At 34.8% G+C, this 128208-nt stretch overlaps 2 protein-coding genes across 3 annotated transcripts in view; one reads left to right on the top strand and one right to left on the bottom strand.

Moving 5' to 3' along the window:
• Positions 1-14203: 14203 nt before the first annotated feature.
• LOC148953420 (sodium-independent sulfate anion transporter-like) lies at positions 14204-79152 on the bottom strand. Of its 2 annotated transcripts, none has more exons than XM_089087662.1 (10): positions 79105-79152; positions 70014-70238; positions 64149-64344; positions 46368-46588; positions 41461-41800; positions 39142-39306; positions 33521-33661; positions 28655-28800; positions 23283-23450; positions 14204-14468 (listed from the first exon to the last, which is right to left on the bottom strand). In XM_089087662.1, exons 1-10 carry the CDS (start codon positions 79147-79149, stop codon positions 14340-14342), a joined length of 1776 nt encoding a protein of 591 aa, XP_088943788.1. In that variant the 5' UTR covers positions 79150-79152; the 3' UTR covers positions 14204-14339. The 2 variants fall into 2 exon arrangements, with proteins under 2 accessions (XP_088943788.1, XP_088943787.1); XM_089087661.1 differs by lacking the exon at positions 79105-79152 and adding an exon at positions 74773-74882.
• A 10125-nt stretch (positions 79153-89277) lies between these two features.
• The window catches only part of LOC148953419 (carbonic anhydrase 2-like), an 89415-nt gene continuing 50484 nt past the window's right edge, over positions 89278-128208 (top strand). Inside the window, exons 1-3 of the mRNA XM_089087660.1 lie at positions 89278-89404; positions 118877-118927; positions 124388-124552. Coding sequence (XP_088943786.1) covers positions 89353-89404; positions 118877-118927; positions 124388-124552 — 268 coding nt within the window. The 5' untranslated portion in view covers positions 89278-89352. The remainder of the gene's footprint in view (positions 89405-118876; positions 118928-124387; positions 124553-128208) is intronic.

Genomic DNA, 128208 nt, shown 5'->3' with positions numbered 1-128208 from the left:
ACTTCCCCTCGATTACGCAATCAAGTTCTCGGAAATCCATTTCCCCTTCGATTACGCAATCAATTTCTCGGAAATTCACTTCCCCCTCGATTACGCAATCAATAACATTGTTCCCGTTAGAATTCAATGCGCATGTGCAACCTTCGTTCCGGAGCTATTACACATAGAAACATCAAATAAATCGACCTTGGAAAAAGAGGTCATTGACCCCATTACACAATCTTTCTCCCTAGGGAGGCTATGCCCTTATATGGAGTCCCGTCCGTATTCTATGCCCATATAAGGAGTCCCGTCACGAGTAACACCCCCTCCTCTACTCCTATAATTCTTATATAGAAAAATATGTGACCGCTACAAATTTTTCTGGTCTAGAAGAATCCCTGTGTTCTGCTTTTCTTGATAAAATTTCATCGACCGTAAAACATTAATATATTATTCAAGCTAGAAATGAAAATAATGAGCCAGTTGTAAGATTTTTTATGTGCATTAATGCAGAATTTGAGAGCTATTCTTTTTAGTTAAGAATGTTCCGGGGATTGAATTCCTCCTTCCACGCATTAATTTAATAAAGCAACAATTATTTCAACAAGGAATATATGAGAATATCAGGAGATTTATTCGCGAAAAAAATTTGCGCAGACATTACAGAAGTATTTGAAGGGGCTAAATTGTATGAAGAAATTAATGTAATTTGTTTAGGAATGGTATCTTTATCAGCCGCGCTTTCAGGACATTAATTACCTGTAAAGGGTATTGCAAAGTTATCATTGGTTTCTACCTCTTACCAATAAGACAGTTGATCTTTTTTGGAATTTTTGGTAGTTGATAATTTCCTTTTCTGGGTAATCCTAGGTTTCAACATTATGAAAGAACTCTTCTGTGAAAGCAAGAATGTAGTAACCGCACTTTTTAAAATTCCGAGAAAAACGCAATTTAAAAAATCAGTTTTTGTGGAGCTGAACGTATGGTAGATAGAAAAACGAATGAAATGCCAATTTAAAGTTGCTAGTTAGAGAAACTTGTTGGCAGAATATTCTCCTGTTGGATAAGAGTTACTAGGTCAAAAGATCGAAAAAAAATACGCATACGACATTTTATCCCGCTCTTTTTGCTGCTAAAGTAGTTACGACAAAAGTGCAGACAGCGCTTGGGTTCCTTTTCCATTTTGTGTTACGACAATTTTTCATCAAGGAATTCTCAGGAATGGGCAAGCCTTATTTTAGAGCCCATACGTGGCATTTCTACCTGTGTGTACTAATATGGTCGGTTAAACTGAATTTAATAGAAAATTTCGACCACTTGGTAAAAAAAGAAGCAAGGTAACTTATTGGGTCTTTACTGACTGCCTTTCCCCTTTCTCAGATTTTTGATGGGGGATGAGGTTGCAGCTTCTTCTTCTAGGCATGCTCTCTGTACTGCGGTGAGAGGGTGGTTGTTGTTTTCATTCGTGATTGCAAAAACACACTTGTAGTACTCCACATTTTGAGGAGACAAAAACCTGTAGGCTGATTGCACATCTTTGATTTTTTCAATAGGAATAACAGGTTTGAATTTCAACAGCTTTGGGACGACAAGAAACCAAACCACTTTTGTGGAAGAAGTGTCTTTTCTTGCCTTCAGTTTACCCTCCATAGCAATGATTATTTAAGAGACTGATTTGTTAGAAAACGACAGTTTGTAACCGATTCTTTTCGAGTATGGTAGACTTGTTTATATTGAAGTTGTTTAATTGTAGAAAATGGAACATTAGAGTATTTATAGATTATGGAGGCCTGCTGAAAATCCAGAACTTTACTCATTCTATGTACAAACTTTGTTTATTTTATGAACAAACCATGTTCATTTGATGTCGTAACTGACCGGAGGTTAATCATCAGGTCAATTACAACAATTTCAAAAGTGAAAAACATGCACTTACGATAAAGTTGAATTTATTATTTACTCAGCCGTGAGGCACCGTACAACAAAACGAACTACACCATTAGAAAGCTCATAAAAATAACTATGGTCGGGTTCGTAACTCAGTTTTGACTAGGGGTGTCAGTTATGACATTCTTGCTTTCACAAGGCGAACTGGATAGTGCCTTTCACTGTCGTGAAAAGAAGTTAGAATTTGGGACTGAGGTTAAAGATTAAGCAGGTTTTAATGGTGCATATGCATATGGGTGTGCATTAGTGAGGTCAGATATACGCCTTGACCTTAAAAATAATGTATAAAAAAATTAAAAAAAATATTTTTTAAGCGGAGATCGTAATTTAATTGCAATAGAATATGTCTGAATTATCGGAGAAAACAACCTAATTATAGGTCATAAGACTGAATATGAAGAGTTTTTGCATGATTGTTTAGGTATTGTTCAGGGATAGAAGACACATGGTTTCATTTTCTATGACTGAGGATACCTTGAGCTAAAATTTTTCCAAAAGAAAAATTAGTAGCATTTTTAGAAACTTCTTCTGTCGCGTTAAAATAAACCGAGGGCAGTCAGGAAACTACCTAGGAGGGTGAAGAATTTCTTTCTAAATTGACCTTTTACCAAAAATTGTTTTCCATGAGTAAGTTCAATTGCTCTTAGACAGTAAAAAGTACTTTTCTAAACAAGCGTATGACCTATGTAAGAATGATTTAACATTTTTTGTAAGCCTGATATACCACTTGAAACAGAATTTAAACCACCCAAGCAGTTTAGAATCCCTCATCAAATGGCTTTAGTACTAGAAGAACATATAGAAGCTACGCTGAAATCGAGTATAATTGAGGAAAGGGCATCTTCTTTCCCTTCTCCTCTTTTCCTTATAAGGGAATATTCTGCCAGTATAAATGAGGCCATTAACAGAGAGAACATTCAATTTTTAATAGATTTACGAATAACCAGTAACAGTATGAAAGCCACAGCCTTCCTTATCCCTCGAATTTCTGATATTTTGCAAAATTTATCAAAGGAAACGTTCGACAGTGAATTTAACTTACGCAATGGCTTTTTCCAAATTTTTATAGAGGAAAAGTATCAAAATTCCTTTCATTTCTATCACCTTAACTGGTCGTAACCATTGCTACACAAAAATGCCACAGAGTAGTAGATTTAGGCTAACGCTTTCGTTAGTTTCATGGATAAATTATTTCCAGAAAGTTACCGTTCCTTCATTTTCAATTTTTCAATGATATATATATGTATATTAAAACAGAACCTTCAAAACTAATGAGCATTTATTTCATGTCAAGATATTTTTCGCGCCTTTAAAAACTCAAAACGCTAAATTGTTAGCTTCTAAATCACAAGTTTTAAAGAACCTATTCCGGTACTAAGATTCATCGTTTCGCTTGACAAAATTAGACCTCAAATAGTCAAATTGGTAGCTACAGAAAAATAGAAAGGCCTGAAAATATTTCTGAATTAAGATTTTATAGGACTCTTCAACTATTGTAAATGCAGTTCTTTGTCAGAAATAGGATGACGGAGCGATGGAGTTGTTTTTTCTTTCATCCGAGTTTATCTAAACCCTTTTACAATTTTTCTTTTATCGTTAGGGAGCCAAAAGACTGATATGAAACTCCAAAAAGCTCTCAAAATTAGTACTATATTTTGGTAAGACTGTGTAACATTCATGCGGATACTAAAAATTTAAAGTATTTATGTAAACGCCGGGATCTTTCTAGCAAGATGTACCGGTATCATTACTGATGGGTAATTCTTTATATACGTATAGACATATTCCTGAGACTAAGATGATAGTTAATATTTTATCGAGGCCAAGTCGGGAGATGATAGACGGCCGTCAGACCTTATATCTGGTTCATAGCAAACTAGAATTTTTAGCAGCGGGCGTTTTTATTAGTAATCCGAATGTAAATTACTTAGGTTTGCGAGCTGAGAAATTAAGCCCGAACCATTACAGAATCCCGGGACAAGACTTATTATTGATTTATTGAAAGAGTCGGATGCTTCGAAGGACAACCGTGCTCAAAAGAGGAGCTCCATATATGATAAACCCAATAAGTCACAAGTGGATACTGTGCCACACTCCTGGTGTGAACCAGGGAACCAGTAGGATTGGCCAATCCGCGGTGTGCATAGTCTCTTCCGCATTTTAAATTTTGACGATATGGATATGGAGAAAATAATATGATATATGATAAAGTCTCTTCGTGTTTTATTCTTGTTATTAAACGTTAGTTTAAATTAAAAAGTGCGCTCTGAACCATCTGTTCAGATAGTTTTTTCTAGAGTGATGATTCCAGGCATCTTAAATTTATTTCATGATTCTTTGTTGTTCAGAAGCCATACCGGCTACGAGAGAACGTTGTGGAAACTCCGGCAGTTTGTATTCTTGAAAATATGGCCTTTGTTATCAAGAAATTTGTCGCTAATTGAATTGTGTAACGACGTAAATAATACAAACAGAAAAAGAAAAAAAAATATTTAAACCTCTCATTTCATTAATTATGCTATTGTAGCAAAAGGGTTCCAGTATTATTAAGGGATCATAAAAATGAAATAAAAACGAAAGTGAAGAAGAAGGAAAAATGAGGCTAGAAGACTTGCAACAACGAGCATTAAAACGAAATAAAAGAAAAGTGACGAAGAGGGAAATATTATTTTAGAAGAACAGTGGTGTCATAATTATTAACACCAACAAGGTGTGGCACAAAACCAAGTAAATACATACAAAGAAGCCATATAAATTTTATAAGACGAGAAATTTGATTCCAAACTAAGAGTGAACTGGTCAACTGAGTACAATGGTCACTGGATGAAATGACAAAATTCCAATTCATTAGAATTGATCTGTTTCTTGCTTTCTTCTTTTACCCCTAGTCCCAACGGAATAGATGTAGTTAGTGCTTGACTTTGAAAGAGAGCGATGGATTTAGTTATGATAGCTAGTTTCGTTATATTTTAGCTTGATGTTTGGGTTATTTGTTGCAAGTCTTATAGCCGCATTTTTATATCTTCTTTATTTTGGATTTTTATTAATTCAGACAATTTGTCAATTTGACAGTTCGTTATGTAAACACCTTGTTTTTGGATATTAACCTTATAATAAAGTAAGGTTTTAACCTGTGTGATTCCCTACAGACATTTATAATCGGCTTTTTTTATTTACTTGCTATTGACATTTTTGCTGCTTGAATTTAAATTCCCTTGGGATTTAGTGACTTAATAAGTACAGAGACTCAGACAGAATTATTTAATTATCTTAAAGGATTGTATTCTTTGTGCACGATAAAGGTGACAGGAGAGAAGTAAGCAGAAGATAGTGAGAGAGTTGTCTTCAAGAGCCGTGGTACCCTCTAGGCTTGTCCCTTAAATTGCGGGGACAAGGTAGACAGCCTTAAACGCTTACTTCTCCCCGTATTTTCTGGATAAACCTGCTCTGCTACTAACATTTTTGGCTCCGCCCAAGGACTGATCTTGGACTCTGTGTGATTATGTTCTGTACGAAATATGCCGCCAGATGATACTGGTGCGAAAGAGAGACTGATATGGAATCCCGTTTTCAATTTTGCAGTAAGGGAGCATAAAGCGGGAAATCAGATGGCGGATATAATGAGCCAAGCTGCAGAGTTTTTCGAGTTGGATGATATACGGAATGCAAAGAAATTACTGTCGTATGAGGCAGGCCAGTTAACTAGACCAACTAACCTTGACAAACATACAAACCATATGTTCGATATCACAAAAGCACTTGAACACTGCGATGACAACAAAGTCAATTTGCCGTGTTTTGTTATCTATGAGCCTGACGAGGTTCCTGTGATTGCCGGAGAAATCTCGGCGACACTGACCAGGAAAGTGAATGAGCTTAGTGCTAAGTTTGACAGTTTTGGGAGATCTGCGAGTCAGTTTCATCCGGCAGCCTCCTCTGTTCCACTGGAAACTGCAACAGTGCCGACTTATGCAGTCGTGCCAAAGAATCCCCCCAAAGGATCTGACGATCCCGTTTCACGAAAGGATTATCTCGATAAAGTATGTGGAAGCAACTGTGGAAAAATTGTGGAACTGAAAACTCGCAAAACCGACTGGAAAATTGTTCTAAACGATCAAGGGCTGCAAAATCAGTTGCACAGGCTATTGCTAAATCCGACTGAAGTGTTGAAGCAAAAGTGTCCAGTCCTGCGTTCTTTGGCATAATCAAACACGTACCCATCAGCGTTAGTGAGGAGGATCTATGTGGTCTTGTGAAAAATTGTGCTGATGCCTCTTAGATCGGTAAAACGAGAACGTTCAGACTGAAATTTGTGACCAAGCAGCATCTAGACTCCGCGAATGAAATCTCCGCTTATTATAGGCTACGAACGAATTCCAGTCGAGGGCTTTTATTTTCTCCCGAGGTGTTGCTATAAGTGTCAGGCCTATGGGCATATTGAAAAGGACTGCTCTAATAAAGCAAGATGCTCAAACTGCGGAGGAGGCCGCGCTAATTCTAAGGACACCCCGTGCCAGAACTAGATGAAGTGCGTCCTCTGTGGCTCCGATAAGCCCCCCTGTTACAGTTCCAGTTTTCCAGAAGCCAAAAGGGCCCTATCTAAGCGATGACTAGCTCCAGCACTCTGATAATAGTGACGTGGAACATAAATGGTGGAGTGCCATCTAAATTACCACTTTTAGAAAACCTTGCTAACAAATTTGACTTTGTGTGCGTGCAGGAACATATCCTGTCAGCTGAGGGACTCCATCTCTTACAATTAAACGAAAACGTAAATATGTTTGGCATTCCTTCTAGGAGGTCGGGAAGAGGTTGTCCCTCTGGTGGTGTTGCTATCATTGTCCGTGCCTCGCTTCGTGCCTCGACATTTAAAGAAGCGAAGTTTAACGTACCAGTGAAAATTGAGAATATTGTTGTGCTCTCAGTCTATATGCCAACGAACTACAGGACTGTCCAATCTGACAATAAGTTTAATATTGCTTGCGGAAAAGTAGCCACTGTTGCTACATTATGCGCTGCGGAAAAACTTTCCTGTATTATTGCCGGAGATATGAACTCCAATCTCTCTGATGCTAATGATCCGAGAAGTCAAATCCTGCTCGCAGCCTGCCCGAGTCTGCGGGTACTGAGAAACAGAGTAGACTTCACGTATGTGCATAATTCCGGTTCCACGTCCTCGCTCAACTTTCTGCTCTGCTCTCCCGACTTGAGGACTCACGGTGACTGTGAGGTTGATATCGGCTTCTGTGTTTCAGATCACCTGCCAGTGGCTAATACCTTTATTATTAATGACCTCCTGAATAATGCTCCAAATGATTCTCCAAAGGAGAAAAAGTGGTTCCAGAAGACTGAATGGCAAAAAGATAATTCAGCCCTCTTCAGGTCTGTGTGTGACGGAACCCTGGAAAAGATTGAAGTCCCTTTCCAGCTACTACTCCAAAGCTCGCCCATTGCATTTGATGAGAAACAAATACTTCTAAATATCTACTGTAGGGAAATAACCCACGCCTTGCGCTGTGCAGAAAAAACCGCGGTTCCTATTCGTAAAGTGAGAATTGGGTCAGAAGTCCCAGGATGGTCGGAAAACCCAGCTTTGGTTAATGCTTGTCAACAAGCGAAAATATGGTACAGGTTGCGGATTGATTCGAACCGTCCTAAACAAGGCGTCGTAAACAGTGTTCGATTGTATTCAAATTGAAAGTTCTCCAAATGTCTCGCCTCGCATCGCTCTCGTGTGATTGATGAAAACACTGAGTTGATCCAAATAAAATTTGGAAATTCACCAAAAAAAATCGATCTGCAAAAGCGCTCAGTAACGATTCCGCCCCTAGTGAAAGTGAATGGAAAAGTTATTTCACGAGCGAGTTTGCTTCATCTGATTCTGAGCCGGAGTGCAAGTTTGAGAGAGATCTTGATCTCTGTTTAGAATCTTTGGAACTGGGTCTTGGCCACGTAGTGAGTGTATCGGATGTTTGTTTGGCTATCCTTAATCTAAAAAAGAAGTAGTGTAAAGGAGTAGATTATATTTGTGGTATGCATCTGATTCTCGGTAGTGAACAGTTAACAGTATATCTAGCACTTATGTTCTAAATGATTTTTAGTTGCGATCTAGTGCCAGATATTTTTTGTACCGGTGTAATCAAAGAAGGTAACGACCCATCTGAATGTTGTTCTTACCGCCGATAACCGTTGCTCCCGTTTTTGTAAATTGATGGAGCTATTAGTTATTGAGGAGATAAAGTATGTTTGTAGGACGCCAGATTCGCAGTTCGGTTTCAAGAGAAATATTAGCCGCTAGCACGTGCATAGCCTATGGTCTAATGTTTTGTTGGACGCAGATGCTAAAGTAGATACCGTGGTACTTGCAGGCCACGAGGTCCGCAGGATTTTTGATTTGGGTATCCATGCACAATTGCTTGTCTCTGTGTTTAAGAGAGGTCTTGACACATCTATAATTGCTACATATAGGAACATGTATTTTAAGTTGAAGGTTAGAGTAAGGGTAGTAATAAACCAGAGAAAACTAGCCCCTCGAGGAAATTAGAGCCTAGGAAACGACACAGAATTCGCACGGGATTCTGACTAATGGTCAGTTTTACTTTTTGAACTTTGATCTTTTTTTAGACAATTTATTTAGGTTCGTCTGTTTAGAGGAAACAATCCTCAATGCTTAAAATTCAAATTTGTTTACAATTATGGCATTCACCATATGCCAGTAGCTGTGGCTACTTGAGCAAAAGGTCAGTGGGGTCTCAGCATGAAGTTAAGCAAAATTTGTTGATATAAGTTATAAATCTGAATGGCTATTAAAAAATGACAAAAGATTTAGTTTTCGGACCTGAAAGATTTTCTGAAGACTAAATAGAATAAAATGTAACACACTAAAAGTCAAATCAGTTTTTTTCCTGGTACCCGGAACATTTTTATATACATCTTAAATTTGTGGGGTCGAATACACTTAAATACCTGTTACCTCTAATATTTTACATCACTTGTAATCTTTTACATCACTTATATTATATTTGTGGTATGCATCTGATTCTCGGTAGTGAACTGTTAACAGTGCATCTATCATTTATGTTCTAAATGATTTTTAGTTGCGATCTAGTGGCATATAGTTTTTGCACCGGTGTAATTACCCCTGTCATCAAGGACGGTAATGACCCATCTGAATGTTGTTCTTACCGCCCGATAACCATTTTCCCGTTTTTGTAAATTGATGGAGTTATTAGTTATTGAGGAGATAAAGTGTGTTTGTAGTACGCCAGATTCGCAGTTCGGTTTCAAGAGAAATATTAGCCGTGAACACGTACATAGCCTATTGTCTAATGTTTTGTTGGACGCAGATGCTAAAGGAGAAACCGTGGTACTTACAGGCCACGAAGTCCGCAGGACTTTTGATTCGGGTATCCATGCACAACTGCTTGTCTCTGCGTCTTGACAGATCTATAATTGCTACTTGTAGGAACATGTATTTTAAGTTGAAGGTTAGAGTAAGGGTAATAAAAAAATCAGAGTCTGACTGTATCCAATTCCTCATACCAGTACGGAAAGGCATTCACCAAGGGGCTTTATCATCACCGCCTCTTTATAATAACAATATCATCGAGGTCCAGAAGCCGGGGAAAACGTGCTTTATTTTACGTGGAATTGATTTGTCTCTTGTTAATTATGCCGATGACATTTTAAATCTGAGTAGATCCATCAGTGATATAGAGGGTAATTTCAGAGTTATGCTAACATAGTCCTAGAATTCAACTCCAGCAAAAGCGAGGTGGTCGTCTTTAATTGTCGTAAGAAAGAGTCGGCGTCTGTCATATTTGCACAAGGTAGTAATACAGTTACTATAGCAGCGTCAATAACTTACCTTGGTTTGCCAATTGGGTTTAATCTTAAAGCTACCCGGCCCTGTCTAATAAATGATCTCAAATAAAAAGTCCGATAAGCGTATGGGGTGATTTTGTCATGTAAACACCTATATAACTTCCGCATTCTAGCACGGATCTTCAACTCCTTTGCCACCCCTTATATCTTAGCTTTGTCACCTTTCTGGTCTTTGTTTACTTTTGATGATAAAAAATCAATCCGTACAGTGTTCTATAAGTTTGCAAAATATCTGCTTAGCCTTCCCCCCTGGCGAAGAAACCGTCAGATTTCAGCAAGTTACGGACTCGATGACCCCTTCGTTGTCATCGCAACCAGGAGGGAAAAGTTCCTGAAGTCCTTAGACCTAACGCATAGTATGTATGAAGCTATAGGCAGCAATGTGTAATGGTTGTCTTTTTATATAAATAGTTTCGCCATTGGTTTTTGTTATTTTTTTTTAGTTATTGAAGTATTAATTTAAGTTGTTCGTTTGGTCGATGTGATTTGTCGTTTTCTTTTCATTTTCTCTATACTCCATTTTTACTTTTTTGTATTGTTAAAGATGGCTAATAAAGATCATTCATTCATTCATATATATATATATATATATATATATATATATATATATATATATATATATATATATATATATATATATATATATATATATATATATATATATATATATATATATATATATATATATATATATATATATATATATATATATATATAAATATACCTTCTCCCAGTAATGGGTTTAATTACATGGTGATGCAGAACACCATCGCGGGAGGATCCTCTATAAGACTGCGGCAGGGCGTAAGATCCAGATCTATGGACAACGGCCTCTGCAAAGGGCTGCCTCGATCCTTTCGGGGTACCTGCAAGACTGGGGACCTTGCAGTCAACTCTATTCCCAATTGAGGAGTGGTGCCCCTCGAGGAAATTAGAGCCTAGTAAACGACACAGCATCCGCACGGAATTCTGACTAATGGATAATTTTCTAGGCTTGTTATGTTTTAACGGGCGTCTTCGGGCTGAAACTCCTCTTCCTATGCTAATTTATATATTATGGGCTGCCTCCCCGCAGTAGCATAATATTTGTAGGCATGAATATATAATGAGTCGGAGGTAATAGGCTTGAGATTGTCTGTGCAGGATTTCAACTCTTGCTTATAGAAGAGCATCGCCAAGTGCTGAAAACCATGTTGTGACCAAGATGGGCCCAAGATTGCACAAAGTCTCTATTCATGGAGGTCCCAGGGACTTCTTGCTGTTCGGTTCTAAGCCGGCTTAAGCACTTCGGTGTAGACTTGAGAAGATATGTAATCCTCGTCCTGCACTGGTAAAGGGATTATTGCTTTTCCTGAGGCGAAAATAATTTCAATGATTTAAAGAACATGAAAATTGGAACTTGGAATGTTACGACGTTGAAAAATGACTATCGTATCGACATTTTGACTGATTTATTAGGAGTTTCAGAAACTCATATCCCAGGGGAAGTATGAAATTAGGTGATATAGAACTTTTTTTACTCAGGCAGGAAGGATGGGGTACATAGACAGGGAGTAGGACTCATGATGAATAAGGAAGCTCCTAAGTCTTGTTTAGGCTGGGAAGGTATAAATAATAGAATACTAATTGTTCATTTTATGACTAGAAAGTGGAGGGTATCAGTTATAGTAGTATACACCCCTGTAGAACCAACTGACGGAGATACTAGTGACTCAGATGAATTTTGCTTACAGTTATAGGAGCAAAAAGACAGGGTCCCAGGTAGAAATATGATGTTTTTACTGGGAGATTTTAACGCCCAGGTCGGTAGAAATAGGGATAGATAGTATCCTAGCCTATGTAAATTTGGTGTAGGAAAAGAAAACAGTAATCGATACAGACTTTTGCAATTTTGTAGGTATAACATTCTAGTTATAACCAATAAAGTGTTTGGTCATAAAATGGCTCATAAGTTAACATGGTATTCACGTGATGGTAAGACAGCAAACCTTATTGATTATGTTCCGGGAATTTATGATGTTGGTAGACTCCAGGATGAGAATTTGAGAGAAACTTTCCAGGAACAAATGAATACTAAACTTGAGAGTTTAAAATTTGACAATGTGGAAGATTGTTGGAATAATTTTAGAAAAATAATTTGTGAAGTTACTGAAGGTGTCTTAGGGAAGAAAGGTAGAACTACAGCAAAAAATACTAGTGAAAAAGCTTTATGTTTAATAGAAAGGGGAAAGAACTTGTACAAGAATTATCTTAGTGATGGGTCATATGATAACAAAAGGAATGTTAAGAAAGTGGAGAAAGTATTAGAGTATGAACTAAGGAGGTGTGAAGTGGAAGCCATGGATAAAATTACCGAGAATCTGGAAGATGAAGCTAGACGGTATAATAGTAAAATATTGTACTGGCATGTTAACAAATTGAGAGGGAGTAGTCAATCCGGACTTAGCCCAGTTAAAGATAGGAATGGGGCCACAATTAGCGATAAGGAAAAAATTAAAGAGAGATGGGCTGAACATTTTGAGAATTTGCTTAACCGAGATAGAGTTACAGGAAAAGATATAGAGGAAAAGGAAAAAGTTTTTGATACCTTGGATGTGAAGGAAGATTTGTTTTGTGAGGAGTAATTAGCGACAGTACTAAGAGGACTAAAAAATATTAAGGCCCCGGGTGCTGATAGGGTGGTAAATGAGTTTCTTAAACATGGTGGCTCTGAGGTTAGAAATTAGTTACTGAAGTTTATTAATAAGATTTTTGAAAAAGAGGAAGAACCTAACGATTTAGGAAAACTTTAATTAAGCCACTTTATAAGCAAGGTGATAAAACTGAGTGTGGCAATTATCGAAGCATTAGTCTGGTCTCTGTAGGTAGTATATTACTTAGTAATATGATACTTTTTAGACTGAGAGTTACTGTAGACAAAGTTTCAAGAGAAGAGCAGTGTGGTTTTAGAAAAAGTAGAGGATGTGTCGACGAAATTTTCACTTTTAGGTTAATAATTGAGAACTGCCTGAGTTTTCAAATATCTTTGGTCCTTAGTTTTATAGATTATGAGCAAGCGTTTGATTCTATTGATAGAAGAGCTTTAGTAAAGGTTTTAGCCTTGTATGGTATACCAGACAAATACATTAAGGTAGGAAATGAGGTTAGCAGCTGGTTTTGTATTAAATGTGGAGTTAAGCAGGGTTGTGTTCTATCCCCCTTTATATGGATCATTTTGATGGACTTTGTCTTGAGGAGCACAAGAATGGCAATGGGAGACCACGGAATCGAATGGGGAGGAAAAAATCTCTTGGACTTCAATTATACTGATGATTTAATCATCCTTTATTGAAATGTGAGCAGAGTGAGTTAAGTTTTAAAGTCATTGTGAGTTTAAGGTGCTAGAATAGGCTTTGAAATTAATGTTAAGAAGATTAAGTCGCTAAGGCTTGGAATAAGAGAAGATGAAAAGGTGACGTTGGGTAATAAAAAGATTGATAAGGTGGAAAGCTTCACTTACCTTGGTAGTATTATTAGTAAAGACGGTGGGGGCAGTGAAGATGTTAAACGTAGAATAGCCAAGGCTCAGGGTGTTTTTTCACAGTTAAAAAAAGTTTGGAAGAATAGGAAGATAAGTCTGCAAACCAAGATTAGAATATTAGAATCTACAGTTATGACAGTAGTCAAATATGCCTCTGAGGCATGGGCGCTCCGAAAAGCGGATGAAGATTTGCTAGATGTTTTCCAGAGAAATTGCTTAAGGATTGTTCTCGGTACCCGGCTGACTGACCGTATTTCAAACAATAGGGTAAACGAAAAATGTGGTTCAATACCGCTCTCTTGGGCTATAATGAAAGAAAGGTTGAGATGGCTAGGGCGCGTTGTGCGAATGACAGATTGCCGAGATTGTTCTTTTTGGCCAAAGGTCTAGGGCTAAACGGAAAGCAGGTCGTCCTCGTCTTGGGTGGGAGGACGTCATAAAAAAAGATTTAAAGGAAATGAGAAATTCGTGGGTGGCTGTAAAAAGGAAGGCTTTGGATAGATTGGGATGGAGGAGGAGGGTGCGTAGCTGTGTTTACCTCAGGTGGCTTGGTGCTGCGGTGAGTTGTTAGAAGTATTAGTAGCAGTAGTAGTATAGTCAAAGTTCCTGAAGATTATTAGGCATTAAAATATACTCTTTTAAGTATCACCTCTCCGCCAAGTGCCCCGACCCAGTTCCCCTCCTATTTTGTTATCTTATGATTAGTTCTTGACTCATGAAAAGATGATATAGTCAAGAGTTGGATTGAATGATCTTTCTCCCAATTTTCAATTTCGATTCGTCCAATAGGACACGAAGGAGAAAAGGAAGTCATATATTCTATATTTTATCACTACTGCCTTGATTATGACAAGGGGCTACAGTAAAAAACAAAGTTAAAATTATTTTACTAAACAAACAATTTGGTAAAGCTAAACCACAAACATCGAAACACTTTAAAATATACGTTATTTGCAGTTCTTCACTTTAAAAGTGAAATAAAACAATTTATTAACAATATTTTGTGTTAACTGATTGTTATATTCATATTCTTTGGTTGAATTCCTTCTAAGACTTCTAATGCTTTGGGCATCACATTCATAGCTAATACCTCGATGTTTGAACTCGCAAAGTTGTCAGAAAGGCCTTTCAGGGTCTGGAAGAGAAAATCATAGGTTGAAGATGAAAATAATTGAAAGGTACCATAGTGCTTGATAAAAATGAATAAAAATATGAAACATCATACACAAAATAATATTAAGTTCATACTAAAATATAAACAAAGTACCCATGTGGTCACAAATATAAATTATAAATTATGGACTCAACCTTATTTGTAACGTGAAAGTTTTATAGTATTTGACTAGAAAATCATTTCCTGGTTGTTTAGGTGTCATCAATTTTTTAGTTATCAGTCACATTGTCATTTTAAAAACTTTCTATAATTAGTTTCGTCATCTAGTGTCATCTAGTCATTGAGAAAATGTTATCTTTTTTTTGTAAATCAAGGTACTGAAAGAGGACGTCTGTGACCTTGAAACATGGACACTTCAAAAGATTGAGGAAGATATGCTATATTTTTTCCATGCGAACTACCTACAAATATAACAGAAGAAAAAAAGAAAAGAAAATGAAATACTATAAAAAAAGAAAGGATAAAGTGGCTAGGCTATGTTTTATGAATGAAAGACCATGTTAAAGATGATGTTTTTTATTCATTCATTTTGGATCAAAAAGTTGATCCTCCTCAATTTGGATGTGAAGAGTCACTAGGAGAGGTTTAATGGAAATTGGTACATCACAGAAGGGGAAAAGAGTGAAGCTTTGTACAGCTTCAAATGAAGAAGGAGTGTTCGCAGCCGTGTTGACACCAGGGGGTAGTAGTAGTAGTAGTTTTAGCAATAATATTAGCAGCAGCAGTAGTAGTAGTAGTAGTAGTAGTAGTAGTAGTAGTAGTAGTAGTAGTAGTAGTAGTAGAAGTAGTAGAAGTAGTAGAAGTAGAAGTAGTAGTAGTAGTAGTAGTTTTAGTAGTTTTAGTAGTAATAGTAGCAGCAGCAGCAGTAGTAGTAGTAGTAGTAGCAGCAGTAGTAATAGTAGCAGTAGTAGTAGTAGTAGTAGTAGTAGTAGTAATAATAGTAGTAGTAGTAGTAATAATAGTAGTAGAAGTAGCAACAGTAGTGGTAGTAGTAGTAGTAGTAGTAGTAATAGTAGTAATAGTAGTAGTAGTAGTAGTAGTAGTAATAGTAATATTAGTGGTAGTAGTCGTAGTAGAAGTAGTAGTAGCAGAAATATACATTGCTCATACGCCCTTTGTTTTGACATCCCTCTCAACACTCTGTGAAAGTTTCACCTTAAAACCCTTAGCCTTTTTAAAGACCCAGGATCAATGATTCTGCCCTTTTCAAAAATGGCCAACTGGCATAACTTACAGCCTTTGCCCCAAAGGCTGTGGGAGCTATGTCATACCCGTATACATAATTGTAGAACCTTTCAGCCATTTGGAACAAAAAGGCTATCAAAAATTCTGATCGGATGTCTTTGGAGCAAGGCAGCCAAAAGGAGCGTGGGAGGGAACCTGGCTGTCTTCCTATCGCCATTGACCCTTAAAAGTGCAGTAGGACCTTCAATTTCTAACCAAACAGGCCCACTTCAAAGTTTCTACAATTATTTATTTTATACAATCACCCCTGTAGAAAAAAATTGATAATACCCAGAGCCTACTTTGTTCTTCACTTGGGCTGTGCTAATGCGCTGCCCTACGATAAGAGTATCTGTTATCTTTATATTTAATGGGATTATTAATTGTAGTTTCTGTTCATTTTGAATTTTATGCATTCATAATTACCTCAGTTTGTTTTAAGCTTGAATTGTTATTAAATAAAAAAAACAAGTTTTTTAAACTGAAAGTAAGGAGCGACATTAAATCTTAAAACGAACAGAAATTATTCCGTATATGAAAGGGGCTGTGCCCTCCTCAACGCCTCGCTCTTTACGCTAAAGTTTTTTATTGTTTTAAAAAATAAAGTTGTGAGACAGAGTCAAACTTTAGCGTAAAGAGCGAGGCGTTGTGGAGGGGACAGCCCCTTTCATATACGGAATAATTTCTGTTGGTTTTAAGTTTTAATGTCGCTCCTTACTTTCATTTTAAAAAACTTGTTTTTTTTATTTAATTTCTGATCGTTTTTTAGTTAATGCAGCTTTTATTTTGGCTCGCCGTCATTGAATAAGTAAACAAAATTTGCCTACAAATTTTACTCTTCTTTTGCTAAATGGCTGTCTCTAAATTTGGTTCTGCCGTAATTTACAAAGTAACTTACTTAACAAACTTCTATATTCGTATATTTTTCTTCTGGCAAAAAATACAAAGTTGGAGATTTTTGCAGATATGAGCTTGAAACCTATGGTATGGGGTTCTCTGATATGCTGAATTTGACGGTGTGATTTTCATTAAAAATTTTTCACTTTTAGGCGATGTTTCCCCCCTCCTTAAAAAATCAGGTGAGTTTTCTGAGGCTCGTAGCCTTTGATGAGTAATACTAAACTTAATAAAATTCATATATTTAGAATCAGCATTATAAGCCCATTCTTTTGATACATTTATTGACATCAAAGTTTCGTTTTTAAAAGTTTCGATAACTATTGAGCCGTATCGCTTTTTTTTTATTTTTTTTTTTTATTACGGAGATGTTATTACGTATGTTAGGGGGTTCTCCCCTTTTTCAATACCACGCTCTTTACGTTAAAAATTAAAAAAAAAATTAATTCACAAACCCCTGAATCACAAAGGCCTTTTAATCAGAATACATAACTCTTTTGAAAGCACTAAAAAAAAACTGTAGCGTAAAGAGCGAAGTATTGACTTGGGGGAGAACCCCCTCATATACGTAATAATTTCTGTTCATTTTAAGTTCTAATGTTGCTTCTTACTTTCAGTTGAAAGTACTTGTTTTTTTTAATTTAGTTTCTGATCGTTTTTTAAATAATGCTTGGAAATCAGGCGCCCCCTTCATAGAAATGTCCCTTACCCCAAAGAAACATCCTCCACGGAAAGATTCTCCTGAGTAACCACCTCCTCCAGCCCTCCCCCCCCACCAGAAAAAAAATCCTTCCTGGAAATGTCTGTATACTTCCCAATAACCAAAACAATATGTAAGCAATGGGTAAAGTTCATAACTTGCAGCCCTTCCCCTGGGAACTGTAGGGGATTAAGTCATCGTAAAAGACATATTTATTAAGTTTTCGACTATGCTAAACAAAATGGCTATCTCAAAATTTTAATTGGGTGACATTGAGAAAAAAATGAGCGTGGGAGGGGGCCTAGGTGCCCTCCATTTTTTTTGGTCACTTAAAAAGAGAACTAGAACTTTTAATTTCCGTTCCAATGAGCCCTCTTAAGATATTCTAGGACTACTGGGTCAATACGATTACCCCTGGGGAAAAAAAAAACAAATAAACGCGCACCCGTGATCTTTCTTCTGGCCAAAAATGCAGAATTCCACATTTTTGTAGATAGGAGCTTGAAACCTCTATAGTAGGGTTCTCTGATACGCTGAGTATAATGGTGGAAACTTTATAAATGTCCTATAGCTTTTAGGGGGTTTTTCCTCCTTTTTTCGAAAATCAGCCGAATTTTCTCAGGCACGTAATTTTTGATGGGTAAAATTAAACTTAATGAAATTTATATTTTTGAAATCAGAATTAAAATCTGATTCTTTTGATGTATCTATTGGTACCAAAATCCCGTTTTTTAGAGTTTCGGTTACCATTGAGCCGGGTCGCTCCTTACTTACAGTTCGTTACCACGAACTGTTTGATTTATTACTCGTGTTGGATCTTCATGTGGCTATTTACTTTTTCCTTGAAAAAACACCTTTTTGAAATTTTTTCTAAGCAATCGAAAAGCTGGGGTTTTATACGAAATGAATTTTTAATCTTTATAATTCTATATCGACAATTGGGCTTACTAAGATTAAAAATAAGTCAAGACAGGTTAGGACAGGCTTAGTCTGTATCCCTTCTCTTTTTTTATCCAGATTTTTCTCTAGAATTAGAGGATTTTGTTTTTTAACCTCAAAACTATCCCACCACCCTTCCCAATTCCTCCCCCAATTTACCTTCCCATTTCTCAAAATTTTTGTTCTTCAAAAAGTTGGTTGGTATTGAAAACTAACAGTAATGATTATTACAATTCACAGATTCTTACAGTAATTAACAAATCAAATAAAAAGAATTAACATTATTGAGTTATTTTGTCCTCATTCTATAAATTTTGCATTGTAACTTGATGACGATTGACTTACAAGTAAAAATTTAGAACGTCAATATCATATTTTGACTAAAAGAGCTGAATTACTTAAAATTTCCTTATCGAGATTCTTAAACTTTTTAATTTATTGTTAATAATCAACAAAACCTTAATAAAAAAAAGTAACAAGCAGCATACATAAAAAAATTTGGTCCTAAGACTCAAACTAACGTTTGTTCATACAGATTGGAAGGAAATCTTAAAGTATGTTATGACCCATAAAGGTCTGTCACAAATAAAAACACCTGACCGTGGTTTAAAAAAGAAAAAAGAACTGGCAGAGACAAATGGGAAACATAAACATCCGACAGTTTTAACTGAAGGAGCTTTCATGTGTATTGCAGCACCGTAAAAATCACGATTGCCAATTTACTAATATTTTACTTACTATAGTAGTTGAGCCTCAACTAAATATTAGGTGAGCCTTCACTTAAAAAAATCTAAAGATTTTTTTGAACTGAAAGCATTCTCAGAAAGATGGTTTTGGATGGATGTGAAGCACACATCAAAGTCGTTTTTCAAGTATTTGCCCTTCGGTGTTTCTTACTTTTAAAACGGCTTCAGAAACAAGTTTCTTCCTATTTGTCGCTTCGACAGAGGATGAAGAAGAGAGATTGCTCTCCAAAAAGATACACATAGATTTATTTACGTGATAGCCAAATAGCCTGCCTGCCCAAACTAGCCCGGTTTCGGATTCTCTGAAGTGATGGCAAGGGAGATTCAGGGGCTCCTACCTTACTCCGGAGAGAGAAGTATTGAACACGATTTCCATCTAATGGGCTAGGCACAGGTAGTTGATTTTGGGAACCGATTTCAGCAAGGGTGTATTCCATGTCGATTGATTATAATTAATGATGCTAAGAGGCAGGTTTGATACATTGCTGCTCCTCCTACACATTTCCCAGAATCCTTCTAGCGAATGTATGGTCACTGGTAAATAAAATGGATGAATTTCAAATTAGTCTTGACAAAAACCGGATTGATATTGCTTGCCTTACCAAAACATGGTCTGCAACTGAAGACTTTTACTCCATTCCAAATTTTGTTTCCCATTTTAAGCCGAGAATAGACAAAGATGATATCCTTCTATCTCATGGTGGAGGAGTAACTTTTTTTGTCGGTCTACCCTCCCTAATCGGATTTTTTCATTTTCTAAAATAGTGGACAACTCCGAAACTGAAGTTCTATGGCTCTGGACCACACCCAAAAACCTTCCAAAAGAAGTATCTTTCGTGATTTTTTGTATTATTTATTACCCTCCCCGTAGTGGATTTAAGAAGGAGCTGACGGCATATCTGCAACTTTATACTGACAGAATTCACTGCAAGTATCCTTATGCTGCAATTACATTATGTGGTGATTTTAATGAGCTAGACCAAAAGTGGCTTAGCTCTGCTCTTAGCCTTGATCAAGTGGTCAAGTTGCCTACTCGCGGTGATAAAACCCTTGACTTAATTTTTACCAACATTGAAGATTACTACTGTGTCCCCAAAATAGCCCCTCCATTAGGGGTAAGTGACCATCTATGCATCTTTTGGACCCCCTTATCTTCCTTTCCCCCTAAGCAATTTATCAGTTACTCTTATAGACCCATTACTGACGAGAAGGTTGCCCATTTCAAATTAAAACTTAGTTTCAAATCTTGGGCCAATATCCTATGTCATACCAGTGGTAATGAAATGGCTTCTAAGTTTTCAGCGGAACTTTTCCAGTTATATTGTGACACCTTTCCAGTGAAAAATGTTACTCGCAAATCTAACTGCAACCCGTGGATAAATAAAAAAATTTTGTACCTAATAAATGAACGAGATAAATTCTTTAAGGAAGGATTTTTCCAAGAATCTCGAAAGCTTAGAAACATGGTTGTTAGCAAAATCCGTAAAGCAATAACGGAACATGGTGCTCACGTACTCAATAAGTTATTGAATTTAGATCCTAAGCAATTCCAAAAAAGTGACCAAGATCTCATGGGAAAGGTCTCTTCAAACTTTTTCTTTTTCTTACTTGACAGTAATGGTGACCCAGTGGGTGCAGATGTCATAAATGATCATTTCGCTTTAATTTGCAAAATTCACCCACCAATCCAGCATATGCTGGTCAACAGTGCAGTGAGTGACATTCCTGTGATTGAAATTCATCAGACTCAACTTAAACTCGAAACTCTTGATAAAAAATAAGTCAGTATACCCAGGTGATATCCCTACTAAATTGATTGTGGACTGTGCCCAGTATTTAAGTGTACCTCCACCTGCTATTTTTAATCAATGTTTTGTAGATGGTATTTTCCCAGTTTGTTTTAAACGAGCTCTTATATCTCTTATACCAAAAACTAAGGCCCCAAAAGTTCCCTCTGACTTAAGACCAATCTCAAAAACCCCCATTTTCTCTAAATCTTTGAAAGTTTCATTTACAAGGTCCTTTCGCAAGATAATAGCGATAAAATGCACTCACCGTGGCTTGGTCTTAGCCTAAACAGTGGCATCGGGCATTTCTTAATTTATACATTTTACGCCATTCTCAACATATGGGGTTTCGAGGCTCAAGTGTTAAGTCAATGTCTGTAGATCCTAATAAATACATTAACAATTTGGATCATTAGACTTTTATAGATAATGCAAGGGCTTTAGGTGCAAGAGATTTTGTGTTATGCAAGGTGACTACTTTTTTGTCAGGCCATGAGCAATGTCTAGTCCTCTCTAATGGGGATTCATCAGGTTTTTTCTCAATTTCCTATGGAGCACCTCAAGAGACAAAATTAGGTCCTTTAACTTTTTTAGTGGCTTTTAATAATGTTTTTATCAAGTTTTGACTATTCTTTTAAATTTGCGGATGATTTGACATTACTGAACCTTTGACAAACATCTAATACTTTGAATGTTACACTCAATTCATTAATTAACAATTTGGGGAATACTCTTGTCAATGATAAACTCAACTTAAGCTTACCCAGAATCAGTTTCAGGCTATTCTATTTTTTTATAAATATGCCCCCTATCAATAATTACCGTCGCATATCAAATCTAAATCCTATTAAACTGTCGGGTGTGGAGTTTGACAATAACCTTAACTGGAACTCCCACATTTCCCACTTATTTAAGTCAGGTTGTTTTCTCCTTAAATCTTTCTCTTTTCTCAAAAGTTTCTCTATATCAATCTAAAGCCGTAAAATAATTTACTGTTCTTAAGACCCTGTGTTGAATATGCTTTCCCTGCCTCAAACACCAATATTGTGAAATTGAAAGTATTCAAAAAAGAGCAATAAAAATTATAATGGGGACGGCCTATACTACATACAATGAAGGTTTGGCTAGACTTGAACTTATTACATTGGAATCACGACGTCACATCCTTACCATGAACTTTGGTCTCAAGTGCCTTAATTCTGACTATCATCGACGTTTTCTCCCTCCCTTTTAAGAAAATCCCCCAACCTTTCCTATTACAAGACTCAATGCTCTTAGAGCTCCAAATACCCAACTGGACCTGTATCCCCAAATGTTGACCATGAGGTACAAAAACTCTTTTGTCCCCTATTTTGTTTCCTATTTTAATAATTGATATAACTTGTTTTATGTTTATCCCCTGACATCTGTTTTACTATTTATTCAATTTTTTGTTTTATGTTTATCACATAAGATTTGTTTTGTTATGGTAATTCTGACGTGCTTATGCTAGCTTTTGTGCTATTTTAGCCAATAAATCATATTCTATTCTATTCTCTATTCTAATTACGAGTAATTTATGATTAATTTACGATAATCACTAAATACGATTAATGACATGCCTAAAGCTCTAAAGCCCTAGTACATTCCTTTTCTAGAACGTATTTAATGATGATTAATCACCAAAAAACGTCACTAAGCCCCGCCTCTTAGCATCATTAATTACAATCACTCGACGTGGAATACACCCGTGCTGAAATCGGTTTCCGAAATCAGCTACGTGTGCCTAGCCCTTAAGAGGATTTCTTCTCCCCTACTTTATAAAAAAATTAAATTTTTATCTATATTTTTTCATATCAATCGGCAATAGTTGACAGGCTTTGATATATGTGTCAATAATCACAGACAATTCTGGACAAAATAAAAAAGAATTAAAAAAAAGAAAAATTCCAGATTGCATACCCAAAATTGATTTACAAAAATGTTTTAAATAAGACCACAATTGCTTTCTGTCTTTCTTATTTCTTCAAAACTGTGTAACATCATATTTGGATGTATATTGGTTAACACTATCTTATAAGCTCTCCAATGGGAGCGGGCCGTTGGACCTGTCTTTTAAGCTTTTTCTACTGTAGAATATATGAATGGCTTACAAAATATTTAAACAAAACACGCATATGAATTGCTTAATGCATTGGATAGTCGTATTCTTCAGCGCTTGCAAGTGCGGAGAGCCTTCCCCTGAAATCGAAGTGTATTTCTGTTTTAATTAAAACATCCTATTTTTTAAATATTGTTTCCCTGTTGCTTTTATTTGGTTTTTGGTTAATGTTGTCTTTTTTTCTCCTTACGCAGAAGACGGCTTTTTGATTATGCGATTAAAAATCAAAATTATATTTCGCACTATTTTTTCTCATTTTTATCATAGTTCATAAGATTAGCTTTTTATCTTCAAATTTTGCCATTCATTTCATTTTATTTTCCAAAAAAAAAATAATCTTACCTTTGCTGTAGCAAAATCTAATCTATTCACATAAGCAAGATCAAAAATAACTGTAGTAACATGTTCTTCTTTTGAGATGGCTTTTTTGACAATGTTGCTGAAATAATCAGCCGCAGGAAAAACAAGGCTTTCCCGGGGCTGAACCACAACTGTTGCTCCCGCTTCTTTCTGTAAAATAAAGAATTAATATTATACCTATAGAAGTAAAAATCATTTTATTCTTTTTTATATCGAAATTCTCTTAGATTTTTAAGTTTAATTGTGCGCATTCTATTTATATTCGACTTTCAAAAATATATAAGAAATAAATTGGAAGAAAAAATGATGGTGAAAAAAGGTAGTAAGCTTTAAATAAATCTAGTGAAATTACAATACAATTACATACTGAATAGTTGAAGTAAAGCATATTTAATCCTGAAGTTGAATATTTAAAGTTTAAATGCAAACAAAGTGAACAAGAATAGGAAAAAAACAAGGGAAAAAAATAAAATAAATCATATCTGAACAAGCTGAATTTTTAATTAAAGAGAATTGGAACCAGCAGGATAAATGGTATGTAAAATAACGAACAGTCAGCATTAGAAGGTGATTACCAGGTTCTGACAGAAAAAAGTAACAAAGACAGCACAAAAAAGTGATGATCAATATTAAAGAGTCATACAATTTTTGTAGCAAATAAAAATTTGGAAAAAAACGAACTGCATTGATACGGTATCTCCTTCTCTCTCTAAAACTCTCTTTCCCTGTCCTTCTCTTGTGCGTTTTCCCTCTCTCTCTCTCTCTCTCTCTCTAAGACTCTCCTTCTCTGTCCTTATGTTGTCCTTCTTCCCTCTCTCTCTCTCTCTCCTCTCTCTCTCTCTCTCTCTCTCTCTCTCTCTCTCTCTCTCTCTCTCTCTCTCTCTCTCTCTCTCTCTCTCTCTCTCTCTCTTTCTCTCTCTCTCTCTCTCCCCCTCCGCAGGCGACCCCCGCCAACCACCCCGCCCCCTCTCTCCGCCGATGATTCCATTTTCAAGTTCCCAACTAAACACTTAAACTGCAAATATCTTCAAAACACTTAAACTGTTTATATCAAGTGCAAGTAAAAAAAATCTTCAGTTTCTAAGTATTGTAAAACAGAAAAAATATCTTTTCTCTTTCCGGGATAAAGTTGAACCTTTCCTAAAGTGAGCCCTGCAAATAATTTTAAAAGAAGGTTAAATCCTATATCCTCTCCTTCCAACAAAAAGCTAGGCAAGAAACGCCTGAGTGCAGGAGAAGTAGGCAGTGCCTCAGTTTTTTTTTAAATATATCGACAAACCCTCGCACTGAACATGTTTTTTTCCAAAGAATACTTCCCACCAAGATTTTACCCTCCTTGGGCCGTTTCACAGCCTGTTACTATCTTCTCTTTCATTTGTCGCTGTACCTCCTGATGAAAAAAACTTTTTTTTCACAAAAAAAAAAAAAAAAAAAAAAAACATCCCGCTAGCTTCCTTCTTTTTATTGCTTGGTATAGGCACTGCCCATGGTTTGTATTTGTTCGCTTGTTTTGTTTTTTTTTACTTTCTATCTTTTTTATCTTAGTAATATGTTATGACCTATCTCAGTTTCAATAATGACTATTATACAGGTTTTCATTTTTACAATTTTAATGTCGGTATTCTTTAATGTCAGATGTTTGTCCATCGATAGTTGCCCATCGGATAGCCCGTTTTTTAGTTTTTTGTCTTGCTCTGAGGTTCTTTCTTTTTTGTTTGTTGACCCATAAATTTGAATTCGGACCTTTGGAGCTTGTGATAGTAGTTTTCGTATTAATATCATACTTTACGTTAAAAACTAAAAATAATTATAAATGAATTTGTCAACATGGATGAATTTAGAAAGCGACTAGCTTACAGAACCCTGCAATTATCAGACTCAACTCGCTGCATACTTATTCAAAGAAATGTGTCTAGCCACCAAATAGATCCGTGAAAACGTATCTTTTGCATCAGAGTAAAAATAATTTCCTATTAAAAAGGGGAATTAACCCTATACCATTCATATTACTTTCTTAGAAAAAATATATTGTTCCAAATGAAGAGATTCTATAAGATAAATCCCCTATTTACACTAATCGGGAAGATTTCTCAGGACAGATTCGAAAATTTGGCCCCAAAAATTCACCAATCAGCTTAGAATTATTGGAATTGTCAATAATTCTAGAGCAACTGGCTCCCTAAGAGTTTACCATTTGATAGCACTTTGGTCTTTTTCATGGCAAAAAAATTAGTTTTAGGCAGAAAATAGCATGGACTTTGTTTACCAATTAAATAAAAAAAAACAAGTTTTTTTAACTGAAAGTAAGGAACGACGTTAAAACTTAAAACGATCAGAAATTATTCCGTATATGAAAAGGGCTGTCCCCTCCTCAACGCCTCGCTCTTTACGCTATAGTTTTTAATTGTTTAAAAAAATATAGTTGTGAGAAAGTCAAACTTTAGCGTAAAAAGCGAGGCGTTGAGCAGGGGACAGCCCCTTTCATATAAGGAATAAAACGTCGTTCCTTACTTTCAGTTAAAAAAAACTTGTTTTTTTATTTAATTTTTGAACGTTTTTGAATTAATGCAGGTTTTGATTTTGGCTCACCGTATATGAATAATTAAAAAAAAATTGAATATTAATTTTACTTTTATTTGGTTAAATAACTTTCTCGAAACCTGTTTAATTTTATTTACGAACGTTTTTATTAGTAATAAATATATGTAACTTACGAATTAACTTACGTAACGAACTTCTATATTCATATATCTTTAATACGTACATTAGAGGGTTCGGCCCCTAGTCAATACCTTGCTCTTTAAGCTGAAGTTCGAATTTTGTTCCAATTCTTTAAAAATGACCCCTTAATCACAAATGCCGTTAATTAGAATAAATAGCTCTTATGAAAGTACTAAATAATCTTTGGCTTATAGAGCAAGGTATTGACTAGGGGATGAACCCAATCATATACGTAATGTTTTCTGTCGTTTTAAGTTTTGATGCTGCTCCTTACTTTCAGTTAAAAAACTTGTTTTTTTTTATATATAATTTCTGATCTTTATTTAAATAATGCTGGGAAATCCGGCGCCCCCTTCATAGCAATGTCCCTTCTCCCATGAAAACTTCCTTCATGGTAAGATCCTCCCACATAATCCCCGACCCACTCCCCCCACTACCAGAAAAATCCCCTCTGAAAACGTCTGTATATTTCCCAATAACCAATACTATATGTTAACATTGGGTAAAGTTCATAACTTTCAGCCCCCCCCCCTCCCTCGGGACCTTTGGGGGATTAAGTCATCCTAAAAGACATACTTATCATATTTTCGACCATGTTGAACCAAATGGCTATCTCAAAATTTTAATCCTTTGACTTTGGGAAAAAAATGAGCGTGGGAGGGGGCCTAGTTGCCCTCTATTTTTTTTTGGTAACTTAAAAAGGGCACTAGAACTTTTAATTTCCGTTTGAATGAGCCCTCCCACGATATTCTAGGACCACTGGGTCGAAACGATCACCCCTGGGAAAAAAAAAAACAATCAAACAAATAAACACGAATCCGTGATCTTTTTTCTGGCAAAAAATGCAAAATTCCACATTTTTGTAGATAGGAGCTTGAAACCTCCGCAGTAGGGTTCTCTGATACGCTGAATATGATGGTGTGATTTTCATTAGGGTTCTATAACTTTTACGGGGTCTTTTCCCCTTTTTTCGAAAATCAGCCAAATTTTCTCAGGCGACTAACTTTTGATAGGTAGGACTAAACTTGATGAAATAGCAAATAGGTAGGACTAAACTTAAATATTTGAAATCAGCATTAAAATCTGATTCTTTTGATGTATCTATTGGTATCAAAATTCCGTTTTCTACAGGTTTGGTTACCATTGAGCCGGGTCGCTCCTTACTTACAGTTCGTTACCACGAACTGTTTGAAAATATCTTGGGAAACAAATGTTTAATCTTGTGTTTCTGCAAAAAGGAACAAAAAACTTTTGTTAAAGGGTTCTTTGAAACGCTTCTCATGATGTCAAAGTTTTTCTCGAGGTCTTCTTTCTTTTAGAGGTGTTTTCTATGTTTTTCTTAAATTATATGAATTTTGTTAGGCTTGAAGTTTTTATGGGCAACTTAAGTTAGAATCACTGTGAAAAGAAAACTATTTTGAAACACATGTTGCTACCCACAATTTAACTGTTTAGAGTTAAAAAGAGTTTATATCTGTTAGATAATCAACTATAATCAAGTTTAATTATAGTTTTTATTGGCTAGTGCCTCAAAATTTGGAGTAGGTGGGGGGCAAAGTTTTTCGCCTTTCAATTAAATGCAATTATTTAATCTCTTATTTTAAATGTGCTTTTGTCATTATTTGTAGCCTGGATACACTGATCATTTGACCTTCAGAAGCGTATTTTTGGAATTCTTGACTGTTTTGATTCAAGTTGCTACCTTGAAATTCTAATGCAATAGTCCTATGAGGCTAAAAAGAAAATAAACCACGTTTTGCGCTCCCGGCTGAGGGCAATAAATCAGGAGATCTGTATAACAGTGGTAAGCAGACCATTAGTTACAGAAAAGTTCAGCTTACAGAAAAGGTTTTAGTTAGTTTAGGATATATTCAGATTCCGCAGCAATTACGAAAGCATCTTTGCTGCATCGCAGCTTTTGCGATGACAAAACATTCATCTTTGCTTTGCATTCCACTTTTTTTTATGAATCCAACATTTTAGTTTTATAAATGATTCTTTTAGAAAATCTTTCGCGATTTGATATGAAGAAAAATTTATACTTTGCTTAAAGAGAACGGAGAAACTCTGAAGTTTGTATGTTTGTTGTTGCTTTTTCTTTTTTGATTGTCAAATATATCAGTGTTTTGTAGTTAAAAGCAACTATAGAACATCCTTTATTGTTTCAAGAATTTTTTAAACATTTTTGCTATCTCTAAGTTTTCAGCTGGTGCCGTCGTTTTCGGTTATTTGTTAGGATCCCGCTGTTTTTCCCACTGATGCCCTCTTTATTTTAGGTGAATACGAATTACACAGTTGCATTCTGTTCTTAAACAGAATGTGTTTTCTGCGTTTTCTGCGTAAACACTGGATTCTGCGTTAACCCTAACCAATTGTATACGTTTCACTAATTTCAGGATGTCTTCAAGTCACTCTTTTGAGGTCGAAACCATGTTTCTACGCAGATTATATGGAACTTCAAATTCCTTAATATTTAATATTTCTATATATTATATTAAATTTTTAAATTAAAGAAATATTAATTAAAGAAATATTAATATTTAATATTTCTCGAAATATCCTTAATATTTCTATAGCTTTAGTACTTCTACTTAAAGCAAACATAAGAACAAAAAAAAATCAATTTATCTTACACGAGTAACTCCAATTTCAATTGGTGGTCTGGCATTTGCAAATGACATCATAAATAGATGAACAACTGTACCAACAATGATTCCCAACTCCAAGCCAAAAAGAAGACCAGAAAAGAATGTCGTGGCAAATGGAATCAAGTCACTCTCTGGAATTCAAAATGAAATCAATGCACAAACTTGATCAATGCCTATGTTTCAATTTTCAGCATTGACTTTTGAATTCATTTTTATAAATTAATAATACCTACTAATAATAAAAAAAATTACTATAATTTTTATATAGCCAAGAATTGGTGAATCCCAGCCACATTTAACATTAAAAAGATCCATTAGTATATTTGATTTCTCCAAATTTTGTTGAACCCCCAAATAATCTAAAATCTCAACCTCAAAACATTTGTATTTATTTGTTATAAAGTTTGGTCAGTTTTACTTTTTGAACTTTGATCTTTTTTAGACACTTTATTTAGGTTCGTCGCTTTAGAGGAAACGCTCCTCAAGGCTTATTTTTCAAATTTGTTTACAATTATGGCATTCACCATATGCCAGTAGCTGTGGCTACTTGAGCAACTGTCAGGGGGTCTCAGCCTGAAGTTAAGCAAAATTTGTTGATATAAGTTATAAATCTGAATGGCTATTAAAAAATGTTAAAAGATTTACTTTTCTGACCTGAAAGATTTACTGAAGACAATATGGACTAAAATGTCATAAACACAAAAGTAAAATTAGTTTTTTTCCTGGTACCCGGAACATTTTTGTATACATTTTAAACTCATGGGGTCGGGTACACTTAAATACTTGTGTTAGCTCTAATCTTTTACATCACTCAATCTGGAGGTTTTAGATGACTTTTGAACCTTCTTTTGAAGGTCCAACATCGAAACTCTTAAGGATAATGTCCCCAGGAAGATCGTTCTAAATCGAACATTTCTAGAAAAAAGGGCGAATTTAATTACTTATAGAAAACAGCCATCGACACTTCACGAAATTTCTCACTAACAGATTGAAGAGTACCACGGGGAACAATTGAACCTGCCTCTTCTATTGTTCCTATTCTGGATGTTTTAAAACGGTACTAACAGCGTTTTTTGGAGCAAACGATCGATATGGGTTTTTCCAAGAGAGAACACTGAAGAAGCGTGGATTCTGAGGAGACGAGGGTGGTCGACTCTATTATAGGCTCATTCATGAAGATGAAGCTGGGGTTCATGCTTGGCACTTCAGATCGGGAGATCCGCAGCTCCTTTGTTTTCAACACATTGAAATTTACCATCAAGGCATCGGACCACTTCAATTTCAAAAAGATCAGCCTATAAGGGCAGAGAGGCTTTGGTTTGGTCTTTTTGTTTTGGGATGGTTCCGGGTGTCCTGGTATCTTTGGCAAAGTGATTAAAAGGCCTTGCAAGATTGTTTCCAATGACAACTATGTATAGAATGCAAAGTGTAGGTGCCAAAAGACTATCCTGAAGTGCGACTGGCTTTATTGAATATTTGCAGGAAATCCATCCGTCAACAACAATCCGCAGTGAACGATCTGAAAGAAAGCTGTTGATCGCTTTGAACAATATCCGTGGACACCAACGCGCAAAGTTTCTTTAGTAGGCGCCGATATTATAATCTGTAGAATGCTTTGGATATGTTCAAGCAAACATCTCAGAGCAAAAAATACAACCGCAAATGCGATTGACAAAGGATGCGCTACTTCGGCACTGCAGGACATCAAGACAACATTAGGTATGCTGTTACAACCTGTGGATTTTGTCACATCAAGTGGCCACTCAGTCACCTTGCAGACTGAGAAGGACTTTATTAGTGGAAGAGTTCACACAATCGAAGAACTTTATCAGTTTTATCAGGGAAATTGAAAAACTTCTTTACGATTGTCGTCCAGATTTGAAATTTTGGCAAACACTTTAGCAAAAGCTTCGACCTGTACCTGTGGATGCATAATAGTCCGATCTTTGATTTCAGAGAAGAAATTGACGTTTCTCTAAACGACGATAAAGCCTCTTTAGCAATTCTGCACCAACTCTTAGCAAAAGCATTTAAAGCTTGGTAGTGAATTTTTCTTCCTTCTGAACCCAGGACGACCAAACTGTGTGAATTGCTTCTTTACGTTCTTTTATAAAACCATGTCGTTCTTTTTCGGTCTTTGAGGGTAGCTATCGGTTATTTTTCTGGACACCTGGGTCTTTTTCCATGGAATATAGCTTGCGGTAGAGTTATGAAGGGCCTACTGGTACTTTTCTGCAGTTTTCTTGGGGCCTTCAAGAAGGAAGGCTCTCAATTTCTGACTAGCAAGTGCGTCCCTTATGTCACCACATTCTCCTCTTTCGTATTTTCAGATTTCTCGTTCATGCTTAAATTGATGAGAAAAACCAAGATTTACATGCACAATGACAGCAACTAGTCACTTTGGAAGGCGTGAAAGTAAACCTTAACACATTCTGGGTGATCCGTAAAGAAGAGATCAAGAGGAGATGATCCGATAGGATCATTTCAATCTCTCCTTAACCCCTCCTTATTAGTATTTTCTTTACGGAGCTGAAGTCTCCATGGAGGATGATGGCAGACATAGCATACTTTCCCCGATAGAAATCGAAGGAAGGTTTTAAGGTAGCTAGTAATATGGTAGGTAGGAGAGTTATATGCGGATCCAGTGATCAAAGACTTGTTTTGAACGGTCGTCCTAACCCCCATAGCTTCTTCCCATGCTGAGTTTGGGAGATTTAGACCTGACTGTGGTATATGGCTCTGTATATAAATGGCAACACCTCATCATCCATTTTCCCCACTGTCGGTCTGTGCTCATTTTCACCCGATGAACGTGAACCCCGATGAAACCTCGCTGCTCTGTATCTTATGGTTTAGATTGGTCTCAGTGATGGACATAATAGATGGTTTGTAAGAGTTCACCAGATATAGGCACTAGCCAAATTTAGCTGTGATACCTCTTACATTATAGTTAGTTACCATAAACATACCGATTTAGATTGTCTGTATTCGTATTAATGATCACTAACAGAAGATCAGATTGACCCAAGGCTTTTACCATTAACTAGGTAAAACACACCTTGTTGGTTGGTCATCCCAACAAAGGCCGAGGTATCCAACGGGTAGTGCATTCTTCGGATAAGGATCGGAGCCGGAACCCCTTTTACCCCTTTTACTCAGTATTGGAGGTGGTGTCCCGGTAAAGGTTGAACCTATACTTGGCTGGGAGCGAAGAATTTTCATGACATATCTTATAGCTAATCAAGAACGAATTTGTACGTCATAGCCAAGTTTTTGTGGTAGCTACAAAATAATGAGTTTTCAACTTTTAGCTTATTTGGACGTCTTAGCTTAAAATCTTTAAAAACAGATTGTATATTTATATTTTTTTTTACTTCTCTCTTTTTGAGGGAAGTTAACTAGGATTTCTTAGACAATATACTGCCTTTTTGAAACTCTACAGGTCAGAATATTTAGAATAAAAAGATAAAGTGGCGAATATTTGGGGATTTCGTTGAAAAGTAAATCAACTACTTTAGTAGCGTGTATATCAATAGGAAAATATATTCTTGGGCTGTTTTTTTTTTTCTGCTCTAAAATCATACAAAAATGGAGCATTTAAAATTGAACCAGTTCTGGGGAGAGAGGGAACAGTGCATATTAAGCCCATTAATCGGCTTCGTTCTAGGGGATAAACAGTTAAACCCTATGTAAACTCTTGAAAATCATTTTGAAGAATTTATTTGTCATGATTTTAGTAAACTTAAAAAAATGGTAACCAAGAGGCTACAGACTCTCTCTCCTCAGACTTAAAATTAAAGTCAAAATTAAAGTTTTCATTTTTATAGGCGTCGGTTATCATTTGATAACATGCCCCCTTCAGAATCAAATTGTTTTAGTAGGTCTGATTCAAAATTATTAATTAATAAAAAAGGGAATATAAAAAATATTTCAGGGATATTTTTTTGGCATGGAGTTAGGGCTAGAAAGTTTTAGATCTTTTCCTCTAGGGATCATCAAATACTTTTTTTGTTGTATCTACACGCAAAATTGACACTCTGATTAAAATTGGAGAAGTTAAAAGACATCTATAAACCGTGTAAATTTAAATTCGTAAACTAAGCGAAGAGCAAAGGGAACTTTATTTTTTTCTCTGTTCTACAAGCAGAAACATAATTGGCAGAAGACCAGTTTACAGCCTGAGGCTACGCCAGAGTTTTCTGTTTTGCTGAAATTGAAAATGAATCCTTAAAGAATTTTAGAACTTTGGTGTAAAACACCATTGACATAATTCAATTTTAAAGATAGATCCGAAATTTCCGGGAAGGGACTCTAAATTTGGAGGAAATTTTTCTTGCTGCAGATTTCTGAGGCTCGAATTTTAACAATTCTTATAAATTCCAATGGGAAATAACTTACTTTTCGAACCAATAATAGTAAACAAAATAATAAAAATACCCGGAAAGTCCCTGCTAATTTTTTTCTTTTAAATCCGAGTTTCTGGGATGATCAGAACTCTAAATAAAAGCTCTAGCAAATTTTGCTATTATGTCAGCAGTCCCACATCAAAGTGTTCAAAACGAAGATTTCCATATTTTTGTTTTTTGTATTCCTGTTTTTTTTTCTATTGTACTCTTCCACATTTTTGCTGTTTTATCTTTTAGCTATTTATACGTTGAAATAAATTTCTATTGCTCCAACAACGCTTTTCACTGGGACAAATTGGTACCTCTTTGTTCATTGACGCTTAGAGTGCGTGAATGCAAAATAGTAACTATAGGCAATTATTATAAAAAGCCGAATATAAAACCAAAATTAGTTTGTTTTTTTTTCCTGTTTTTCTGTTTTCATTTCAAATGGGGAATAACTTACTTTTTGTTCTCCACATTGGCATGATTACATGATACTCTACCATCAGTATCACAGCACCAACGATAACAGCGGCAAGACTGGCTTTTGGAATGTAATAAAAATAAGGTGTCAAAAACTGTGCTGCCAGGATAACGATAATACCTATAACAATATTTAGGTTATATTAGTCAATAATTATTCAATAAAAATAAATACTAGTCAATAGATCAGCAACTAGAAGTTAACTTCTATAACCGCTTCAATGATGCCATAAGCGCTATCTATAATTTTTTTTATTATTATTAGGCAGGGTAGACCCACATATCAGTGGGTCGAGGCTCAGGCCTTCAAGGCCCATTGCTTCTACGCCCCTAAGGCTAAGCTCTATTTATGATTGGGGGGGGACTAATAATGGGTTCGGGCCCCCACTCTTAACATATATCTAGAAAGCTATTGGACGTCCCCTTCCCTTACTATGTCCTCCAGCTTAACAATAAAATATTTTTGACGTGACACCTTAAACTAGATATTATTTCTTTAGACCACACTGCCGTTCTATGACGAACAAAAAAATGACCCGAAAAGTTTATTTTGTATAAAGATGTCAGTTTCAATTATGTTATTTTAGAAAATTACTGATGTATATGTGATCGAGATATCTGGAATTTTGCACCTGTTTTTTCTTCTTCTTTTTCACTGTCTAAATAAATGGATTTATCCCCATTTGAAAATTTATTTGTTTGTTAACAATAACATTATGAAATATCTCAAGCCGGTGTCTAATCCTAGCTGGACATTCTTCTATCAGATGCCTTCTTGTTTCCACATTGGCCGTCTCGCATTTTTGGCATAATGGGAATTCAATCCTCTATATTCGGGAAAGATATTCCGAAATTTCCAACTCCTGTTATGGCTTCTGTAACCATTTTCGTCTTGGAATTGTAACCTTTTCAGTCGTAGAAAATGTTTAGTCAGGGTGAAAGCGCTGTCTGTGAATTTTATATTCAAATAGTACCCAGCAAATAAAATAGGGTTTTCAGTCTCAAGTTATTTTTAAATTCAAATGGTAATATATACAAAAACGAAAATTTAAGCATCTAACAGCTGCTCGGACATTGTATAAATTTATAACGTTTAACAGTAATGTGTAATGTATAACGGTTATATATAACAGCATAACGGTACAATATCTATACAATATCAAACATTTCGTGGTAACGAATTGTTTTAAGGAGCAGTTAGTTAGGGTTAATAGTAGCTGAAATTCGTAAATACAGAGACTTTAATGACAATTAATGTAAAAAAATAGTTTTTATGATTTTTCTAAATGTATAAAATTCTTTAAGTTTAATGTTACCCATCAATAGCTACAAGTCTGAAAATATTTTCCTGGTCCTCAAAAAAGAGGAGAACTTCCCAAGAAACAAAAGTGATCGTAATGAAATTCACACTGTCACATTTGTCATATTAGTAAACCCTATTTTGGAGGTTTGAAGCTCCTATTTAGAAAAATATGGTATCTGGCTTTTTTTTTAAAGAAAATCATGTAGGTATTTTCCGAAAACCACGCTGTTTTTTCAAAAACGAACAAGAAAACTGTTTATCTGCTTATGATGCTCCTTGTGTGAGTGATCGAAATATCCAGAACTTTCATCATTTTTTTCGCTGTCTAATAAAAGGATTTATTCCTATTTGAACTATTATTTGCAAGAAAGATCACGGATTCGTGTTTATTTGTTTGTTAGTTTTTTCCCTAGGGGTGATCATTACGAATCGATGATTCTAAAAGGATGAAAGAAGGTTCATTCGAACAAAAATTGAAAGGTTTAATGTCCCTTTTAAGTGACCAAAAAGATTCTGCCACGGGAAATTGGCGCTTTCTGCCATTTTATAACACCATACTACGACTACATTTTATAAACATTTGCTAGATGTTTTCCAGAGAAATTGCCTACGGATTGTTCTGGGTACCTTGCTGACTGACCGTATTTCAAACAGTAGGCAGTATGAAATATGTGGTTCAATCCCGCTTTCTTGGGCTATAATAAAAGAAAGGTTATGATGGCTGGGGCACGTTCTGTGGATGAAGGATGACAATTTGCAGAAGATTATCCTTTTCGGCCAACCGCTTAGGGCTAAACGGGAAGCAGGTCGTCCTCGTCTGGGGTGGGATGAAGTCATAAAGAAAGATTTCAAGGAAATGGGAAGTTCCTGGGAGGGCGTAAAACGGGAGGCTTTAAATAGGTTGGGATGGAGGAGGAGCGTACGTAGCTGTGTTGACCTCAGGTGGCTTGGTGCTGTTGTGAGTTTGTATTAGTAGTAGTAGTAGTAGTAGTAATAGGAGTAGCAGTAGTAGTAGACTACGACTTCGTCCCAAAGAGGACCAAATTACTATCGATTGAAAATTTTTGGCCAATTAATTGAAAAGTATCAAAAAATTGTATATTGAATTCCCCAGCTACAGAGGAAGTACGGCTAGGCAATGGTGCATTCGTTCCTGAAAAGTCATTTGGTACATACAAGATACATGGTTAATATGTAAATTTACCGTAATGCTTGATTTAACTAAGTTGATTCAGTTCATTTTCTATGAAATTTTGTTTAGTGATGTACAATTGGGCATCAGCTATTATGGACAAGGAGTGGTGGGTCATAGTTTAGGCGGGGGGGGGGGGTTGACAGATCCCAAAAAAGGGCATCTCAATGTCCATTTTGTTAAGCACTCCATGAGGCTTTAGAAACAATATAGAAAAGAGTAAGGGGGGAGGTGTTAGGAATAAATCTCTCATCTCTATTTATTTTAACGAAACCTTAATAAGGATGCTGCGACTTCGGATATTTTTGTTATAGCTTCGTTTAATGAAACTAATTTGCTTCATATTTCATGAAACTATATAAAGTGATGTGTACGTAGGCATCAGATTTTACGAGGGAGGGATCAATTGTGGAAGGAGGATGAATGATGCTTATTATTAGAAACGTTTTCATTGGAAAATATATATTTTTTTTCAAGCCACAGAAAAAGTAATTGACGGCTATAATGTGCATCTTTGATGTAAAAAAGTATTTTCCGAAGGAGGGAAGGTGGGTCATTTTCACGTGAGGGGAGAAGACTTATGCCTCTAAGGTCAATTCTAATGCTCAAATATCCTAAATCTGCTTGAGGAAAATGTTATCTTTCTTGATTCCCGAGAATAATTTTTTCAATCCCTATGTTGATGGTGCTAGTGGGGGACTAATAGAACCCTCCAATTATGGCAATCTCTTTCTATCTACCATAAAAAATTATATTCATATGCCTACCGGCACAGAGTTGGAAAAGCCAAGACGGGTATCATGAGCCACGCCATGATCTTCCTTAAGTGGAAGGAAGGGGGGGGGGGCTATTAATTGCTGCTAGGAGCTTTGTTTCATTGATTAAAATGGTGGTGTTTCTGTTTTCCTATTTATAAACAAGGTTTCAATGTATTTAAGTATCAGAGAACCCTATTGTAGGGATCGCGATGGCTTCAACCGCGTATAAGATAAAAAGTCACGCTTAATTTCCATCATAAATACAATAATACCTCTCTTCGTCCACCCAAAATTCTTTAATTGATATATTACTAAGAACATGTTCAACAAAAGAAATTCTCATAAGGATTTATGACAAAATATTCAAATTTTGTCTAAAATTGTAATCACAATTTGGTTCGGCCTTATCAAAATTTGGAAAACGATCAAAAACTAAATTTTAAAAATAAAGATTTTTAACATGAAATAAGGAGCAATACTAAAACCTAAAGCAAACATAAATTACTCTGTACACAAGTGGGGCTGTGCACTCCTTAACCCCAAGCTTTTTAAGCTAAAGATTGATTTTTGTCCCAATTCTTTAAGAACAACTGCTGAACATAAGGGCCGTTTATTTGAAATAAGAAACTTTAATGAAACACAGCAAAATTTTAGCATAACTAGGGAAGGTAAAGGGGGGGGGGGTGTATATCCCCTTTATACCCTAATTAATTTGTGTTTTTCTTAAGTTTCAGTGTTGCTCCTTACTTCCTGTTCAAGTTTAAGTGATTTTTTTTTTTTTTTTTTTTTTTTTTTTTTTTTTTTTTTTTTAGACATTTAATACAATATCACGATGATACCTATGAAATATATACATTATTAACCCTTTCAGTTACTTGGTCATCCACTTGACGTTAACTTTTATATCTTATTTAACGGGGCCACAGATGCTATGTATGAATTTTGTACTTGAACGGTTGCTGGGGAAATCAATGGGATTTTAATTCACTAAAATTTTTCAGATTACAATAGTACCCACGGTATAAGTTTACCCCCTCTATTAATCTAAAAACCATTAAATCTTTCAATCACCACATCAGGGATTGGACATTAACATTTATTACAACTTTAATAGTCGCACTCATACTTTCTATGTATTTATTTATCTGAATTGTATTAGAAAGAAAAAAAAACATAGCAAACATTTTAACACCAACATATAGGATAGTTGTCTCTCTATTTTGTAAAGCTCTTGTCTACATTTTTATAATTTAATTTGTAGGTTTCAAAAGCAATGAGCCAATCTGATTTTCCATGAAAATTTGCTGTTTTTTTAGTGCTTACAAGCTATACCTATTTGTAGTAACGCTACACGAGCCTCTGGTTATGGTATCTAGGTATTTAGTTCTGAAATGGTAGCAGAGTTATGCCTGAAGCATCTTTCTTTCGACAAGTCAACACATGCTGTTCATGAATTAACCAGTATAGACCGATGGATTAAAGAACACTTTTTAACAAGCACGTACAGAACAGCAATATCTATTTAAAGCTCTAAATTATTAAGTTTTTAAACTTAATAATTTATAAATTTTGAATAAAAACTTAAAAAGTTTTTGGTATAATCCTCAAAAGCAATGGACCTATCTGAATTTTTTTTACAAAATTTGTTTTTGTGTTTTTAAGTGGTTTTGATAAGTTTTACCCGCTGTGCATATTTGTAAAAACTCCACAAGAGTTTCTGGGGTACGCACCTTCACACAAGTGGAGAGGTCAGTGCAGTTGCAAAAATAGTCTGAGTGGTTGCAGCTTACAGACTATCAAATTTAATTAGATATGTTATAACTATCATATCAGGTTATAGCCCACAAAGTGAGTGATGCAATTTTGTTATGGTTACAGTTTTTCACTATTCATGTTTTTTCTATTAAGTCAGTGGCTATGACAACAAGCTTTGATGGCACCACTAGCTGTTTCTGTTCATATTGGGACATTATTAACTTTGAAGTTGAACTTGAATATTAAACTTGAAAAACATGGTTATAAATTAACACAGAAAGCGACATTAAAACTTAGACTAACAAATTTCCCTCTCACCCCCCCCCCCCAACACATAGTCCCTACATTTTTGATAGTACTTTACTGAAAGTATTATTGAAGGCAACGAATATAGTTAGTGGGTAATTTCCAGAATTTTATTCACCGATTGCTTTTCAAAATACTTGAACTGAAATTAAGTTGTTGTAACAACGCCCATCAAACATTATCTTCTTATCCCACTCTTCTTGTATCATAAAATATGTTAATAGATTTTTTTTTTGGGGGGGGGGGTAATCCTTAGAGATAAAGTATGATAGTTTGTAGTTTCTTACTTGTTATAACCCCACTTATCGGCGTCTGGACACCACTTGCTTCATTAACGGCCGTTCTTGAAAAGGAGCCAGTGACAGGAAAAGAAGAGAGGAAAGAGCCAACTACATTACTTGCTCCAATTGCGATAATTTCTTGCGATGCATCCACTTTCTTTTTTCCACCAGCTAGAATAAATCTGTTTTACAAAGTTATTGTCAACTTTAAATTCCTAATTAGGGATTGAATCCCCAAATCTCCTAAATTCTGAATTAGGAAATTTACTTAGTTGGCAATAGTTATAATTTTCTGGTGGCTTTCGAGTTGCAATGTTGCCATATTTTGCAAATCAGACGTTTGTGTTTCTTAAAACAAATGCCTTATCTGTGTTGATTCGAAACTTCTATTCCTTTTATTATTTCTATTCCTAATTATTCCTAATTTTCCCTGATTTAAATTCCTAATTCAATTCCTAATTAGGCCAAAAATTTTTTGTAAATTGAGGCAAAGTGTAACTTAAAGCTTAGAATGAAAAGAACTTGCCCCATATAAGTTCCCTGTAATTTTAAAAGTTCCCTAATCTTTACACTAACATTATTGTTTTCTTTTATTGTCAATTTCTTTTATATGATGAACCTTTTTTGCAAAGTGCTAGATTTTAGGGGACACCAGCCACCCTAATACATGAAATAATTTATGTTTTTATTAATTCTAGAGCTAATATTTACTCTCATTTGAAGAAACTTGCTCTCTAATTAGGGCTGGTCTAATTATAAGTTGGGCTGCCACTCTCTTAAGCCCCCCTTTTAATGTTAAAGTTTCAATTTTGGATAGACTTTTTTGGCGGGGGAAAGAACTTAAAGGCTCAAAGTAATACATTGGGTCCTAAGTTTTTAAAAGTGAAGTAGATTCATCAAACGCAATAACTGTTAGCTTAAAGCTCCGAACATATTCTCCCAAAAGAACAGAAGTTAGGAGGTAAATACTTTCCCTGTTTCATATTTAAAATAACAGCCAATCACAAAAATTTGGAGAATATGATCCTAAAAATGCCAAGTCTGAGGCTTCAGACATCCCTTCATTCCCAAAAGAACAAATTCATTAATCTTCCTCCTAATAATTGGCATGAAACAATTTTATACTGTGTTTTTGTATAAACGGTTTTTAATCAGTATACTTATAACGATTCTAAGCATTTTTAAATGGGCATTCTCGGCTAAAACTTAAAGGATATGCAAATAGCCTTTTGATGCTCTAATTCTGGTTGATAATTCAAAGGTCCCTTCCCCTTTTTGGGGACAATTTTCTCTTTTTTAAAATTGTTCAATGTTTTTAGGGTAATAACTTTCTTGGAAACAGGCTTGTAGAATTTTACATATGTGGATTAGCTTGAAGAGCAAATACCTTTGATACATATTTTGCTATCAAACATCCGTTTTTTAGAGCTCCAGTTTCTAATGACGAAAATCAGGCTTTACTTACCGCTGCTGTGTTTTGTGTTCTTTTTATCTGTTTTTTTTTTGGATTTTTAGTTTCTTTCTTCTGTCATTTTTTCTAGTTTTTCCGTCATTCTGTCTTTTTTTCAAATTAACTTCTTTTCTTTATTATTATCTATTTTGCTACTAAAACTTCCTATCTTTATGAAAAAAATATGGTAGTAGTTAAACGTTTTTTGAGACTATTTTGGTCTCGTGTTTATTTTTTTATCATTTAGTTTTACTTATTCTTAAACTAGCCAGAAGCAGCAAGCACATTAAGTGTATCAAAAGACAATAGCAAAGAGACCTCCAAAGAGCTATTACTTACTTTCATCGCCGGTTCCTAAAGATTTTACGATTCATATTGTTTGTCTTATTTGTCATGTTTTCATCTTTAACAAGCCAGAGGCAGCAAGTATATTATGCAGATCCTTATACTTTGGATTGAAGAAACATGGAAATAAATAAGCGATTAGTACGGAAATATTCACATTGAACGCCCGACCATTTATTTGATTTAAACAAAAACCCAGGTTATTTCTTAGGTAATATTTTTTAATCAAAATTGCAAAATAATATTGGCTTCCACCGCTTGACTGAGCTTGCAAAAAATCTCTTAAAATGTAAAATTCGAGACATGCGAGAACCTTAGAAATAGTTTTTCCTAAACTATAAGGTAAATATTTACCTAGAAATAATTGAAGAACTTTGATTTTCTACAAAAATTGGTAAGGTGCTTATAAATTTACACACTTAAAAAAGACACGTTAAATTTTAAATAATGTTGTCCTTTATTTTATTAATACTCAATACTCTTTGTCATCCCAATATTAACGGTAAAATACATGGAATTGAATATCTTACCAAAAGCCTTGGCTATAGCTACAGCTTCTAGAATTGCCACCAATGGTAGAATAATCATTGAAAATCCTGTTTCTGATAGCAGTTCTGGGAACCCCAAAATTATGTCTCCAGTTGTCACGTTGGTAATTTGAAAGGGGGGAAAGGCAAAGGGAGGCAAGCCCGCATTAATATCACCAATAAGCTTTAAGTTCCCATCTGACTCGGGATCATAAGTTGCGACAGCGATTCCAGCGCACACAAAAACACAGATGGCGTTACGAGCAGTTGATACGAACCAAATTAGTTTTGATAGGATTTTTGACTTTGTGCTGTATCCAGAAACTTTAACTCTTCCAAGTGCCTAAAATTGAGATTTCTATATTTATTAGATATTGAAAAGCTAAATATACTGTTTTTCAAAGCCTTTGCGATGCATAGCTGCGTTGGCCTTTGTTGGATGGGTGTCAGCCTTTTGAGAGGAGGGCAGGAGGCTTTAAAAAAAAAAATGCAAAAAATCCAGTTATATGAAAATCATGTAAAACAATTGGAGAAAATGTAAAATACAAGTTTTTTGGGGACTCAGAAGCTAAGGTGTGACCTAGACATACATAAACTTTTTTTATGGGTTAGAATTTTGGGATGGGGAGGGGAAGATAAAAAATCCTTAAAAGAAAGCAAATTATGCGAAAAATATAAGAAATTGGGAAAACGTATAAATAAAAGATTTTTTGGGGCTCGAAGCTACAATGTGACGAATATGAGAGTATCTGTCAAAGAGCATTTTTCAAGAGAAAATGTATTAAACCTACAAAAATTGCATGTGCAACTCAATACTTTCAAAATTTTTAATAGATTAGGAAGGTCCAACCTTATCCATGGCTAAGATTCAAAATACCCACAAGGTTGAAAATATCCACATACGAGTGGATTTTCCCCTATTCTAGTATGTCTATGAGTCAGGTGAATATTGAGACAATATAGACAATGTATAAAGAGAAGACAATATATATTGTCAAGCAAAAGAAAATATGCTCCAAAAATTCTCCGTCGGTGGGAGTCGACCCTTTGAAACTTTTGGTAGTTATCCAAAGCTTCAACCCGTGAATAAAACAGCCATCACCAGAGCTTGTCGTAATGTTTTAATGTGATTTTTATGATGAAAAATAAATAAAATGATAAACTGAAGAAATATTTGAAACACCTTCAAAATTTATTTACAAGTTCATTGATATATCAATAACCATCATCACCATGTTAAACGATGCTGTCTTATATTGTACTTATTTGTCTTGTTACTATAAAATCAGTATCATCGAATTCAATCATTATATTTAATCTTTTATCAAAAGTATGTTTGCATATTCTGGAAATTTAAGTAAAGCATTTCAAACATTTTCAAGCACATCCTGCACAAAATTCAATAGAAAATAAGATAAAAAATTCTCTAATAAAAGTAACGTTAAAACTTAAAACGAACAGGAATCATTCTGTTTAAAAGTGGGCTGTCTCCGCTTCATACTTCACTCTTTAAAGTCTCACAAGCACTTTGCTGAAAGAGAAGTCCGCTGCAAAATCGTGCTTTCAAGTGATGTGTTTGTCGATTGCCTTTCAAAACGTTTGAGCGTCATTTATGACGTTCATTATAGTTTATGACGTTCATTATGACGTTCATTTCAAAATTATGTCATTTAAAGAAAATACGGATAATTATTTATTTCGTTCACGAAGCCATGCTATAAAAATTTTGATTTTCAACTTTTTACGACGTTGCTATTGTTTACAATCGTTAATCTTTAAGCACTAAAAAAAAGGTCACTTTAGCGTAAAGAGTGAGAAGCTGAGGGATAAAAAACCACTATTGTATAGAAGAATTTTCTTCATTTAATGCTGTTCTTTACTTACATTTGAAAAGAACTGGATTTTCTCATTTAATTTCTATTCATTTGCAATACCATATTCGGTACAATCTAAATTTAAAGGGATCTCCCACCCCAGCCATCCATGGCCTCAACGCTAAATTTAAATTTTGTGCTGCATTATCCGTATTATTTTGATGGTTTTAAGGAAGATTTCAAAATCTAAAATTGTTTTTCAGGCCGTGATGTTCATACACTTTCAGGTAGGATTCATTGGAAAAACATTTCTATCAGAATTAACCTTTCCCTTCCATATTCATGCAGATAAGCACGTGATACTATATTTAAATAGCGACGGAGACCACATTGCCTATCCATCATAAGTACAACGCCAAATGAGAACAACGGGAAATTCTTTCTTAAGACAGTAAAACCTTAACCCAAAATGAATATTTAGACCCTATATCCATGGTCTCATTGAGGTAGGATTCATTGGAAAAACATTTCTACCAGAATTAACCTTTCCCTTCCATATTTATGCAGATAAGCATGTGATACTATATTTAAATAGCGACGAAGACCACATTGCCTATCCATCATAAGTACAACACCAAATGAGAACAACGGGAAATTCTTTCTTAAGACAGTGGAACCTTAACCCAAAATGAATATTTAGACCCTATATCCATGGTCCTCAGTAAAACAAATGAACATATAAAAGAAGCTCACATTCAAATGCAACCATTCAAACTAAAATCTTTTCAAAACAGTCCTAGCATCCTTACTTTAAGGAAGTTCTGAGTCCTGGTTAAACATCCTTGAAGTAAGATGCTATGACTCTTTTAAAAAGATTTTAGTTTTAATGGTTGTATTCTAATGTGGGTTTCCTTTATATATTAATTTGAACTGTTGAGCACAGTCCTTGGATATAGGGTCGAAATAATCATTTAAGGTTAGGGCTCCACCGTCTTAAGAAGAAAATCTCCGTTTTTTTATTTGTTGTTTGTATTTATGATACTATATTCATTGAAAATTAAAACAGGCTATTGCAACAAATAAAAATAGTAAACAAATCAAAATTCTATCAACATAGACAGATTTACATGAAACCCGGTCTATAGTTTCCTACAGTTCTCAACCTGTTCAATACTTATCCGAAGTAATTCTTTCCAGCCACCTAAAAGCATCTCGTAAATGTTACCTTTTATTTCACACTAAAATATGTTTGCAATAACAGAAGAGCCATTTTTCTTAATGCGTCCATATTACATATTCACTCCGTATTACATTACATGCATTGAAAAAGGCTAAAATCTATGCAAGTTGGATCAAGAACGATAAATGTTTGAAGATAAATGCGATTCTACTGATTATTACCAAAAAGTTCCTTTTATTGTTTGTTAATTGTTATTAAATTGTTAATTGTTATTATTGTTGTTAAAATTAAAGTTTCAGAGCCAAGGGAATATTGACATGTAAAAATTCTGGTGATATTGATTCTTGATATTTTATTTCTTATATTATTATTTAAATAACAATTATGAATTTTTTTAAATGAGCTTAAAATATATTACTTTAAAGAAAAGGGCAGTTAGAACAAAATGCAAAACATTAAGGATCATCTAATAACTTCGTCGATCAATATTTATCTATATTCAAGGTCATAATAAAATGGGGATCAAGGTAGGTGCCACCCTATTAAAGGTCAAAATTTATTTAGATTTAAACTCATTTATTTGAGTTGTATTTCTCTCTCCATCCATTCAAAATTCCGTTGTAAAATTGTTGTTATAACTGTTGCAAAATTTAACCCAAATATAAGTAGCCGGGAAAAATCTTAATTGTTCGGTGGAATAACAAAAAACTTAATAATATTCATTTTAATGTATAATGTTCATTTTTTTTTATTTTTACAAATAAAAATCAATATCAATTAAAACGAGCAGAATTCTATTTCAAAAGAAAATGTCCCAAAAAAACAGTTTTACATAGAAAATCAAAGAGCTACATTGAACTGAAGACGAACAGAAATAAAATCAATAAAGCTTAAAACTAACTAAAATCAAAACCAATGAACAAACGAGACCCAAAAACGAACAGAATTTATAATGAATTGCCATAATGAATTCAGTATAAATTCATTATTTATAATGAATTGCCAAGCCAAAGTTAAAACGAACAGAAATTACCACAAACAGGAGTTGGGTGAGCACCCCTAAGACTTCAAAGGGACAGAATGTCATTTGACCTTTACTTAAAATAAAATATATTTTAAAAGTTTCTTCTTTTATAACATCAACAAATCCAACGTTATTAAGACTTCCAGGGATGAATATCATTATATATTAAGCAATTAGTCCACTTTCTTTAGTCATTTTCAGTTTTTATAGAAATGTTCTTTCAATTTAGTTGTTCTTGTTGATGTTTTGACAACTGAGAACCCCATTGTTCCAAATACACATCTTATTCAATGTTACCGGTTTATAGATTTTGAAAGGGAAAAAAGTTGATTTCTTTTTTACCACTATTACCACAACATGTAAACCTTGACTAGCCTTGAGAAATAAATTTTTGTAGTTGTACTGTTGTTGATACTATGACATGTAAAAACACACTGCTCAAAATTAAAAATGTTTTCAGTAAAGCAAAATGACGCTTACCTATAGTTTTCTTAGGAAGAATTCACCCAACTCCTTTTAGTGGTAAGACTTTGACTTGATTATTCATTGCTATTCCTGTTCATTTTGGGTATAATTTATTCGGAGAGTGATTTCTGTTCCTTTTCAGTTTGAATTATTAATTGACTTTATTTCTGCTCCTTTTTGGTTTAATATGACTCTTCACTTTTCATTGAATTTTTTTTTAAGTTTTTTTTTACTTTTAAATTGATTACCAATAGCAAATCAAATTTGATCTCATTAATTTTGTAGCTATTCACTTTTCCTTGGAAAAATAGCATATAAATTGTCATTCAAAGCCTGCAACCAAGAGAGTCATCCTCATCATTGTTTTAACTAAACAAAATGCTCTATACTTCTGAAAAGCTGAACTGTAGCACGCGTAAGGACTTACTCTCATTCCAAACAATGCAACCAGAGCGGTCATCCCCATTATGGTGTCAGCCAAACGGACATCGTTTATATTTCTGAAAAGCTGGACTATAGCATGCAGAAATCCATCAGATTTGTAATTTAGACCAAACAGAGACTTCAGCTGTGTTGAAGATATGGTTAAGGCAGCTGCTGACGTAAAACCGTCAATAACAGCTAATGATATGAAATCCAAGAAAAATCCTAAAAAGGGAAAACTGGTTTACAAGATCTTACAACTAATATTAATAATAAAAACAGCATATTCTATAAACAAAGAGCGATCAGTAAAAAGTAAAAGTTATACATCAGTAAAAATTACTTAATCTATTAAATAAAAAAAAGTTCTTTTCAACTGAAAGTAGGAAGCAACTTTAAAATTAAAATGACCAGAAATTATTACGTATATGACGTGGGTTACTCCTCCACAACACCTCGCTCTGTATGCAAAAGTTTTTAGTACTTTTAAAAAAAGCTTCTTATTGTTCTAATTAAACAAACATAGTGTTTCAGGAGTCGTTCTTAAGCAATTGGGACAGAATTCAAACCTTAGGTTGAAAATGATCCCCCAAAAAGTCCGCGGGGAGAGGCCTGTAAGCTATGAAATTTGCCCATTGTTTACGTATAGTATTTTTTAGTGGGAAGTAAAGAGACACTTTTTTTGGTGGGGGGAGGGGGTTGTACTTGGGATGAATTTCTATAGGAAGAATCTACATTGGGGAGGGAAATTTCTGAGTGGTGAATATTTTAGGGCAGCGGTCACCATCTATGGTCCATGGACCACTAGTGGTCCAGGAAAATGTTTAGGTGGTCTTTTTTTGTATTTCATGAACATAAAAAAAAGAAAAAAAAATCAAGGAAACTTATCATGGATTGAAAATTTTAAAGGTACTTTTTATATTATAAAGCTTACGGCGACTGAAAAGGATAAAACAAAAAATGTATCAGCCTTCATCTATGACTTGATGCATTTCCTTTTGCCTTTATATTTCTGCGAAAAAGTTTCATTCTGTTTCAATTTCAATCCAGTCTCCAGTACTTGTTTAGTCATATGAAACCTATACATTCCTGATTTTCTGCAGCCCGGCATAAGCTCTTTGAAAGTAAACTAAGTGGGAGGCTTTGAATAGATTGGGATGGAGGAGGAGCATGCGTAGCAGTGTTGGCCTCAGGCGGCTTGGTGCTGCGGTGAGTTGTTTGTAGTAGTAGTAGCAATACTTATGTGAGTAAGTGCTCCGGAAATTGAAAAATGTGAAGTGCACAGCTATCAACTTGAAAATTATTTAGTCAATGGACTTTCCTGAAGCTATTGAGCGAGGCAAAAGAATATTTTACACTTCTTTGGAAAAAGCAAAGATAGAGCGATGAAAATAGTAATAATAGTCAGCTGATCAGTGAGTTAGACTTACCAGAGCATCCCCAGTTTTTGTCAGACAACATTACAAAGAACATTCAAAAAGGAGACGAAAATAAAAACGTAAAATATCAAGAAGATAGGATTCAGACTACCTGAAATTTGGATTTATTCAAGAACCTGGTAGTGAGCATTGCTCACTACCAGGTTCTTGATTATTACACTGCTGTGATAGAAAGAAAGGAGTTTCACAGGAAAGCTGTGTTGCGACTCAATTTTGATTGCAAAAAGTTTCAAGTTTTTATGGCATGGGGGGGGGTACTTACTGTCCGATTATTTTTGGCTTTAAAAAACGGATCTAGAACTTTCAATTTAAATCGAAGGAGGCTTTTTTCAAAGTCTATACAATTACCTCTTTGATAAAAACATTATATATGGACAATAGACAGCTTGCATAAATTGTGGAAAGCGATTGACAACAATGAATGGATTGACAAAATAGCTCCAATAAGGGGGTTTAGACCATTTCACTTACTGACACAAAGGGATCACGACTGTTTGGAATTGACCTTATCAGGAATCTGTGTGCCAAAGCAATTTTGCATCTATCACAGAGTATGTATTTTAACATTATAATTGGATAATTATAATATATTTCCTATGTGTTCTTCCCATACAAAACCCCTTCCCATAAGTTATAATCCCCCCTTAGTAAGTTATGCCCCAGGGCATAACTTACAACGCCTACCCCTGGGCCCTGGTGGGCTGTGTCGACACCGGAGTACTTTGTTGTCAGAACTTTGAACTATTTTATCAAAATGTCTATCTCAAAATTTTTATCTGATGCATTTAGGGCGTGAAGGAGGGACAGGAGCCAGTTGCCGTTCAATCTCTTTTGACTCTTAAAAAGTGAACAAGAACTTTCAATTTCCAATTAAATGAGCCCTCTCTAAAGTTTATACGAGCATCCCTTCCATAAGAAATAATATGAAGGATTCGGAGAATCCTTAAATTGCAACCCTCGCCCTGAGGGCTTTGGGGGAGTTGTAATCCTCAAAGAACTAATTTCCAGAACTTAAAACTACGTTAAATAAAATGGCTGTGTTAAAATTTTGATTGGATGTATTTGGGGCAAAGGTGGGCGTGAGAGGGGGGTTAGTTGCCCTCAAATCACTTTCAACTATTACAAAGGGCACTAGCCCTCGGAATTTCCAATCGAATGAGCCTTTTTTGAAGTTTCTACGACACACCTTCTATAAAAACCTTACATGCCCCCAGGGCATAACTTAAAACCCTGGCCCTGAGGGTTGTGGGGGATTGTCCGCCTCAAAAACATATTTTCTATCTGGAAATCAACTAACCAGATATTTTCTATCTGGAAAAAGGGCACTAACCCTTTGAATTTCCGATTCAATTTGCCTGTTTTGAAGTTTCTACGACAACGCCTTCTATAAAAACCTTATATGCCCCCTGGGCATAACTTAAAAATCTTGCCCTGAGGGTTGTGGGGGAGTGTGCTCCTCAAAAACATATTCTCTATCTGGAAATCAACTACACTGATGACTATCTCAAAAGTTTGATTGGATGTGTTTGGGGAAATGATGGGCGTGTGGGGGGGGGGGGGGGCTAGGTGCCCTCCAATCACATTCGACTGTTAAAAAGGGCACTATCCCTTTAATTTCCAATCGAATGAGCCTGTTTTTTAAGTTTCTACGACAACGCCTTCTATAAAAACCTTATCTGCCCCCAGGGCATAACTTAAAACCCTTGCCCTGAGGGTTGTGGGGGAGTGTCCTCCTCAAAAATATATTTTCAATCTGGAAATCAACTACGCTGAACAAAAAAGGCCTTCTCAAAATTTTGATTGGATGTGTTTGGGGGAATGATGGGCGTGGGGGGGGGGCTAGTTGCCCTCCAATCACTTTTGACTAATAAAAAGGGCACTATACCTTTGAATTTCCAATCGAATGAGCCTGTTTTGAAGTTGCTATGACAACGCCTTCTATAAAACCTTTTATGCCCCCATGGCATAAATTAACCTCCTTGCCTTTAGGGCTTCGGGTGATTGTCCCTCAAAAGATCCTGTTGATTATCTGGAAATCCACGACTCTGAACAAAATAGCTGTTTCACAATGTTAGTTAGTGTGTGAGTGAGAATGATGGGCGTGGGGGGGCGAGGGGAACTTCCTTAACATTTTACTGTATAAAAGGGTACAAGACCTGTGGAGCACCCATCGACTTGGCCTTTTTAGAAGTTTATACGCCAACACCTTGAATAAAAACTTTATATACCCCAAGGCATATCTTAAAACCCTTGCCCTGAAGGTTGTGGTGGAGTGTCCTCCTCAAAAACATATTTTCTATCTTGAAATCAACTACGCTGAACAAAATGACTATCTCAAAATTTTGATTGGATATGTTTGGGGAAATTGTGGGCGTGTGGGGAGGGGATAGTTGCCCTCCAATCACTTTTGACTATTAAAAAGGGCACTAGCCCTTTAATTTCCAATCGAATGAGCCTGTTTTGAAGTTTATACGACAACGCATTCTATAAAAACCTTATATGCCCCCAGGGCATAGCTTAAAACCCTTGCCCTGAGGGTTGTGGGGGAGTGTCCTCCTCAAAAATATATTTTCTATCTGGAAATCAACTACGCTGAACAAAATGGCTATCTGAAAATTTTGATTGGATGTGTTTGGGGAAATGATGGGCTTGGGGGGGAAGGGGACTAGTTACACTCCAATCACTTTCGACTATTAAAAAGGGCACTAGCCCTTTAATTTCCAGTCGAATGAGCATGTTTTGAAGTTTCTACGACAACGCCTTCTATAAAAACCTTATATGCCCCCAGGGCATAACTTAAACACTTGCCCTGAAGGTTGTGGGGGAGTGTCCTCCTCGAAAATATATTTTCTATCTGGAAATCAACTACGCTGAACAAAATGGGTATCTGAAAATTTTGATTGAATGTGTTTGGGGAAATGATGGGTGTGGGGGGGGGGAAGGGGGGCTAGTTACACTCACTAGCTCACTCACTAACTCAGGGCAAGGGTTTCCAGATAGAAAATATGTTTTTGAGGAGGACAATCCCCCACAACCCTCAGGGCAAGGGTTTTAAGTTATGCCCTGGGGGCATATAAGGTTTTTATAGAAGGCGATGTCGTAGAAACTTCAAAAAAGGCTCATTCGATTGGAAATTCCGAGGGCTAGTGCCCTTTGTAATAGTCGAAAGTGATTTGAGGGCAAATAACCCCCCTCTCATGCCCATCTTTTCCCCAAACACATCCAATCAAAATTTTAAGACTGCCATTTTATTAAAAGTAGTTTTAAGTTCTGGAAATTAGGTCTTTGAGAATTACAACTCCCCAAATCCCTCAGGGCAAGGGTTATAATTTAAAAATTCTGCGAATTCTTCATATTATTTCTTATGGAAGGGATGCTCCTATAAACTTTAGAGAGGGCTCATTTGATTGAAAATTGAAAGTTCTTGTTTACTTTTTAAGAGTCAAAAGAGATTGAAGGGCAACTAGCCCCTCTCCCTCCTCCACGCCCTAAATGCATCAGATAAGAATTTCGAGATAGAAATTATTTTAAAATAGTTCTTTGTTCTAATAACAAAAAATTCCGCTGTCGACACAGCGCAAAAGGGCCCAGGGGTAGGCGTTGTAAGTTATGCCCTGGGACATAACTTATTAAGGGGGGTTTATAACTTTTGGGAATGGGTTTTGTATGGGAAGAACAAAGAAGAAATCTATTATAATTATCCAATCATAAGGTTAAAATACATACTCTGTGATAGATACAAAATTGCTTTGGCAATTTTACTCCCCCAAAACCCTCAGGGCAAGGGTTTTAAGTTATGCCCTGGGGGCATATAAGGTTTTTATAGAAGGCGTTGTCGTAGAAACTTCAAAACAGGCTCATTCGATTGTAAATTAAAGAGATAGTGCCCTTTTTAATAGTCGAAAGTGATTGGAGTGTAACTAGCCCCCCTCCCCCCCCCCACGCACATCATTTCCCCAAACACATTCAATCAAAATTTTCAGATAGCCATTTTGTTCAGCGTAGTTGATTTCCAGATAGACAATATAGTTTCGAGGAGGACACTCCCCCAAAACCCTCAGGGCAAGGATTTTAAGTTATGCCCTGGGGGCATATAAGGTTTTTATAGAAGGCGTTGTCGTAGAAACTTCAAAACAGGCTCATTCGATTGGAAATTCAAGGGCTAGTGCTCTTTTTATTAGTCGAAAATGATTGGAGGGCAACTAGCCCCCACCCAATGGAATTGAATTTCCGATCGAATTAGCCTTTTTTGAAGCTTCTATGACAACGCCTTCTATAAAAACCTTATATGCCCCCAGGCCATAACTTAGAACCCTTGTCTTGAGGGTTGTGGGGAATTGTCCTCCTCAAAAACATGTTTTCTATCTGAAAATCAACTACGCTGAACAAAATGGCTATCTCAAAATTTTGATTGGACGTTTTTGGGGGAATGATGGGCGAGGAGGGGGGGGGGCTAGTTGCCCTGCAATCATTTTCGACTATTAAAAAGGGCACTATCCCTTTTAATTTCCAATCGAATGAGCCTTTTTGAAATTTCTACGACAACGCCTTCTATAAAAATCTTATATGCCCCCAGGGCATATCTTAAAACCCTTACCCTGAAAGTTCTTGGGGAGTGTCCTCGCTCAAAAACATATTTTCTATCTGGAAATCAACTACGCTGAACAAAATGGCTATCTCAAAATTTTGATTGGATGTGTTTGGGGAAATGATGGGCGTGGGGGGGGGGGGGGCTAATTGCAAACCAAACACTTTCGACTATTAAAATAGGCACAAGCCCTTTAATTTCCAATCGAATGAGCCTGTTTTGAAGTTTCTACGAAAACGCCTTCTATAAAAACCTCGTATGCCCCCAGGGCATGACTTAAAACCCTTGCCCTGAGGGTTGTGGGGGAATGTCCTCCTAAAAATATATTTTCTATCTGGAAATCAACTACGCTGAACAAAATGGCTATCTGAAAATTTTGATTGGATGTGTTTGGAGAAAGGGCGTGGGGGGGGGGGGGGAATGGGGCTAGTTACACTCCAATCACTTTCGACTATTAAAAAGAGCATTATCCCTTTAATTTCCAATCGAATGAGCATGTTTTGAAGTTTCTACGACAAGGCCTTCTATAAAAACCTTATATGACCCCAGGGCATAACTTAAAACCCTTGCCCTGAGGGTTAGGGGGGGAGAGTATCCTCCTCAAAAATATATTTTCTCTCTGGAAATAAACTATGCTGAACAAAATGAATATCTCAAAATTTTGATTGGATGTGCTTGGGGGAACGATGGGCGTGGGGGGGGGGTAGTTGCCCTCCAATCATTTTCGACTCTTAAAAAAGGGTCTAGCACTTTAATTTCCTATCGAATGAGCCTGTTTTGAAGTTTTTACGACAACACCTTCTATAAAAACCTTATATGCCCGCGGGGCATAACTTAAAACCCTTGCCCTGAGGGTTTTGGGGGAGTTTCCTCCTCAAAAATATATTTTCTATCTGGAAAACATCTACGCTGAACAAATTGGTTATCTAAAAATTTTGAGTGGATGTGTTTGGGGGAATGAAGGGCGTGGGGGGGCTAGTTGCCCTCCAATCATTTTCGACTATTAAAAAGGGCACTTGAACTCTCGATTTCCAATCGAATGAGCCCCCTTTGAAGCTTCAAATACGACCCCTTCCATATGAAGTGCCTCTGGGAAAAAAAAATAATAAGACATTGGAGCCGTATGACCTTTACTATAGGCAACGCTACAGCGTTGCCTCTGATAATACACAATATATGTGAATTTTATAAATGTAAACCCCGGGCTCTAAAAGAGGCTTAGTGAACCATACTAAATATTTTTTTTAAACATACATTCATTAAATTTGGCTTAGTAAGGACTTGTTTTATTTAATTTTCATTAAAAACAATTTTTGAAATTTTCAATAATTGTTTTTAATGAAAATTAATCAAAGGATTAGTGGCTAATGGTGATGCCTCTATAAAAGAAACGCGCCTTGACCTCTACCTCCTGGGTGGTGTGGAAAAGAGGTCGTGTTAAAAAAATGATTTTCTTTGAAATTTTTTTTAGTTTGAAGAAACATTGCCTAAAAAAAAGAAGGCTGAAAAAGAGAACAAGGAGGTTGTCTAAAAATGAGAAGCGAATCAGGAAGAGCTGAAACCAATCAGGAATCAAGTTGCACTGTACTTCATCCTTTTAAAGACATAGGAAGAAACCGAAGACAACGGTGATGGCAACGTTCTTTTGTTCCAAAGACACAATTGCGATGAAATTTCCTACGTGGCCGCACTTGCCAGCAAGTTATTGTCTATTCCTGCGACTAGTGTGACTGCAGAAAGACTATTTTTTGTGGTAGGCCTGATAGTGACTATGATAGTGACTTAGAAAAGAAATGGCCTCAGTCCACACAGAGTGGATAAGTTGATTTTCATTCACGATAACTATAGGCACATCCGGCAGTTAAAATATACTTCTGAAGTTTGCCTGAAGGAGTTTTTTTCGACGCACTAATATTCAAAGATAAATGATGAATTCTGTGATACGGTATTCGAAGTTTTGTATGCAGTAGTTTTCGACGAATAAAAAAACTACTGATTTTTATTATTAATTCTGTTAGAAAAACATAGCTCTTAGATATTTCAACTATTCTGCAAGGATTCTGAAATGCCACAGCCATTTCGTTTTTACCAGATTTCTACTTCTCTTGATGAATAATGAGTAAGACCTTCGTCCAGCCAGTGACTCACAAAGTTTCTACCTCATGAATAGGTAGAATATCTTGTAAATAAAAATTGGATTTGAGAAAGACTAAAATCTATTCTAAAAATTATATACAACAATTTTCTATATAAACCTTAAATGCCCCCAGGGCATAGCTTACAACCCTTGCACTGAGGGCTCTGAGGGGGTTAACATCCTAACAGACCTAATTTCCAGAACTTTCAACTATGTTGAACAAAATGGATATGTCAAAATATGGATTGGATGTGTTTGGGAAAATGGTGGGCGTGAGAGCCGCGTTAGTCGCTATCCAATAACTTTCAACTATTAAAAAAGGCACTAGCCCTTTCAATTTCCAATAGAATGAGCCCTTTTGAAGTTTCTACGACAACGCTTTCAATAAAAACCTTATATGCCCCCAGGGCATATCTGACAGCCCTTGCACTGAGGGCTTTGAGAGGGTTATTATCCTATAGGACAAAATTTCCAGAACTTTCAACTACGTTGAACAAATAGGATATCTCAAAATTTTAATGCGATGTGTTTGGGAAAATGGTGGGCGTGAGAGGGGCGTTAGTCGCTATCCAATCACTTTCAACTATTAAAAAAGGCACCAGGACTTTCAATTTCCAGTTGAATGAGCCCGTTTGAAGTTCCTACAACAACGCTTTCAATAAAAACTTTATATGCCCCCAGGGCATAACTTACAACGCTTATCCTGAGGGCTCTGGGGGGAGGGGTTGTCATCCTTAAAGACCTAATTTCCAAAACTTTCAATTACGTTGAATAAAATGGCTATTTAAAATATTGATCGGATGTGTTTGTGGAAAAGTCGGGCGTGAAAGGGGGGTTATTTGCCCTCAAATCGCTTTCGACTATTACAAACGGTACTCGTCCTTTGAATTTCAAATCGAATGAGCCCTTTTTCAAGTTACTACGACAAAGATTTCAATAAAAACCTTACAGGCCCCCAGGGCATAACTTATAAACCTTACTCTGAGAGTTTTGGGGGGAGTGTCCTCCTCAAAAATATGTTTTCTACCTGGAAATCAACTACCCTGAACAAAATGGCTATCTAAAAGTTTTTATTGGATGTGTTTGGGGGAATGATCGGCGTTGGGGGGGGGGGGCTAGTTGCCCTCCAATCACTTTCGACTTTTAAAAAGAATAATAGCCCTGTGAATTTCCAATCGAGTGAGCATGTTTTGAAGTTTCTACGACAACGCCTTCTATAAAAACCTTATAACTTAAGACCCTTGCCCTGAGGGTTGTGAGGGAGTGTTCTCCTAAAAATTTTTTTTTTCTATCTGGAAATCAACTATGCTGAACAAAATGGCTATCTCAAAATTTTGATTGGATGTGTTTGGGGGAATGATGGGCGTCGGGGAGGGGGGGGGGGCTAGTTGCCCTCCAATCACTTTTGACAATTAAAAAGGGTACTAGCCCTTTGAATTTCCCATCGAAAGAGCCTGTTTTGAAGTTTCTACGAAAACGCCTTCTATATAAACATTATATGCCCCAGGGCATAACTTAAACCCTTTCCCTGAGGGTTTTGGGGGGGGGGGGGGTGTCCTCCTCAAAAACATATTTTCTATCTGGAAATAAAATACGCTGAACAAAATGGCTAACTCAAAATTTTGATTGGATGTGTTTGGGGGAATTATGGGCATGGGGGGGGGGCTAGTTTCCCTCCAATCTCTTTCGACTATTAAAAAGGGTACAAGCCCTTACAATTTCCAATCGAATGATTCTCTTTTGAAGTTTCTACGACAACGCCTTCTATAAAAACCTTAAAAGCCCCCAGGGCATAACTTAAAACCCTTGCCCTAAGGGTTTTGGGGGAGTGTCCTCCTCAAATTTTTTTTTCTATTTGAAAATCAACTACGCTGAACAAAATGGCTATCTCAAAATTTTGATTGGATGTGTTTGGAGGAATGATGGGCGTGAGGGGGGGCTAGTTGCCCTCCATTCTCTTTCGACTATTAAAAAGGGTACTAGCCCTTTGAATTTCCAATCGAATGATTCTTTTTTGAAGGTTCTACGACAACGCCTTCTATAAAAACCTTAAAAGCCCCCAGGGCATAACTTAAAACCCTTGCCCTGAGGGTTGTGGGGGAGTGTCCTACTTAAATTTTTTTTTCTATTTGGAAATCAACTACGCTGAACAAAATGGCTATATCAACATTTTGATTGGATGTGTTTGGGGGAATGATGGGCGTAGGGGGGGCTAGTTGCCCTCCAATCACTTTTGACTATTAAAAAGGGTACTAGCCCTTTGAATTTTTCATCGAATGAGCCTTTTTTGAAGTTTCTACGACAACGCCTTCTATCAAAACCTTATATGCCCCTAGGGTATAAATTAAAACCCTTGCCGTGAGGGTTGTGGGGGAGTGTCCTCCTCAAAAACATATTTTCTATCTGGAAATCAACTACGCTGAACAAAATGGCTATCTCAAAATTTTGATTGGATATGTTTGGGGGAATGATGGGCGTGGGGGGCTAGTTGCTCTCCAATCTCTTTCGACTATCAAAAAGGGTACTAGCCCTTTGAATGTCCAATCGAATGATTCTCTTTTGAAGGTTCTACGACAACGCCTTCTATAAGAACCTTAAAAGCCCTCAGGGCCTAACTTATAACCCTTGCCCTGAGGGTTTTGGGGGAGTGACCTCCTCAAAAAAAAATTTTCATCTGGAAATCAACTACGCTGAACAAAAGGGCTATCTCAAAATTTTGATTGGATGTGTTTGGGGGAGTGATGGTCGTGGGGGTGGCTAGTTGCCCTACAGTCACTTTTGACTATTAAAAAGGGCACTAGCCCCTTGAATTTCTCATCGAATGAGTCTGTTTTTAAGTTTCTACGAATACGCCTTCTATAGAAACATTATATGCCCCCAGGGCATAACTTAAAACCCTTCCCCTGAGGGTTGTGGGGGAGTATCCTCCTCAAAAACATATTTTCTATCTAGGAATCAACTACGCTGAACAAAATGGATAACTCAAAATTTTGATTGGATGTGTTTGGGGGAATAATGGGCGTGGGGGGGGCTAGCTGCCCTCCAATCTCTTTCTACTATTAAAAAGGGTACTAGCCCTTACAATTTCCAATCGAATGATTATCTTTTGAAGTTTCTACGACAACGCCTTCTATAAAAAAAATTAAAAGCCCCCAGGGCATAGCTTAAAACCCTTGCCCTGAGGGTTGTGGGGGAGTGTCCTTCTCAAATTTTTTTTTCTATCTGGAAATCAACTACGCTGAACAAAATGGCTATCTCAAAATTTTCATTGGATGTGTGTTGGGGGAATGATGGGCGTGTGGGAGGGGGGGGGGGGCTAGTTGCCCTCCAATCACTTTCGACTATTAAAAAGGGTAATAGCCCTTTGAATTTTCAATCAAATGAGCCTGTTTTGAAGTTTCTACGACAACGCCTTCTATAAAAACATTATATGCCCCCAGGGCATAACTTAAAACCCTTTCCCTGGGGGTTTTGGGAGAGTGTCCTTCTCAAAAACATATTTTCTATCTGAAAACCAACTACGCTGTACAAAATGGCTATCTCAAAATTTGGATTGGATGTGTTTGGGGGAATGATGGGCGTGGGGGGGGGCTAGTTGCCCTAAAATTTCTTTCGACTATTAAAAAGGGTACTAGCCCTTTGAATTTCCAATCGAATGATTCTTTTTTGAAGGTTCTACGACAACGCCTTCTATAAAAACCTTAAAAGCCCCCAGGGCATAACTTAAAACCCTTGCCCTGAGGGTTGTGGGGGAGTGTCCTCCTCAAAAACGTATTTTCTATCTGGAAATCAACTACGCTGAACAAAATGGCTATCTCAAAATTTTGATTGGATGTGTTTGAGGGAACGAATGGCGTGGGGGGCTAATTGCCCTCCAATCACTTTTGACTATTGAAAAGGGCACTAGCCCTTTGAATTTCCAATTAAATGAGCCTTTTTTGAAGTTTCTACGACAACGCCGTATATAAAAACCTGATATGTCCCCAGGGCATAACTTAAAACCTTTGCCTTGAGGGTTTTGGGGGGGGGGGGGGTGTCCTCCTCAAAAACATATTTTCTATCTGGAAATCAACTACGCTGAACAAAATGGCTAACTCAAAATTATGATTGGATGTGTTTGGGGGAATTATGGGCGTGGGGGGTCTAGTTTCCCTCCAATCTCTTTCGACTATTAAAAAGGGTACAAGCCCTTACAATTTCCAATCGAATGATTCTCTTTTGAAGTTTCTACGACAACGCCTTCTATAAAAACCTTAAAAGCCCCCAGGGCATAACTTAAAACCCTTGCCCTAAGGGTTTTGGGGGAGTGTCCTCCTCAAATTTTTTTTTCTACTTAGAAATCAACTACGCTGAACAAAATGGCTATCTCAAAATTTTGTGTTTGGGGGAATGATGGGCATGTGGGGGGGGGGCTAGTTTCCCTCCAATCACTTTCGACTATTAGAAAGGGTACTAGCCCTTTGAATTTCCAATCGAATGAGCCTATTTTGAAGATTCTATGACAACGCGTTCTATAAAAACCTTATATGCCCCCAGGGCATAACTTAAAACCCTTGCCCTGAGGATTGTGGGGGAGTGTCTTCCTAAAAAACATATTTTCTATCTAGAAATCAACTACGCTGAACAAAATGGCTATCTCAAAATTTTGATTGGATGTGTTTGGAGGAATAATGGGCGTGTGGGGGGGGCTAGTTGCCCTCCAATCTCTTTCGACTATTAAAAAGGGTACTAGCCCTTTAAATTTCCAATCGAATGATACTTTTTTTGAAGGTTCTACGACAACGCCTTCTATAAAAACCTTAAATGCCCCCAGGGCATAACTTAAAACCCTTGCCCTGAGGGTTGTGGGGGAGTGTCCTCCTCAAATTTTTTTTCTATTTGGAAATCAACTACGCTGAACAAAATGGCTATATTAACATTTTGATTGGATGTGTTTGGGGGAATGATGGGCGTGGGGGGGATAGTTGCCCTCCAATCACTTTTGACTATTAAAAAGGGTACTAGCCCTTTGAATTTCCCATCGAATAGAGCCTGTTTTGGAGGTTTCTAAGACAACGCCTTCTCATAAAAACCTTATATGCCCCCAGGGCTTAACTTAAAACCTGTCCCTGAGGGTTGTGGGGGAGTGTCCTCCTCAAAAACATAATTCCTATCTGGAAATCAACTACGCTGAACAAAATTGATGTCTCACAATTTTGATTGGATGTGTTTGGCGGAATGATGGACGTGGGGGCTAGTTGTTCTCCAATCTCTTTCGACTATTAAAAAGGGTACTAGCCCTTTGAATTTCCAATCAGAATGATTCTCTTTTGAAGGTTCTACAGACAACACCTTCTATAAAAACCTTAAAAGCCCTCAGGACATATATATATATATATATATATATATATATATATATATATATATATATATATATATATATATATATATATATATATATATATATATATATATATATATATATATATATATATATATATATATATATATATATATATATATATATATATATATATATATATATATATATATATATATATATACATATATATATATATATATATATATATATATATATGTGTATATATATATATATATATATATATATATATATATATATATATATATATATATATATATATATATATATATATATATATATATATATATATATATATATATATATATATATATATATATATATATATATATATATATATATATATATATATATATATTATATAGTTAGTTAGTTAGTTTAACATAGTTAGTAGTGAATCTTTTCTGATTATCATGCATGGATGTATTTACAGCTCCTTCCTTTTACAAATCCATACAAGTGGTCCATCAAATAAAAAATGATACATTTAGTGGTTCATGAATGTCTAAAGGTTGGCGACCACTGCTCTAGGAGAAATTATTATACGAAATTCTTTTTAATTGTATTACATTCTCTTTGCCAAATTTTTCATGTGAAGATGTTCCGAGGGAATTATCCCGGTGCTTTTTCAAAGTTTTTTGATTTCCAGGAATTTTTTTCCACGGAGGGGGGCATTTCTGGAGTGATACAGAAACCGATTAAAGATTAAAGTCTTGCGCAAATCTTATAAAGTCTTATAAAAGAATGCCAAGGTGAATTTTCAGGCTGTTATAATTCTTTTGTCTGGTATTTTTTGAAAAACGGACAGAAATTAATCCATGTGTGTAATGTTGCCGCCTCCTGGATTATTCCATGGATTACATGGAATAAATTTACACTAAATTTTGACTGTTTGTCCCAATTTCTTAAGAGCGTCTTTTGAAGCACGGGGGGCGTTTCATTACAAATAGTAAGCTTTTTTAAAAGTGCCAATAGATTTAGCGTAAAGAGCAAGGCATTGAGAGGGGCAACCTTTCATATACGGGATTAATGTGCCAAAATCAAAATGCAAATTTTGGTTCAATTTTTCATGTACGGTTACTTTTCGATAAATAATTTCCACGGAAGGGGGCATTTCTGGAGTGATCGAGAAACCGATTAGAGATTAGTCGTATTCAGATGAAAGAATGCTAAGGAGAATTTTTCAGGCTGAATCGTCTGCAAGTAATTTTACCGTTGGGGGGGGGGGTTCTCAGCAAGGATGGAATTATCTGCAGGAAATATGAAGAGGGGGTTGTACAATACGTTGGATGAGATTTCTACGGAAGATTTTTCTTTGAAGGGGAGGGGTATATTTCGTAGAGGATGAGTCAGATTTATCGGTGTTATTTAAAAAACAAACAAAAATTATTCCATATATGAAATGTTGCCCCCTCCTCAATACTTTTCTCTTTACACTAAAGTTTTACAGTTTGTTCTAACTTTTTAAGAGCGTCTACTGAAACACGGGGGTCGTTTAATTAGAATAAGAAGCTTTTTTAAAAGTACTAACCACTTTAGCGTAAAGAGCAAAGTATTGAGGAGGGGACAACACTACATATACCGAGTAAATCTGTCAAAATTAATATCAAATTTTGTTTTAATTCTTCGTGTACGGTACCGAACCTGCATTTGTTGAAAAACTTTTATAAATTAAATAATAAAACAAAACAAGTTTTTTTTTAACTGAAAGTAAGAAGCGATATTAGAACTTAAAATGAACACAAATTATTCCGTATTTGAAAGCCTCGCTCTTTACGCTATTAAATAATAAAAACAAGTTTTTTTAAATGAAAGTAAGGAGCAACATCAAAACTTAAAACGAAGAGAAATTATTCCGTATATGAAACGGGATGTCCCCTCCTCAACGCCTCGCTCTTTACGCTAAAGTTTTTTATCATTTAAAAAATAGAGTTGTGAGAAAGAGTCTAACTTTAGCTTAAAGAGCGAGACATTGAGGAGGGGACATCCCCTTTCATATACGGAATAATTTCTGCTCGTTTTCAGTTTTAATGTCGCTCCTTACTTTCAATTAAAAAAAAATGTATTTTTAAATTATGTTTTTTAACATTTTTTAATTAATGCAGGTTTTGATTTTGGTTCACCGTACATGTAATGAAAACAAACTTTGCATATTAATTTTACTTTTAATTGTTTAAATGGCTTTCTCGAAAGTTGTTTAATTTTATATACGAACGTTTTTATAAGTAGTAAATACACGTAACTTGCGAATTAACTTACTTAACGAACTTCTATATTCATATATATATATTAAATACGTATATTAGGGGGTTTGCCCCCTAGTCAATAACTCACTCTTACGCTAAAGTTTGAAATGTGTTCTAATTCTTTAAAACTAACCTCTTAATCACAAAGGCCGTTAATTAGAATAAATAGCTCTTATGAAAGTACTAAAAATTCTTTGGCTTAAAGAGCGATGTATTGACAAGGGGGCGAACCTAATCATATTCTTTATAATTTCTGTTCGTTTTAAGTTTTGATTGTGCTCCTTACTTTCAGTTGAAAAACTTGTTGTTTTTTATATTTAATTTCTGATCGTTTTTTTTAATGATGCTGGGAACAGTGGCGTCGTTTGGGGATGGCAAGGGGGGCAGTTGTCCCCCAAAAAATGTGGAAAAAATCTTTTATATCGCCCCTTGACTCTCTGGATGTGGGACTTTTTTGCCCCCTCAATAAAAATATTGGACCTACGCCCCTGACTGGGAAATCCAGCGTCCCCTTCATAACAATGTCCCTTCTCCCATGAAAACTTCCTCCATTTAAAGATCTTCCAACATAACCCTCAACTCCCCCCCTCCCACTACCAGAAAAAAATCCCCGTGAAAACGTCTGTATACTTCCCAAAAACCAATATACTATATGCAAACATTGGGTAAAGTTCATAACTTTCAGCCCTCCCCCCGGGGATTTCTGGGAATTAAGTCATCCTAAAAGACAAAGTTATTATATTTTCGACCATACTGAACAAAAATGGCTATCTCAAAACTTTGATTGGGTGACTTTGGGAAAATATTGAGCGTGGGAGGGGGCCTAGTTCTCCTCCATTTTTTTGGGTCACTTGAAAGGACACTAGAACTTTTAATTTCCGTTCTAATGAGCCCTTCCACGATATTCTAGAACCACCGGATCGATGCAATTACCCCTGGAGAAAAAATGATCAAATAAACACCTATCCGGGGTCTTTCTTCTGGCAAAAAATACGAAATTCCACATTTTTGCAGACAGGACCTCGAAACCTCTACAGTAGGCTTATCTGATGCACTGAATCTGATGGTGTGTTTTTCATTAGGTTTTTATAATTTTTAGGGGGCTTTTCCCCCTTTTTTTAAAAACAGGCCAAATTTTTCAGGCGCTTAACTTTTGATGGGTAGGACTATGCTTGATGAAACATATATTTGAAATCAGCATGAAAATTTGATTCTTTTGATGTACCTGTTGGTATTAAAATTCCGTTTTTAGAGTTTCGGTTACTATTGAGCCGGGTCGCTCCTAACTTACAATTCGTTACCACGAACTGGTTGAAAGTCTTTATTGTTTTAAAAAGTTGAGCTATGCCAAAGAGTCAAACTTTAGCGTAAAGAGCGAAGCGTCAAGGAGGAATATACGAAATAATTTCTGTTCTTTTTAATGTTGCTCCTTACATTAAGCTAATAAAAAACGTTATTTTATTTGACTGTAAAAAAGTCAGAAGCTTCTCCAGTTATTCAGGTTATAATAGATTCTCTAGTTATCCAGTTATTCAATGCCCCTCCCCCTAATAGTATTTGCCAATATTTCTTGACCTAAGTCAGGTCCTAATTTTGCGAAAGGAAAATATAAAAAAAACTCTAGTTCTCATTAAAGATTATATATATGATTTTCCTATGGGAATTGAAATTTTATTTCTGAAAACTTGTTTTTGGGAATTGTTGTTTAAGATCTAATCAATCCATTAGGTTCTATTTTGGAATTTTTTTTTATTCAATGTTAAAACTTTTATAATCATATGAATATAGGCTCTGTGCTATATAAGCATCTCGGTAATTTTCTTATACTTAAAATACTCATAAAACATAGAGTGCATCTACATTCTCATTTAATGGTTTGGCTATAAGATTTATAGCCTATTAATTCTTATTAGGCCATCACCACTGCTTGTCACTATTTTAGTAATTTCAAGGATTGATTCAACACTCAATGGGATAATAAGTAAACCCACAAACCTAAATTAAATAGTCCAAGAATCAGCTCAATTAATCCAGAAGTGAAACATAGAAAAACTGCCACCTGTGGTCCGAATTTTGTAACAGCAGGATATATTGTTATAGCCAATAGAGCTACAGGGCCAATTGCCAAAGACCTTGTGCCCCCGAGAATTGCGTAAACAAAACCGCCCATAATTGAGGCATATAAGCCATACTGAAAAATAAAATTAATATTTCAGAGATAAATACAATCAAATTAGTAATTAGCACTTGAAATGTGAAAATCTTTTTTTGTTGCGTATTGACAGTTAACATTTGTTTTGGCCATCTCGATGGGCATAAAAGGAATCAGAAGCAACGCTCTAGCGTTGTCTTAGTAAAGGGTCACGTGCCACTTTTAGGCGGACACTTCTTGTCTTCAATCCATCTAAAAGTTTTCTAGGAGATTACTTCGAAGATCAAGTTGAATTAACACTATTCTAGGAATCGGTATAATGATCAAATTGAAACTTTTGGGGGATGTGTTTGCGCCAAGGGAACCTCAAGATTTTGACTACTGGAGAGGGGGCAGAGATAAATCAAAACCCATGTGTGTATACGTCTCCAGGCTATCCTAGGGATACAGAATCTTTGCCTTCGAGCTGCTTAAAAGTTTTTACGCATTAAGCCTCTGCGGCACTTAAAATCCATTCACGGTTAAGTAGCGAGGTAAATCGAAAGATACTATGTGCATCCAGGTTATCTAAATAACCAAAAAAAAAAAACGTATTGTTTTAAATAAATTTCTTGTCAGTAAAATCCAAATGAGGCTCCGGCCCTTAGAGCTCACTCCTGTTTGTGGCAATTTCCGTACCTTTTAAGTTGATTATCTGTTTCTTCGTATTCTTCGTTATATGTTACATGTGTTCATTCATAGTAATTTCTGTATTTTTGAAAATTTTCTGTTACTACTTTATTTTGTTACTTTAGGTTTTGATATAACTCTTTTATTTTCTTCTTTTTTTGCAAAAAGTTTTTAAGTTGATTAATAAAAGTGTTGGTCAGAGTTTTTATCTAAGAATGTAACAGTGCTGCCTTTTTTATGTTTTTTTTTTTTTTTTTAAGCGCGGCTCTAGATTGCTAATCTAAGACTTAACATTTATTTTTAATCTATGACAAAGTGAAAATAATAGTTAATCAAAATTATAAATTAAATAATCATATAACATTAATGTAAAAGCAATTACAAAAATCTAGTCAGTGAAGCTCGTTTATTTTAAGTAACAAAAAATAAAGAGAAGTTTAACAGCTTAATCTTTAATATGAACAAATACAACACAGTAAAATAAGCTGGCAAAGTATTACCACGGAACGTACAACTCCTAAGAGGCTAAAAAGAAAAAAAATGCGAAACACCCTTAAAATATATGCATGTATATAGTAATAATTTAATGCGTTGTACTAACCTAAACCGCGCTAAATAAGGATTTCAATTTATTGGAAACATCCGAACTGGGCTTGGTTGTTCCCTTAGCCACCTTTCAGTCACTCAAACATTTGTTTTCTCTTTTTTGGGAGAAAGAGGAAATGAGAGAATTGAGGCGTGTACAAATGAAAAAAATTGTTTATTATATGAATATTATAAGAAAATATAGTAAACTGGTAAAAAGTTCTAATGACAAAGTTGTCGAATCCTACAGATTCGCTGTTGGTACTATCATTAAAGGTGTATACTATGGAATACGCATGCCTAGTACCTTTTGCCTCCTTAGGTAGGACTGTGTTAGGATGGGTTGAGTGGGGCCTAATCCCTCTTCATATAAAGAAGGATTTTTTTTTCGTGTTTCAGCTCTTTGGTTTCATTTGAAAAAGCTTCAATCTTTTGTTTTTATTTGTAATGTATAATTGATGGGCTTCTCAATTTCAGTAACTTATTCAGGGCTTTAACTTTGTATGAATTAAATAAAAAAAACAAGTTTTTTAAACTGAAAGTAAGGAGCGACATTAAAACAAAAACGAACAGAAATTATTCCGTATATGAAAGGGGCTGTCCCCTCCTCAACGCCTCGCTCTTTACGCTAAAGTTTTTTATTGTTTTAAAAAATAAAGTTGTGAGACAGAGTCAAACTTTAGCGTAAAGAGCGAGGCGTTGAGGAGGGGACAGCCCCTTTCATATACGGAATAATTTCTGTTCGTTTTAAGTTTTAATGTCGCTCCTTACTTTCAGTTTAAAAAACTTGTTTTTCTTATTTAATTTCTGATCGTTTTTTAGTTAATGCAGCTTTTATTTGCATAAAAATTTTACTTTTCTTTTGCTAAATGGATGTCTTTACAAATTATCTTACGTAACTAACTTCTATATTCGTATATTTTTCTTCTGGCAAAAAATACAAAGTTGCAGATTTTTGCAGATATGAGCTTGAAACCTATGTAATAGGGTTTTCTGATACGCTGAATCTGACGGTGTGATTTTCATTAAAATTCTTTCACTTGTAGGGGATGTTTCCCCCTCTTTAAAAAATCGAGTAAATTTTCTCAGGCTCGTAGCCTTTGATGAGTAATACTAAACTTAATAAAATTTATATATTTAGGATCAGCATTATAAACACATTCTTTTGATACATTTATTGACATCAAAATTTCGTTTTTAAGAGTTTCGATTACTATTGAGCCGTATCGCTTGTTTTTTTATTGTTTTTTTTATATTACGTATATGTTATTACTTATATAAAGGGGTTATACCCGTAGTAAAAAACACGCTCTTTAAATTAAAATTTAAAAACAAATTTTATTAACAAAAACTAGAAAAACAAAGGACGTGTAATTAGAAGAGATATCTCTTTTTAAAGCACTGAAAAAACTGTAGCGAAAAGACCGAGGTCTTGACTTGGGGGAGAGCCCCCTCACATACGTTATAATTTCTGTTCGTTTTAAGTTCTAATATTCCTTCTTACATTTCAGTTGAAAAAACTTGTTTTTTTTTATTTAACTTCTGATCGTTTCTTAAATAATGCTTGGAAATCCGGCGCCCCCTTCATAGAAATGTCCCTGATCCCAAAGAAACATCCTCCAAGGAATTATTCTCAATAGTAAACCCCTCCTCTAGCCCCCCCCCCCAGAAAAAATCATTCCTGAAAATGGTTGTATACTTCCCAATAACCAATAAATAATGCTGGCAAGTCCGGCGCCCCCTTCATGGCACTTTCCCTTCCCCCATGACCCCTTCCGTCATTGAACGATCCTTCCATATAGCCCCCGACCCGCTCCGTCCCCCCCCTCCCCGACCAAATAGACTCTGACAAAGACTGTATGATTCCCAATAACCAATGCTATATGTTAACATTGAGTAAAGTTCATAACTTTCAGCCCTCCCCCTGAGGACTTTGGGGGATCAAGTCATCCTAAAAGACATTTTTATCATATTTTCGACCATGCTGAACAAAATGGCTATCTCAAAATTTTGATCGGGTGACTTTGGGAAAATGGGGCGAAGAGGGGGCCTAGTTGCCATCCAATTTTTTGGGTCACTTATAAAGGGCACTAGAGCTTTAATTTTCCATTCAAATGAGCCCTCCCCCTATATTTTAGGACCACTGGGTCGATACGATCACCCCTGGGTAAAAAAAAAAAAAAACAAACACACAAATAAACACGCATCCGTGATCTTTCTTCTGGCAAAAAATGGAAAATTCCACATTTTCGTAGATAGGAGCTTGACACCTCTACAGTACGGTTCTCTGATACGCTGAATATGATGGTGTGTTTTTCATTAAGGTTCTATAACTTTTAGGGGGTATTTCTCCCTTTTTTTGAAAATCAGCCAAATTTTCTCAGGCACGTAACTTTTGATGGGTAGCACTACACTTGATGAAAGTTATATATTTGAAATCAGCATTGAAATCTGATTGTTTTGATATATCTATTGGTATCAAAACCCGTTTTCTAGAGTTTCGGTTACCATTGAGCCAGGTCGCTCCTTACTTACAGTTCGTTACCACGAACTGTTTGATTTAATATACTTCTTGAATTATCCAAGATCTCAAATGTGAAGGAAAGATATTTGTGCATTCACTATGCAGGGCCATATAATTTTTTTTTTTGGGGGGGGGGGCCTACAAGTGGATTTTTCGGGGGTGGGTTGCAAAAAAATAATAATAATAAAACGCACAAAAACTTTTTTAGATTCATTTTTGTTTTATTTTTATGAGTCAGATAAACCTTTCGGAGGGGGGGATCCAAACCCCCTAACCCCTTCCCCTCCCCTGGATACGGCCTTGACGATGTGTGACTATATTTATGCGTCTTTAAAATTACACGGAACTTGTTAGCTTCCGTATGTAAAGGGGAGAGAGCCCTTTCCCAACTCTGGATACATTATAGGCTGCAACAAATTATCATGACTATTTATTGGAGGTCTGAAAATCATTCTATGGTATTGAACTCTGTGATGTCTTCAGAATCATAGCAGTAAATGGTCTGGGTGATGCATACCGTGTAATGCATAACTGTTCTGTTTTGGAGCCAAGATACTATTGAACAAAGTCTCTTGCGTAAAAAGGGATGATAGGTATAAAAGCCCTTCTAAGATATTTAACCCAGGGGCTTAATTTGCTTTGTGGCTGGGGGGTGGGTGGGGTGGAAACTGCCCATCCAGACCTCATTTTACCCACCCCCTCCAGATCTCAGTTTAATCCCTCCCCCAGCTGAAATCTAGTTTCTGGAAAAATACTTGTCAAAGCTAAAATAAGCCTACCTAATTCAAGCATCCAGAGAAACAGGTTATTTTTGTTTGGTAAATCTTTGCCCTTATGGTACTTTATGGTTCATTTTTCCTTTTTCACTGTCATTTTCACTTCATTTGGGAAAATTGGCTCCAACTTTGCCCTCCCCTCTTAGGATTTTGATGAAATTACGCCACTGATTAAAGCTATCACCATGAAAATGCCTAGAGACTCAATAACAACCACTGGATCTTAAATATATAATTAAAATTATATTATGTAATTAATTATATAATAATAATTAATCCTATGTAATTAATCCTGAAAACGACTGTAAAAAGAACAATCAGGCAGTTATGTAAATATGTAAATGAATCTTTGACATCAACGAGTGAAACTTGATATTTATGTTATTTTTCGTGTGGAGTGTAATTCAGAATACTGTTCTGTATGGCCTGTTTTATTTTTCTTATAATAAATTATTATTATTATTAATGAAGATTACATTAGAGCCAGATCTTACATAAATTATAAAACGGCATAAATAGTGAAGCTCAGCCATTTTCTAAACAAAATTAAACGGTTTATTATCAGGTACTATTTAAGCCTCGAAAATTATCTATCATTGCTATAAGCACAATTGCTAAGTGGCTAACTATTTGTCCAAATGCTTCTCACGGTAAAGCACTACAAGAAGCGACTATTTCAGGTTAGTTATTGTTAATAAGAACGGTTTTTAAAAATGAATAGCTAGTTGGTGAAATATATTCCAAAACACTTTGGCTAGTCACGCCCCTGCACAGATCTAGCATGCCATCAACATAAATCCTACAGGCGTGATGATTTACGTAGCTTTGTTTGTCCCAGACGGACGAAAATAATATTTATAGCATCAGATCATCAACAAGCATATATTCTTTTGTTCCTTTAAGTAGAACAAATATTTCCTAGGGAAAACTGCCTAAACGACGTAGACATCAAGGATTTCCGGTAAACGTCTAGGATAAACTAATGACATAGTTTTTCGACAACTACACTTTTCTATTGCTTACTGAAAGCAGAAAAACTTTATATTTAGTTACTTTTTTCTACGTTTAAAGTTTTTTTTCCGATTTTATTTTTATCTTGTGTGCAACCCAGCACAAAATCTTTTTTTAGTTAAAAGGAATGAAACAATATTTACCTGTGGTGGTAAGCCACCTACGGTTGCATACGCCAAGCTTTGAGGCACCAATGTCAATCCTACAGAGAATCCAGCAATAAGATCAGACAATAAATTGTCTAATTTGAACTGTGGAAGCCATTGTAAAATAGGAAGTCGACTGTATAGTGTCTTTTTTCGAAAAATCTTTTCTTTTTTTGCCTGTAAAAATGATTTCTTTCTTCCGACGTCTTGCGGGTTTTCCACCTTAAAAAGATATAGAGTAAAATAAGTGGAAGGGATGAAATGCATAGTAGAAACGCAATTAAACTTAGAATTGCTTGAAATGAAAATAAGATATCACTTTAAAAATAGCAGGTACAGTAGATAAATAATGACGAATTAAAAGAAGTTACGTGGAATAGGGATATAGTCCTAAAACAGTGATTGAAATAAAACATAGGCGAATATTAAGGCTGTGTATGCAACAGCCTTCTTTAGCGAAAAACGAAACCAAAGAAAAAACATACAAATTTAACTAAAAAGGAGCCAATATATAAAAATAAAAATTTGAACCAAAACAAGTATCACCACTTATAACTATTAAATTAAAAAAAAAGTTTTTTCAACTGAAAATAAGGAGCAACATTAAAAGTTAAAACGAACAGAAATTATTACGTATGTGAGGGGGTTCACTCCATAGTCAATACCTCGCTCTCTACGCTAAAGTTTGAATTTGGTTCGAATCACAAACCCCTGAATCACAAAGGCCGTTTAATTAAAATAGATAGCTCTATTCAAAGTACTAAAACAAACTTTAGCGTAAAGATCGAGGTATTGACTTGGGGGCAAACTCCCCTCATATACGTAATAATTTTTGTTCCTTTTAAGTTTTAATGTTGCTCCTTACTTTCAGTTGAAAAATCTTGTTTTTTTAATTTAATTTTTGATCGTTTTTTTAAATAATGCTCCCATTATTGCCACCACCACCCCTTTCCCAAAAGAAAAAATCCCTTATGAAAACGTTTGTATGCTTCCCAGTAACCAATACTATATGTAAAAAATTAACAAAGATAATAACTTGCAGCCCTTCCCCCGGGAACTGTGGGGGATGAAGTCATCCTCAAGGACATATTTATTATATTTTCGACTATATTGAACAAAATGGCTATCTCAAAATTTTGATCAGGTTACTTCTGGAAAAAAATTAACATGGGAGGGGGCCTAGTTGCCTTCTCTTTTTTTTGGTCACTTAAAAAGGGCACTATAACTTCTAATTTCCGTTCAAATGAGCCCTCTCACGATATTCTAGGACTACTGAATTGATTAAACCGCCCCTGGGAAAAACAACAATAAAAAAAAACAACAAATAAACACGCAACCGTGATCTTTCTTCTGGCAAAAAATACAAAATTCTACATTTTTGCAGATAGGAGCTTGAAACCTCTACAGTAGGGTTCCCTGATACGCTGAATCTGATGGTGTGATTTTCATTAACATTCTATTACTCTTAGGGGTTGTTTCTTCCTTTGTCAAAAATACGGCAAATTTTTCAGGCTCGTAACTTTTGATGCGTAATACTAAATTTGATGAAACTGGTTTATTTGAAATCAGCACAAAAACTCGATTCTTTTGATGTATCTACTGGTATCAAAATTCCGTTTTTTACAGTTTCGGTTATTATTGAGCCGGGTCGCTCCTTACTTACAGTTCGTCACCACGAACTGTTTAATAACATTGACTTCAAAGCTCACATAACTCACAGTGTTGCATTTGTTACAACAGACACATACATTATACAGTCATTACAAAATCAATTGTCAATAAAAATAATTATCTTTAAAATTCTAGAGACTAAGAATACCCAGTTAAGGCTTCATAAGTTTATGCACAATGGTGTAAAATTTCAGATCAAGTAATACAGAGGAGGATTAATTAATCCTTTTGCGTATGGGGTATTGGGAGTAGGGACTATAGCCTCAAAACGTACATTCGCTAGGCCCAAAATTCCTGAATTCTAGTGTAAGGTCCTTCTTATCCAACCTGAAAAAGGGGAGGAAGGATTTGGAGCAGGTAGGGACATCCCTTATAAATAATATTTATTCCTAGATCTTCCTTTAAAAAAACCTATAAAGGATGACCCTAGAATTTACTTTTTATACTTCAGACCTTGAAGCTCTTTTGTACGAATATTGAAATAGAATGTTAGCTATAAGGGGTTGAGTGGGGAGGGGTGGTAGTTTCCCTTGCATTTGAGATAGACCTAGATCAAACAGTTATTATCACGAAAAATCGATTAAAGAGTGGCCTATGTAAAAAGCCAGATACTGGGACATGTCGATGTCGGTGGATTTTCTTTAAGGGAGGGAAGGGCCTACATAAGCCAAATAAGGGGCTTCTTAAGCCAAGCGTCAGTTTTAGATATAAAAAATTATGATTAAAGGTTAAATCTAGAATTATAAAGCACAAAAAGCTTCAAATGGGGATAAATACATTTATTTAGACACTGAAAAAAAACAGTACAAAAGTCCAGATATTTCGATCACACATACTGTGACCGTCTTCAGTAGAAATACTAAAATAATAAAATTGAAACTAGCATGTTTAGGCGCAGCAAAATAAATAACTTTTCGGGTCATTCACAAAATAATGAACTTCCGGATTATTCACTATAATATTTTCAGAGATTTTATTGACAAAGTTCATTCAAAGTCTGGATGTAAATTTCTTTCTTTAATCTTGCCCAAATGTAAAACAAATTTCCAATGAAGGGAGCGAAGCCTTCCGTGTCTACTAATTGCAAACCAAATGTTGAATTTATAGTTGTTTACTGGGTTGGTCTTATTTACCCATATATATGACATATTTTCGACGTAACATCTTTAATTAGTTGTTGTCTTCTGAGACTACACGTCTAAAATGTTTAGTTTTTCGTCGTAGAACGGCAGTGTGGTCTAAGAAAACAACACCTAATTAAAGTTGTTACGCCGAAAATACGAAGTATAAAGCGGGTGCTTAATTATCTGATTTAGGAAAATCCTAGCTTATTTTGAAAGCAATTAAATCTAAATAAACTCTTTTCCAAAACATGGTTACATTGAAGATAAACTATCGTTCATATAAGTGGCTTAAGAGAGCGGCATGCCTCCCTTCTTGTATTTAGCATAGACCTTATGGAATTAAAAACACAAGGAACTTAAATGTTAATTAAGTTTTTTTTCAAAAAAATTAAAAAACAGCGTTAAAACTTGAGACGAACAGAAATTATCCCGTCGAGGAGATGAACTCCCAGTTCTTCAGCTCTCTTCTCTTCATGTTAAAGGGGAAAAAGGGACCCCTTTAGCATGTATAGTATATAGTAGCATAAGAACCATTCTCTTGTTTGAGCTGTTCACAGGCCAAAGTTGTCGTGTTCATGCTAAAGTAAAATTTTACTTTATTGGGGGAAACAGGGACCTTTTCCCCCAATACATCAAGAACGAATGCTCTAGTACAAGAGCAATATGACGAACATTTTTTTTCATAATGCCTCAAAAATAGAAGATTTTTTTATTCATATTCACTTCATAAAAAAAAATAAACTATTAGTTCAAATATTTTGAAAGGCAATCAGTAAATAAAACACACACAACTACCAACTGGTTGTATTTCGCGGAACTCTAAAATGCTTACTGTTTAAGAACTAACTACTTACTTACGTACTTACTTAGGTCCCGGCCATCCTCGTGGGACGTTTTGGGGCCACTCCTCTTGCTAGCTCATGCGTAAGGGTTCGGTACGTTGCTCTATCTGGTGCAATACGTGACAACTGGGCTATCTTGAAATTGTCGAAGTGGAAGTTCTCCATCCATCGTTTTCGTGGTCTGCCTCGTGGACAAAGGCTATGGAGGGATCCTTCAAGGGCGGTTTTTGGGAAGCGGCTTGGCTCCATTCGCTTGACGTGGCCAAACCAGCGCAGTTGTTGCTCCTTGATTTTACTTAGAATGGTTTCAGTGGACTGGAGCCTTTGGCGTACTTCCACATTTGTGATTCGGTCAGTGTATTTGATTCTAGCATTGTGACGGAGGCATCTCATCTCAAAAGCTAGAAGTTTTCTTTCATCTTCGGTTTTCAGAGTCCATGTTTCGCATCCATAAATAAATATGGGGATTACTAAACAGTTGAATATGCGCATTTTGAGTTTGTTGGCTAGGTGGTTGCTTTTCCAGAGGTGGGCTAGTCTTCGGAAGCTAGAGCTAGCAAGTGCAAGTCGACGTTTCACGTCAGAGCTATGGCAATTATCTGACGGGAGTAGGCTACCAAGGTACAGGAAGTAATAAGACTTTAGTTAATTAAACTTTAGTTAAACTATTAATGAGTGAACAAGCTTTGTTTAAAAAGTAAAGAACAGGGGGATATTTGAGGGAGAAGTTTTTGGTAGCTTCCTTCATGTACAGGATAATCTTTATTTCTTTTTATGTAGTGAGTGATGTTCATCGAATTTTCCATGGTAATAAACGCCATCAATAGTTCTAAATATTTTCTGCCAGATGGCAATCTTAGTTAGCTAATGTTTTCGAACAAATTTTCAAAAAAAATGGATATATAATTGAGAAAACAAGTGTCGTTCACGTGAAATTAAAGAGTGAAATTGAAATTTAAAACGAAAATTACTCAAGACAAAGAATAGACAGTGACTGTTTGATCCCATTTTTATATTTTCTTCAGATTAATTTTTATAAAAAAAAACTACCTACAAGTACTATACTATGCTTAATACATACACTACGTACAAATACTACTACTACTACTAACAACTCACCGCAGCACCAAGCCACCTGAGGTCAATACAGCTACGCACGCTCCTCCTCTAAATACAAGCACTATATGCGTCTTTTTCTTCCTTATTTTATATTTAAACTATGATTTCATGCCCATAAACTCTAAATGGCTGACACAAACAATACCAGGCCAATAAATAACCTTCAAGATAGAACGTTTGTTATGAAACAATTGTTGCGCAATTTAAAAATAGATTTATCTTGAGGGTTCTTTATTGACCTCTGTTTGTATCAGCCAAATAGGAATTACGGGAAGGAAATCACACTTCAAATACAAGAAAAGGAAGAAAAATACACATATAGTGCTTGTATTTGTATGCATAGTATTTGTATATATCATAGCATGTCCTTGTAGAAAGTATTTTATTATAAACAACATTCTGAAGACAACATGAAAATAGGATCAGACAGTCCCTGGTAACAAATCAAACAGTTCGTGGTAACGAACTGTAAGTAAGGAGCGACCCGGCTCAATGGTAACCGAAACTCTAGAAAACGGGTTTTTGATACCAATAGATACATCAAAAGAATCAGATTTCAATGCTGATTTCAAATATATAAGTTTCATCAGGTTTAGTCCTACCCATCAAAAATTACGTGCCTGAGAAAATTTGGCTGATTTCCAAAAAAGGAGGAAAGACCCCCTAAAAGCTATAGAACCTTAACGAAAATCACACCATCATATTCAGCGTATCAGGGAACCCTATTGCAGAGGTTTCAAGCTCCTATCTACAAAAATGTGGAACTTTGCATTTTTTGCCAGAAGAAAGATCACGGATGCGTGTTTATTTTTTTTTTTTTTTTTCCCAGGGATGATCGTATCGACCCAGGGGTCCTAAATTATCGTGGGAGGGCTCATTGGAATTGAAATTTAAAGTTCTAGTGCCCTTTATAATTGACCAAAAAAATGGAGGGCAACTAGGCCCCCTCCCACGCTCATTTTTTCCCCAAATTCACCCGATCAAAATTTTGAGATAGCCATTTTGTTCAGCATGGTCGAAAATATGATAACTATGTCTTTTAGGATGACTTCATCCCCCGAAGTCCCCGAGGGGAGGGCTAAAAGTTATGAACTTTACCCAATGTTAACATATAGTATTAGTTATTGGGAAGTATACAGAAGTTTTCAGGAGGGTTTTTTTCTGGTAGTGGGGGGGTGGGGGTGGGTCGGGGGTCATGTTGGAGGATCTTTCCATGAAGTAAGTATTCATGGGGGAAGGGAAATTGCCATGAAGGGGGCGCCGGACTTGCCAGCATTATTTATTGGTTATTGGGAAGTATACAGACATTTTCAGGAAGGATTTTTTCTGGAGGGTGGGGCTGGAGGAGGGGGTTAATCGGGAGAATTTTTCCGTAGAGGATGTTTCTTTGGGGTAAGGGAAATTTCTATGAAGGGGGTGCCGGATTTCCAAGCATTATTTAAAAAACGACCAGAAATTAAATAAAAAAAAAAAGTTTTTTTCAACTGAAAATAAGACGCAACATTAGAACTTAAAACAAACAGAAATTATAACGTATATGAGGGGGTTCTCCCCCAAGTCAATACCTCGCTCTTTACGCTACAGTTTTTTTTTAGTGCTTCCAAAACAGCTATCTATTGTAATTAAACGACCCTTGTGATTCAGGGGTTTGTGAATTAATTTTTTTTTAATTTTTAACGTAAAGAGCGTGGTATTGACTTAGGGGAGAACCCCCTCATATACGTAATAACATATACATAATAAAAAAAAACAATAAAAAAACAAGTGATACGGCTCAATAGTAATCTAAACTTTTAAAAACGGAATTTTGATGCCAATAAATGTATCAAAAGAATGGGTTTATAATGCTGATTCTAAATATATAAATTTTATTAAGTTTAGTATTACTCATCAAAGGCTACGAGCCTGAGAAAATTTACCCGATTTTTTTAAGAGCGGGGAAATATCCCCTACAAGTGAAAGAATTTTAATAAAAATCACACCGTCAGATTCAGCGTATCAGAAAACCCTATTACATAGGTTTCAAGCTCATATCTGCAAAAATCTGCAACTTTGTATTTTTTGCCAGAAGAAAAATATACGAATATAGAAGTTAATTACGTAAGTTAATTTGTAAATTACGTCATAACCAAATTTAGAGACATCCATTTAGCAAAAGAAAAGTAAAATTTTTATGCAAATTTTGTTTACTTATTCATTATAGTCACCCAAAATAAAAGCTGCATTAACTAAAAAAACTATCAGAAATTAAATAAAAAAACAAGTTTTTTAAATTGAAATTAAGGAGCGACATTCAAACTTAAAACGAACAGAAATTGTTCCGTATATGAAAGGGGCTGTCCCCTCCTCCACGCCTCACTCTTTACGCTAAAGTTTGACTCTGTCTCACAACTTTATTTTTTTTTTAAATAAAAAATTTTAGCGTAAAGAGCGAAGCGTTGAGGAGGGGACAGCCCCTTTCATATACGGAATAATTTCTGTTCGTTTTAAGTTTTAATGTCGCTCCTTACTTTCAGTTTAAAAAACTTGTTTTTTTTTATTTAATTGTAAGTAAAAACTGACCTGGTCTAATAGTACCGGAGACTACTAAAAGGAGTTTTAATGACAGTACATGTATATACATACATATATATATATATATATATATATATATATATATATATATATATATATATATATATATATATATATATATATATAGAATCCCCTTTTTAAGGTGATTCCAAATAAATGAAACTCAACAAATTCTACAAATCATAGAATCTATTGAAAAGTCTTCAAGCTCCCATCCACATAAATGTGGAATTTTGCATGTTTTTAGAAACAAGATCATGGATAGGCCTACGTGTCTTTTTTCCCACGGGTGATTGTATTGAACTAATTGTAATAGAATATCGAGAGAGAGATCATTCGAACGGAATTCAGAAGTTTTAGTGTCCTTTTTAAGAGATCAAAAAGATTTAGAGATAAAAAAGATTTTGGAAAAGAAGGTAAAAAAACATTAAAACTTAAATCAAACAGAAATTATTCCCGTATATGAGGGGGTTACATCCTTTCTTTACGCTAAAAATTGACTTTTCTTTCAATTCTCTATGAATGACTGCTCAGACGTAATGACTGTTGAATTGGAATAAGCAAATTAAGTGTAAAGTACGGAGGGTTGAGGAAGTGGGTAGGCCCCCTTATACCCATAATAATTTCTGAATTTCATTGTTGTTCTTTATTTTCTTTTTTAAAACTTTTACTTAAAATTTTACTTAATTAATCCTTATAAAGAAAAATTACGGACAAATAATTTTAAGTAATGAGGTTTAGTGTATTAGTTTATGTTTTATTTCTTTTATGCTTTCAAATTAACATTAATCTCTTTGAAAAGCATGAGATTAAAATGTACAATGTTAACTAAACGCTCTCGAAATAATAGTATAAGAATCATTATCTTGTTCGAGCTGTTCACAGGCCAAAGTTATCAGGTCTAGTTTCTATTTTTTGTAGATTTCAATGACGATCACTTGACTGGTCCTTAGATTTGTACGCTAATAACCTAATTCCCTAAACTTATTTCCTTATTTCCTGGACCGTAAACAAAGTCAGCTGTCGTGTAGCACAATGATGTATCCACATAAATTAGTCTATAGATTGCTTTTAAAATCAAATTATTTTATCTAGCTAAATGTTAAGAAATTTGTCATATTAAAGGATATTAAACAAGGCTGTTTAAGAGCGCTTATTTTAAAGAGCTTTTCAGGTATCCTTAAATACTGATAAATAGAAGAAAAAAAAATTAAATGAAAATAAAGATCAATAATAAAAGTTAAAACAGTCAAAACAATTCTATTTCTATATATTTGGGCACTGTCATACCCCTGAACTTCCTGCTCTTTGTGCTCATACTTAAGGAGCGTTTAACTAAATGTTGTCAACATTCCGCTAGAAATATTAGTACGAATTTGTTACTAGCCTTTACGGTAAGATACGAATTTTCACAGGAATTGAAGCATCGATTTTCGTATGTTGAATTTTAATGGAACCTTAATATTGACCAGTTTCCTATTTTGGTGTGTTTGCACTTTTTATAAAATTTTGTAAATATCCTAAGGCTCTTCACTTTTAATGGAAAGTCTCAATCTTAATGAATTTTACATATTTGTAACCACCAAAAATCAACTTTCTTATGCATACATTATTACAAAAATTCTTCCTTTTTTATAGTTACTCTCTAATTACAGTTCATTGCCACGAATTTATTATTTGTCTTATTTATTTTATTATTTTATTATTGCCACGAATATTAAGTTTGATAACTTAATAAGAAAAGAACTATAAGCTTACCTCAAACGAATTCATTGTCACCAGACGGACAGACACTGGATTCATTGTGAAAAAATACGAATGTTCGCAATAAAATAAATAACAAATAAATTCTAGTTTATATTCAGTATGTGATACGACCATTGCTTAATTTTGCTTTACTACAGGCATTAAATAATAAATATTTTGTGTCGATATTCTGAACCTCGTTAAAATTAACGGCCGACTCACGTTTTGATTTCTAATCACGAAAAATTAAAAGAAAAAATAAAAATATATGCAATCAACCAGTTCGACAGCTAGTATTTTCCAAGGCTATATCATTATCTCTCTACGCACGAAATCGTAGATCAATTGATAGCTGTAAACTCGAAAAAACTGGTTAGCCGACATTTTGTTGCGTGTTGAGTTAGTTTTGTGTTCATCCTTAAAGAAAGATACATTTTCTTACGAATTTTGGTTATATGATCCTATGTATTAAAACTTTGCTATGATTTTCAAGCTACTTGCTCAATATTATAGGGACGTTCATGCCCGTGGGAGGAAATCCACATGGATGAAGAGAGGTGGCTGTTGACCTAACACCCTCTGGGTAGGAATAGTTAAGATGTTTGGGCAAGAAATTTCTTATTTTACTTCGAAGTGCTTGTCCTGGTACTAATTTTCCCATATCCTTCCCTACAGAATAGTGTCTGTTTATACCCATATTTGGCATTGGTGTAAAAATCGTAGTAGTTATATGGACTCGTGGTGTTACAAAAGCCACTTGTTAAATCATCTTTTTCCATATCAATTGTGTCATTACTCGGTTAAGCCGGGCCGATTTTCCAATTCAACGGCTAGGAAAAGGTTTTTTTTCTCCTAGCAGTTTAAAGCTTCTTTTTTTCTCTTAGTAGTTCAATTTTTTTTCTCCTAGCAGTTCAAAAGCGAGTCAAAGCTTTAAACTTCGGCTCACCAGCCTGACGGCCAACCGTCTTTGGCTTTGATGGTCAACCGTGTAGAGATAAACGGAAAGCAGGTCATCGTCGGTTGGGGTGGGAAGAGGTCCCAAAGAAATATTTAAGAGAAATGGGAGCTTCCTGGGAGGGTGTAAGGAGGGGGGGGGCTTTGAATAGATTGGTATGCAGGAGGATTGTGTGTAGTTGTGTTGGCCTCGGGCGGCTCGGCACAGCGGTGAGTTTTAGTAGTAGTAGGAGCAGCAGCAGTGGTATTAGTAGTAATCATGTTGGTAAATGACAATTTTTATTAGGTTGAACATTACATATGTAGTAATGAGGACCTGGTACATTGAAGTTAAGATCCTGAATTTAATTTTTTTGCCTTTTCCATAGCTTCTTCCTTTTCACTTATTTGGCTTTTGTACCTCAGTTACCCCTTCCCCTCATTTGTCTAACTGCCTATATATGCATTATATAAAGTGTTCATTAACAATGTGAGGGCAAAGGATAAAAGATTAATGAAAGGCGAGGATACAAGCTTAACAAAAGTGTAACAGAAGTGCCACACTCTTTACCACAGCTTTGCCATGAATTATTTTTGCCTGGCCACTTCGTACAGAAGGGGTGGTTGTAATGACTAGTAAGGGTGCTTATTTAATTAGAAATGAAACTTGTTGCGCCTTTGGAGGTTTAAAAGTATATATAGGGCAACCCTCCTCCAACCATATCCCTCTTTGGTACCCCCCCCCCCGCCCTGACTTAGCCACCACCGTAATGATATATTACACAAAGTCTTAAGATAGCTATATTGTCTAGAGTTGCCATAGGGTCCAATAAATATACTTACAGAGATGAAAATAAAACAAGAGAGCCTGGGGTAAGAACAGTAAATTTTGGGAATTTCCAGTTATTTACCTATTATTTTTAGTGCAAGGGGAGGGTTAATATTCAATCCTTATGCGCCATGATTTGCTCAAAGCTCTCAGAGATCATTCTATGGGCCAAAAGTATCGCATTTTTTATTGGGAGAAGGCCAATGTGTCAGGAGGTACAGAAATGGACCAACATTTTCTTTTGCCTCTGATCACTTTGAAATTTACATCCGTAAGACCGAGGGCCGAGAGGAATCCAATTTATAAAGAAATGTTTGGATTGACAGCCCCTTAAAATTGAACTAAGATTTTTTCCCGATGAACTTGAAGCTTAAATTCTTAAATTCTCACAGCTAAAAGGATCCCAATGTAGAAGAAAAAAATAGAAAAACTAAGTTCTCTCGAAAAAGGGGTTCGACAAAAGGCCAAAAAATAATTCTGTTTGAACTACTTGAAACTTGAAACTGTAAGTCTTCTTTCCATAGAGACCCTAATGTGCAAAGAAATTTTAGCTTTGAACATTGCCTTCACGACAAGCTTGCTACTTGTCCCTGTAAAAAGACCTAGCAACTGAAACGCCGGCTCGACGCTCTATGCACCAACAATGGGTCAGCAGGAACTTTTTACCTTTTTAGATCGCCTTCACAAATATTGAGCCCCAAAAAGGCCGATTTCTCATAATAAATTTTAGATTATATCCAAAGTTCCTTGGCCGTGGGAAATCGAGCATACGAGGAAAAACTTATAATGATATTTAGCTCCCCCGCAATAGAGCCCATAGGGCCAAAAATATTTTTTTTTTAGTTAGATCATAAGCCCCATTTAAAAAGGTCCTAATATTGGACTAAAATTAACCACAAACTTTATTTTCAATCTTGAAACTTCTAAGAATCGTTTCCTGGGCTAAAGGGACCAACATTTTGTTGGGAGAGAGGTAAATAAAACCACCTTAGAATTGGGCTGTAAAACTTTGTTTTTAATCAGTTCGAAAGATAAACCTGAAAGTCCTTAGGGCAGGAGAACCAAACTTAAAATTATTTCGGGGGCATTGTTCCTAAAAAGGGGTGCCAACAAGGGTAGCTTTTTATATGATCATCTAAAAACTTACATCCTGAGTTGCTTGTATAAAGAGGGCCCAACCACAGGGTAAAAAGAGAAAAAAAATATTCGCTCCAAACACAAAAAAAGAATAAAAAGGACAATTTTTTCTCTCTAAACGGCTAAAAAATTACACACATAAGCTCCAAGCCTAAGGAAAAAATTAAGCTGTAGGCAAGGGACCTTGAAAACCAGGATGTGAGTTTGTTTTTATTAGCATCAGCTTCTATCCGATAGTCCTTGTGTCAAGAGACTCCCAATTTTGGAAAATTGAAAAAAATCCACGATACCCTGAAAATGGGCCCTTGAAAAGGGCAAACTTTTTTTTTATTCGGAACTGCTTGAAACTTAAAACCATAATTAGACAGTTCGTGGTAAGGAACTGTAACTAAGGAGTGACCCGGCTCAATAGTAACTGAAACTCTAAAAAAAGGGATTTTGATACCAATAGATTCATCAAAAGAATCATATTTTAATGCTGATTTCAAATATATAAGTTTCATCAAGGTTAGTCTTAGCCATCAAAATTTAAGCGCCTGAGAAAATTTGGCTGATTTTCGATAAAAAGGGAGAAAGAACCTCTAAAAGTAATAGAACCTTAATGAAAATCACACCATCAGATTCAGCGTATCAAAGAAACCTACTGTAGAGGTTTCAAGCTTCTATCTGCAAAAATGTGGAATTTTGTATTTTTTGCCACAAGAAGGATCATAGATGCGTGTTTATTTGTTTTTTGTTTTGTTTTTTTCCCCTAGGGGTGATCGTATCGATCCAGTTGTCCTAGAATATCGTGGGAGGGCTCATTGGAACGAAAATTAAAGTTCTAGTGCGCTTTTTAGTGACCAAGAAATGGAGGGCACCTAGGCCCCCTCCAACGCTCAATTTTTTTCCCAAAGTCACCGATCAAAATTTTGAGATAGCCATTTTGTTCAGCATGGTCGAAAATATAATAACTATGTCTTTTAGGATGACATAATCCCCCAAAGTCCCCAGGGGAGGGCTGAAAGCTATGAACTTTAGCCAATGTTTGCATATAGTATTGGTTATTGGGAAGTATACAGACGTTTTCAGGGGGATTTTTCTGGTAGTGGGGGGGGGGGATGACCCGAGTGTGATGTGGGAGGATCTCTACATGGAGGAAGTTTTCATTAGGGAAGGGACATTGCTATGAAGGGGGCGCTGGATTTCCCAGCAATATTAAAAAAAATGATCAGAAATTAAATAAAAAAACGAGTTTTTCATCTGAAAGTAAGGAGCAACATCAAAACTTAAAACGAACAGAAAATATTACGTATATGATGGGGTTTGCCCCCTAGTCAATACCTCTCTCTTTAACTTAAAGATTTTCTAGTAATCTAATAAGAGCTATTTATTCTAATTAATGGCCTTTGCGAGTAAGTGGTCATTTTTAAAGAATTGGAACAACATTCGAACTTTAGCGTAAAAAGAGCAAGGTATTGACTAGTGGGCGAACCCCCTAATATACGTATTAAAAATATATGAATCTAGAAATCTGTTACGTAAGTTAATTCGTAAGTTACGTATATTTATTACTAATACAAACGTTCGTAAATAAAATTAAACAACGTTCGAAAAAGCCATTTAACCAAATAAAAGTAAAATTAATATGCAAATTCTGTGTTGATTATTCATGTACAGTGAGCCAAAATCAAAACCTACATTTACTCAAAAACATTTAAAAATTAAATAAAAAAAACAGTTTTTTTTAACTGAAAGTAAGGAGCGACGTTAAAACTTAAAACGAACAGAAATTATTCTGTAAATGAAAGGGGCTGTCCCCTCCTCAACGCTTCGCTCTTTACGCTAGAGTTTGACTTTTCCACAACTTCTTTTTTTAAATAATAAAAAGCTTGAGTGTAAAGAGCAAGGCGTTGAGGAGGGGACAGTCCCTTTCATTTACGGAATAATATCTGTTCGTTTTTAAGTTTTAACGTCGCTCCTTACTTTCAATAAAAAAACTTGTTTTTTTATTTAATTGTTTGCAAAGCCGACCTAATGCACAAGAAAAACTTCAGTTTTGGGACATGCACCGCTTAAAATTGGCTGAATTTTCCATGATTTGCTTAATACCTTATATTTGTAAATCTTCGGGCCAAAAAAAACAAACTCGGCAAAACAATAAATATATAAATATAAAAGATAATGGTTTGCTTTATAATTTGGCCCAAAAACATACTGCAAACTCTCTTTTTATTAACTGATTTAAACTTAAATCTGTTACTTAAGGCTTGTGGACCGCTTTGTACACGAAAAAATTTCGTTTGGCCTTAAAAAGGGCCAAAAATGTTTTCATTTCATTCAGATTTCCTTAAAACTTTCAAAGATCGGTACCGTGGTAAAAAGGAACACAATTTTGTCGGGAAGAAGAGATTGTAAAAGTGCCGGAAAATAGGCCGAAAAACTTGTCATATCTTGATCAATCTGATATGAAGAGCTTCAAGTCCCTCGGCTAAGGGCTGCAAAATATAAAACTAGGGTTGGGCACAACGTAGCCCAAGATTGAGCCCAACAATATAATGTATCCGCATACATGTAAAACAACAAATTTTTTTGATTGACTTTAAAGTTGCACGTAAAAGGCGAAGAATCAACCATCATGAAGTAAAATTAAAAAAAAATGGTTGTAACGATTCGCAACATCAGAAAATATGGCGCAGCATTTTCTGTATCTCTCCTAACGTCTACCACCTGACAAGATTATACTGCATATGTGGTAAAAATATGACTTGATCTTGAAATATACTTTAGATTAGATTTGGTTAAATAAAAGCTATTAAATTCTTCCTTGTTGTAAAAATAGTACAAGTGCAAGCTGTCATAATTTTAATTCCTAATTATCCAAAACTGAATGTACTCCTTACTCCCAGTTCTAAGTCTAAACTTCTCAAAAAATACACAGGCACTGTGTAGTGCTCGCGAGTACTTCATACACGATTATATTAAAAAAAGAAGAAAAAAGCCAGCACAAATTATAGGGACACAATTTAAGTTAGATTTGGCTCTATCGATCTGTGGTACCCAAAAGTTGGCTTAGAATTTATTTTGTCTCTGCCAGACTTGAAGCGTATGGCTAATGCTGAAACAAATGAAAACAAATTATTTTGAAATTGAAACTGATCTAAAATTGAAGCAAGCAAAAGATGGAACAGCCAAAAACCTTATGTTACCACTATTTTGGTCCTAAGTATTAGCTAATAGCCCTATGTTTGTGTGTCTTTGCCCAGATTCATCATTAAGATAAGAAATTTGCCGCTTAAGCTTCTATTTCTTATAATTTTAAAAAAGGGCTGAAATGCTCATTACACAGAAGTGTGAGCGCTGGAGGTAGGGACACCGTCCTCTGACATAATTTAGGCTGTACATCCAGTTTTAGAAAATGTTCATCCTCTTAATACAGTACTTACTAAAATATCAAAACACCCCAAAAATTGAATTTTACAAAACAAACTATTGTCAAATATTGTCTGAAATGGCAGTGCTAAGAAAAAATTGTTAATTGTTCAGATTATTGGATTTAAGCACTTATAATCAATGCCTGATGAATACATGACATGGAGAGAATTAATTTGTAACTGCTTGTTATACTTTTGTCCCTTTTCTAAACACATTTCGTGTACCAAAAGCAAGGAATTAGGTGGTATTGTAGGGTACATTACGCGCCTTAAATTGGATATACGATTGAAGCAATTATTATATTTGGAAATAGAATAAAAAAGGTTTCAAGAAGTGTGCTATCCAATCAAATAGGTAAGAAAATTTGTGTAACAGCTTCCCCCTGACCGAGCAATCATAAAGATTGCGTTTGAATGCTGACATTTCTCAATTCGCCAATTATGCAGAGATCACATTGTTAGTGCTTTATTTGTACACAATTTTGATTTTAATCACAAGTGTGACATTAAAGTGGCTCAAGCCTAAGTATATCTCTCAGCATCAGACAATTTACATAATTTGATAAAAAGAGGGTGAATACAACCAGTAGCGGGGAGAGCATAATCTGGTGGTTCAGGTACCTCATAGGAGTGTACAAATATATAATAAAAGGAATTTACTTTCAGGAACACTGGAGAAGGGGAGCTGTCCCCTGCCAACGCCTAGAACTGCCACTGAAAAAAACCTTAAAGCTGGTAGTCATATCTATGAAAATCACATCATCAATATGTTTAACAACCCAGGAAAAGAGGTTTCATTAGTGAGGTTTCTTTAATAGGAGGAGCGTAATCTGGGGTTGGGGAGCTAGAACCTTAATAGGTTTATAAAAATATAAAATAAAAGTAATTTACCGCAGAAAAAGTTAGGGAGGGGAGCTACCCCCTGCCCAGGCCTAGAAATGCCCCTGAAAACAAACGTAAAGCTGGGAGTGATATCTGTGAAAATTACACCGTCAAACCAAAATTGTTTAACAAACCAGAAAAGAAGATTCCATGCATTTATTTACATTGCTGAATTTCATTATTTGCATATTTTCCACTATTTATCACTTGTTTTTGTTTGCGTAGGAATTTTTGCACTTTTTTTTAGAAGAACTGATACATTTTTCTCCCCAGGGACGACTCTATAGACCCAGTGCTCGTAGACTATTGAATATAGACTTAATCAAATGGACATCTTGAGTTCTAGTGCCTTAATGAGTAACAAAAGATGCGTCGCCATAGTACACTAATGTTTTCCGTTAGCTTATATTGGAAAACAACCATTTCTGCCGAATAAAAAAAAAATTTCCATTACAAAGCATTTCCTCAGTACTAATATACTTAAAATGTTAGCCATACTTACCTTATTCGCCATTTTTGTCAATGATCTAAATAGAAGAAAGATGTATTCTGCATACTAAGTGACATACTGCATACCTGTTTATCAGTATCAAATCATACTGCGTTCTACATTCCTGCATACATTTATACTGGATAACTACATTCCTCAGTATCACAATACTGCATTTCTACATACCAGTATACTGTACACCTGCATACCTGCTCGACTGCATACCTCAATACTGCATAACTACATTCCTTCACACAGGCATACTGAATGTATACTGAATAACTACTTTCCTACGTAACAGTATACTGCATATCTGCATTCCTGAATACCTGGATAACTGCCTTCTTGTTAACAGGTGTGTTTACTTACCAAGCGATGCAAATACTGATGGTCAACCGTAGGATGTTTTCGATCTATGGATGAACTTCGCCTGTACTGCAGTACTTTTACCCCTGTAAAATACCAAAGATAGCTTTTTTTTTACAGAAATGCTGAAGACTAGAAATTGATAAATCAATTAACAGGCTTTCAATACTATAGCTTTTGGTGGCCGCAAAGCCTAAAACCCAAGAGTTTTTGCCTTACAAAGTCCGATTTCAGTCCTGCGTTAAACAAAACAAAAATATTTTTTTTCAAATAAAAGTATTGTTCCAGGTTTGAAGGGAACTGCCCCATCTTCAACCCTATCAATGTCTTTTAGGGTTTTAAAATATTTCTTATTCCAAACCAACGGCCCTTGCATTTGAGCAGTTTTTATCACAGAATTAAGACTGAGGGGTGGAGGATTGGGCAACCCCTCGTATACGGAGAAAGTCCTTTGCGCTTTAGATTTTGACTTCGCTAATTAACTTCATTTTAAAACTCACCACCCTTTTGGGGGGTGGTTTAACCCAATATCTCAAATTATACAAATTTGTAAGCGCTAAAAACTTATGTTGAGCTATCTTCCTGTGTATTTAGGATCAACGAAATAATAGGTTTTGTTGTTGCATATACTGCATGCATACTCACATCAAAGCTTTTCTTTTTTTTTAGAATTTCTGTTTCTTTTGAAAATCGTCGCTCTTTGCTTACAGTTTGCTACTAAGAGCTGTTTGATCAAATGGTCTCTTCCATTGATTTAGTTTAGCACCCTTCTCAGCATTCCATGAAGTTTCACCATAATACCCTTATCCTTTTCGGACACTCTAAGAATCAAATATTCTCTCTTTTCAAACCCTGAAGTTTCCTGAACTTCACCACTTGAAGCATTCCATGAAGTTTCACCATAATACCCTTATCCTTTTCGGACACTCTAAGAATCAAATATTCTCTCTTTTCATATAATAAACACTATATGTAAACAACGGGTGAATTGCACAATGTAAAAACCTTGCGCCATTGGCTTTGGCGGTTTCCAGAGGAATAACTATTGAACCTTTTGACTATTTTGAACGGAGTGGCTGTCAAAAAAGTTTGATCTGTGTTTGAGGGCATTTGAAAAGGGTAAGGGGATGGTTTTTCTGCAATCGTATTTGACTCTCAAAAACAGCACTAGAACTTTCAAGAGCCCACTCCAAAGTCTCTACCAAAACTTCTTTCAAACAAAGTGGCTTGGGGAAAAGATAAATAAATCATTCACAGAGCCCGGTTCATTCTTGTTTAGACAGCGCTATTGTGCTTCCTTATGGAAAGCCTGGTATTTCAACCTTACAGTTGTCAAAGGATGTATTCGTTTGAAGTCCCCTAAGAGCCTAATTCTCCTCCCCTTATGGAATATTCACCTTGGGGGAGGGGGTCCTCCATCCTCTTCTCCCGGCTACACCACTACACCAAGGCTTAGTTTACAGTTTTATTACTTCCCTGTCTTGCATAAAATAATGATATAATAATGCTTTATTATATCATTTATATAATATAATATTATATAATATTATATATTATAATATAAAATAATATAATATAATATAATAATATAATATAATAATAATATAATAATAATTACAAAATAATGCTTTCTCTTCTTTTGAAAGAAAACATAAAATAGTTGTTCTAATAAAAAAATAACAAAAGCGTTTCTATAGCTTCTATAGAGAGTGGAAAATATTCTAAGGGACTGGTATCTCTAATATATATCTCTTTAACGATAAGAGAGCCTATTGGGTCTTGTGTGGTCCAGGAAGGGAAGGATAACCCTTGCTGGATTGAACAATGTTCAACAAAATACGTTTTCATTTATTTTTTTTTTCATAAGTCTTTGGCCACTATTGTGCTTTTAACATACTGTAATTTCGATAATTTACTCTTTATCAGAACTGTTTTCTTTTACGTTATTTCATACCTATTACGTCAGATACGTTTAAAATTCATACAACAGAAGCTTTGAATTTGTCCGAAAAAATATTATTAAGGGTTCTCTCGTTCTTTCAAAGGGAGTGACATACAAAAAACATGTTGAAAGAATTTTTAAGATTAGAATTCAATGAGAGTAATAAGTTGTGAACTATACGCATGCATGGCATAAAATACCCATTTAAGATTTCTTTAAAAGGAAAACAAACTTTTTAATATTTTTAGAATCTCGTAGTCCTTTGAAAATGAATAAATATTCCATCGTTATAGCTATTATTTTATTGGATGTATTGAAAGGTAGGCACAAATGCACTTTTAGTTATTTAAATTAGGTTCACTTCTGGATTAACAAGCTTAAAATTAGCTACATTATTAATTAAAATATGTTTTAAATATAATTTCAATCAGAATAATAAGTCGCGTACTTGCACTTGCATAGCATAAACTACAGATTTAAGATTGATTTAAGACGAAAACGAACTTGTTACTTTTAGAATCTCGAAGTTATTTGAATATTGATAAGTATTCCATCGATGTATTTGTTCTTCTAGTGGATGTGTTGAAAGATAGGAAAAAAATAATTACAGTTTTATTTGGATTATATTGAATTATATTTTAGTAAACTTAAAACTGATTATGTTGATAACTAAATTGCACAATATATAATGAACGAAAACTACCGTAGAATATGGAGGAGGGTACTGTACCCCGTTTCTACAGCCAACACTTTACACTAGCGTTTTACTAAGGCTTCGCTGAAGGCATTATCGCCTTTCCATGAAACATTGGAACCTGGAAAATTTCTTGGAAATCCTGTAAAATTTCCCCCAGAATATTTCCACATGCAAAATTCAGTCGGCAAGGAGAAATTATGACAAATAAAAATATTTCAGATAATAATTTTGTCCCATCCCCCCTCCCAGTATAAAATTTCCCCTGGAAAGATTACCACTGGAAAATTCCCTCTCAGTAGAAAATTCTTCTCATGGAAACCCACCCCTAACACAAAATCAACCCCCTACCTCAAAGAATGTCTGTATGCTTCCCAATAACAAACACTATACGCAAACAATGAGCAAATTTCGTAACTAACAGCCCTTTACCAATGGGCAGTGTGGGTTATGTCACACCCAAATACATAGTTAGTGAACCTTTAAACTACGCTAAACAAAATGTCTATCTCAAAATTTGGACCGTTCAACTTTGGAAAAAAAGGGCCTCGGAAGGAGTAGTTGCCCTCCAATCTTTTTGGTCACTTAAAAATGGCACTAGAACTTTTAATTTCGGTTTAAATACGACCTTTGCTGATCTTCTAGGACCATTAGTTTGATACGATCACCTCTGGGGAAACAAAACAAAAGAAAAGAAAAAATCCAATAAGCATGCATCCGTGATATTTCTTCTTGCAAAAACAAACAACAAAATTGCACATTTTTGATGATAGGAGCTTGAAGCCCTCTACAACAGGGTTCTCTGATACGCTGAATCTGATGGTGCAGTTTTCGTTAAGATTCTTTTACTTTTTGGGGGTATTTCTCCCTTTTTTGAAAATTGAACGATTTTTCTCAGGCTCGCAGCTATTTTTGGGTAGCACTAAACTTAATGAATCTTAAATATAGGATCAGCGTAAAAAAGTCAGTTCTTTTGATCTTTCTGTTGGTATCAAAACAATGTTTTTTAGAATTGCAGTTACAATTGAGCTCAGTCGCTCGTTACTAGTTCGCTACTACGAACTGTCTGATCAAGAAGAATATTGTAATATTAAGCTTGTACAACTTTTGACGGAATAAATTCAGGCAGGGCCATAAGTCTGTTGTTCCGATAAAATATATTTTGAGATTTTCACCAACAAGGTCACCAACAAGTGTTTTGAGCAAATGGTTAGGGTCAATCTGTAAACCACTTTTGTCTACACAAATTTCGTATATTAAGAATTCTTCGAATTTGGTTGAAAAACTGAAAAAAGTATAAATTTCTTCGAATTCTTTGCTTTCAAGCTTCGACAATGTATCAACGTACACAAATCAAACAGTTCGTGGTAACAAACTGTAAGTAAGGAGCGACCCGGCTCAATGGTAACCGAAACTCTAGAAAACGGTATTTTGATATAAATAGATACATCAAAAGAATTAGATTTTAATGATGATTTCAAATATATAAGTTTCATCAAGTTTAGTGCTACCCATCAAAAGTTACGTGCCTGAGCAAATTTGGCTGATTTTCGAATAAAAGGGGGAAAGACCCCCTAAAAGTTATAGAACCTTAATGAAAATCACACCATCATATTCAGCGTATCAGAGAACCCTACTGTAGAGGTTTCAATCTCTTATCTACAGAAATGTTGAATTTTGCATTTTTTTGCCAGAAGAAAGATCACGGGTGCGTGTTATTTGTTTGTTTGTTTGTTTTTTTTTTTTTTTTTTCCTTTTCCCCAGGGGGGATCGCATCGACCCAGTGGCCCTGGAATATCGTAAGAGGGCTCATTGGAATGGAAATTAAAAGTTCTAGTGCCCTTTTTAAGTGACCAAAAAATGGAGGCCAACTAGGCCCCCTCCCACGCTAATTTTTTTTCCAAAGTCACCCGATTAAAATTTTGAGATAGCCATTTTGTTCAGCATATTCGAAAATATTATAATTATGTCTTTTAGGATGATTTAATACCCCGAAGTTCCCGGGGGGAGGGCTGAAATTTATGAACTTTAGCCAATGTTAACATATAGTATTAGTTATTGGGAAGTATAAAGACGTTTTCAGGGGATGTTTTTTCTGGTAGTGGGGGGGATTGGTCGGGGGTTATGTGGGAGGATTTTTCCATGAAGAAAGTTCTCTTGGGGGAAGGGACGTTGCTATGAAGGGGACACCGGACTTCCCAGCATTATTTAAAAAAAAGATCAGAAATTAAATATAAAAAAACAAGTTTTTCAGCTGCAACAGCAGCAACATAAAAACTTTAAACGAACAGAAAATATTACATATATGATTGGGTTCACCCCCTAGTCAATACCTCGCTCTTTAAGCCAAAGATTTTTTAAGTACTTTCATAAGAGCTATTTATTCTAATTGACGGCCTTTTTGATTAAGGGGTAATTTTTAAATAATTGGAAAAAAATTCGAACTTTATCTTAAAGGGCGAGGTATTGTCTTGGGGGTCAACCCCCTAATGTACGTATTAAAGGTATATGAATGTAGAAGTTCGTTATGTAAGTTAATTCGTAAGTTACGTATATTTATTACTAATAAAAACGTTCATAAATAAAATTGAACAAGTTTCGAGAAAGTCATTTAACCAAATAAAATTAAATTAATATTCAAATTTTGTTTTAATTATTCATGTACGATCAAAACCTGCATTTATTCAAAAACGTTCAAAAATTAAATAAAAAAAACAAGTTTTTTTTTAACTGAAAGTAAGGAACGACGTTAAAACTTAAAACGAACAGAAATTATTCCTTATATGAAAGGGGCTGTCCCCTCCTTAACGCCTCGCTCATTACGCTAAAGTTTGGCTGAAAGTTATGAACTTTACCCAATGTTAACATATATTATTGGTTATTGGGAAGCATACAGACGTTTTCAGGAGGAATTTTTTCTGGTAGTGGGGGGGGGGGGTGGTTCAGGGGTTATATGGAAGGATCTTTTCATGAAGGAAGTTTTCATGGGGAAGGGACATGGCCATGAAGGGGCACCGGATTTCCCATCATTATTTAAAAACAAAATCAGAAATTAAATATAAACAAACAAGTTTTTCAACTGAAAGTAAGGAGCAACATCAAAACTTAAAACGAACAAAAAATATTAGCTTTATGATTGGGTTCACCTTCTAGGCAATGCCTCGCTCTTTAAGTCAAAGAATTTTTAGTACTTTCATAAGAGCTGTTTATTCTAATTAACGGCCTCTGTGATTAAGGGGTCATTTTTAAAGAATTGGAACAAATTCGAACTTTAGCTTAAAGAGCAAGGTATTGACTAGGGTCAATTTAATTTGTAAATTACATCAGAACCAAATTTAGAGACAGCCGTTTAGTAAAAGAAAATTAAAAATTTTATGACACTTTTGTTTACTTATTCAATGACGGTGAGCCAAAATAAAAGCTGCATTATCTAAAAAAAGATCAGAAATTAAATAAAAAAAGAAGTTTTTCAACTGAAAGTAAGGAGCGACATCAAAACTGAAAACAAACAAAAATTTTTCCGTATATGAAAGGGGCTGTCCCCTCCTCAACGCCTTGCTGTTTATGCTAAAGTTTGACTCTGTCTCATAACTTTATTCTTTAAAACAATAAAAACTTTAGCGTAAAGAGCGAGGCGTTGAGGAAGGGACAGCCCCTTTCATACACGGCATAATTTCTGTTCGTTTTAAGTTTTAATGTCACTCCTTACTTTCAGTTTAAAAAACTTGTTTTTTTTATTTAACATTGATGTAGAAGCAGCCGAAACTCTTCTAGAAGGAAAGCTGTTAAGAAATTTGGATTTGATTAGTGGCAAAGCAGATTTGGAGGTTTCTGTAATTATGCATTTAGTAAGGTTGTGCAATAGGTTCTCTTATTTTTTTCAATTTAGAGGGGAGTATTTCGAACAAATAAATGGTTTACCTATAGGGGCCCGTTTATCCCCTTTATTAGCTAATATTTTTGTGGACAATAATGAAACAATTGCGTTAGATTCATATTTTTTAAAAGATATTTTCTGGGATCGGTATATGGATGACATAACTTCAGTATGGAGTTATGGGAGGAGGAATTAAAGGTATTTTTGGAACAACTTATTTGTTTGGGGGGATTTAAAGTTTACTGTTGATTTAGAAAAAATGAGAAACTCCCTTTTCTTGATGTGCTTCTTTTGAAAAATCAAAATAGTCTGGATTTTAAAATTTACAGAAAACCGACAAATAACAATAGATTTTTGTCTTATAGTTCCGGTCACGCTCCTCGCCAAGTAAAAATTGGTTTGATCATTTCTTTAACTGATCGGATGTTTTTTGTTCCTTACCATATGTACCCTGGCTAAGTAAAAAACTTAAAAGAATTTTACAAAGCAATGGTCTAAGGGTAGCTTTAAAGAGTAATAATACTTTGGTTAGTTTTCTACATTCTGGAATGATCTAACTTCATTGGGGCAACAAAGTGGGGTTTATCAAATCCCATGTACTTGCGGAAGCTCATATGTGGGACGTACTAACCAGAGTTTGGAAATGAGATTATTACCACATAAAAATTATATTTCTTCGGCTGTAAAGCAAGATTCTAAGTCTGAAGAATTTAATTCAGCCCTTTCAGAACATATTTTTAATTTTCCAGACCATTTTATTTTGTTCGAGAAGGTCTCTTTGATTTCTAGGGATTGGGGTTTAAAGCAAAATTTTCGGGAAACGCTTGAAATAAAGAAAATCTTATTCAAGAATATTGCTTTGAATGGGGATACAGGTGAATATGGGCTGAACTGAATCTATGATAATTTATTAAAATCTGACAGAGTAAAGTTCAATTCACCCAATGTAGTTGACCTTTGTCCAAAAGTTATATCATTGAACGCTAATGAAACGAATCCAAGAAGGTCAAAGAAAAGGATTTTATCCCTATTTTGGACTTTTATTTTATTTTCACCGTGCTAAATAAAAAAAAAACTTTTAAATATAAATTAATTTTTGTTTAAACCAATGGACGAGCGTCTTTCAAATTAAAACTATAATATATTCACGTTTTAATATTTTTCTATTAAAAAATTCCGACCAAAAATGGCATTAAAATTATCTTTGCCTTTTTTCTTAGGAGAAAAACTCCCTTACTAGATTTTTGGTTCGATAACTCTGAAATTATTCTTTAGACATTTCTTAGTTTTAGCAGCCCTACGGTCGCGGCTGCATATAAGGTAAAGGTTGGGATATTTCAAACAGATCGTGGTACCGAACTGCAAGTTAGGAGCGACCCGGCTCAATAGTAACCGATACTCTAAAAACTAGAACTTTGATGACCATAGATACATCAATAGAAACAGATTTTTATGCTAATTTCTAATATATAAGTTTCATTAAGTTTAATAATACCCATCAAAAGTTACGTGCCTGAGAAAATTTGCCTTATTTTCGAAAAAAGGGGGAAACACCCCCAAAAAGTCACAGAACTTAAATGAAAATCACACCATCGGATTCAGCGTATCAGAAAACCCTTATTGCGGAAGTTTCAAGCTCCTATCTGCAAAAATGTGGAATTTTCTATTTTTTGTCAGAAGAAAGATCACGGATGCGTTTTTTTTTTCTTTTTTTTATTATTATTATTATTATTTTCCTAGGAGTGGTCGTATCAATCCAGTAGTCCTATAATATCATAAGAGGGCTCATTTGAACGGAAATTAAAATTCTAATGCATCTTTTAAAGACCAAAAAAATTGGAAGGCAACTTGGATTCCTCCCACGCTCATTTTTTCCCAAAGTCACCCAATCAAAATTTTGAGATAGCCATTTTGTTCAACATAGTCGAAAATCTAATAAATATATCGTTGAGGATGACTTAATCCTCCATAGCTCCCAGGAGAAGGGCTGCAAGTTATGAACTTTGCCCATTGTTTACATATAGTATTGGTTAATGGGAAGTATAAAGACGTTTCAGGAGGGATTTTTTCTGATGGGGGGGTGTCGGAGGAGGGCCCTTCGGGGGAGGATCCTTCCGTGGAGGATGCTTCCTTGGGGGAAGGGACATTTCTATGAAGAGGGCGCTGGATTTCCCAGTGTTATTTAAAAAACGATCAGAAATTATTAAATAAAAAAAACTAGTTTTTTCAACCGAAAGTAAGGAGCAACATTAAAACTTAAAATAAACAGAAATTATTACGTATATGAGGGGGTTCACCCCCTAGTCAATACTTCGCCCTTTTCGCTAAAGTTTTTATTAGTACTTTCAAAAGAGCTATCTATATTAATTAACCGGGGTTTGTGATTCAGGGGTTGGTGATTCGAACAAAATTCGAACTTTAGCGTAAAAACCAAGGTATCGTCTAGGAGGCAAACTCCCTAATATACGTAATAGAGCATACGAATGTAGAAGTTCGTTACGTAAGTTAATTCGTAAGTTAGGTCAGAACAAAATTTCGAGAAAGCCGTTTAGCCAAAAAAGTAAAATTAATATGCAAATTACTTTTAATTATTCAAAATCAAAGCTGCATTAACTCAAAAACGTTCAGAAATTAAAAAAAAACAAGTTTTCTTTTAACTCAAAGTAAGGAGTGACATTAAAACTTAAAACGAACAGAAATTATTCCGTATATGAAAGGGGCTGTCCCCTCCTCAATACCTTGCTCTTCATGCTACAGTTAGAATCTGTCACATAACTTTACTTATTAAAACAATAAAAAACTTTAGCCCAAATAGTGAGATGTTGAGGAGGGGACAGCCCCTTTCATACACGGAATAATTTCTGTTCGTTTTAAGTTTTAATGTCGCTCCTTACTTTTAGTTAAAAAATACGTGTTCTTTTATTTAATCTTTTAAATATCGTCCGAAGACCTATCTACCAAAACTTGAAAAAAAAGCTTTCATGGTGAATAATTTGACGACTAACTTGAGTCAGTTGCAATTTAGTAGTCAATAGCTTAGCTGCAATTTAAGGGATATCTGCCGCACAAACTGGAATTAACAATTGTCACCTGCTAATTTGTGAAAACAGAGTTTTGTGAAATTTGTTCTTGGCAATTCGTAAAACATATTAATTGGGTAAAGATTTAGAAAAGAGACTTTTTTATTTGTAAAAAAAAGTATTTATATCATTAAATCACGCATAAAAATGTATTAAGACTGTAAAACACTGATGTTAAAATTTAATCCATAATGGGAAAAAATTAAGGTTTCATTAAAATTCTTTAAATTTCGCCCTCAAAATTAATAAATTATTTTGTCCTACAAGGTTCCGGATTGTTAGTAGAAGGGGAGGTGCTACTCCGATCAGAACCACGTGGTTTATGGTTTTTGTCAGTGAGAATTTGAAAAACAGGAATTTTGTCACATTTATGGATGGTTTTATGGATTTTGTCAGTGAGAATGAAAAAACAGGAACTTTGTCACATTTATGTCTGTTTTCATGGATGGTTATGTGTGTTGGTCAATTTATTTGATGTTTTTATGGTCTTTGTCAGTGAGAATGGAAAAACAGGAACTTTTTCACTCCTTTCCTGTTGTTGTTCGAGGCAGATGTTATGAGTTTCCGGGAAACAGTTAATGACACTTCCTTTCTGTTGTTATTCGAGGCAAATGTTATGAGTTCCCGGGAGATCGCGTGTTTCCAATATTTGTTGTTCAAGCCAAATGTTATGAGTTTCCGGGAAACAGTATTTGTTGTTGTTGTTCGATGCAAATGTTATGAGTTCCCGGGAGATCGCGTGTTTCCAATATTTGTTGTTCAAGCCAAATGTTATGAGTTTCCGGGAAACAGTATTTGTTGTTGTTGTTCAAGTCAAATGTTCTGGGTTCCCGGGAAACAGCTAGATCCCCCTTCTCAGCCAATCAGAGGGCTTTGTTTAGATCACACATGACAGATGATATCATGATTGATTGATTGACATGAAAGGGGAATTAATTTGTTGTTCTAAAGAGAATTGATTCACGAAAGGAAATTAATTTGGATTTCGAACAGAAATGTCTCCGGGCAAAGTTTAGTTCTCACATGACAGATGATGTCATGATTGATTGATTGACATGAAAGGGGAATTAATTTGTTTTTCTAAAGAGAATTGATTCACGAAAAAGGAATTAATTTGGATTTCTAAGAGAAATGTCTCCGGGCAAAGTTTTGATCACACATGACAGATGATTTCATGATTGAGTGATTGACATGAAAGGGGACTTAATTTGCTGTTCTAAAGAGATTTGATTCACGAGAGGGAATTAGTTTGGAGTTCTAACAAGAGAATCGTTTCCAAGCGAATGTTTGGATTATCGCGCGCGAAAAGCTTTCTTTGTAATTTCAATATGAAAGCACAGGGATGCCAAACAAAAGGAACTCGCTGAATTACGCTTAGGGATTATTTGGGTGAAACCGTTTTAGTCATTTTATGGAATTATTTCGGCGAAACAGTTAGAGACATTTTAAAATATGATTTTTGAAGAGATTTTAGGAGAGAATTTGAGGGTAAAACTTTGTGGTCGTTATAATACACAAGTTCTATTTGAACAGTGTTGTGAGGTCCTCTACCACAACCCAAAGGATTCCGATCCCCCTACCCCGACCCCAAAGGGTTCCAATCCCTCTACCCCAACCCCAAAGGTCCACCGGGCTCGCAAAGGGCCACCCGGCCCTCAAGTGCCGCCCAGACCCCCTAAGGCCCTACCCAGACTTCCAAAGGCCCTCCCCCGATCCCCAAAGGTCCACCGGGCTCCCAAAGGACCAATCGGCCCTCAAGTGCCGCCCAGACCCCAAAAGGTCCTCCCCAGGCTCCCAAAGGCCCTCCCCCGATCCCCAAAGGTCCACCAGGCTTCCAAAGGACCAATCGGTGCTCAAGGGTCCCCTCAGACCCCCAAAGGTCCTCCCTGGCCCCCAAAGGCCCTCCCCCGGTCCCCAAAGGTCCCCCGGGCTCCCGAAAGACCACTCAATCCTCAAGGGCCCCCCGGACCCCCAAAGGCCCTCCCCCGGTCCCCAAAGACCCCCCAGGCTCCCAACTGGCCCCCCCGACCCCCAAAGGCCCTCCCCCGGTCCCCAAAGGTGCCCCAGGCTCCCAAAAGGCCCCGGACCCCCAAAGGCCCTCCCCCGATCCCCAAAGGTCCACCAGGCTCCCAAAGGACCACCCAGGCCTTGGTTTAGTTTTAGTTAAAAGTATAGAGTGTTTTAGCTTAGAGTCATAACTTAGAGTTTTTGTTGAAGCTCTATTTTAGTTTAATTTTAGTTACGAGTTTGATGTTTTACCTTTGAGTTTTAGTTAGAGTGGAAGTTTAGTTTATTTACAGTTAAGAATTTAGAGTTTTAGCTTAGAGTCATAGCCTAGATTTTTACTTAAAGTTATTATTTGTATAATTTTTAGTTCAGAGTTTTGGTTTTGCTTAGAGTCTTAGCTTAGAGTTTTTTTTGTTATATTTCTAGTTTACTTTAGTTTTTATTAATAGTTAGATTTTTTAAAAATTAGTTTCAGTTATATTTCTAGCTTAGTTTATTTTTAGTTAATAGTTTAGAGTTTTTAGCTTATAGTTTTTGTTGAAGTTATAGTTTAGTTTAGTTTTAGTTAATAGTTTAGAGTTTTAGCATAGAGTCTTAGCTTAGAGTTTTTGTTATAGTTATAGTTTAGTTTAATTTTAGTTAAGAGTTTGATGTTTTACCTTTGAGTTTCAGTTAGAGTTCTAGTTTATTTTATTTTCAGTTCAGAGTTTATAGTTTTTAGATTAAAGTCATAGCTTATAGTTTTTTTTGAAGTTCTTTTTTAGTTAAGTTTTAGTAAAGATTTTATTGTTATAGATTATAGTATTAGATTATAGTTTTTGTTAGAGTTCTAGTCTATTTTAATTTTATTTTAGATTTTAGAGTTTTAGCTTAGTCCTATCTTAGAGTTTTTTTTGTTAGATTTCTAGTTTATTTTAATTTTAGTTTTAGTTAAGAGTTTGGTGTTTTAACTTAGAGTCTTAGTTTAGAGTTTTAATTTGAGTTCTAGTTTAGTTTAGTTTTAGTTAAGATTTTAGAATTTTATCTTAGAGTTTTTTTGTTAGAGTTCTAGTTTAGTTTAATTTTAGCTAAGAGTCTGATTTTTTACCTCTGAGTTTCAGTTAGAGTTCTAGTTTAGTTTTAGTTAAGAGTTGGATGTTTTATCTTAATGTCTTAGCTTAGAGTTTTTAGTTAGAGCTCTAGTTTAGTTTAGTTTTGGTTAAGAGTTTAGAATTTTAGCTTAGAGTCTTAGCTTAGAGTTTTTTTTTAGAGTTCTAGTTTATTTAATTTTAGTTAAGAGTTTAGAGTTTTTGTTCAAGTTTTAGTTTTAGTTAATAGTTTAGAGTTTTAGCTTAGAGTCTTAGCTTAGAGTTTTTTTTTGTTAGAGTTCTAGTTTAGTTTAGTTTTATTTAAGAGTTTGATTTTTTACCTCTGAGTTTCAGTTAGAATTTTAGTTTAGTTATAGTGAAGAGTTTGGGGTTTTACCTTAATGTCTTAGCGTAGACTTTTTAGTTACAGTTCTAGTTTAGTTTAGTTTTGGTTAAGAGTCTATAATTTTAGATCATACTGTTAGCTTAGAGTTTTTTTTTATAGTTCTAGTTTATTTTATTTTTAGTTAATAGTTTAGAGTTTTTTTTGAAGTTTTAGTTTATTTTAGTTTTATTTAATAGTTTATAGTTCTAGATTACAGTCTTAGCTTAGATTTTTTTTTAGAGTTGAAGTTTAGTTTATTAATAGTTAAGAGTTTTGAGTTTTAGCATAGAGTCTTAGCTTAGAGTTTTTGTTAGAGTGCTCGTTTAGTTTACCTGTAGTTAAGAGTTTTATCTTAGAGACCTAGCTTAGTGTTTTAGTTTAGTTTAGTTTTAATTAAGACTACAGGATTTTAGCACAAAGTCATAGCATAGATTTTTTGTTAGGATTTTAGTTTAGTTTAGTTTTTTTTAAGAATTTATAGTTTTAAATTATATTCATATATAAGAGTTATTGTTAGATTTCTAGTTTGGTTCTAGTTAATTTTTTATAATTCTAGATTATATTATTATATTGGATTTTTATGCTAGAGTTCTAGTTTATTTTAGTTTTAGTTAAGATCTTAGAGTTTTTAGCTGAGAGTCATAGCTTAGAGATTTTGTTGAAGTTCTAGTTTAGTTTAGTTTTAGTTAAGACTTTAGAGTTTTAGCTTAGAGTCTTAGCTTAGAGTTTTTGTTATAGTTGAAGTTTAGCTTAGTTATAGTTAAGAGTTTAGAGTTTTAGCTTAGAGTCTTAGCTTAGAGTTTTTGTTAGAGTTCTAGTTTAGTTTACATATAGTTAAGAGTTTGGAGTTTTACCATAGAGACCTAGCTTAGAATTTTAGTTTAGTTTAGTTTTATTTAATAGTTTAGAGTTTTTTAGCTTAGAGTCTTAGTTTAGAGTTTTTGTTAGAGTTCTAGTTTAGTTTAGTTTTAGTTAAGAGTTTGGTGTTTTACCTTAGAGTTTTTGTCGAAGTTCTAGTTTAGTTTAGTTTTATATAATAGTTTAGAGTTTTATATTAGAGTCTTAGCTTAGATTTTTTTGTTAGAGTTCTAGTTTATTTTAGTTTTAGTTAAGAGTTTAGAGTTTTTAGCTGAGAGTCATAGCCTAGAGTTTTTGTCGAAGTTCTAGTTTAGTTTAGTTTTAGTTAAGAGTTTGGTGTTTTACCTTAGAGTCTTAGCTTAGAGTTTTTGTTAGAGTTGAAGTTTATTTTAGTTTTAGTTAAGAGCTTAGAGTTTTTAGCTTAGAGTCTTAGCTTAGAGTTTTTGTTAGAGTTCTAGTTTAGTTTAGATATAGTTAATACTTTGGGGTTTTACCCTAGGGACTTAGCTTAGAGTTTTTGTTAGAGTTGAAGTTTAGTTTAGTAATAGTTAAGAGTTTATAGTTTTGGCATAGAGTCTTAGCTTAGAGTTTTTGTTAGAGTTCTTGTTTAGTTTACATATAGTTAAGAGTTTGGAGTATTACCTTAGAGACCTAGCTTAGAATTTTCGTTTAGTTTAGTAATAGTTAAGAGTTTATAATTTTAGCTCAGAATTTTAGCTTAGAGTTTTTGTTAGAGTTCTAGTTTAGTTCAGTTATAGTCAAGAGTTTGGTGTTTTACCATAGAGAGTTAGCTTAAAGTTTTAGTTTAGTTTTAATTCATATTTTAGAGTTTTATATTAGAGTCTTAGCAGAGAGTTTTGTTAGAGTTCTAGTTTAGTTTAGTTTTAGTTAAGAGTTTGGTGTTTTACCTTAATGTCTTAGACTTAGAGTTTTAATTAGAGTTCTAGTTTAGTTTAGTTTTGGTTAAGAGTTTAGAATTTTAGCTTAGAGTCTTAGCTTAGAGTTTTTTTTAGAGTTCTAGTTTAGTTTAGTTTTAGTTAAGAGTTTAGAGTTTTTGTTGAAGTTTTAGTTTATTTTATTTTTAGTTAATAGTTTAGAGTTTTAGCTTAGAGTCTTAGCTTAGAGTTTTAGTTAGAGTTGAAGTTTAGTTTATTAATAGTTAAGAGTTTAGAGTTTTAGCATAAAGTCTTAGCTTAGAGTTTTTGTTAGAGTTCTAGTTTAGTTTACATGTAGTTAAGAGTTTAGAGTTTTAGCCTAGAGTCTTAGCTTAGAGTTTTTGTTGAAGTTTAGTTTAGTTTTAGTTTAGAGTTTTAGCTTAGACTTAGAGTTTTAATTAGAGTTCTAGTTTAATTTAGTTTTAGTTAAGATTTTAGAGTTTTATCTTATAGTATTAGCAGAGAGTTTTTGTTAGAGTTTTAGTTTAGTTTAGTTCTAGTTAAGAGTTTAGAGTTTTAGCCTAGAGTCTTATATCAGAGTTTTTGTTAGAGTTCTAGTTTAGTTTTTGTTAAGAATTTAGAATTTTACCTTAGAGTCTTAGCTTAGAGTTTTACTTTAAGTTATAGTTTGGTTAAGTTTTAGTTAAGAGCTTAGAGTTTTTAGCTGAGTCTTAGCTTAGAGTTTTCGCTAGAGTTCTAGTTTAGTTTAGTTTTAGTTAAGATTTTAGAATTTTACCTTAGAGTCCTAGCTTAGAGTTTTTGTTAGAGTTCTAGTTTAGTTTAATTTTAGTTAAGAATTTGATATTTTACCTTTGAGTTTCAGTTAGAGGTCTAGTTTAGTTTACTTTTAGTTAATAGTTTAGCGTTTTACCTTTGGAGTTTTAGCTTAGAGTTTTAGTTAGAGTTCTAGTTTTGTTTAGTTTTAGTTAAGAGTTTAGAATTTTAGCTTAGAGTCTTAGTTCAGAGTTTTTGTTAGAATTCTAGTTTATTTTAGTTTTAGTTAATATTTTATAGTTTTACATTTGAGTTTAAATTATATTTCTAGTTTAGTTTAGTTTTAGTTATGAGTTTAAGAGTTTTTAGCTTAGAGTCTTAGCTTAGAGGTTTTGTTGAAGTTCTAGTTTACTCAAGTTTTAGTTAATAGCCTAGAGTGTTTGTTACAGTTCTAGTTTAGTTTAATTTTATTTAAGAGTTTAGAGTTTTAGCTTAGAGTTTTTTTGTTAGAGTTCTAGTTTACTTTAATTTTAGTTAAGAGTTTTATTTTTTTACCTTTGAGTTTCAATTAGAGTTCTAGTTTAGATTTAGTTAAGAGTTTGATGTTTTATCTTAGAGTTTCAGTTAGAGTTCTAGTTTAGTTTTAGTTAAGAGTTTGGTGTTTTACCTTAGAGTATTAGCTTAGAGTTTCTTTGTTATGTTTCTAGTTTATTTTAATTTTATTTAAGATTTTGATTTTGTACCTCTGAGTTTCAGTTAGAGTTCTAGTTTAGTTTTAGTTAAGAGTTTGGAGTTTTACCTTAGAGTCTTAGCTTAGAGTTTTTAGTTAGAGTTCTAGTTTAGTTTAGTTTTGGTTAAGAATTTAGAATTACAGCTTATAGTCGTAGCTTAGAGTTTTTTTAGAGTTATAGTTTATTTTAGTTTTAGTTAATAGTTTAGTTTTTAGCTTAGAGTCTTAGCTTAGAGTTTTTGTTGAAGTTTTAGTTAATTTTTGTTTTAGTTAAGAGTTTAGAGTTTTAGCTTAGAGTATTAGCTTAGAGTTATAGTTAGAGTTGAAGTTTAGTTTAGTAATAGTTAAGAATTTAGAGTTTTTAGCTTAGAGTCGTAGTTTAGAGTTTTTGTTATAGTTCTAGTTTAGTTTAGTTAAGAGTTTAGAGTTTTGAATTTTAGCTTAGACTCTTAGCTTAGAGTTTTTGTTAGATTTCTAGTTTAGTTTAGTTTTAGTCAAGAGTTTAGAGTTTTTAGCTTAGATTCATAGATTAGAGTTTTTGTTGAAGCTATACTTTAGTTTATTTTTAGTTAAGAGATTATAGTTTTAGCTTATAGTCTTATATTAGAGTTTTTGTTAGAGTTTCAGTTTAGTTTAGATCTTGTCAGGAATTTGTAGTCTTGTCCTATATTCTTAGCTTAGAGTTATAGTTAGAGTTGAAGTTTAGTTTAGTTATAGTTAAGAATTTAGAGTTTTTAGCTTAGAGTCGTAGTTTAGAGTTTTTGTTATAGTTCTAGTTTAGTTTAGTTAAGAGTTTAGAGTTTTATCATAGAGTCATAGGTTAGAGTTTTTGTTGAAGTTGAAGTTTAGTTTAGTCATAGTTAAGAATTTAGAGTTTTTATCTTAGAGTCATAGCTTAGAGTTTTTGAAGTTCTAGTTTAGTTTAGTTAAGAGTTTAGAGTTCCACCTTAGAGTCTTAGCTTAGAGTTTTAATTAGAGTTGAAGTTTAGTTTACTTATAGTTAAGGGTTTAGAATTTTAGCTTGGAGTCTTAGCTTAGAGTTCTAGTTAGAGTTCTAACTTAGTTTAGTTTTAGTTAAGAGTTTAGAGTTTTACCTTAAAGTCTTAGCTTATTGTTTTATTTAGAGTTCTAGTTTAGTTTAGTTTTAGTTAAGAGTTTTGAGTTTTACCATAGAGTCTTAGCTTAGAGTTTTAGTTAGAGTTATTGTTTAGTTTAGTTTTAGTTAAGAATTATAGCTTTAGCATAGAATCTTAGCTTAGAGATTTAGTTAGAGTTGAAGTTTAGTCCAAACTAGCATAACCACAAAATTACACAATATTGCATAGAAATACCAAAACCATAGGTTAGGCTAGGTCAGGTTAGAAGTTTGGTTTCTCCACGTTTAAGTTAGGTTAGATTAGGTTAACTTATCATGAGCGCGCATGATAAGCTAACCTAATCTAACCTAACTTAAACGTGGAGAAACCAAACTTCTAACCTGACCTAACCTAATCTATGGTTTTGGTATTTCTATGCAATATTGTGTAATTTTGTGGTTATGCTAGTTTGGGCTAAACTTCAACTCTAACTAAATCTCTAAGCTAAGATTCTATGCTAAAGCTATAACTTTTAACTAAAACTAAACTAAACAATAACTCTAACTAAAACTCTAAGCTAAGACTCTATGGTAAAACTCAAAACTCTTAACTAAAACTAAACTAAACTAGAACTCTAAATAAAACAATAAGCTAAGACTTTAAGCTACGACTCTAAACTCTTAACTAAAAATAAACTAAGTTAGAACTCTAACTAAAACTCTAAGCTAAGTCTCCAAGCTAAAATTCTAAACCCTTAACTATAAGTAAACTAAACTTCAACTCTAACTTAAACTTTAAGCTAAGACTATAAGGTGGAATTCTAAACTCTTAACTAAACTAAACTAGAACTTCAAAAACTCTAAGCTATGACTCTAAGATAAATACTCTAAATTCTTAACTATGACTAAACTAAACTTCAACTTCAACAAAAACTCTAACCTATGACTCTATGATAAAACTCTAAACTCTTAACTAAACTAAACTAGAACTATAAAAAAACTCTAAACTACGACTCTAAGCTAAAAACTCTAAATTCTTAACTATAACTAAACTAAACTTCAACTCTAACTATAACTCTAAGCTAATACTATAAGATAAAAATCTAAACTATTAACTAAAAATAAACTAAAATAAAAATATAAAAAAAGATATAAGATAATAATATAATATAAAACTACAAAATCTTAAATAAAAATAAACTAAACTATAGCTTCAACAAAAACTCTAAGCTATGAATCTAAGATAAAAACTCTAAACTCTTGACTAAAACTAAACTAAACTAGAAATCTAACAAAAACTCTAAGCTAAGAGTCTAAGCTAAAATTCTAAACTCTAAACTCTTAACTAAACAAAACTAAAACTATAACAAAAACTCTAAACTACGACTCTAATCTAAAAACTCTAAATTCTTAACTATAACTAAACTAAACTTCAACTCTAACTATAACTCTAAGCTAATACTCTAAGCTAAGACTCTAAACTCTTAACTAAAACAAAAATTAACTAAAACTTCAACAAAAACTCTAAGCTAAGACTCTATGGTAAAACTAAAATCTTAACTCAAACTAAAATAAGCTATAACTCTAAAAAACTATAATCTAATCACCTAAGATTAAATAATAAATAAACTAAAAAAACAACCATAACATAGAAACATACCTAAAAACACTAGGATACTACTCAAAGGTAAAAAACCCAACTCTTAACAAAAACAAAACTAGAGCTCCTACTGTAGCTGAGAAGTAAAAAATCAAACTCTTAACTAAAATTAAACTAGACTAGAAAACTAACAAAAAACTCTAAGCTAACACTCTAATGTGAAACACAAAACTATTAACTAAAACTAAACTAGAACTCTAACTGAAACTCTAAGGTAAAACACCAAACTCTTAACTAAAACTAAACTAGAACTCTAATTGAAACCCAAAGGTAAAAAAATAAAAATCTTAACTAAAATTAAAGTAAACTAGAACTCTAACAAAAAAACTCTAAGCTAAAACTATAAACTCTTAAATAAAATTAAACTAAACTATAACTCTAACAAAAACTCTAAGATATTAACTAAAACTAACGTAAACTAGAACTTCAACAAAACCTATAAGATAAGACTCTAAGCTAAAAACTCTAAACTCATAACTAAAACTAAACTAAACTAGAACTCTAATTGAAACTCAAATGTAAAACTCTAAATTATTAAATAAAACTAAAATAAACTAGAATTCTAACGAAAACTCTGAACTAATACTCTAAGCTAAAATTCTAAACTCTTAACTAGAACTGAACAAAAATAGAACTCTAACTACAACTCTAAGCTAAGACTCAAAGGTAGAACGGTAATCTCTTAACTAAAAGTAAAATAAACTAGAACTCTACCTGAAACTCAAAGGTAAAATATCAAATTCTTAACTAAAATTAAACTAAACTAGAACTCTAACAAAAACTCTAAGCTAGGACTCTAAGGTAAAACTCTAAACTCTTAACTAAAACTAAACTAAACTAGAACTCTAGCGAAAACTCTAAGCTAAGACTCAGCTAAAAACTCTAAGCTCTTAACTAAAACTTAACCAAACTATAACTTAAAGTAAAACCCTAATCTAAGACTCTAAGGTAAAATTATAAACTATAAAATTGGAACACACGATAACTATAACAGATGATATATTAATATAGTCGAAAACTATAAACAATTAAATAAAACTAAACTAAACTAGAAATCTAACAAAACTATATTCTAAGACTTTATTATAAAACCCTGTAGGCTTAACTAAAACTAAATTAAACTAGAACTCTAATTAAAACTCTAAGTCTAAGCTAAAACTCTAAACTAAAAATAAAATAAACTTCAACAAAAACTCTAAACTAAGACTCTAAGCTAAAACTCTAAACTCTTAACTACATGTAAACTAAACGAGAACTCTAACAAAAACTCTAATCTAAGACTCTATGCTAAAACTCTAAACTCTTAACTATTAATAAACTAAACTTCAACTCTAACAAAAACTCTAAGCTAAGACTCTAAGCTAAAACTCCAAACTATTAACTAAAAATAAAATAGACTAAAACTTAAAAAAAAACTCTAAACTCTTAACTAAAACTAAACTAAACTATAACTCTAAAAAAAACTCTAAGCTAAGACTCTAAGCTAAAATTCTAAACTCTTAACCAAAACTAAACTAATCTAGAACTCTAACTAAAACTCTAAGTCTAAGACATTAAGGTAAAACACCAAACTCGTAACTAAAACTAAACTAAACTAGAACTCTAACAAAAACTCTCTGCTAAGACTCTAAGCTAAAACTCTAAAATCTTAACTAAAACTAAACTAAAACTCTAAGCTACGTCTCTAAGGTAAAACACCAAACTCTTAACTATAACTAAACTAAACTAGAACTCTAACAAAAACTTTAAACTAAGACTCTAAGCTAAAACTCTAAACTCTTAACTATTACTAAACTAAACTAAAATTCTAAGCTAGGTCTCTAAGGTAATACTCCAAACTCTTAACTATATGTAAGCTTAACAAGAACTCTAACAAAAACTCTAAGCTAAGTCTCTATGCTAAAACTCTAAACTCTTAACTATTACTAAACTAAACTTCAACTCTAACAAAAACTCTAAGCTAAGTCCCTATGGTAAGACTCCAAAGTCTTAACTATATCTAAAGTAAACTAGAACTCTAACAAAACCTCTAAGCTAAGACTCTAAGCTAAAAACTCTAAGCTCTTAACTAAAACTAAAATAAACTTCAACTCTAACAAAAACTCTAAGCTAAGACTCTAAGGTAAAACACCAAACTCTTAACTAAAACTAAATTAACCTAGAACTTCAAAAAAACTCTCTGATATTAGTCTCAGTTAAAAAATCTAAACTCTTAACTAAAACTAAAATAAACTATAACTCTAAAAAACAAATATAATATAAGAATCTAATACAAAACTCTAAACTCGTTACTAAAAATAAACTAGAAAAGAAATACGACAAAAACTCTAATTTAAAACACCAAACTGTTAACTAAAACTAAACTAAACTAGAAATCTAACAAAAATACTAAACTAATACTCTAAACTCTTAACTAAAACTAAACTAAACTAAAATTCTAAGCTAGGTCTCTAGGATAAAACTCCAAACTCTTAACTATATGTAAACTAAACTAGAACTCTAACAAAAACTCTAAGCTAAGACTCTATGCTAAAACTCTAAACTGTTAACTATTACTAAGCTAAACTTCAACTATAACAAAAACTCTAAGCTAAGGCTATAAGCTAAAACTCTAAAGTATTAACAAAAACTAAACTAAACTAGAACTTCAAGGAAAACTCTAAGCTATGACTCTCATCTAAAAACTCTAAGTTCTTAAATAAAAATAAAATAAACTATAACTCTAGCATAAAACTCTAAGCTAAGACTCTAAGCTAAAATTCTAAACTCTTAACTAAAACTAAACTAGAACTCTAACAAAAACTCTGAGATAAGACTCTAGGCTAAAACTCTAAACTCTTAACTAAAACTAAACTAAACTAGAAATCTAACAAAAACTCTCTGCCAAGACTCTAAGGTAAAACTCTAAAATCTTAACTAAAACTAAACTAAACTAAAACACTAAGCTAGGTCTCTAAGATAAAACTCTAAACTCTTAACTATATGTAAACTAAACGAGCACTCTAACAAAAACTCTAAGCTAAGACTCTATGCTAAAACTCTAAACTCTTAACTATAAATAAACTAAACTTAAACTCTAAAAAAAACTCTAAGATAAGACTCTAAGATAAAAATCTAAAATATTAACTAAAAATAAAATAAACTAAAACTTCAACAAAAACTCTAAACTCTTAACTAAAACTAAAATAAACTAGAACTCTAAAAAAAAAATCTAAGCTAAGACTCTAATCTAAAATTCTAAACTATTAACCAAAACTAAAATAAAATATAGCTCATACAAAAAAGTCTAAGCTAATAAATTAAGATAAAACACCAAACGCTTCACTAAAACTAAACTACAACTCTAACTGAAGTTCATACTTAAAAAATCAGAATATTAACTAAAATTAAACTAAGCTAGAACTCTAACAAAAAAAACTCAAAGCTAAAATACTAAAATCTTAACTAAAACTAAACTAAACTAGAACTCAAATTAAAACTCTAAGCTAAGACTCTAAGGTAAAACACCAAACTCTTAACTAAAATTAAACTAAACTATAACTCTAACAAAAAAAACTCTAAGATAAGACTAAGCTAAAACTCTAATCTATAAAATAAAACTAAACTAAACTATAAATCAAAAAAAAAATCTAAGCTAAGACTCTAAGATAAAACTCTAAAATCTTTACTAAAAGTAAAATATACTAGAAATTCTACAAGATCTCAAATCTACGAATATAATCTAAAAACTATCAATTATTAAATAAAAATAAAATATACTACAAATATAACTTAAAATAAAATGTAAAACATAAAACTATTAACTAAAATTAAACTAAACTAGAACTCTAACAAAAACTCTAAGCTAAGACTCTAGGCTAAAACTCTAAACTATTAACTAAAACTAAACTAAACTAGAACTTCAACACAAACTCTAAGCTAAAAAACTCTAAACTCTTAACTGAAACTAAACTAAACTAAAGCTCTAACTGAAACTCTAAGGTAAAACATTAAACTCTTAAATAAAATTAAACTAAACTAGAACTCTAAATAAAAAATCTCTAAGCTAAGACTCTAAGCTAAAACTCAAAACTCTTAACTAAAACTTAGCCAAACTATAACTTTAAGTAAAACTCTAGTCTATGACTCTAAGCTAAAACTCTAAATTCTTAACTGTAAATAAACTAAACTTCCACTCTAACTAAAACTCAAAGGTAAAACATCAAACTCTTAACTAAAATTAAACTAAACTAGAGCTTCAACAAAAACTCTAAGTTATGACTCTAAGCTAAAACACTCTATACTTTTAACTAAAACTAAACCAAGGCCTGGGTGGTCCTTTGGGAGCCTGAAGGACCTTTGGGGATCGGGGGGAGGGCCTTTGGGGGTCCGGGGCCCTTTGGGAGCCTGGGGCACCTTTGGGGACCGGGGGAGGGCCTTTGGTGGTCCGGGGGCCAGTTGGGAGCCTGGGGGTCTTTGGGGACCGGGGGAGGGCCTTTGGGGGTCCGGGGGGCCCATGAGGATTGAGTGGTCTTTTGGGAGCCCGGGGGACCTTTGGGGACCGGGGGAGGGCCTTTGGGGGCCCAGGGAGGACCTTTGGGGTCTGAGGGGACCCTTGAGCACCGATTGGTCCTTTGGGAGCCGGGTGGACCTTTGGGGATCGGGGGAGGGCCTTTGGGCGCCTGGGGAGGACCTTTTGGGGTCTGGGTGGCACTTGAGGGCCGATTGGTCCTTGGGGAGCCCGGGGGACCTTTGGGGAGCGGGGGTGGGCCCTTGGGAGTCCGGGTAGGGCATTTGGGGGTCTGGACGTCACTTGAGGGCCGGGTGGCCTTTTGCGAGCCCGGTGGACCTTTGGGGTTGGGGTAGAGGGATTGGAACCCTTTGGGTTTGGGGTAGGGGGATCGGAACCCTTTGGGTTGTGGTAGAGGACCTCACAACACTGTTCAAATAGAACTTGTGTATTATAACGACCACAAAGTTTTACCCTCAAATTCTCTCCTAAAATCTCTTCAAAAATCATATTTTAAAATGTCTCTAACTGTTTCGCCGAAATAATTCCATAAAATGACTACAACGGTTTCGCCCAAATAATCCCTAAACGTAATTTCATCGTGTTCCTTTTGTTTGGCATCCCTGTGCTTTCACATTTGAAATTACAAAGAAACCTTTTCGCGCGCTAAGATCAAAACATTTGCTCGGAAACGATTCTCTTGTTAGAACTCCAAATTAATTCCCTCTCGTGAATCAATTCTCTTTAGAACAACAAATTAATTCCCCTTTCATGTCAATCAATCAATCATGACATCATCTGTCATGTGTGATCTAAACTTTGCCCGGAGACATTTCTGTTCGAACTCCAAATTAATTCCTTTTCGTGAATCAATTCTCTTTAGAACATCAAATTAATTCCCCTTTCATGTCAATCAATCAATCATGACATCATCTGTCATGTGAGATCTAAACTTTGCTCGGAGACATTTCTGTTCGAAATCCAAATTAATTTCCTTTCGTGAATCAATTCTCTTTAGAACAACAAATTAATTCCCCTTTCATGTCAATCAATCAATCATGATATCATCTGTCATGTGTGATCTAAACAAAGCCCTCTGATTGGCTGAGAAGGGGGATCTAACTGTTTCCCGGGAACTCATAACATTTGACTTGAACAAAAACAACAAATACTGTTTCCCGGAAACTCATAACATTTGGCTTGAACAATAAATATTGGAAACACGCGATCTCCCGGGAACTCATAACATTTGCATCGAATAACAACAACAAATACTGTTTCCCGGAAACTCATAACATTTGTCTTGAACAATAAATATTGGAAACACGCGATATCCCGGGAACTCATAACATTTGCCTTGAATAACAACAGAAAGGAAGTGTCATTAACTGTTTCCCGGAAACTCATAACATCTGCATCGAACAACAACAAGAAGGGAGTGACAAAGTTCCTGTTTTTCCATTCTCACTGACAAAGACCATAAAAACATCAAATAAATTGACCAACACACATAACCATCCATGAAAACAGACATAAATGTGACAAAGTTGCTGTTTTTTCATTCTCACTGACAAAATCCATAAAACCATCCATAAATGTGACAAAATTCCTGTTTTTCAAATTCTCACTGACAAAAACCATAAACCACGTGGTTCTGATCGGAGTAGCACCTCCCCTTCTACTATTGTTGAAGAGTTTTACTAACAGCTGTTAAGAAAAATATTACTGGACCACTTTTTAGAATGCCAGAACCACCTTCATTTCCTAATTTAATGCCCACGAGCCTTTTTTGTTCTTAATATTTAGATGATGAATGTAAGAAAGAAATCGGCTAGATAGTTTTACTGTAACAATTTCTGGTTGACAAATTTAGTCTATAAGACTTACATATTATGATTTTGGTGATAGTTTTACAAATGGCTTTTAAAATGCCAAAATAGTCCAAGGTACCAATGTAAAACTAAAAAAAAAAAATCGCAAATTCTAATCGACAGTGCAATTAATAAGTTGTTCTTAGACCCTTAAGATTTGTAAACACCTGGTTTTACATGAAAATAATTTCTTATATACAATATTAATTTTTCATGGACAATTACTTTTGGAAAGTTTTAGGGAACAGTGCAATCATTAAGTTATTCTTCAACCCCAAAGACTTTAAACACCTGGCCTACAAAAAAAGATATATATATATATATATATATATATATATATATATATATATATATATATATATATATATATATATATATATAAACGCTGCATGACTAAACACATAGCACATGGATAAGTGACTAAGCCTGTAACATAGGTGCTGTATAGTGACAGCTCTTCGCTTATTGCTGATATACTTTATGTGAAACATGAAAGATTGAATTCGTTTTGTTTGCCTGCTAAGAAGAGGGAGAAGTGGGAGTATAACCAATAGTGATGAATCCTTTAAGAACTTGCTCTGAAAACCGTAAAAATAACTGTCTCAAATAATTTTTCTAAATTTCAGATCCTCACGCACCCCCGCCATCCTATCAAAATATTCTCTTAGATACGCTTATTCCAGGGTGATTATCATTCAGAGGTGATCCAAGTTTTGTTTTATAAATATTAAATCTGATTTAAAAATAGTGTTTAGGGAAATGGGGTTTGCACCCTCTCCTAAATTTGTTAAAGCTCTGTGTTAAACAGTTCCTATTAAAAAATTTGATTTCAAAGTGATCCTATTCGATGGATATTAAGACTCAGAAAAAGAGAGTTTTAATTATAACATTTTCATCAGTAGAACTATTTGCAGCCCCGTCATACGCAGAATACTTTCTGTTCGTCTTGAGTTTCAATGTCGCTATTTACTTTTAAGTTGAAAACAACTTTGTTTTTCAAGTAAATGCTTGTGGCTTTTAAAGTGCTAAATAGGCTTAACTGGTGGATTCTTGATTCACGCATTACTTTGCATTTTCAATTTTTTTCTTTAAATAAAAGAAAAAATCTTCCGTATTTTAGTTTAGAAAGTTTAAATTAGATCAATTCTTTGTCTGTCTGTATTTTCGAAAATTTTTAATTAATTAACAATTTATTAACTTAAAATTGTAAGTTAACAATTTTTAGCTTAAACAAGTCTAATTTTTAGCTTAAAACAAGATATAAACAACGTTTTTCCACCGGAAATGAACTAATCTATTGTTTCATCGAGCACTAAGTACTTTTAGGAGGCAATTTGAATTTATCTGTACTAAGAGAATAATAGAAAAGATATACAGAAGAATATGTTGAAATGCAAACCGAAAACATGCAAAATCATCCAAGGTAAAGAGCAAGCATCAACCCATAAAAGTTTAGCCTGAGTTTTGTGATATATTGTGTGCTCTGCTTAATTGGTTTGAGCTGTTCCGGTGGTGAGAAATGGCTTGGGTCCTCTGCTCCATCGTAAGTTCTTTTCTCAGTCCTTTCCTCCGTAAAAAATCCTGCTTGCGTGGCCTCATAGTATGATCAGGATGGACTTTTTACAAGCTTTCCTAACTAAAACTGTGAGTGCTATCAGCATTGCTGGGCAACCTTGAGGAGTGGCACCCTTGGGGAAATTATAGACGCCTAAACGACACATTACTTGCAATGGATTCCGTAGTAGCATAATATTTGTTGGCACGAATATATAATGAGTCGGAGGTAATAGGCTTAAGAGTGTCTGTGCAGGACTTCGACTCATGTTGATAGAAGAGCATCGCCAAGTGCTGAAAACCATATATTGACCAAGATGGGCCCAGGATTGCACAAGGTCTCCACTCCAAAGGAGGTCACAGGGACTTCTTGCTGTCCAGCTCGTAACCGGCCTAAATGCTTCGTCTACACTTAAGAAGATCTATTAGTCCCCTTCCTACATTGGTTCTGGGACCATTGCTTATACTGAGGCCATAATAATTTCAATTATTTAAACGATATGAAAATTGCAACTTGGAATGTTACGAGGTTACAAAACGACTATCGTATCGATATTTTAACTGATGAATTCAGACGCTTTGAACTTGATTTACTTGGAGGCACAGAAACTCACATCCCAGGGGTAGGATTAATATAAATAGGTGATATAGGATGTTTTTAGTTAGGCAGAAAGAAATGGGTGCAATGGCAGAGGGCCCATGATAAATAAAGTAGCTGCAAACACTTGTTTAGGTAAGGAAGGTTACATAACATAATGGTACAGTAATAATGCAGTAAATACAATGATACAATAAATAACACCTTGCAAGTCGCTCATTTTATGACTAAATAGTGTAAGGTATCATAGTACTAGACATGCTGTAAAACGAACTGATGGAGATAGTAGTGAATCAGATAAATTTTACTTACAGCTACAGGAACAAATAGACAGGGCTTCAGGTAGAAATTTGGCGTTTTATTAGAATATTTTAACACCCATGTCGGTAGAAATTGAGATAGATGGTAAATAGCCTAGTTAAATTTGGTATAGGAAACGAAAACAGCTAGGGATGGTAAATAGCTAGGGCTTTTTTAATAGATTTGGCAGAAAATTTGAAGAAGTGTATTTATACTTTCATAAGCAGGTTTATTTACATTCCGCACTTTTCTCTGATTTCAATAAAATTTTATAGATGTATTGATCACCGGGAAAAATGGCCTGGTATCCCCACCCCCACCTACAAAATAGCATTCTTAGGTACGATACTGTCAGACTATGCATACGAAAAAAAATAGTTCCTGAAGAAATTTTGCAAGGTGAGGGGTAAACAGAAAGCAAACAAGTTGGTCAAACGGTTCGTGGTAACGAACTGTAAGTAAGGAGCGACCCGGCTCAATGGTAACCGAAACTCTAAAAAACGGAATTTTAATACCAATAGATGCATCAAAAGAATCAGATTTTAATTCTGATTTCAAATATATAAGTATCATCAAGTTTAATCTGACCTATCAAAAGTTACGAACCAGAGAAAATTTGGCTGATTTTCGAAAAAAGGGGGAAAGACCCCCTAAAAGCTATAGAACCCTAATGGAAATCACACCATCATATTCATCATATATCAGAGAACCCTACTGTAGAGGTTTCAAGCTCCTATCTACAAAAATGTGGAATTTTCCATTTTTTGCCAGAAGAAAGATCACGGATGTGTGTTTATTTGTTTTTTTGTTTTTTTTTTCTTTTTCCCAGGGGTAATCTTATTAACCCAGTGATCCTAGAATATCCTGGGAGGGCTCATTGGAACGGAAATTAAAAGTTCTAGTGCTCTTTTTTAGTGACAAAAAAAATGGAGGGCAAATAGGCCCCCTCCCACACTCATTTTTTTCCCAAAGTCACCCAATCAAAATTTTGAGATAGCCATTTTGTTCAGCATGGTCGAAAATATTATAACTATGTCTTTCAGGATGACTTAATCCCTTGAAGCCCCCAGGAGGAGGGCTGAAAGTTATGAACTTTACCCAATGTTAACATATAGTATTGGCTATTGGGACCCGGCTCAATGGTAACCGAAACTCTAGAAAACGGTATTTTGATACAAATAGATACATCAAAAGAATTGGATTTTAATGCTAATTTCAAATATATACGTTTCATCAAGTTTAATCCTACCCATCAAAACTTACGCGCCTCAGAAAATTTGACTGATCTTCGAAAAAAAAGGGGGAAAGACCCCTTAAAAGTTATAGAACCTTAATGAAAATCACACCATCATATTCCGCGTATCAGAAAACCCTTCTGTAGAGGTTTCAAGCTCCTATCTAAAAAATGTGGAATTTTGCATTTTTGCCAGAAGAAAGATCACGGGTGCGTGTTTATTTGTTTTTTTCCCCAGGGGTGATCGTATTGACCCATTGGTCCTAGAATATCGTGGGAGGGCTCATTGGAATGGATATTAAAAGTTCTAGTGCCCTTTTTAAGTGACCAAAAAAATGGAGGGCAACTAGGTCCCCTCCCACGCTCATTTTTTCCCAAAGTCACCTGATCAAAATTTTGAGATAGCCGTTTTGTTCAGCATGTTCGAAAATATTATACATATGTCTTTTAGGATGACTTAATCCCCCGAAGTCCCCGAGAGGAGGGCTGAAAGTTATGAAATTTACCAAATGTTGACATATAGTTTCGGTTATTGGGAAGTATACAGTACAGACGTTTTCAGGGGAGATTTTTCCTGGTAGTGGGGGGGGGGGGTCGGGGGTTATGTGAGAGGATATTTCCATGAAGGAAGTTTTCATGGGGGAAGGGAAACTGCTATGAAGGGGACGCCGGACTTCCCAGCATTATTTAAAAAAGATCAGAAATTAAATATAAAAAAACAAGTTTTTCAACTGCAACAGCAGCAACATCAAAACTTTAAACGAACAGAAAATATTACACATATGATTGGGTTCATCCCCTAGTCAATACCTCATTCTTTAAGCCAGAGATTTTTTAGTACTTTCATAAGAGCTATTTACTCTAATTAACGACCTTTGTGATTAAGCGGTCAGTTTTAAAGAATTAGAATAAAATTCGGACGTTCGCATAAAGAGCAAGGTATTGACTAGGGGGCGAACCCCTAATATACGTATTAAAAATATATGAATATAGAAGTTCGTTACGTAAATTAATTCGTAAGTTACGTATATTTATTACTAATAAAAACGTTCGTAAATAAAATGAAACAAGTTTCAAGAAAGCCATTTAACCAAATAAAAGTAAATTAATATGAAAATTTTGTTTTAATTATTCATGTACTGTGAGCCAAGATAAAAACCTGCATTTATTCAAAAACGTTCAAAATTAAATAAAAAAAACAAGTTTTTTTAACTGAAAGTAAGGAGCGACATTAAAACTTAAAACAAACAGAAATTATTCCGTAAATGAAAGGGGCTGTCCCCTCCTCAGCGCCTTGCTCTTTACGCTAAAGTTTGACTTTCTCACAACTCTATTTTTTTAAACAATAAAAAACTTTAGCGTAAAGAGCAAGGCAACAGGACGTCAAGATCAGGTTTTGAATAGGACGGTAAAAGTAAATAAAAGTTCTGGGATCTTGTGGGAGGTGGCCAAATCGGCAGCATAGAATAGGGGCAATAAAGATAAAGCGTTGTTCAGCTTCTTATCCTCAGGTTTTTGCCTTTATATTGGCTTGAGACGGCGATGAGGAAGTAATTAAAGTAGTGGTAATAGTAAATGCCCTTTCTACAATTCTTTAACTGAAATCGAAAATGGTCCACACTGATCAGCAGAAAATAACTGTAATACTTTATATTCTATTTAAAAACATAGAAAATTAGCATAGAGGGAATATTTTGTATTTAAAAAGACTTTTACAAAGATACAAAATTGCAGAGAGAGGAAGTAAGGTTAAAAGCAATAAAACCAAAAAGAAAACTGTCCCTTAATATTTCCCTTTAGTTTTTGCTAAGTTTCACTGGAATATTCAAAATAGTCTTAGGCATTGGTTTCTTCTCAATAATATGGGCTAAATTGCGATCATTTAGAATATGACATTATTTGTAAACGTATTGATCAATGAGCAATATAATATAACAAATACAAGTATTGTTTTCTATTATATTGTATGCATTGTTGAGAAAAGATCCCAGTGTGAACATTAAACACGAGTGATGTTTTAATAATTTAGTAAAAGCCTTATTCATAAGAATCAGAAATTGAAAATCTAACAAAAAACTGCTCAATTTCTCATGTCTTTATTTTCAACTTTATTACTTTGATATTCTAAGAAGCACTCAAATATTACAGATTATCTTCAGAGGAGCTACTAGCACCAATTCCATAAATTCTACACATTTTCCCTCACTAATTTCAGCAAATGTTAAATTAAATTGCGCCTGAGACTAAAAACGTACGCTAGCATGACTGAGAACCCCGGTCAATACTCTGAACTTATAGCAGCGAGGGGACAGTTTGACAGAAATAAATTCTTGCCTTAGATTTGTCAGGGGAGGAGGTTGAAATATTTTAATTCCTTAAGAAAAATTTGTTAAGAAATGGTTAAATTCTAGGTCTCCTCCTTCCAGAAAGATCTAACCTTTTGCCCCTACCATCGCTAATAGGCCAACCATAATTTGTATAATATTTTAGACGATTCTACATATGGTACTATTCTTGTGTTGTTTTCCACTTATAGGGATTTCCTACTTTGGTATTAATCCTTAAGAAATGCGGTTGTAATTGTTGTCAAGTAGTGTTAATGCTATAAAAAAAAAGAATATGGAATTGGCCTTCTACTTCTAATTTTATAAATTTTTTTTGCAGGTATATTTGGTGGTAACCATAATTTGCAATGGGATTATGAGGGAGTAAATGGTAAGCAGAGGAGAACACAGTTTTTTTTCTGGCCTTATAAGCGTCTAAGTCTTTTATTTGTATTATGAATATTTTATGTTCATTTTCGTTTGGTGGCCTATTGATTTTGATTTATTGACCTTTTGGATTGTCCATCTCGTATGTTGCTACACTTTTAATCGCATTCCATTACTTACCCAATTGACCGATATCATTGATTTACGACAGGGATAACTTACTTGTTGGTATTTTTTATTGATAGAAGAAAGAAATTTGACTTGTGTGATAAATTTATTTAGAAACAGTTATAATAACTATTTTTAAATAAAATACATCTTTTCGTGATAATACTTTTTACTGTATTTTGAAACATCATTTGATTATTCTTTGTTTTAGGAGGATTAAACAAAAAAACTTTTGGCAAAAAATAAGTTTTTCAAAAAAAGATAAAGAACCCTATTAAACCAAAAATGAACAAAAATAGAATCAAATGATCTACCAAGCATACAACTACCACAAATAGGTATCAATAAATAAATGAAACCCAAAACAAACAGAAATTAAAGTAAGTCAAACTCGAAACGAGCAGAAAATAATTTTAGTTGGATTCTAAGCCCTATGCTTTCTAAAACCAGAATATAATTTGTACTTTACTGAAAAAATTCAAATGAATTTACTGAAAAAATGTGCATTGTCAGTGGAACCCGGCACCGCACAGGTGGATCGACCAAACGCCACCAACAGGAGGCCCAGTTGACCGCCACCGAAGTGTCGCTGTGTCACTAACAGAGGCGGCGACGTTCGGCTGACTTTGAATTAATTTTACGGCAATTCTTTATTGCCTCAACCGCAAAGTCGGAGCTTTTTTTTTCTCGTGTGGTTTAGTATTTCGATTTTCATTATTATAAATCAAGCAGTGCTTGAACTATCCCCGAATTTTCATGCATTTTCCCGAAATCCTATGCATCACCCCGAAAATAAATTTGGTTCCCCGAAAATCTCCCAATCACGGTGCCATCCCTAGCGACTTATCACCAGTGATTTTCCCTGCCAAACATTACTTTGCATACCATAATTCTTCACTACTCTCTTTTTCGTTAATTTTCGTCTCTTTTGTTACTTTGCATAAAAACAAGACGGATACAATTGCAATATACACAGTTCTTCATACGTTGACAAAAAAAAGTATCGTCTTTATGAAATGAGATTAAATCATTTCGAATGCATTTTAAATTTAAATATTTTTTTTTAATTTAAAGCAGAGACGGTATCCCATCGAGGTGGTATCCAGAGGGGGAGGGGGGGGTAGAGAGCTATGATATTTAAATGAGAATACCTTGATTTTTTTATTGAAAGCAGAGATGCCAACAAGTTATTTCTTTTTTAATTTAAAGTAGAGACGGTATTCTATAAAGATGGTATCCAAAGGGGGGGGGGGATATGAAGTTATTATATTTAAGGGATAGTACCTTGAATTTTTTTAATGAAAGCAGGGATGCAAAAAAGTTAATTTTTTCTAAATTTAAAGTAGAGAAGGTATTCTATCAAGGTGGAATCCTGAGAAGGAGGGTTAGGGAGGTATTATTTTTAAATGATAATATCTCAAATTTATTTATTTTTAAATCAGGGATGCCAAGAAGTTAGTTATTTTTTTAACTTGAAGCAGAGACGGTATCCAATCAAGGTGGTATCCAGAGGGGGGGGGGTTAGGGAAGTACTATAGTTAAATGATAATATCTTAAATTGTTTTATTGAAAGCAGAAATGCCAAAAAGTTAGTTATTTTTTTCAATTTAAAGCAGACACGGATCTTGTAGAATATTATATGGCGGCTTAAAAAAAAAAAAAAAAATAAAAAAGGGAGTGTGAAGGGAGGTGAGAGACTTTTACAAGAATATGACAGTTTGGTTACTACCAGTAGCTAATAGGTGGAGGATCCTATGATTTAGACTATTTTCAATAGAATGGCTATCTCAAAATTTCTATTAGATGAATTTCGGGACAATACGACGTGTGTGTGTTGGGGGGGGGTAGCTACCCTCCGATCATTTTGGCTCGTAAAAAGAGCACTAGAGCGCCTGAATACCAATCCAACGAACCCTCTTCGAAGTTTATATAAATGCTTTCTATAAAAACCTTATATGCCCCCATGGCATAACATACAAACCTTGCCCTGAGGGCTGGGGGGATTTGTTATCCTCAAAAACATAATTCCAAGGCCTTTCAAATACGATGAACAAAATAGCTATCTCAAAATTTTGATTGGAAGTCCTTGGGAAAATAATTGGCGTGGGGGGAAGGGGGATTTTGCCCTCTTACTACTTTTGACTAATAAGAAAGGCACTATTCCCCTCAATCTCTGATCAAATGAGCCCTTGGGGAAATGATGGGCGTTTGGGGGGATTATCCCTCCGATTACTTTCGACTATTAAAAAGGACAATAGCCCTCTTAATTTCCAATCGAATGAGCCCTTTTTGAAGTTTTTGCGACAATCTTTTCTATAAGAACCTTATATGCCTCCAGGGCATAAATTACAACATTATCCCTGACGGCTGGGGAGGGGGTTGTTATTCTCAGAGACATAATTTCCAGACCATTCAACTACGTTCAACAAAATGGCTATAACAAAATGATGACATGAAGTGTTTGGGGAAATGATGGACGTGGGGTGGGGGGTGGGGCATTCACCCTCTGATCGCTTTTGACTATTAATAAGGGCATAAAACCTATCAATTCCCTATTTGAAATTTCTACGACAACGGTTTCTATAAAAATTTTATATGCCCCCAGGCCATAACTTAAAAACCTTACCCTGAGGGCTGTGGGGGGGGGGGTTTATCCTCAAAGACCTAATTTCCAGAACTTTAACTACGTTGAAAAAATTGACTATCTCAAAATGTGTTTGGGGAAACGATGGGCGTAAGAGAGGGGTAAGTTGCCCTTCAATCACTTTTTAATATTACAAAGGGCACTAGCTCTTTAAATTTCTAAGGCAACCCTTTCTATAAGAATCTTATATACCCCAAGGGTATAATTTACAACCCTTGCCCTGAGGGCAAGGGTTGTCAAGAGTTTGCCCTGAGGGCAAGAGTTACCTGTTGGGGGTTGTCATCCTCACAAACATAATTTCAAGAACTTTCAACTACGTTGAACAAAATGGCTATCTCAAAATTTTGATTGAATGTGTTTGGGGAAATGGTGTGCATGAGAGGGGGGCTAGTTGCCCTCCAATCACTTTTTACTGTTAAAAAGGGCACTATCCCTTTCAATTTCCAATCGATTGAATCTTTTTTGAAGTTTCTACGACAACATTTTCTATAAGAACCTTATATGCCCCCAGGAAATGATTTAAAAACCTTGCCCTGAGGGCTGTGGGAGGGGGGTTCATCCTTAAAGACATAATTTCTGGACCCTTCAACAACGTTGAATAAAATGGCTATCTCAAAATTTTGATAGGATGTGTTTGGGGAAATGGTGGTTGTGAGAGGGGGGTTAGTTGCCCTCCAATGTCTTTCTACAATTAAAAAGTGCACTAGCTCTTTCGATTTCCAATCGAATGAGCCCTTTTTGTAGTTTCTATGACCACCCTTTCTACAATAACCTGATATGCCCCCAAGGCATAACTTACAACCCTTACCCTGAGGGCTGTGGGCGTGTTTTCATCCCCAAAGACCTAATTTCCAGAACTTTCAACTACGTTGAACACAATGGCTAACTCAAAAATTCTGATTGGTTGTGTTTGGGGAAATGGTGGAGGGAGACTAGTTGCCCTCCAATTACTTTCAACTATTAAAAGGGCACTAGCCCTTTCAATTTCCAATTGAATGAGCCATTTTTAAAGTTTCTACGAGAACGCTATCTATAAGAAACCTTATATGCCCCCAGGGCATGACTTACAACCCTTGCCCTGAGGGGTATAAGGGGTTTGTCATCCTCACAGACATAATTTCCAGAACTACGTTGAATAAAATGGCTATCTCAGAATTTTGATTGGATTTGTTTGGGGAAATGGTGGGCGTGAGAAGGGGGTTAGTTGCCCTCCAATCACTTTCTACTATTAAAAAGGGCACTAGCCCTTTCAATTGCCAATTGAATGGGCCCTTTTTGAAGTTGTTACGACAAAGCTCTCTATGAAAATCTTATATGCCCCCAGGGCATAACGTACAACCCCTGCCCTAAGGACTGACCTTACATGCCCCCAGGACAAAACCTTACATGCCCCCAGGGCATAACTTACAACCCTTGCTCAGATGGCTGTGGGGGGAGTGTCCAACTCAAAGACATAAATTACAAATCTTTCAACTACGTTGAACAAAATGGCTATCTCAAAATTTTGATTGGATGTGTTTGGGGAAATGGTGGGCGCGGAAGGGGTGTTAGGTGTCATTCAATCACTTTCGCTTGTTAAAAATGGCACAAGCCCTTCCAATTTCCAGTCGAATGAGCCCTTTTCAAAGTTTCTACGACAATTCCTTCGATACAAAGTGCCCTGGTCTAAAACCAAGAAACCAAGAAACCAAAAAAATAAGAATAATAATACATTGTGCCAACATTGTTCTTTACTTAGGCAGTGCTAATGCGCTGCCTATGATAACTAATTTTTTTAAATTTAAAGGAATTTTTTAACTCTAAAAAATGCCCTGACGAGAATAAGCTGGGTATAAAAAGTTGGAGCTGTTCCGGTGTTCAGAGATTGTTTTGGTCTCCACTCCGTCATAACTTTCTTTCTTAATCATCATCCTCGATAGGGAATTCCTGCTTGCGCGGCCTCTTAGTGGCATCAAGGTGGACCTTTCACGAGTTTTCCTATCCAAAACTGTGAGCGCTGACATCGCTGTAGGGTGACCTTGAGGAGTGGCGCTGCTCGAGGAAATTATAGCCTAGTAAACGGTCAGCAGTTGCACTATATTCTGATGAATGGGTAACAAATCTGGATTTCTTTTGTTTTGTTGGGCGTTTTTGGCTGAAAAACCTCTTCCAAGCGAGGTTATCTGTTGCGGGATGCCTCCATGTAGTAGCATAGTGTTTGTAAGCATGAATATATAATGAGTCAGAGGTAAAAGGCTTTAGATCGTCTGTGCCAGATTTCGACTCGTGTTGATAGAAGAGCATCGTCGAGTGCGAAAAACCATGTTGTTACCAAAATGGGTTAGCTTAATAGTGTTTAAATCGAAAGCAAAGTTCGAAACCAATAGACCTTACAGTTACTAAAAAAATATGCACTGAAGGAAAAGTTTAGAAAGAAAGCCGAAAGTCCCGAAAAAATTGGGAAAATTCAAATGTTTTGTTTAAATTTTTGATGTATTTTTCTAGCCCTCCAATACAGTTCTGCTGTTAGTTTTTTGTTGTTTTTTTGCCTTAACATTTTACAGTAAGGGTTCACTTGAATGAAAAGAGCCTTACGTCAAAGGAAAAGGGCTTTTAAGAAAAGCTTGTGTAATGACTTCTAATAGGTCATTTGTATAACAATACATTTTTCAGGTCCAGCTAGCTGGAACGAAATAGAGCCTACTTGTGGTGGCTCAGAGCAATCACCAATAAACATTGCCACTTCTTCAGCAATAGCTGCCCAATATGGACCCATGTATATTGTAAATGGTGATTCACCACCGAAAAAACTCATGTTGGTCAATATTGGGCACACAGGTGTATATCTATTTTGTTTTATCCTTTTTCCTTTCAACTGAATTTAAAATTAATCAAGTTAATTTATGACCTTAAAAATTGGCCTTTAATGTATTTATAATAATAATTTGTATCATATTTATTATTTTTATTAAAATATAGACAAAAATCTCTGTATAACTGAAAGTAAGCTATGGTCCCTTTTGATATGTCCCAAGTCACTCTTTAAAGTAATTAAATAAAAAAACAAGTTACTGAAAGTAAGGAGCGACATTAAAACTTAAAACGAACAGAAATTATTCCATATATTAAAGGGGCTGTCCCCTCCTCAACGCTTCGCTCTTTACGCTAAAGTTTTTTATCGTTTTAAAAAATAAAGTTGTGAGACAGAGTCAAACTTTAGCGTAAAGAGCGAGGCGTTGAGGAGGGGAAAGCCCCTTTCATATGCGGAATCATTTCTGTTCGTTTTAAGTTTTAATGTCGCTCCTTACTTTCAGTTTAAAAAACTTGTTTTTTTTATTTAATTTCTGATCGTTTTTTAGTTAATGCAGCTTTTATTTTGGCTCGCCGTCATTGAATAAGTAAACAAAATTTGCATAAAAATTTTACTTTTCTTTTGCAAAATGGCTGTCTCTAAATTTGGTTCTGACGTAATTTACAAATTAACTTACGTAACGAACTTCTATATTCGTATATTTTTCTTCTAGCAAAAAATACAAAGTTGTAGATTTTTGCAGATATGAGCTTGAAACCTATGTTATAGGGTTTTCTGATACGCTGAATCTAACGGTGTGATTTTCATTAAAATTTTTTCACTTTTAGGGGATTTCCCCCCCCCCTCTTTAAAAAATCAGGTAAATTTCCTCAGGCTCGTAGCCTTTGATGAGTAATACTAAACTTAATAAAATTCATATATCTAGAATCAGCATTATAAGCCCATTCTGTTGATACATTTATTGACATTAAAGTTCCGTTTTTAAAAGTTTCGATTACTATTGAGCCGTATCGCTTGTTTTTTTTATTGTTTTTTTTATTACGTATATGTTATTTCGTATATGATGGGGTTCTCCCCTTAGTCAATACCACGCTCTTTAAGTTAAAAGTTAAAAAAAATTTTAATTCACAAACCCCTGAATCACAAAGGCCGTTTAATTAGAATAGATAGCTCTTTTGAAAGCACTAAAAAAAACTGTAGCGTAAAGAGCGAGGTATTGACTATGGGGAGAACCCCCTCATATGCGTAATAATTTCCGTTCATTTTAAGTTCTAATGTTGCTTCTTACTTTCAGTTGAAAAAACTTGTTTTTTTTAATTTAATTTCTGATCGTTTTTTAAATAATGCTTGGAAATCCGGTGCCCCCTTCATAGAAATGTCCCTTACCCCAAAGAAACATCCTCCACGGAAAGATTCTCCCAAGCAACCCCCTCCTCCAGACCCCCCCCCACCAGAAAAAAATTCTTCCTGAAAATGTCTGAATATTTCCCAATAACCAATACAATATGTAGGCAATGGGCAAAGTTCATAACTTGCAGCCCTTCCTTTGGGAACTGTGGGGAATTAAGTCATCGTAAAAGACATATTTATTAGATTTTCGACTATGCAAAATGGCTATCTCAAAATTTCAATTGGGTGACTTTGAAAAAAAAATGAGCATGGGAGGGGGCCTAGTTGCCCTCCATTTTTTTGGTCACTTGAAAAGAGCACTAGAACTTTTAATTTCCATTTCAATCAGCCCTCTTACGATATTCTAGTACCACTGAGTCAATACGATTACCCCTGGGAAAAAAAAACAAAAAAAACAAACAAATAAACACACACCCGTGATCTTTCTTCTGGCAAAAAATGCAAAATTCCACATTTTTGTAGATAGGAGCTTGAAACCTCTACAGTAGGGTTTTCTGATACCCTGAATATGATGGTGTGAATTTCATTAAGGTTCTATAACTTTTAGGGGGTGTTTCCCCCTTTTTTCGAAAATCAGCCAAATTTTCTCAGGCGCGTAACTTTTGATCGGTAAGATTAATCTTGCTGAAACTTATATATTTGAAATCAGAATTAAAATCTGATTCTTTTGATGTATCTATTGGTACCAAAATCCCGTTTTTTAGAGTTTTGTTTACCATTGAGCCGGGTCGCTCCTTACTTACAGTTCGTTACCACGAACTGTTTTATTAGATAATAAAAAAAACAAACAAGTTTTTTCAACTGAAGGTTCAAGGTTTTAGGTTCAAGGTTTTATCGCTAATACCATATTTACACAACATGCTAAATTCCCGACAGAGAGATAACTCGACAGAGTTGGGAACAAAAAAAAAAACACATAAATTTGAATTAATTTTACATCTACTAATGTTCCATTTATAGAGATTTAAACCAACCTCTTCAATTTTCTATTTCAAACTACAATTAAAAATAAAATACAAAACAATAGGTAACTCTCCTTTCCAGACTCCTCAACCTGCAAAAAAAATCAAATAAAAATTCCAAAAAATATACTAACTTTATTCAACTCATCAACAGGGGAAATGGGACCAACTCCTGCCCAAACACGCCATACAAAATGAGGCTTAGAGATGTATGTACAAGCACATAAACACACGTAAACCAATATACACATACATATATGTACACATACACATACATATTAACAAATTATATCTTCATTAAGCATTCCTTAATTTTTTATTTTTTTTTAGTGTTGATAGGGGAAGAGATGGATTACAATTTTCATCAAACTTATTCCATACTGTAACTAAACTATATCTTAGTGAAAAACGCGAACTCTCGGATTTAATCAGTGGCTGACGGACCATCCACCGCCTCCTGGACTGTCGACATAAATCGACCTCATCCAATACCTGTACCAGCTCAGATTCATAAAAATACGCAGGCAATGCCTTCTTACGATACTGAAGAATAATTAGAACTGACTGAAAAATAACAAACTGGTTAACTGGAAGGATATTCAATGTAACATACACATTCTGAGTATTTGATTTGTTTGGTAACAAAAAGGAGATGGAACCTATTCTTACAGTACTCGTAATTCTTTATTCTGTTGTCTCTGGAGTGGCAATAGGTGGCTCCTAGATGTATTGGAATAAACGAGTGGGCAATAATAAGGTAAGAATGTATTAAGCTAAAATAGATGGACCTCAATTCATTATAAGGTAAAATAAACTTCAGATGACGCATCGTTCCAACATTTCTTCTTAATTTCAACTGAAGATGGCTAATATGGTGCTTGAATGACAGGTTTTCCTCAGTGATAATTCCTAAGTGACGTACAAAGCCAATACGCACGTTGTTTGAAGCCTCAACTGACTGGAGTCCAGGAAAAGAGGTTGACGTCCGAGAGTAAATAATAAATTTTGTCTTCTTAGAATTTACTGTCAGACAATTATTCTTAAACCACAACAGAATTCTGTCAATTGACTGACATACATTTTGCCGAAATATCAGATCATTGGTCCCAGAGACACTACACCCCGGATGATCAGCAAATAACATAGTCAGTCCGAGATCCTTTGACGAATCACCCAAGTCATTAATATAAATCAAGAAAAGCAAGGGGTCAAGTACAGATCCTTGAGGGAGCCCAACGTTGTTTGACTGCTGCACTGTTCTTGATGTGGAGTCACCGTCGGCAACGAATTGTGCCTGGTCATGTAAGTAC

This window comes from Artemia sp. Qi Xiang Cuo, chromosome 4 (assembly GCF_049724085.1).
Source record: "Artemia sp. Qi Xiang Cuo chromosome 4, ASM4972408v1, whole genome shotgun sequence".
NCBI classification, from domain to species: Eukaryota; Metazoa; Arthropoda; class Branchiopoda; order Anostraca; family Artemiidae; genus Artemia; species Artemia sp. Qi Xiang Cuo.
Note: the sequence above shows the minus strand (reverse complement) of the source record. Positions and strands in the feature narration are given on the sequence as shown.

Bases quoted from the DNA above. Each gene is read 5' to 3' on its own strand.
- LOC148953420 (XM_089087662.1), bottom strand. From the start codon at position 79,149: ATGAATCCAGTGTCTGTCCGTCTGGTGACAATGAATTCGTTTGAG. The intron at 64,345-70,013 runs GTAAATATTGTT...TTTATTTTTCAG, and splicing joins TAGGTGGCTTACCACCACAG to TATGGCTTATATGCCTCAAT. The intron at 28,801-33,520 runs GTAAGTTATTCC...TTTGAATTCCAG, and splicing joins GCCAATGTGGAGAACAAAAA to AGAGTGACTTGATTCCATTT.